This window comes from Acinonyx jubatus, chromosome A1 (genome assembly GCF_027475565.1).
Source record: "Acinonyx jubatus isolate Ajub_Pintada_27869175 chromosome A1, VMU_Ajub_asm_v1.0, whole genome shotgun sequence".
In the NCBI taxonomy this organism is placed as follows: Eukaryota; Metazoa; Chordata; class Mammalia; order Carnivora; family Felidae; genus Acinonyx; species Acinonyx jubatus.
Window position 1 is genome coordinate 31016541 of NC_069380.1, and position 144179 is coordinate 31160719.

The 144179-nt window shown below is 35.4% G+C and overlaps 2 long non-coding RNA genes across 4 annotated transcripts; one reads left to right on the forward strand and one right to left on the reverse strand.

Moving 5' to 3' along the window:
• Positions 1-17577: 17577 nt before the first annotated feature.
• Positions 17578-37733, reverse strand: LOC128313954 (uncharacterized). 2 transcript variants are annotated; one of them, XR_008295144.1, is made up of 5 exons: positions 37700-37733; positions 36358-36449; positions 30117-30179; positions 19720-19756; positions 17578-19409 (listed from the first exon to the last, which is right to left on the reverse strand). It is a non-coding gene; the product is annotated as an uncharacterized LOC128313954 (long non-coding RNA). The 2 variants fall into 2 exon arrangements; XR_008295165.1 differs by lacking the exons at positions 17578-19409; positions 19720-19756 and adding an exon at positions 23802-24575.
• Positions 37734-37824: 91 nt separating this feature from the next.
• On the forward strand, positions 37825-96386 carry LOC113600791 (uncharacterized). Of its 2 annotated transcripts, none has more exons than XR_003421883.2 (5): positions 37825-38179; positions 41109-41305; positions 47280-47445; positions 57770-57821; positions 95420-96386. It is a non-coding gene; the product is annotated as an uncharacterized LOC113600791 (long non-coding RNA). The 2 variants fall into 2 exon arrangements; XR_008295757.1 differs by lacking the exon at positions 95420-96386 and adding an exon at positions 85847-87575.
• The last annotated feature ends 47793 nt before the right edge of the window (positions 96387-144179 follow it).

A 144179-nucleotide genomic window follows, 5' to 3' on the forward strand; every position in this document is an offset into this window, starting at 1 on the left:
TTATTAAGGTACAGAGTAAGGTCCAAGAACCTGCATTTTGATAACGCAGAAGTTAAGCATTTTGAAAAACTAAAATTAGATAATAAAATTATGTTTAAAATTATTGTTTTAAGGGAGAATAATGTCAAAAATTTAAAATATTTTAGTATACTTCAGACACAAAAGAATGAAATTCAAATGAAATAGAATTTGAATATTGAGAAAAATATGTGATTATAATTAACAATTCTTTATTAATAATCCTGGATTAGTTTGAAATATGGTTATTTTTATGTTAGAGATTCTTCATTGCTTTTTCTAGATTTCACCTTTAAGCTATCTCTGACAATGTTCATGAAAAGATTGAAAACCTGAAAACAATCCATCTCCATTTAATACAAATGCCAATACAAATATATATTCATTCATAAATATTTATGAATGGAAGCCAGTGCCAGCACTCTGATGGGTGCTGAAAGTATAACAATGATCAGAACTGGCCCCGAGGTCATGGATATTGTCTGGACTAGTGCCTATTAACCTTTAATTTGCATTAGAATCACATGGGGACCATGATGAACTGCAGATACTGATTAAGGTCTGAGGTAAAGCCTGAGATTTTGTAATCCTAACAAGTAGCTGTTGCGGGTCCTTGACCACATTCTGAGTATAAAGGGTCAAAGAATCCAAACACACGCTCTCACAGTTATTGCAATTGGCATTAGAACCAATGTAGCCATATCTTCACCGTGATGTAGACAAAGTAGAGAAGGAAGGGTGGAAGAAATTTTGCCCATAATAGTCCTGCTAATAATACTCTGAGAGTCACAAGAAATGGTTTTCCAAGGTTATCTTTTATATTAGAACCAGTTCATCTAAGTGTATTTTAATCTTTCCAAACATACCCAGTGCTAACATATTAGTAATTGTTGATAGTCACATAGTCAGCAGATGATTTACAACTTCTGATATTTCATAGAACACTGCCTGTATTCTGGAGAGGGGGAAAATGACCTGATCTTTTCTCAAGATGCCTATTAATAGAGGTGGACTAGTGTGAATCATGCCTAAAACATTTAATAACGTTTTCTTGTGACAGACTTCGGGTCTATATTTGCAATTTCACTGAAATTTAATTTCAATCAAGTAGAATTGTCATAGGACCAAATGTCATCTATATTTTGAAGATTGATGTGCTTGTAACTTCTATATACATTTTAGTTCAATGAAGAAAGCTTTTGGAATTTTTGATTTCTGGGCAATGAGAAAAAAAAAAGGAAACAAGGATGTACTCCCATGCTGCGACTTTTCTCACAATTGTTTGTGAAAATAAAAACAAAAGGTCATTCACATGCTGCACTCAATGGCAGCATTGGCAGCAACAGAGTTCTCTGGGAAAACTTGCTTGAAAGAGGCATAGCGTGTGTGTGTAGTGTGTGTGCAATACCTACAGCACTCTTTGGTAGTCCTCAAAGGGATAGGGGGGCCAGATACAGTGGTGAATGATAGATTTTCAGGAGCTTTGCTACCTGGTGGTTAAACATGGACTTAGGAATTAATTTATATACACAGAATTAAATAAATGTCTTAAAACACAAAGGTAATGAATACACAAAGTCCCTCAATTTCCTACCCATCTTCTACATTTTGCTAATATCTGTATTTTTGAGGTTATTTATATGTCTTATATCTGTCTGGTGAAAATATTGTATGCTTGTGTGCGGCCGAGTACTTCTCCCTCATTCTTTATTTAGTGACATCATGTGGGTAGCTTGAAGTCACCGGTGTTTGGGATATTTACACCATGGACAATGGCCAGCGCACATTATATATCACACACCACCATACCCTGCCTCAGAGCTGGCTGTTAAACATTTATAAGCATACCACTTGCCAGAAGTCAGTTTGGAAGAATGGGCTTCAATCCTGGAGCTCTGAAAACTTCAAACTACATGATTTTGGGATAACACTGTCTCTGCTCTTGCATGATTAGGGGCGCTGATACTACAACATAATCTGACAAAGCCTTGGATCCCACTGTGCTTTAGGAGTTCAGCATTCACCATGGGAGGGAAGAACAACTACCCCCTTTGCATTTGACCAGGTTCAACTGCATTAAACACTGCTCAGTAACTAAGGAGATTTGCATGAACAGAATTCCTTTTGGGATGCTAGCGTTCATGGATCACTCTACAATAAATTAATCTCTACAGTTCAACCATGTTTTAAAAAATATTTTTTTTTGTAAAAGGAGATTTCAAAAGAAGCAAGCATGCCTAGGTAAGAGTCTCTTTTAAAATAGCAACTAATCCCAATGAACTAGTTTCAATCCCTGTTTTGCATAGAGGACCTGAATGAGAGCTGCATATATATGACCCTTCCCCTGTATAATTCTGCCCCCTCTTTGTCTTCCTCAGAACAGGAGTCAGGTTTTTACCTGAATCTGTGTCTCATAAGATCGAATTCTCCTGAATTCCAATAAATGCCTGTTTGCTTATTTTTTGTGTGTGAATTCTTAATTGGTCAACACTTTTCATTAAAATAGGTAACATATGTTATATATTGTGATAAGTGCCATCAGGGAACGGAGTCACTTTTCAAAATTGTACACAACATGATATAACACATTAGAGATCTTGAAAAGTCATGAATTTTAATGAAGTTTATATACATTTAAAAATTTTTGGTATTACCTTTTATATTGGATTTTTTTTCTTGTGTAAATGTCCCAATATAAAAAGAAATATGTACTGATACATCAAGGTTTATATATATATATATATATATATATATATATATATATATATATATAATTTTATCTGGTCTTTTATCTCTCTTTTAATAATACAACATAGAAGTGTGCCTGCCTGGAATGGTTAAAATGAACTTTCGAGGTACCTTCCTGGCTTACCATTATATCACTCTATGATTTGTTAAAGATTAATGTACATCCAGTCTGTAAAATAAAGTTGTCTATGTGTAGAAAAAAATGTTTATTTGTTTGAAATCATCAGCCTAAAAACAGTATGCATGAGCATTTTGATTCCTTTGAACAGGTGGAGTCACTGTGGAGTCCTTAGGTACATCCCCTGCACTAGCAGAGGAAAACTGATCTTATAACCTAACTCTCTTGTCATGTCTTGGAAACCATAAAATATGATGCAAATGTAAAATACAATTGTCATACTTATCACGGCTTATTAAGATGTAAACTATTGAAAACTGACTGTTAATATTTGAGATGAGTGTCTTGTCTAAAACTGAAAGCATTGTCTTAAAGGATTCCTTTTATTCAAGAAAAATACTTTCAGGAAATCACACTCCAATTCTATTTACATTTCATTTCAGTTTTAAACTGCATTAGCATTAGCTATTCTCCTACTCATTCAGAGAAGTAACAAATTCAATGCAATAAGAATGTTAATTTTCTCATAGGGATGCTAATATATATTTGCAGGAAAATGGTATTGGTATTTTTCTAATCACAAAAGGAAAGCCTGCAAAAGTACCAGCACTTATTTCCAAAGGAAGCTGAAAACTATATGCGTTTGTTACATCTACTAAACAACAATTCTTAAAGGGACAACATATTTAACTGCCTATGGGACCTGCATGAAATAACAATGTGGAAAGAGAGGTGCAGAATAAAGAGAGAAGAATAAAAGGTGATGCCAAGGAAGGAAGGAAAGGAGGAAGGAAGGGAAGGAAAAGGCTGGTTGATTTAAGTAAATTTAAGCAAATTTAAGTAAAAAGATGTCCAGTTAAAAGAACTGATTTCTAATTATTACACAGGCATTCGGTGTCCAGCCTAGTTCTCTTCTAGAATAGTGGCTGATTTAAATAGCGAAGCAGGATTTAGAATACTGAGGAGGAGAAAAATGGATACCTCCCTCTACTTGCCTAGTATTGATTATCCTTCCTTATGGATCACTGATTAACTCTGTGGTCTGGACACTTTTCTTTCTTTTCTTCTGGATACTGTGTCAAGATGTAAGTAAAAGTATATCTGAAAAAAACATTTAAAAGTACATGCAACTAGCAGGTATAATGTGAATATTAATTATCATTAATAAAATGAAATGGTGATTTCTGATTTAGTAAGTGAACAAATCTTAGTGCCAGGACTCCTATCTTCTAGGTTATAGTCTGCACTAGTCTCTTCAAGTTGTATGATCTTGGGCAAGTTTTTACCATGTTATACTGTCATCTCTGAAGTGCTATATTACTAATGGATTTACAGAAACAAAATTATGCCTTGAATGAGCTCTTAAATCCATGTGCTGTTAAACAAATACAGAAAGAGAAAATGTTTTTGTTGCTGTTTAATGGCTATTATATACTTTAGAAACCAAACTGCCAATTTTCCTATGAAAATATAATTTTAGTAGAATAAAGTAAGCAAAATGTAAAATGGTCACACGTACTCAGCTAACAAACCGATGTTTTCTTTGTTTATATCAAAGGAATTTAGAGTATCACAAATTCACCTGAAATGAGCCTCTTGTCTGTTTAAGGCAATCTGCTCCTGTTTCAATGACAGCAATTACATTTAGAGTGGAGAAGTTATTTGGCTAAGGACTCACTGAGCGAGGGTTAGAACACAGGACTCGCATTTTAGGGTGGCAATATCTTTCCTACTGTATCACGATGCCTCTGTCATTTAGTACATAGAGTAGCTGTCAAATAACAAAACGTCTTTTGTCATATTAGGATTGCAGCCACCACAATGTGGCTTGGAAGGAATCAGCCGACATAAGGTGGAATCATCTGTGAAGAGAAAGAGGTCATTATTGGCTATTTCTGTGAGGTGGCTTGAAAGGAGGAGGGGAAGAGTGTCACACTCTGCATGGATCCTTGAAGTTTTTCAGGATAACACTCCATTAACAATGACAAGTTGCCATCTGTTAGTGAACTCTTCCAGAAGAGAGAGAAAGCTCCCCAAGAACATTTTGCTACAGTCAAACTGATTCTCCAAATCCAGCCCTTGGTTTTGTTATATGTGCCAACAGATATCCATGGTCACTGGTAAACTTTCTCAGTGAACTAGCTAAGTGTCAAGGAATAAATTATAAGTATTTCTAAATTATAAGTTGCTACTTGAAAGAAGCTGTCAATTATTCTACTAAAAAAAAGCCATTGAAATTACATTATAATAACTTTGCCTGCAAGTTTATCGAGCAATGCGGCTTTTGGGTTATTCTCTACCAAACTGTATATTTGTAGGAAAGTGGTATGAGGCTGCACCTGGAGGAAACAACAACAACAACAACAAAAACTGACCAGTTTATGCATTCACTTTAAATTGTATCTCTTGCCGATGTCCTGATAAAGATGGGGGAAATACTGAGCAGTAAGTCATGAGGACCTCTCCATTTCATGTGTGCTAAATTTGAGAAAAGTCAGAGAAGAAAATATTTTTACCTCAGCATATTGACAGTATAGAAGCTTTATATAAATCTTTTAATAAATAATACATTCACTCAAAAAGATAGAAAAATCTCAGGTTTATAGAGGTACAAAATAATAAAGATTTACGTGTGTTAAGAATTCATTTCATATTTAAAATAGTAGTCACTAGATAGCAAGAATAGTGATGTGACAAAAATGTAATCTTGGACATATGGACACTATTGAATTTTAAATAAAAAAAATTAATTTTATTAGAGAGACAACATGAGCAGGGGAGAGGCAAACAGAGAGACAGATACACAATCTGAAGCAGGCTCCAGCTTTGAGCTGCCAGCATAGAGCCAGACTCAGGACTCAAACTTACAAACCATGAGATCATGACCTGAGTTGAAGTCAGACACTTAACCAACTGAGTCATCCAGGCACCCCAACACTATTGAATTTTGACTGAGCCCTGTGCTCCTGGAACACATCAAAGGTTAAAAATTCTCCCCACCCTTTTATATTTTAGGAAACATGTCACTGAAAAGAAACATCCTCCCCTTAAGACTTAGACAAGACTAAACAATGACCCACTTGCTTACCTATAACCAGGGCAAACATAGACTCCCCATGTTCCCATTCTCTGCCTCATAAATGATTGGCTGAACTACTTGTTGCCAGTGATCACTTGAAACAAAGTACTTGTTAACTAAACTTTGGTTAAAATATTCTCCTTCTTCCAGATTCCTGATATTTTACCCACTCATAACCTGAGCACCTGGCAACCCTTCTTAAACAGCATCGCCCCCCCCATCACTGCCCCTGAAGAAGGCTGCCCTCAGGGTAAAACATTCCAGCAGACGGGTCTATCATCTATCATCTCATTTCCCCACACCCCATTCTTTCTGGCTTTATACATGCCTCCCTATAAAAGAAACCTTTTTAGCATAGCCCTTGAGATGCTTACAGATCTTCTGCTCAGAGTCCTTCTCCCACTTGCAGTAGTGCCTCCATCCAGTTGTTCAATTTCCCTCTCCCCGCCCTGTGACCTTGTGACAATACTATTCAATAAATTGTCTCCTACTAAGTCTGAATTTGTTTTTCACTGGACAATAAAATGCAATGGATATGAACTGCTTTGAATAGCTTTGTACAGTGACTGGAAAAACTGTTAGCCAAGATTGTCCTGAAATTTTGATCATTTTCGTCTATTATTCCAGTAGTAACACCTTTTCTGTGACTGTTTTGTCCTTCTTTATGAAGAAATCATAAAGGCTTCACCTATGATGCAGTATATTTTTAACTTTTAACAAACATCCATAAAGAATAGAAAAAAGGTCATTTTCTATGACTTAGATTTACAGGGGGTGATGCACCCATGTGTATGTTTTTTTAAATCACCCATTTTAATACTTCATGTAATTTCTCTGAATAAAAAAGAAACAAACACACACAAAAAAGTGACCCACACGCATTCAAAGCAATCTCAAAGGACACATGGGGTAAGGTGTTTCTCGTCTTGCCAAACTGAAAATTGTGCTTGAAAGAATGTTTTTCCTTGAAATTAACAGCGATTCTAGATGAGCCATTTTGAAAGAAAAAATAAAGTTCTATCTGTGACCCCCCCTTAACTAGAAATCAATGATAGAGACTGCTATTTAATCCCCATGCTATGTTAATGAATAAATCAAAGGAAGAATGTGCATAATGATAAAATATTTCTAAGTGGGTTTCAATAGGAAAATGGCAGCATGCTCCCGCTTTTTCAGGCTTTATCTGATTTGTTTGTGCTTGCTTCCCCAATTTGTCACGGTCAAATTGAGTTTTAAAACTATTCTCTAAGGTAGCTGCTATGTCACAATATTGATGTTCTTAGAGGATTTAATGAGAAGGTGCTAAATTTTAATATCAAAATCACTGGTGGAACTAATAATGGTCAGGTGAAGGATCAGTTCTCATGGGCTATGAGTGCAATTTAATATATATGCTTTAAGCACTTCCTAGTACCTGCCACTGTTCCTCTGTGAATTAACTGTTAGAGAGTGGTTCAAACAAAAAGCAGTAGTGCATTAGAACCAATGCATTTAATTCTCTGTATCCCTACATGCACAACTTTGGGGAGATATTCTGAGAGATGGGGAGAAAAATGGAGATCCAAAAGTGATGTTCTGTTTCTATCTGAATTAAAAAGTTCCCTGAGTTTGAGAAGGAGGATTCTACCCTACAATAGTCCCCGCCACCCCCCTCCACAATTTCACATTCCGTGATTTCAGTAACCTGCCCCGTGGTGACCCATGGTCCAGAGCAGATGATCCTCCTTCTGACATATGGTCAGAGGTCAAAAGTAGCCTAACATTACCAACACTATGTCATAGTACCTGTGTCATTCACCTCACTTCATCCCATCATGTAGGCATTTTACGATCTCACATCATCACAAGAAGGTTGAGTACAGTACAAGGAGAGATTTTGAGAGACAGGGAGGATGTGGGAAACAAAGGCAAAAGAAAAAAAATTAAATTTCCTTACAACTTACAGCCCATTTTAAGTCCTTTAGACATGCAGAGTGACCTTCCTCTGGGGGCTCAGCTGCCTGAATGATGACACATTGCTAAGAGCAAAAGAAAATCTTAGCCCACTACCCACCCCCCCCCATCCTGTGAATCTGCTTTAAACATCTAGAAATTCCTTTGGAAACTTCCTTTATCTCTACCCCCCCAAGGTGTATGTGGGCAAACATACTTGAAGCATATGGCCCACTGATATATATCTGAAGGGGCTCATGGTTAAGGTTTTACTAGACACTAATAAATGACCTTTTCCTAACAATAGCTGGCCCCATCAGGGCCCCAGAAACCTTGCTTCCCAAATACCTTAGAGACTTATACTGACCCTAACCCCGTCCCAACCTGAAGGTATATAATCAGTTACCTGTCACAACCCCAGTGCAGCTCTTTCTGCCCACAGGTCCTGTCCCAGTGCTTTAATAAAACCATTTTTTTTGCATCAAAGACATCTCAAGAAATCTTTCTTGGCTGTCGGCCTCCAACATTTCCACATGAAGAGAGACAGGGAGACTACATTCACGTAACTTTTATTACGGCATATTGTTATGAGTGTACTATTTTATTAGGTATTGTTGGTCTCTTACTGTGCCTAATTTATATATTAAACTTGATCATAGGCACATATGTATAGGAAAAAACATGGCATATATAGGGTTCTGAGTGGTTTCAGGCATCCACTGGGGGTCTTGGACCATATCTCCCACAGATAAGAGGGGGACCACTCTACTATATATACTGATCGAGCTAATTTTGCCCTTTGAATTCCGATTCCTGCCATCTGCCTTGCTCGCTGACGATCTGCTTCTTTTCTGCTTGGGTAGACTTCCCAGATCAGTTCTCATTCCTGCTGCTCAGGGCTTGACCCCCAACTCCTACCCAAACTTACATATTCACCTCTCTTCCTGCCTCAGGGCTCCAGAATACAGCTCCCTTTCCAGCTTCCTGTTCCTGTTAAGCCTAGGCTGCTGTCAAGTCTGTTTCTTTTCTTTGGATCCAGTTTTGAAAATGACCCCATTCCTTTTGAACCAATTTCACAAGCTAATTAGAAAATGATTTGCACACATACGTTCTTTCTCACCGATGCTTCTTTGTTCAGCATCTTGTAGGCATTCCAACCACCCCGTTCTAGTGGGCCCCAGTCTCTGCTAGAATTCTGGCTGGTCACTATTTCCATTGTTCCTCTCCTTTCTCACATCATTTAATACAGTAGCTGATTGATTTTCAGGTTTTAAAATTTAATGTTATTATCCCATAAATATTATGTAACTATAACAATTTTTTTCTGAAGTTTAAGAGTTGATAATCTTGGGAAATTTGTAACTATCAAATAATTACACAGAAAACCCCAGAAGTCTCAAGGACAATATAGTAATTTCTGTTCATTTTATTTTTAAAAACTTTACATGTGATTTCTATTATTGTTACCAGTTTTCCCTTTGGATCTGAATATGTAAAATAACAACTGTAGTCATAACTTTTGTTTAAACATTAAAGAATTATCTTTGAAATATGAGACCATATATTGTCCTGTTTTTAGTTAACCTAAGATGATTAAGACTAGATGCTTTTTACATCCTTACCCAGACATAAAATACATAAACACACATTTTCAAGGAAATTTCTTCTAGAATCAGCAGCATTAGTCGTATAGGTATGTGTGTATGTAGATAGCCACACACACACACACACATCATGTATATGTGTATCAGTTTGTGTGTGTATATTCATACATGCATATATATTGAGGATGCTGTGTTCAGACTTTCAGTGTGCTTCAACAATGGCATTGGCATATTCTGTGTTCAAAGGATTCACAGAGGAATTGGAGATCTTACTTTATACAATGCCAACTTTTATGGTGGACTTTCTGTTTATTTCAAAATGCTGGTCCCTCTCCACTTGCCTTTGTACTGACTCCTATCTTACCTTAGGCCAGGAAGCATGCTGAGCAGCTTCCAACAAAGTGCGACCAAGGATGTCTCACAATCAGCTCTGCAGGAAGGACTGTATGAAGTTGAGTTGTGCCCATCCCCCAGAGTCAGCTCTAAGCCTTCGCTTTGCTAATGAGCCCAGTTTTCACCAGCATGCAAAATGCTCTGTTACTGTTTCACAGTGTTGGCTGCTTTGCTAAACTTTTAAGTCACAGTGATTTCCTTTTTTTTTTTTTTTTGCCTTGTAAATGCTTTGCAGTTTTCTGCAATGCTGAGGATTTTCCAAAATCAATGAAGAATGTGATTCAACAATCTCCTATTTTACATTTTGTTTTTATGTTTTTTTTGTTCTTCTTTTTGGTGACCATGTCAGATTAAAAGAATTATTTTTGGGGCGCCTGGGTGGCTCAGTCAGTTGAGTGTCCGACTTCAGCTCAGGTCATGATCTCATGGCTTGTGGAGTTTGACCCCCCAATTGGGCTCTGTGCTGACAGCTCAGAGCCTGGAGCCTGCTTCAAATTCTGTCTCTGTCTCTCTCTCTCTGCCCAACCTATGCTCACGCTCTGTCCCTCTCTCTCAAAAATAAATAAACATTAAAAAATAAAAATAAAAGAATTACTTTTTATCTCTTGAAACATTTTTATAAGAAAGTGCACATGGCAAAGAATTTGAGATTTTATTTGCTTTTGCAAATAATGGTTTGTCATTGTTTGGCAAATCTTAGTATCTTTTCAGTCTATACCCCCTAAGTACAGAGTATCATCACTATTTTTTTTTATTGGTGACTAATTGATACACAATATTATATTAGTTTCAGATGTACAGCATAGTGATTTGGTATGTATATACATTACAAAATGGTCACCACAATAATTCTTGTTACCATCTGTCACCATACAAAATTTTTATGATAAGATAGGCTATATTCCCTGTGTTGTACACTACAGCCCTGTCTTATTCATTTTATAACTGGAAGATTTTAAATATTCATTTATTTGCTTATGTATGAGTTTGATTATTTTTATATGCTTGTCTCCTTTGAGGTTTCTTAGTCTATAAACTTATGTTGATGTTCCATACTTAGTTTTTGTATCACTAGTTTTTATTTTCATTCATTTAATCAATAGATGCTTAATTGAGCCTGTACTCTATGCTAGATCATTCTCTTGGCACTGAGGATACCATATAGAACAGAATTACCACCTCTGGAGCTTATGTGCACAAGAGTGGGGTGGGGAGACTGGCAACCAGTAAGATAAATAACTGGTTAAATATAGAGCAAGTTAGATAGTGGTAAGTGATAAGAGGGAAAATAAAGAGGGACTTTCAAATTTGAATAGTGGCCAAAGATGGCTTTCTTTTTGGGGAAATCAATAGTTGATTAAAGATCTTCTGAAGAAAAAGAATGATGGGCCCTGCAAATATCTGAAAAAAGACACATGCCAAGCAAAGAAAAGAGAAAAGAAAAATGCACTGAGGCAGGAGCACGCCTGATGTGTCCTGGGAACATCAGGTATGCCAGTGTGGGTGGAGCGAGGGCTGACGGGGATGGGGGGGGCGGTGTCATTCTGCAACAATTCTGGCAATCAATAATGGTAGCTTGGATGAGGGTAGAACAGAGGAGGTAGTGAAAAAGAGCAGAATGGTAAAAGAACCTAGATGGGACAGAAAAAATACTGTTTTAAAAATAGGCAGCAAATTAGAACTAGGGTAGAGAGGAATGAGAATTTGATGTCTGTTTTAAGATTTATTTCCACTTCTCATTTTGTACTAAGGAAATCTCTCTATAGATGATCTTTTAATGCCTTCTGCAATATGCTGAAATTTCTATCAAATCAATTCCAAATTCAAAATCTTATAAAACTATTTGTTCATCTCCAACACTCTGATTTTATTCAGGTTATATTATATATCAAAGGTTTTCCCTCTATTACCTTTTTGTATAAGTTAATAACTACTATTAAATAGATTTAGAAATAAGTGTCTAAAAATACTACTACGCAACTTTGTGTTTCAGGCTGTTCTATTAATTTTTAAAATCCAGTAAACACTAAATGCTTATAATGCACTCCTCCCCCCCCCCCAATATATTGATTACTAGGTATAGGACTGACTCCCAGGATTTTAGTCAAATTGTAAAATTATCCACAAGCAGCAACAAAAGACTATGATTACCCCTATTTCCAAAGTCATCTATTATATCACATAAAAGTGCAATGGACTAGGAAAGAATAGTGTGTGTGTGTGTGTGTGTATGTGTGTGTGTGTGTGTGACCTATATATAGTCTTGTTGCATGAAACAAGGAGGTCTTTATATACACACATAAAGCTGTTACTTGATTTTTTTACATTCCCATTGTTCTTTGAAAAAATCACATAGGCTTTTCATAATTCCACTCTGAGAGTTTCAAGGAAAAGATTTTCCCCAAATGAAAAATTAATCTATGTCAGTTTTATGTGATACATGGATGAAAATATGCAGGTTCAATAAGAATTTCTTTTTTTACTTACAGGAATTGATGCAAAATATTACAGAACAGTACTTCCTTTGTATAAATAAATGCTCTAAGTTAAACTCTAAACACTTTGTAGTGACAAATTTTCTGTTATATTTTCAATGACACTAAAAACATAAAAAATTTAGATGGTTGTACCAATTTAATGGTCCATGTAGTTGACTGTGCATCCTGATCACCTGTAGGACCTTTTCAAACACAAATTGCTGAGCCCCCTCTCCCAGAGTTTCTGATTCAATACATTGGGGTGGGGCGCAGACGTTTGCACAAATGTTTCTTCCAGTGTTCACTGAACAGCGTTTCATAAGTCAGACCAACCATCCCTCCCACAAAGCCTCATTCTTGACTTTCGCATCATTTTCTGAAAATGCATTTTCAGTACCTTACCCTGAATTGGGTATTGTTCTATAAAGAACTTGAGCTTGAAGCACATTCACCAAGAATGCATTGTTTTTAGTAAATGGACTAAATTTGTACTGTTTATTTTTTTTTCACCTCAGCAAGTCTGATGACTTAATTTTCCCAGTTGATATATAACAAACCTTTTCTTCTACTAGTTCTTTTAGTCTGTTTTTGAGGATGTTTACAAACAAAAATCCTGTAAATTCGTCATCATATTGAAGTTGGAGACGGGGAAACAGAACTGAAGAGAAAATTTTACAGGGCATTCTTGTTCCTCACCGAGTGGAAACTGAAGCAGGGAGCTGAGAAAAATCTCTCTAAAGTGCTCCCCCCACTCCCAACTGATTTCACTGAATGCACTGTAGCTGTCCTAGGATGGGGGAAGTCTGGGAACCAAGAATTCCTGAGGGCAGAAAACTGGGGATGGGACTCAGGGCAGAGATTCCCCATGACACAAAGAGGAGGCAGATATTCTGTAAATTGAAGAGATTTCCCATTGTTAGGAGAGTAATGAAGAATATCAAAGAGGAGAAATATCTGCTTAAATATTAAAAAAAAAATCCTTATTATCTTTGGTTAAAATACGATTTCCCATTTAAATAAAATAATAAAAATACACTGTTGAGTAGATAAAATTGGTTGGTGGGGATAAACATTTTATATATACAAATGGTTTTTATGTCATTTGAAGTAGCTTATTATTATGTGTATTTAGGCTGAGATAAATTAAAGATTCATCTTGTCATCCCTAGAAAACCAGATACATTGCTTAAACATCAAGAGACAAAATAAAAATGTAGGGATAAGGAAGGAGAAAAGAAGAATTAATATGTTAGTTAAACATGTAAAGGTTCAAGGATTTGCTTAAAAACTGCCAAACCAGTTAGTAAAAAAAAAAAAAAAAAAAGTTATGAAGGTACTAAAAGTCAATAAACAAGTAAAAGGTACAAAGCTACTCACTTGAACAAAAATCAAAAATATCAACTTTACTAAATATCAAAACATTTTGTAAAGCAAAGAAACATAGAAAACTCAGGATATATAAAATATTATACACAATTATTATAACAGAAGATTCTGGAAGAATACATCAGTATTAGCAACTAAATGAGATTAACAAATTTACCTATTAAAGGAAAATAAAATTTTATTTTGTCTCAAAATCAAGAGGCAACTAAAATGCTATGAACAAACAAAACAGAAAACAAAATTAATGTGACGTAAGGTAAACATTTTAAAAAGGGATTTACTTTTAAAACCAAGCAAATTGAAGCAATAAGAAAGTAGCTTTGTGATTCTGGCATCACACAACGCAGAACTCAAGCTTAAAAGAATCAAACTTGACAAAAGATGTACCTGGTATTTCTTCCACATTTTCGTACCCAAATTCTACCTGGTTTGTCTTGCTTTTTCCTCATTACTTTCTTACCTCTCTTTCCTACTTTCCCTCTTAATCATGTTTTCCTGTCTCAGTGGCCCTTTAATTTTTCTTTTTTTTTATATTCTGCATTCAGCATTTTAATACATGGATCAATTTAATGTAACTTGGAATTTTCTGTTTATATCATCAACCAAATTCTGGTTTGTATCATAATGTTCCAGGAATGTAAAGAGAAAAACATAAGAACCTGAAGGGGGGAAGGTTGCTAATGATGTACATTAAGAATTTCGTTTACTTCCTCTCCTCTCCTCTCCTCTCCTCTCCCATTATCTCTATCAGTCAATGTCTAATCAGAAAAGCAAAATCTACTCTTGATATTTCAACCAAAGAGAGATTTATATAAAACAAATTGCAAGATTATTAGAAAGAATAAAAGAGCAACAAAACTAAAAAGTTGTTGCTCAGAGATCAGATAGTTGTCACTGTCCCTGGCCTGCCCAGGGATCCATGCTTATGTTCGAGTTGATGGAGGCACAACTGCTACCACTGGACAGGTCTGTCAACCACTGTCCCTGGGACACCAATTCTACTGGAGGCCACCATCGCTTTTAGCCACTGGCCTCTACAGTTGCTTCTACCACTACTAGAGCAAGAAACAGAATAGCTTTTCTCTTCTTGTCTTCTTATATGCCAGAGTTTTCTTTTGGGCAAAACTAACTAGAACCCAAATAACAAAAGAATCTGAAAAGTGCCGTCTTCTATGATACAGAAGAGACAAAAGAAGGGAGACTTTAACACATAAGAGATCAATATTAATAACCTTTCTTTCTTTCTTTCTTTCTTTCTTTCTTTCTTTCTTTCTTTCTTTCTCTATCTATCTATCTATCTATCTATCTATCTATCTATTACCTACCATCTATCTATCTAATGCGTATTGAAGACCACTCAACAAAATATCAACTCTTTATAATGGAATTTACAGTGATTCAAATATATACTGATTAATTTCAGTTAATTTATATAAATGTTCGTGTTAATAAAATTGCTGAATGGACTTTTTTGCAGTAATAAGAGTTTAGAAATTAATACATTTCCTCTTCCAAAGATTGTCTGTCTTTTTTTCTTTTTCATTTCTTCAGTATTTCTGAAACTGAGATTCCTTTAAAAGTCAAAGAATTCAGGGGCACCTGGGTGACTCAGTCAGTTGACCATCTGACTCTTGATCTCAGCTCAGGTCATGATTCCAGAGTCCTAGGATTGAGCTCCACAATGAGTATGGACTCTGCTTAAGATTCTCTCTCTCCCTCTCTCTTCCTGTCTCCCCCACTCATACAATCTCTCTAAAATTAAAAAAAAAATCAATTAATTCAAAAGCCCAAGTTAATTTTTTTATGGAAAAATGTTATTAATAGTACTGCTTATAAAAAGAGATGTATTTTCTATTTTTTTTAATATGAGGAAGAGAGAGTGAGAGTGGGGAAGAGAGAGAGAGAGAAAGAGAGAAAGAGAGAGTCTTAAACAGGGTCCACGCCCAGCAAGGAGCCCATCACAGGGCTTGATCCAACAACCCTGGGATCATGACCTGAACTGAAGTCCAGAGTTGGATGCTCAACCAACTGAGCCACCCAGGTACCCCAAAAGAAAAGTATTTTCTACACAATTCACTGTATCATCATTGCAAATAAATTGCTTCTTGCAGTATGTTTTTGTTCCCATTAACACATTTGTGTGTGTGTGTGTGTGTGTGTGTGTGTGTGTGTGTGTGTGTGTGTGTGATTAAACTAATAGTCCATTTGGAGAAAGAAAAAAATACTATTTATATTAAGAAATTTAGAAAGGATATCATTTTGTCTAAAGTTTTATTTATTTACACAACCTCTACACCCAATGTGGGGCTCAAACTCACTACCCTGATATCAAGAGTCACATGCTCTTCTGACTGAGCCAGCCAGGTGCCCCAAGCAAGATTATCTTTCTACGAATTTCTCTAGCTAAATATATTCATGAACGAACAGCATACTGAAATATTTTCTTTCTTCATTACCTCTTCTAGGAATTATTTACTAAATAATATCATTAAATAATATAAAACAACATTAACTTAGTATCGACATATGTATCTTATAGGCGGTATAATTGCCTAATCTTTCTTTTCAAATAACGTGAACACCCTAACTAGTGATTGTCCACTATGGGATTAGCTTCCAATCTGAATTTCTGAAGTTCATGGTGGGTCACAACTTTTATGATATGATTGTTGAGATTCTTAAGTTTCTTGATGTTCTTGGATCCTATTCTATTCATATTCCAGATTGTGAATGAATCCATCTAATTCTGAATCCTAAGGTCATATGGTGCCAAATTTCTTGCTGTTTGTGTCACAGGAAGAAGAACATATTTATTTTCCTTGTGTTCTCCATGCCCCCTTTTCCCCCTAAGTTCTTTCTTTCTTAGGGTATTGCTCCTTCTGCTTCCTCTGGAGCCATTTTCTGGAGTCATCTTCTCCCTCATAGATCTTTCTAGCTCATTTACCTGTTCTTGTATTTCTGTATCTTATATACACTCAGAATCAATATTTACTTCTATGTTCTAATACATTATATGGCCAAAGAGCATAGGATGTGAATAAAACTGCTTGCGTTGCAATCACAGATCTACTACCTACTAGATTAGCTGTAATATAGGAGCTTTACATGACATTTCTTAGCCTCAGTTTTCTCATTTGTAAAGTATAGCTCATAATAGTATATACTGCATGGAGTAGTATGCAGAGAGAGAAGAGAGGCAGAGAGGGTTGAAGTGGGTTCCGCACTGATAGCAGCAAGCCTGATGTGGGGCTCAAACTCTAGACCCATAGATCATGGCCTGAGGTCCTGAGCCGAAGTAGGATACTCAACTGACTGAGCCACCCAGGCACCCCAGTAGCTGGGATCTTTAAAGTGAAATAAAAGCAGCACATTCGGGACACCTGGGTGGCTCAATCTGTTTAGGGTCTGACTTTGGCTCCGGTCATGATCTCATAGTTCGTGGGTTTGAGCCCCACATTGGGCTCTGTGCTGACAGCTCAGAGCCTGGAGCTCAGAGCCTGGAGCCTGTTTCGTATTCTGTCTCTCCCTCTCTCTGCCCGTTCCCCACTCGTGCTCTTTCTCTCTCAAAAATAAATAAACATTAAAATTTTTTTTTAGAAATCAGCACATTGTTATCGGCCCACAAAATTTCTCAATTAGGAATACCAATTACTGAAATCTGACCTTCCAAATATTTATTTTCTATTATAAAAGAACATAGCAAATATTTCAAGGGACCAAAAAAAGAGGAAAGTAAAATAAAAACATCAACAGTGTAATAATACATAATTTTGAACATCATACATATTTGTTATAAAATCATTTTTAATAATCCTGACCATTGGCACTCTTGCTAAAATTTAGAAATATCTCATAGTCACCGTTCTTTAAATTGAAAATACAATGAGCTGAATATGAGATAATATAAAATGTTAAAAAAATTAATATACATGAATTTAAAAACTTAAAATTTCAGTTCTTACAAGTGTTTGTTTCTTGTTAACTTTTTGAGAATTGGTACTTGTACATATTATAGTCTCCTTACCCTAATAATGGTAACTCTTGACAATACAACTCTGTTTTGGGGGACTCGTGGATGAGAAGGTAAGACCATTTACCATTCTCTGGTTCATTAGGGAAAACTGTAAGTTTCAACACTTAAGGAATGAAAACTGTGTTGGTTCTTTGTTATTTTACTTAACTCATTCATATTTTTCCCTGTTGAAAGGGCAGCTGAACCCATATTAGACTACTGTACTGCTGATAGTAACTGTAACTATAATGAGTATACTGCTTATTGTAACTAATGGAGGTATACCTGCTATCTAAGATGCCAGTCACCTGCTATTCTTTCTTCTGCCATATATTCTATTCCAGAAGTGTTTATTGGGTTTTTTTTTTGTCTAAATAACTCAGTTATTGCAATCCTCTCCTTCCACACTTTCCATCAAAACTATCATTAAATGGTTATTGCTTTAACAGGAAGGTTATTAGTAACTTAATATGTTTTTAAGTGTAGCAGTGTCTTGTTTCTTTTGATATTGTTAAAAAATTACTTCTTAGTGTTCTCACTACAAAGTTGCATAGATCTTCTCATCATATTTTTTCCCATAAGTTCTACTATTTTGTGTGCAATTTTCCACACCACAAGATTTTTAAACAACACACGGGTGATATTATAGAAGAAACAGCAATCTATGCCTCCAAAGAAAGCACTTTTAATAGATGGTCATGATATTAGCAGTGAAGTATGAAACAGCAAGGTTACACTTTAATCTGTTTCCTGACAGAGTGCTTGCCAGTTTTTAAAGCCATGACAGCTTGCCATGACTAGAACCCTAGGGGGCCTACCCCTCATTGGGGAGATCAGTAGACAGCCACCAATATCATGGGACTCTTGGATCAACCTCAGAGAAGAAAATCAATATTTTGAGAAAGAGGAGGTAACGTGGGGAGTGATATTTGGCACTTTGCCTCATGGAGCATGTGTTACTTTGAAAAGGTACACAATTCACTGAGTGTCCTGCCAGTAGCAAAAGATAAGAGAGGCAATAAATGATAAATGAGATCATGCTAGCAAAATGTTTTAGAGTGATAAAATGTACAAAGGGCAGATAATAAATATGGATAAGAATAAAATAGTCATTTTATGGATGAGATATTGAATTCATTCTTAAGACTCTCATGAGCAAAAAAGAGATTTTCTTTGGAATAGTTGGGACAGTCTGACAATCTTGCAAAAATGCATCAATTAACAAACCTAAAAGTAAATGAACTCTTCTAGAGCTGAAAGGGCTTAAGTGTGTAGTTTGATATCATCAGTAGGCTCCCAAGAGAGATTTTCTGTATGCAGATCTCACAAAACAATTTCAGAAGATTCACACTCATCCACTCACATCACTGACAAGTACAGTTCTCAAAGACGATTTAACAAGATAAGCTCTTCTCTTTCTTTGTGAAGTTTGAAACACTTTGCTTAGCTAAAAAGAGAACAGAAAGATCATCCACAGAGTTGTAAAGAACTAGTGAATAGTTTCTTCTTGCTTAACCATATTTTTAAATCTCATATATGAGATCATGTTTCTATTTAATTGCTTCCTTAGGTAAATAAGTACCTGTCAATTTTGGTGGCTGTTCTCAGTATGACTGGAGCACCCCAGTGCTCTGACATATTCCTGTGTTTAGACAGAAGATTCAAAGTGAGCACTGGTAGAACAGATCTTACAAACATGAAAAACAGAACTGAGTTACTTTAATTCTGTCATCGATGTGCAAATCATTTTCTAACCTTTACAGAGGCTTTTCTTCACCTACTTCTTGCCTTTTCTTAGACATTTCATTGTAGTAATTTAAATGCATTAATCTATTACTTTTTCTCTTTTTTTTTATCTTAATGTACCGGGGTTAGAGATACAAATTTCATCTGAAGCAAGCTCAAATAATTCCAGCCTCTTACTGATTAATCCCCAAAATGAATGTGTGTACCTCTGTCCTCATGAGTCCGGTGAAGATGGTGGTACACCTGGAGTTTTAGAAATTAACGTCAATATAAAAGTAATGTTTGAGAAAGGATAAGCAATAAATGTGCTAATTTTAACCACACACACGTATTATATAACATATTATATATAACATTATATGATCATCTCTTAATATTGCCTACCCGCTGAGAAACTGCTTCCATTACAGCCCTTGGTACACCACTGTGGTCAAGAGACTTTTAAAATGTACTTTAGGATGTTTGCCAATGGAAACGATCCAGTATGTAAGAGAAAAACTGATGGTCTAAGAAAGATAAGGAAGATTTAGAGGGTGACTTTCAGTAGGTAAAAGGGTTTGACATCTGGCTTTAGATAATTATTCTGAGGGTTAATCTATCTAGGAGTGAAAGCAAAGCATGTGGGTATATAGAAGAATAGTGCTGGGTAGATGTTATTCTCTGGAAGCATCTTTAAAGTTGGTGAGGTTTTCCCATCAGTTACTCATAACACGAACCACCAATTTGCAAAACCAAAATGACATCAAGTTTTATCTTTAGGGTATAATCCCCAACCCTTTTAATTTATCATAGGAAAAGAGAGCTAACAATTTGAGTGCCTACTCTAAGCCAGACATTGTGCAGAGGTGCAGAGTGATTTACATGTGTTGTATCTTTTAATACTCAGGACAACCCTGAAGTGTGATTATGTCACGTTTCATTTAAGGAAACTGAGGTTTAGAAAAATGAAGGCACTTATCAGAGGCCATACTGTTAGGAAATGCAGATTCTGGCCTCCAAACCTGTTCTTTCTGACTCCGAAGCCAGTGTTATACATACTTCATCATAATTGCTTTTTCCAATAAATGCATATTCATAATTTAATACTTTCACTTTCCTTGGGCTTGTGTGATAACCAACACGGAAACAAACCACTTGGCTACTAACTGGGAAACTTTGTTATATTCTGGTATTTGTAACTAAAGTTTTGAGTTTTTTGGACAATATGAGCATAAAGTTAAATGAGGACAAAAGAAAAAAAAACAATAATAGTTTATTCAATTAATAAACCTCTAACAATTCTTTTTATTTTGAGTCAGGAATGATTAGGAGTGTTATCAGTGCTAAGAAGACCTGCTGCTCAAATCTAATTAAGTTCAACAGCAAGAGGGGATTTTTGTTTATTTGTTTAGCAATTTTTGGTTCTTGTTCAGAGTACTGAGGAAAAGGACAATTATCTGCACTTGTAATTTTAAATATATACATACTTCTTATATGTCTTCCATTCTAAGTAATCTTTTGACTTGGAAGTTTAAAAACAATAGAGGAATTAGAAATTTATGTAAGCCAATATATGGCCTATTTTTGTGAAATCAGAGATGCACGTGGAAGAAGAACTTACATTTCATAAAATTGCATAATGTTTTAGAATAAGCATTATTTGTATTTATGAAATGCCTTTCTTCCTATAATTCCCAGCATTGCAACTAGGATAAACACTTTTTCCTTTGATGGATAGAACCTAACATTTTATTAGAAAATTATCCATCTTCTGTATTCACAAGTTAATTAAAACTCAAGCAAGTTCATTTTTGCATTTTGTTTTTCTACTACTTAAGGATATATTGTTGCCTCCAAAATTTTGAACCTCATTGTGCAAAACTGCTTTACAAACCATAGGATAGATTATTAAATGAATTATAAAACTTCTCTCACCAAATTATATAATCCCTATATATTTTGCAAGGTCTTCACTGTTTGTTACTTTGCAGGTAATATTTTGTGCTTTCTTATTTCAACATGTTGCTCAAAATATACACATTTTATACTAGTTAGCAAGATCAAATTATTTCATGACAGTAGGTAAGGTAAATCTCCATTAAACAATGGTAATGAAGAAAAGTTATAGAGGTATAAGGAATGTTACTGGGGCCTGCGATGGAGGTTAATAAAATAGTGTTACCCTCTATCCACACATTCTCTTACCACTATCTGTTGATCCACGCAAATAGAGGAGAATCCTTCAAGCTTCTGGATAAATGAGCTGAAATAGTTCGATCCTGAGGATATTTTACAATTTTACCTCACCATTTCATTAATGAGTGAACCTGTGTTATCTTGAAAGCTGTTCTTATAGGTATATTTTCAAAATCTCTCATTCTGTCTGATGAATTTTAAAGCATCCCCATTCTAAGATGCTGTGAGTATGCACATTGACCTGGTTTTAGCAATGTGTTCTTTAAATCCCAGTACTTTGGAAATCCACCAGATACTTAGTAAAAACCTAACTTTGCTCACCAACGGTGAGACTCTGAACAAATTATTTAATCTCTTTGAGCTTCAAAGTTCTCTTTTTAAAAGGAAAATCATATTTGGCATATGTGAATATATATGAATATAAGAGGGATTAAGTCAAAGAGTGTAGGTAAAATTCTTAGCATAGATGCTAACACACAATGAGTGTGAAAATGAAAATATTATTTAAAAATTCTTTTAGTGCAGTGGTAGATATGAATAAAAACCCAAATTATTCATTTTCTAATATAATATATATCACTGAAAACATATGAAAACATGTTAAGGTAGAAGACCATTTTGCTCCATTTTCTCAAATAAAAATATTTTATTCTACCTTAAATGTGTATACTCCAAACTGAAACTTTATATTTTGTACAAAACAATTATTTTTCTTGTTAATTTATTTAATTTTAATTAGTAAATATAAATAGTTCTATGTTACACTAGATAATAACTTTTATTTTGAACTTACAAAACGCTTCACTTTCTGAAAATTATTAGCTCGAACATTTGCCTGTTTTGATTAAATACACATCAATGACTTCCCTCCCCACCGCCCCTGTTCGCAACCTGTGCATTCCTTTTACTTCATTCTGCTCTAAAAACAAACCTTGACCTCAACCAGCAGTCTCAGATTGATAGGCTAACCCTGACATATGACAGGAAGGACTTACATAACTATAACCCGGCTTTCATAAACTCAACATCAAACCTTTCCTGCTAACATTAGAGCCCATACACTACCCAATGTCCCCATAACTAGACTTTGTTTATTCTGAAAACATGTTTACTTTTGAACTAGCATTTGGTAAGTTATGTTTTGCCTTAGTTCACAATGTCTAGCTCTCTGGCTACTCAGTGGCATACTCAGTGGCATCCTGGTCTTAAAACTTGGTGCTCTACTTGGTTCTCAGAAATCTCCTAAGAACTAAAATCTGTTACTGATTATCAGTCATGAGCCTGAGGACTTACTCCTGACACATCTCCCTCAATGTTACTTGCTACTTGGAAGCTAAATTGATTTGTCTTTTTGTACCCTGGGACTACTTGTCAGCTCTTGGGAACATACTTGCTGGCTGATGTGAGACCCTGACAAATATGATTCTAAACTTTCTTCATATTCTCTTAAATTTGTTTAATGTTTTATTTATTTTTGAGAGAGAGAGCATGAGTGGGGGAAGGACAGACAGAGAGGGGACAGAAGATCTGAAGTGGGCTATGTATGCACTGATAGCAGCAAGCCCAATGCAGGGCTCAAACTCATGAACCATGAGATCATGACCTGAGCTGAGATCAGACACTCAACCAACTGAGCCACACAGATGCCCCATTTTTATTTTTTTAAAACAAGCTAAGAGTAATGGAGACTCCCCTCTCTGGTTCTTTTCTCTACCTTCCTACAAAGCCACATATGAACTTAGCTGTCCATCTTTCTCCTATCTCACTCTTTTTCATCCTTTTATGCTTATCTAGATCTGTACCTGTGACTTTTTTTTTTCTAATTTGCTTTATGCAGTGTACACGATTAGACAGGTTAAACAATTTGTAGTCTCTTTTACACACTATCTAACATTAGACATTTCTTTCATTGACCATATGCCACATGAATGTATAGTAGATACAATGCCTGCAAGGAATATAGGGATGGATAAGTGTCAGAAGAGAGATGCCCATACTAATTTGAGAACAGACAGAAGAAATTTCTCCCAACTGGGTTTGAGAGTGAGAGCTGAACAATGTGCTCTGTAAGAACAAACATGTGTTCTCGATTTTATTTGCACTCTGTTCCAAGTTCTTTACAAAGGGTTGGGTAAAATTCTAGCTGAATAGTGAAAGAACAAGAGCTTCGTGGGAAAGGTGGATTTATTCTGGCACTGAAAGCCAGATTAAGTTTTTATTCACATAGGTTTATTCCATCTAGTGGATGGAATGATGTAAATGAGCAGAGAAAATACACCAGATATGTTCAGAACATGGAGAAGTCTCGTGTGGCTTATTCAACTCTGTTTCCTGAAGAGTTTCAGAGACACAGCCAAGTTGAAGAGCTTTGGTTAAGTTTAAACATTAGGCCTAGAGATATCAATTTAGGAGTCACCATAGAGGTAAAGTTTGAAGCAGAGATTGTTAATACTGCCTACTTGCATAGGGCAGAGGAGAGAAAAGTCAAGGAATAAACTCTGGTAAATATGTATATTTAGGTGATAGAAGAAATAAGGTCCTTAAAAAAATAGATACATAAACTCCTGGATCTAGTATCTTGAAGTCCCCTTCCTACATGAAGACACTGTGTTCAGGAGAGACTAAGGATTTTGACTGATGGATGTGATGACAGAATTTGAACTCCAAATGAAGAAGAAAAAGGGAGCAATTGGAAATTTAGGAAGAGAATCAGAATATTGCAATAAAAAAAGGGTGAATGAGGAGTAGAAAAAATAAACACATACCTCTTTGTAGACATTTAATGATAAAGGAAGGCAGATAATTTCAAGGCTTTTTTAAAAATATCCTGTTAAATTGTGAAATAGCAATAATTCCTATTTTTCTTTGATTGATAACATGAAATATCCTTAAAATAAATTGAAAAAAATAAATGTTTTAATTATAAAACAATGCATTTAAAGTCAAATACTACCTCTGCATACTACCTCCTACCTTGATGTTCAATATTTCAATTAGTCAAACGATTATAACTAAATCAATGAGTAGGCTTCAGGAATTATTGATTGAAAAAAGAAGCTAGTAGAAAATGTAGTTACAAGTAAAAAGGCTATCAAGAATATATCTTAACTTTGACATATGTTCTATTATAAAATTATATAATTAGAGGAGTTTTCAAGGCAAATTTCAGAAAGTGTTTTAAAAATAATTCTATAAGATATAACAAAGCATTTTCTAAATTTTTTAATAAGAATGATATTATTTTATAATATTTATGGAGATTATTCAAGTATTACATACTCTTCAAAAAAGTCCAATGTGCTCCCTCTCAAAGACAAGTGGAAAAAAAAAAACAAAACCTTGGATTTTATAATCCACACCAGGATGGAGTTTCTAATGATGTCCAGAATCTTCAGAATATGTACTGTATATTCATTACATACTAGACATGATGCTGGGGGATTTCACAAGTATAGTCTTATTAAAGCTTCATAACAACCCAGTGACAAGTATTTGTATTTTCTGTGTGAGAAAGCCAGGTTTAAATATTTGAGGTAGGACATAACCAGCAAGTGACCAAAAGGTTCAATCAGGGATGATGTCTCATAATTGACATCTTGTCTCATTCACTAACACATGCAAGTATTTGTTTATTTGTTTGATCCTCATTCAATAAATCATATACCATTCAATAAATGCTTATTAAGCATCAATTGTGTGCCAGTAGGCACTGTCATGTTAGGTTATGAAATATATTTTGGTAATTCTTTAAGCTGATCAATCTGCACCTCCTGATTCTACAACTTTACATGATTACCTTTCTTGGCTAGGAAGTACTGATCAAGATTAAGCATTGTACCCAAGGATGGCACTGTTCCTTTCAATTCAGCTTGACAAATAACTATGTGTCAAGCAGATTTTTTTAGGTGCAATGCTTATAGAGGTGAGAGAATGTAACATTGTCTCTGTTCTTTTGTGATTAAAGTCTAGTGGGGAACACGGATGATAAATAAGTAACTACTAGTGTGATGAGTGTTATGAAGGAAGAATTACAATGTGCAGTGGGAGAATCCGATCAGCCTCAAATGCTTTCCTACAGGAAACTTGACAACAAGAGGACAATGGGAAGAAAATTTTTATAGAGATAACTGGTTTCATTTTCAGGAGCAATATCTCTTGATTACTCTTTTAGGACATTAAATAGAAAAGCAATATTTTGCTATAGTCGTCGCAACTGCTAAAATTTATTCTTCCAGAATTCTACTTGTAACAAAATGCTGAGAACACAGAACACAGAATAGTCTCAAAAGAATATTCATTTCAGGTTAAGAAATTATCTATCTGAGCTTACATGGCATCTAGTAGCTCACAGTGTAACTTCTAAATTATAATACTAAAATACAGTTTTAAAAAGGATTAGAAAAGCTAAAAGTAATCACAAAAACAAATACAAAACGTACAAAATATGTTGATATAAATAAATAAATATATTTATATATATGTATAAATATAAAATCTATTGACATGTCTGGGAAGAATTGAAATTAACTTCAAGACCTATGGAGAGGTAGATATTACAGCCATGTTGGGATTGACAGTCAGGCCTGGGTATGCAAAGATAACAAGGGACTTGGTATATAAACTTCTAGAGTTTAGAATTTATGGGTGAGAGAGACATTAATATAAACCACTGTACTAATGAATGAAAAATTACAATCCCACAAACACAATTATGTGGTCAAATTTGTGTTAAAATGTGCTGTGTGCGTATTATAAATCTACACAAAATGAAATGAAAAAAATGCACAAAACTATTATGAAATGCATTTATGTAAAATTTGTGTAATTAGGAAATAAACACACAAAAGTAGCACATAATACATAGTATAAAATTTTGGTTTTCTTTTTATGTACACATAGGCATATCACAAAGAATGAAAGCTAAAAAAGAACACATATACTATTTATGAGCGGCAGAATTATGATGATTTCTAGGTTCTTCTTTCTTTTCTGCATACTCCAAAATACCTGCCATAAGGATGCATTACACTTATTCCAAATTTAACAGAAACATTAAAGTAATATATATTAGTGAATTTGGGGGACGAAGTTTTGCATGCAAAATGTTAAGGCATGATGGTTTAATTTGTTAACATGAAGGGCTTCTTTTTGTTGGCTGCTATTATGCAAGGCTATTGCAGTGCTGTCAATTTCTTTTTAATCTCTAGTTTTGGTATGCCTTTTGTATCTTTCAATAAGGGTATTGTTAGTACATTATAAATGAAATAATACATTTAAGATGGCGAGCACGGGGGTGCCTGGGTGGCTCAGTCGGTTGAGTGTCCGACTTCGGCTCAGGTCACGATCTCACTGTTTGTGAGTTCCAGCCCCGCGTCGGGCTCTGTGCTGACTGCTCAGAGCCTGGAGCCTGTTTCAGATTCTGTGTCTCCCTCTCTCTCTGACCCTTCCCCGTTCATGCTCTGTCTCTCCCTGTCTCAAAAATAAATAAAACGTTAAAAAAAAAATTTAAGATGGCGAGCACAATTCTTGATGCAATGTAGTAGTAGGTAAATTTCTCCTCCATCTACTTTCATTTTATTTATTTGGTTATTTGAAAAGAAATTTTTGGGGTGCCTGGGTGGCTCAGTCAGTTGAGTGTCCAGCTCTTGATTTTAGCTCAGGTCATGATCTCAGAGTTGTGGGATCCAGCCCCTTGTCAGACTCTGCACTGGGCATAGAGCCTGCTTGAGATTCTCTGTCCCTCTCCCTCTACCACTCCCCCACTTGCACTCTTACACTCTAAAATGAAAAAATAATAATAATAAAAATATAAATAAATAAAAATATAAATTTCCATTTTGGAATTAATTTTAGATTTGTAGGAAAGTTGCAAAAATAGTACACAATTTCCAGTTTCCCAAATTTTTTAACTTTTTAAAAAATATTTATTTATTTATTTTGGGCGAAGAGTGCAAGTGGAGGAGGGGCAGAGTGATGGGGACAAAAGATGCAAAGTGGGATCTTTGTTGACAGACTTGACTGCTGGAGCGCGATACAGGGCTTCAACTCATGAACCACATGCGAGATCATGACTTGAGCTGAAGTCGGATGATCAATTGACCGAACCACCCGGGTGCCCTGCAGTATCCCCATTATTAACATCAGGATATCATCTACCTTGGAGATAGCATGGCTCAGTTGGTTAAGCATCCAACTCTTGATTTTGGTTCAGGTCATGTTCTCAGTTTGTGGGATTGAGCCCCCGTCGGGCTCTGCACTGACAGAGCAGGGACTGCTTGGGATTCTCTCTCTCCCTGTCTCTCTGCTCCCCCCACCCCAAATAAGTAAGTAAACTTAAAAAAAAAAAAGATATCAGCTACCTTCACTTTACTTATTCAATCCCTACAAACCCTTGTTATCTTCAAAGAAATATCTTCTTACAAATATTTGAAATTCTTGCATATGAAAACTAATCCTGGTAACATTTTTCAAAATGCAAAGAAATATGATTTTAAAGTGGAATGACAGGGGCACCTGGGTAGCTCAGTCAGTTAAGCATCTGACTTTGGCTGAGGGCATGATTTCACTGTTCATGCGTTCAAGCCCCACATCAGGCTTTCAGCTATCAGTGCAGAGCCAGCTTGGGGTCCTCTGTCTCCCTCTCTCTCTGTCCCTCCCCATTTGTAGTCTTTCTCTCAAAAGTAAAATAAACATTAAAACAAACAAAAAAAAAACTCAGGTAGAATGATAAACTTTATATATGATTCAATCTATATAATGAAAATGAATAATTTCATATTGTGAAATGTTATATTTCAAAGAACGGGAAAATTATATTGCTCATTTTCAACTATTGGCACTGAGACTCCTATCCTCTTTGCCAAATCCCACATACTTTATGTTTGCCACTGTCTGTATCATACCTTTCAGTAACAAGCTCAACACATATTGGATAGGAGCTTCTAAGATCCTGAGTTTTCTCTCTGTGCATAGCTTATAATTCAAATACATAGTAATATATATGTATTTGTTACATATATATTTGTTATATACGTATATTTGTTACATATATATATGTTACATTTCTAGAGGATAGATATTATACCATGCAGTATTTCTGACACATTTTTAAACCCAGGAAGATGCTAGATGAAGCTAATAGAAAGTTCTGATTTAAGCATGTGTGAAGAGATCTTAAATTTTATGTTGACTCATTTGTTAGTAACAACATTAAAATGTACAGAATGAAAGTCAATAGTTTGAAATTAGTCAATAAGCTATTTTTGCCTTAGTTTAGAAAAGTCTAGGAAAAAAGTTATCACAGTTGCAACCATTGCATATGTTTTGCTTGTTAAAGAACTAAACAAAGTAAAGTTGTATTCATTCAAGCTCTCACTGGAATTTTTAGGCTTTGTAATCATTCTACAACGCAGAAAGCAGTCCTGATGGCATTGAATTAAGAATCCAATTTTGTTATTTTTGTTTGGGTATTTGTTTACAGATAATAGTATAATTATGGTCATAGAATTACATATCTGTAATGAATCATACAAACTATTTCAAGTCTTCACTTGAGAGAGACATAGAGTTAGGGGTGTTAAATGTTATGTAAGACCCTACTGTATACTCACATTTCATGCTCCACAATAGAATATCAGTAGAGCAGGCTTTTCACTAAATAGTATGTATATTTAAAATGCATGGAATCTGTGTAATATCAAATTTATTGGAACAAAAAAGTAATCCATTTTCCTCCCTGTTCCTATTTTTCACCATGCCAAAAACAAATGTAATCAGATTTTACTTTTTATACTTTTGTCAAATATTCTAAATACAGAATAGCATTTTTAAAACTTATAAATGCCATCAACAGTGGTTTTTCGATGGATTTTCTTCTTTCTCAATTCAAATGATTTAATTTTGTATATGCAACTTTATTTTCTGTCCAAATTCATTTTGAGTTGTTTCTTCATAGGCCCTCGTCTCCTCTGATCTGTTCATTTTAATTGGCCAAATAATCGCATCTCATTCAGCTTAGGTAATTGGTGGCTGGTCAATTACTAATATTTTACTTAAAATAATTTGAGTATTTTCAATATATTTGAGGTTTTAACTGAAACTGTATTCAATAAAAATGAACATTTTCTAAAAAGTACTCATACCCTAGATAGTCCAAATTAATGACAGACTATTTCTAATTCTTGGGAAAAGTAACTGAAGTGAAAGCAAAGAATTGGTTTGTGGCCTAAGCATAAATTGTTCAGCTGAAACCTGGGTTGCTTTAGCATACTGTAAGTTGAGTTCATGGTGGATTGGGTTAAGCTGCCTTAAGTCTGGTCCTACTTTTTAAATTTGACTTAACATAATAAGAAGTAAATGTTTTCTGCTTTGTGCTTTTAACTTTGTAAGGATTGGAAAATATCAGTGAACTTGTAGGGGAAAGACTCACCAAGCATAGCGGATCCAGGCCTCTAGACAGAGAGGCTGGAGACATCTGTAATCTGCCTGGAGACTAAACAGAAGGAAAAATATTGTCCTTCCTCTGCTCATACAGGCCCTCACTGCAGGTTGAAGGAGCATCTCCTGTGCGCACTTGTATTTAACAGGCCTTGCCCTCGTATGGTCTGTTGCCAGGAATAACAATAAACAGTAGCTCATTACACAAGGTGCCATCTCATTACATGAGGAGCTACTCTGGCGTATTAAAAACAAAATACTGAAAGCCTAAAAGAAAACATGACTGAAACTAAATGCAAACAACTGTGCCTTTTATTTTAGACATATTGATCCTCTACAAAAGAGTGGCATACTTAATGAATATCCTTAATGATTTTACAGTGGGGCAAATTATCTATGAAAGGAACATGATTTAAAAAGATGGTATGATCTGGCACCCAGTGAAATCCAATATTCTTGCAAGCAACACCAAGTCACTATGTTATAATTCTCAGGGAGCAAGAAAGCTACAAAATCAGGAAGGGAAATAAAATTACTTTGTTTTAGCCATAGTTTCGAAGTCGACTAAAATGCTTACAGGGTGCCATGAAAGTATTTCCCAAACCAGCCTAATCCTGTTCTTAGTAATTTCTTCCTCCCTTTCAGGCAAAATACAGTTGACAGAAAAGAGCAAACTATTTTTAAGGGATTTAACAGGAATGAAGTATCATATGCAAAGAAAATTTTCATTACTTTAAATCATAACCTTTTGAGATTTTATTTTCTGGAACCTTTTCAAATACTTAAGATATGATTGGGCTATAAAAGGTTAAGTTAGAAGGAAGAAAAGTCACTCAAATTCTTGAGATTGGGGTTCTGTGAATAGTCTACAGAGACTCAAAGAATTTGAAAGTGAGCAAAAAAAATGAAAGTGAGCAGAGCAGAAAAAAAGTCATGAATATACAGAAATGCTTGATACACATTAAAGAAAAAGACATTAAGTTTGGATAAAACAAAGTAAGGTTTTGGGTTTTACAAATAAAAATGTAGGAATTTCTGTTATGTAACAAAAGTTTAGTGTATTTCTGGACACAACAGATCATGTGATTTGTATCCTTCCAGAGATGTAACTGGCCAAATAATTTTCTGCAGAGAAAAAATAAAAGGCTATCACATACTTCTCTTGAAGCCCTAATCTCTATTTTGACATTGTCTAGATTCTGCAAGAACACAGATTTAGACTACTTGCTATGGTCAAAGGACTTTCTAGCAGACCTCTATCAATCCCAGTGGAGGTATCAACCCTTCTTCCTATAGAATTACTGAATTATTCCTATTATAGAATTATTCCTGTAGAAATGTGAAGATGAAAGAAATTTTAGTATGAATGCAGTTCAGCCATTTCAGTTTACAATATAAGAAAACTAATACTCGGAAGAAAAAGAAACATTTCAATAGTGGAACTTATTTAACCTTTAAAGGAGCATTATGGAATTTATATTATTACCCTATTGTCAAAAATATAATGTTCAAAGTGTTTAAAAAATTTGCCATGGGTCTCTCAGCCAGATGTCAATGCATTTCAAATTCAAACATTATATGGATCATTTCATTCTCAATACCACAGCAATATGAGAAAATGTAGTGGGTGCAAGGTTACACTCTCCTGATACATTTTCAGTAATTTTCAGAGCCTGTACAGGGGGATGTTTATTGCAGTAGATTAAAAAATATAATAGAAATAAATGATATATATTTATATATATCATAAAAGAAAATAATGTATTTTGTTTGAATTTTCCTCCTATCCCTACCTCATCTCATACTCTTACCTTAGTGCAGAGATAGGGAAAAAAATTGCAAAAAGTTACCTTAGTCATAAAGAGTAAGATGTATTGTAATGGGATGTTTTTGATTACAAAGAACATCTGAGAGAGTTTTTAATTAAAATTCATTGTAATGACTAATGGAGCCATGGGAACAAGAGAGATTGTGAAGACAGGTAGTAAATTGGAGAAGGTGGTGTGGTTTAGAAGAGAACTGTGCTCCTATTCAAGTTTTCCCTTTAACTTGCTCTATGACCCTAAATAGTTATGGAGGACCAACCCAATGCAATAACGAAGGATTTTTAGCTCTTGTGTTTATGTCTTTGGGTAATCCTCTGCCTTTGGGGCCAGGCCAGGGGGGTAGGGAGGGGGGAATCTGTAACTTGCTTCTAACTAACAGTATTTGCCAAAGGTGATGGGATGGATTTACACTGTATAAGACTCGGTTTTAACAGACTGAAACAAGAGACTCTTCTTGTGGCTCAGTAAACTAAGTGGCCACGTTGGAGAATCACATGTGGCAGAGAACCATGGACAACCTCTAAGAACAGGGGGAAAAAAAAGAAAAATAAAACAAAACAAAACAGTGTCCTAGAAATATAGCTATGAGGAAATGAATTCTATCAACAACTTGAATGAGCTTGGAAAGAGAATCTACTCCAGTATAGCTTCTTAAGGAGAAGGCAGGCTGTGACACCCTGAGCAGAACACCCAGCTATGCTATGCCTATAGTCCTGACCTATGAAGACTGTGATATACAAAACACATTCACGGTCATTTGTTATGCAGCAACAGAAAACTAACACAGGGGTTTACCCTAACTTCTTTAGGACTGAGTGAAATACTGCATGCATTTTTAATACTTATTTTTTCTAAAATGTTTCTTGGTTGTAGGAGTCTAGAATTTAAAGGTTGTACTCTGAGAAGTCAATGCTCTCATTTAAGCAAGAAGATTGTGAGTCTGAAATAGAAATCCATGAAGGCATGTATGGTACAAGAACGAAAAAAGAAAAGGCTGAAGTTTAACTCTGTGTCACCTCCTATATGGGGTTCCTGATTTAATGACCTCTTTAAAGTAGTCTGAATATGGAGTTCCTGGGTGGTTCAGTTAGTTAAGCACCCAACTTCAGCTCAGGTCATGATCTTGCAGTCCGTGAGTTCAAGCCCCACGTCAGGCTCTGTGCTGATGGCTCAGAGCCTGGAGACTGCTTCAGATTCTGTATCTCCCTCTCTCTCTGACCCTTCCTTGCTCATACTCTGTCATTCTCACTCTCAAAAATGAATAAATGTTAACAAAAATTTTTAAAGTAGTCTGAACAGTTTCTCTTGGAGCCAATAGGCAGATTTCCTAAGTAGACACAGCTATCCATTATCCCTGAACTTTGGGAAAGTGTCCCAGAGACCTCAGGGAGATATGTCTGATCGCTCTGGTAGATGATCCTCCTAAAACTGACAGAATACTGCATCCTTAAATACAGAGTTAAATGCATTTAACCTTCCTCCACCAATATTAGATTCAATCTTCAAATTCTAGGATAACTAGCAGTGCTTGTAGACTTGTTCAGGTCTCCTTAATGCTATAAACCAAACACAACAATCACTGTACATCCGAAACCATAAGAGACTGTATTCTGCTTTTACAAGGACTTCCTCCTACAAAGTTCACAAAGCTGAAGTACATTTTTTTTTTTTTTTAGGTCATAGAACAAAACCAGAACGTGCAGTTTTAATTAATTTAAATAATCCTCACTCCACGCTTACTATTTGGTCTATTGTTCAAAAAGATTGGAATAGGATGTGTTTTCCTACAATTAGGAATGATTCTTTTTCAAAAGCAAGGACTCACGAAATACCAGTTTGCTGCTTTATGGCTACCATTTTATATTTTTATTATTATATTTTAATAACACATATATCTTATTTGTATTTTTAACCTGGCACACTTATGATGCCTCAGCATCTCCCATGAAGAAAGTTGAGAAAACCAAACATTTTGTAGTTGAGAAACGTGAGCTACTATATACAATTTTCTGTTAAACTAACATGAGTGGGGCACCTTGGTGGCTTGGTCAGTTTAGTGCCTGAGTCTTGATCTCAGGTCAGGTCTTGATCTCAGGGTCATGAGTTCAATCACCATGTTGGGCTCTGCACTGAGTGTGAGGTCTACTTAAAAACCACAATAGCAACATGAGCGAAACATAAGCACCTACTCGTTAGGAATTTCTTTACTTTCAAGTAAGTATGCTAATTTAATAAAGACCTCTCACTAGGTCATTAAATGTTATCTAAATATCTTCTCTGCTTTCTTGCCTTTTCTGTTCTGCCCTCTTTTATCTTGCCATTCTGCCTCCAAACACACTGGGCCTGAGTTCTTATAAAATGCATGTAATGTAAACTTTGCTTCTCTTTAATAATCTCTGGGGATGTTGGAAAAAGCAAAGTTTTATACATATTAAAACTAAAATGTGAACTGCCAGTTTGGAATGTAGACAAGAATTGGTAGTTATGTGAGGGTAGGAAATGGGTTTCCTTCCTGAAAGTTTAATTTGGTGGTATTTTCTGGAAGGTGCCTGGAGCACTTGTTAACATTCATAACATGCTAACAAGATTTATTTTCATAGAGAATATAAATTGGGCAGGAGAAAGCTTTGTGAATGAACAACAGACTGGTATGGAGAAACGCAGGAATGTGGTTCTACCTACTGCCCTTCCTTTTTCAAACATACATGGACACCTTCATGCCTGAGCCCTTCATTTTCTCTCTTTCCTCTTTAGTTCTCTATTTCCCTTCCAGCCTCCATTTGTATTCCTTTTTCCCAAAGCCTTTTAGTATATACTTCAACACTATACAACACTGTACATTTCTGTCTATCCTAACAACCTTAGTAGTATCTTTTTTATTATTATTATTAATTCAACACATTTAAAATGATCATCATATACTATAGTTCCTTAACACTTAAATTCAGTGTCTCTATCAATCTGAATTATACTTTAAGCACAAATATTTCATCAAAATATATTTGTCATTTTATTTTTAGATATTTATTATATGAAGCATATGTGTATGGGTGTGTGGTAAGATTAAAAACAATCAGATCACCATTACTGGATATTTCATTTATAACTTTCACTTAACTGCAAAGTTAATATTGTAAACATGTCTAATATTTGTGTGCCATTTATTATTTTTACGTCATTGTGTTTTTACGAACATTTCGCGAGCTTTGTTCTTTGAGTTCAGAGTATTCACAGAGCACTGGGTCACTGATCATTTCTGATCAAGTCAACAAGTATCCTCATCTTCTGAAATAGTCTCAAGAGCTGAGCAGTGAATTCAGATCTAAATCTCACTTTTATCTCCAGTTTTACCTTGTTGCTAGGAGTATTCAGCTTCATTTTCAGAAATTATATAAAAGAAAGCCAATTTCATGGGGAACTTTGCAGAACCATGACTATGACTCAAACACGAATTACAGATTTTATATATTTCTTATGGTCTCAAGAACACATTCACTTGTTCCTGAAATTCCTGTTGTATAGGGAGTTTTTAGGGGACACGGTTTATTTTCAGCTGCTTAAGAAACTAACACTGAAGATGCAGATACTTTATAATTGAGATACTTCTTGAGATTTGCACTTCAAAACATAGCCACACAAAATAAAGCACATTTTATAATCACTAACCACTTTTGAAATTGAGAATTCATTTTCTGGCAAGAGCTGTGTAATTTTTAAAAATCTATTATTTCTTCAAACCCAGGGCAGTTCAGCAAAGAGAAATAAGAATAGTTTTACAGTGCCATCTGTTTAATACACATGTTCAGTTTGAATCTAAATATCTGGCTTTCTGTAAACAATTGAACAAAGTTTCTTTTTATTCTTTGGAAAAAATTTTGTTTGTATCACTGTTGATCTTTTCCATTCAATTTCAAAATAATACATCTTCACTGAAGAAACCATGACTTTTGTAACAGTAGAAAGAGCAAAATAATATTTATATTAATTCCCATTTCACAGAGGCCAAATCATGGACCCAGAGCCAGACTGCCTGGATTATAATCTCAACTCCAGCCCTTACAAAATATCTAAATTTAGAGAAATTACCACACTAGCCTCAGTTTGCTCATCAATAAAATGGAGTTGGTAACAGTGCATAAATAACAATGTTATTTTGAGAATGAGTACTGCACTCCCTGACATACCATAAAACCCAGCGAGTGTTACTAATACCATTATTATTAAAATCAAATTACTTTTTAATTGCATAACGTTTTGTGATAATTTTATGATGTCATTTTAATTTTTTCACATGGAAGTGAAAAAAAATACACTACATTATTTAGGCTTATTGATAAATATGGTAGTAATTAAATATCTACAGATATACATCTAAGTTAAAGCAAAAGTCAGTAAGTATTGGGGCACCTGGGTTGCTCAGTTGGTGACAGCTCAGAGTCTGAAGACTGTTTCCCATTCTGTGTCTCCCTCTCTCTCTGCCCCTCCTCTGCTTGTGGTCTCTCTCAAAAATAAACATTAAAAAAAATCAGTAAGTATCAGAATTTCCCATTTTTCCTTACACATATAAATACTTGTAGAGAACTTAAAGGTCCAGGCTTGTGTATCCCATAATGAAACAAGAGGCATTTATAACTCACTTTTTCTCCCACTAACAAAAGCAAATAAATACACATAAATGTGCATATCAACACAAATGTAAGTATAGATATTTCTCAATCTGCACTGTATTTTAGTTTATTTTTCCTCCGCTGTCTTTTTCAGTATCCTTCATAAAGAGTATCTATTACAGCACACCCATTAGTTTATTTGTGCTAGCATTTATATGGGCTAGCATACTCAAGAGACTCTCAGAGTATCATCAAAGGGTAAATGACAAGTATTTACTGGCTGTATTTATATGTCAATAAATGAATATCAGCCGTTAAATAATTTAAAAGAGGAAAATAGGCAAAAAGAATATGGAAGAGAAGGTAACTATCATTCAAGGGTATGCTTTAGAAATAAGGAATTATCTAGGGAATACAATGTTATTTATAACTTAAAGCACATGGGGCAATCATTTAAAAAACCAATATCTGAAAGGCATTAATCTATAATCATGCTAATACTTTACCATTCTTTGTTAAGAAATTACTGCAATGCTCCCCATATATGGTGATATCTAATGAGTCACTTCATACTTTACAATTATGAAAACACTTAATTTTAGTTTTAAATAGACTAAAGTACATAAAGAAATATCATTGTATTAAATTTTGTATGTAAACTGTAACCTAGATTTTTGGAGCAAACAAAAAGAGCTATACTTTCATCACCTAGTCTCTGTGCCTTAGTTTCATTATGTATAAAGAATCATATAAAATCATATTTAATGCCCTTTCCATTGCCAAACTTCCAGTTCTACATGTTATTTTAAAATAAGCAAGAATTATATTTTTTTTATGATACCTAATATGTTCTTTTTGAAACTTAATGAAGAGATACTGGCTTTTTTCCTACTACCGAGAGAGGGGTCCACACCCTCTTGTTCTGAGTTTCCCTCATAGCTTTCAGGGAAACTTTGACAATGTCCAGAGCCCTTGATGTCCTACAGATGAAGGAGGAGGAAGTCCTGAAATTTCTTGCAGCAGGAACCCTCTTAGATGGCACCAACCCTGACTTCCAAACATGGGCCTACCACCGCTCCGTATAACATACTCTCCCCCACCCGTGTGGACCCGGCCATCCAGAGCAAACACAGGGAGCTCACCAGGCGAGCCTGAGGAGGCCGGGCGGCCAGGAAGTTCTGCGCATGTGCGGTCCTGGCTCCCGTGAACGCTTACGGGAAGTCTCGCGTAAGCGAGAAGTAAGCGGGAAGTCTCTACCTCCAAAGAAATCCTGAAGAGCCTGAGGAGGAAAAGCGGGTCATTGCTGGAGAGGGTGTGAGCAAGGGGGAATTTCAGGCTGAATGCACAACCCCAGCTGCCGCGATCGCTATGACTCAGCGGGAGGTGGCGGTGGGGTCTGAAGGTGCACGTGGTGCCCGCAGCCAGCCGGCAGTTCCATGCTGAGGCCTGGTCTGTAGCTTCCACTACCAGGCCGGAGTTGGGGGCGAACTACTGACCGGTCTGAAGCTCTTCTTTCACAGACTCTAAACGCAAAGTGGACATAAGGTCGACGGAAAATAAACAGCTTGATAGAAAAGGAAAAAAAATCTAGAATCTTCGCTCTAAAGAAGAGAAAATAGACGGTAATTCTCTGGATATAGGCTCTGTAGGGTATGCTGTCAAATTTTAAATTCTTATCTTCATAATCATGATTGTGAACAGCCTAAAGAAAGCGTGCAATACAGTATGTATTATTAATTGTAATATCTTGTAGAGTATAATTAATCTAAATTGATCTGTGATGAAGTCCTGAAATATATTGAGGGGTGAAATCAAGTTTGTTTCTTTCAAAATTAATAAGACCTTATTGGATGGGAGAGCTTTGGAATAATTTCTTTAAGAATACATTTGGAAAAGACTTCATCAAATTTCCCTGATTAAATTAGATTTGGACTTTAAAATCATGATTTGAAATCATGAACTTTCTGATGGATTTGAAAGAATTAAGATTAATGTATCTATGAAAAATGGAATAGTCCTGAAGACTCTGGAGGGAAGCAGGCTATTTAAGTATTTTTTTCTGCTTTGTTGGAGTCCTCAAAATAAATATGGAAAAAAGCCAAACAATAAGAGGTGGAGGAGTTTCATTAGGATTAGGCACTGAAAGTTGTCAGCAGAGTCTGAAGTATCAGAATCTGTCCTTGCCAGAAAAATAATGACAAGAGCAGTTTAGACCTCTAAATAATCTACATATTTTGTGAAAAGAGAAGGGAATTAATATTAAAGTGAGTATTTTGTGAGATTGTAGGGAAGATTCTGTAGCAAGTTAAAAATGAATTTGTCATAGGTAATAGGAAAGAGAAAAGAGATTTTGCGAAAGAAGGGGAAATAAAGGGTAAAGATATAACAAAAAAGTAAAGAAGATGTCAGGCGAGACATGCAAATATAGATAGGGGAAGCAATAAATTGACATAGAGTTTAAAAGAGAATCTGCTGAAACAGAAGAGTGAAAAAATAAACCCCCATTATTTCAATGAAGAGCCAGAAAGTGGGTAAATAAAGGTGCTAAATTCTTGAACACATTAAAATAAATTTCCACCTTGTTTCTTATGGTAGTTTTGAGAATAATTTTCACTAGTTGTTCCTTAATCCCAGGCAGTAATTTCTAAATTCTGGCAGGTAAATGTTTAACAATCCAGTAAAGTCTCTGATATCAGATGGAGTTCTTAGCAAAATTGCAGGGTATGCTAAATGAGGATAATTAACAATTTACACTGAATTATAAGTAATCCTTTTGCTGACTGAAGGTGTTTGAGGAGACCAAGAACTGAAGACGTTTAACAAAGTAATGGGTGACTTCACCCAAGGCTCTGGCACAAATTCAAATTAAAGGAAACAAATAATACTCATGCCTGAGGTAGCTGAGCTTATGCTAAACTGTCAGCATATGTCTGCAAAAACAAAATGGGAATGTAAATAAATAGATGACAAAATTTTGACATTAGACATTCACTTAATTTTTGATCAAAAAGAGTTTGTGAGTTCACTCTAATATAGAACTTTGAACCCATGATATCAATTTTGTCATTGAAACGAGAGTTTTACTCAGTGAAATCTGTCTCCCTAAAAATATGCACTATTAAATTATTAGAAATATAAGCTTAATAGGATAATGAAAATTTCTCAGGTTTGTAGCATTTCTACTATGTTCCATTTGGTGTTTATATCAGGAATAAAAATAAGCACTAGTATGTATTTTCAAGAAGGAAAATCAAAATTATAACTAATAAAAATCATTAATTGAATCAAATAGGAAATCAGTATTATATATGTATCAAATATGTTTTTATGTCTTAATGTCACTTTTTCAAAGATTTTATTTTTTAAGTAATCTCTACACCCAATGTAGGGCTCGGCCTCATGACCTCGAGATCAAGAGTCATAGGCTTCATCGACTGAGCGAGCCAGGCACCCTATATATCTTAATATTATATGAAGACTTTCTGTTGATTAGGAAAGAATGCCTAGGCCAACATTTCAGTGATGATTTAGCATCATAATGTAGAAAGGCAAATACATGGTTTGGAATAAGACAGAGCTGGGTTCAAATGCCAATTCTATTAGTTACTTTCTAGGTTGTTTGAAAAATTATTCCCTTCCTCCGAGATGTTTCTAAAATGTTGTCAAATGCCTAATCATAAGAGTGTTTTGAAGATTGTATTAAATTAGGTAGTGAATGTAACAATCTAGCATCCCACTATGCATGGAATAAACATGAAAATGAAAAGTATGATCATTATGATTTCATGAATGAGTAACGCCAGCCACATTCCAATGTAGTCTCACAACCTTCTTAGCCCCTCTTTTAAATATCCCAACAAGGAGGAAACATTTTCTTAGTGATCCTCAGGTCCCCCACTTGCACCCAGGCTCCACCAAAGTCTCTTGATGTCTGCCATTGCCTGAGGAACCCATGAAGTCCATCTCCAAAAACTTAGTCACACTTTGTATTGGTGATATTCATTTATTTGGCCAATTCTTGCAACTTCAAGGTTTCAGAAACCTACCCAATGTTGTCAGCTGCATCCTTTAATCTTTGCTTTCCATTTAGCACTTCTCTTTTCTGAGATACTGTTGTTTTATAGGAGGAAAGTAAGCCATAAACTCTGTCAAGTAAAAAGGAAAGGTTAGGAGGATTCTCACCCAGCACCCATATCAGTTACCCTTCTTCCATTATCTGACTAAAGTAGTTTTATCTCTTATCCTCATTTTGGTTCATTTCATGAAAATCTGAATTGCTATAAAATTTGTTTTTGTGTGTGTGATAAATATGATTTGACACATATAATTCTTTATATCAAATTAACTATGCAAGTTACAGATAACCAAAGGAGATGGGAAAGATAAGAAGTTTGTGATGGCATTATAAAATCTGTATGAAATAAATGCAAATGTTGACAAAGTTAGACTTCCATGTACAATATTTGCTTTATCATGTTTCTCTTTAAGGTGTGTACCATCTTACTGTGTTCACTACCTGTGTTACTTTTGTTGTACTCCTCTCTTCCACAGTGTCTGATAAAGTGAAGAGGTTTGTGTTTTGTTGGAGCATGTGATTCTGCATACTTGTACTGAAGATGGCAGTGAATTTGTGGAAGCATATTGCAGATTACATGAGATTAACTACTTATTTCAACACACAGTGTCAGAATCCAACCTGTAACACATACAGTACGAGTTAAATTCCAGAGGGAGATCAATGATGAAAGGTAAAAGCATTTTGGAATCATTAAGCAGACCAATTCTACAAGAGTGTTCCTAGAAGGGGTTGGGGAATATTTATTTTTATAAAGTTTCTACTTTTTAAAAGTTATTTTCTTATGCCTGATTAGGCACAATTATCTTGTCCTTTCCTAAACTCCAAAAGCATTCCTATGTGTACAGTGTCATTAGCTGTTGATCATATGCTCTCCTGTGCTGGCACTTTACTCTCATCTCACAATGTTAATTAACTTTTCAAGTTAGATTTAAAATTTTCTTAAGGCAGGGGCAATGTATTATATTAATTTATTCAATAAATAATCTTGATAAAGGAATAACTAGGGAATATTCAAACGATACTGAAGTAAAAGCACACAAAAATAAGGAAGTTAATCAAAAATCAAAACAAAAAAGCCATTAATACTGTTCTTTCAACTTATGCTCTATGAAGGTATCATGTTAAAGAATTTGAGCAAAGGGGAAGGTAGAAAGAGCATGATAATGGAGGCAGATATGACTCCACAAACCCTGGTTTTGTTGCTTGCTGATTGTGTAATAATAGGGTAATTATTAATTCTCTTACTGGTATGATATATAGACTACTAGCATAGTCTATATTTTTTCCCCTCACTGGGAACTTGGTAACAAAAATATGAATTAAATTTCTCTCTCAAAACCCATTGACTATGTCTGAGCATATAGTAGATGGTAAATAAAAGCAAGTATTTTTTTCTACATGTTTACTTACTGTTCTGTAAGTCCTCATCATGGGGATGACTTAATGGGAAGCAATGATGCTTAAACAGAGATTTGGAACCTAGTAAAAATAAGAATTTCTGGATTAATTTGTTCATTTCCATAATAATGAGATATTAACTAAATCTATTTGTTATATTCAACCTAACTCACATTTTACTTATCAAGATGATGTTTGGTGTTTTAAGTGGTACAGGTTATGGAATGAGGTAATTTTTGATTAACTAGAATCATTAAAGTCTACTGATTTTGAGTTTCACAACTCATTGACAGTATAGTTCATTAACTGCTTGTTCCATAGAAGATCTATAGTCAATGAAGCATAATCTCCTACACACATACTTAGAAAATTGTACCCACCAGGAAGTGAGTTCCATAGGTCCCATCAGTATCATTCATTCAGGATTGGTCTTCTAATAGTCAGATCAAGAGAATTAATAGATTAAGCCATGGATCCTTGAAAATTCCATTTGCTAAGCAAACTTATTTTTAAATTGCTGCTGACAGTTTGAAAAAAAAAAGAATTGAATTTTAAACACGAAGATGAGTAAAATTGAGGAAATAATTATTATTTTAATTAATTATCTAATTGTGCATTATGAAAATGATGGTGTTGTTCTATATAATTCTGTCATCTTTGTTATGATTCTATTTGAGGTATCCAGTGTGTCTAAGTTGGATTACATCAGTTATGTGCAAACATCTTTTACCATTATTAAAGTTTGTTTGTTTATTTATCTTGAGAGAGAGAGAGAGAGACAGCACAGGTGTGGGAGGGGCAGAGAGAGGGAGGGAGAGAGAGAATCCCAAGCAGGCTCTGCACTTTCAGCATAGAACCCAACGTAGGGCTTGAACTCACAAACCATGAGATCATGACCTGAAGAGTCAGATGCTTAACTGACTGAGCCACCTGGGCATCCCAACATCTTTTACCTTCATTAACACTTTCTTCTATTCAGCATCATTTACTTCACCTCAGAGGAATGCCCCATTTCCCTTAGTAACTGTTCAAACAAATTCACTTTACTTTTAAGGTACTGAGAGTCTGACCTCAGCTCACCTCTTCAAGCTTCTCTCCTGACCTCATCTCTGAGTGCCAGTTCCCACAAGCCTTATAAAATTCCTTCATTTCTTTACATGTGCTCTGTTATCTCTCTCCTTCAGGTTTTTCCATACTTCTGCTATGACATTCTTTCCCTCCAAAATTAACCTGGCTAACTTGTACTCATCATTCAAATGTCAGCTTAGACATAATTTTCTACACTAGGTGCTAACCCTTGCTTGACCCCATAATTCTGAGACAGATGTTGTTCTTATGAGCTCCCATAAAACACTGTTCTATGTCCACACTAGTGTGTAATTTCCTGTTTAATTGTCTGTACCCCACACCAGATGGTAGAACACCTTGTTCACCCTTGAATCCCCAGTCAACAGCACAATGCCTAGCACAATAGTAAAAAAAAAAAAAAAAAAAAAAAATTGTCATAGAATGGATGAGTAAACTCACATAATTTTGGTTTGCTTATTTTACAGGGAGAGGAAAACCCTTGAATGGGAATGTGATTTTTAATTTTTAGTTCTACAAGACAATCTAAGAGCAAATAAATATCACTTTATTGATTACACTTCTTACAAATGACTCAACTGTCCTTGTTTATATTGAACATCATTCCTAGGCTCAAAAATCACTTACAAGTAATAAAATAAGCAGAGACATAGTTACAGCGTAATGCTCAAATCTGATGAAGCTAGGAGATATTGGTAATTTAGACCTATATGAAGTGCAAAAGCAGATTAGTGAGGCCTGCAGAGGATAACACAGATGAGAAACAAATTGTTTCACATTGTAGAAATTAAAATCTTAGAAATTGGAAGGGACAACTTTGGTGAAAGACAAGGGGGAGGTGGAGGGAGATGCTGAAAAGAGGGGGATTGTTTGAATGCTTTTTAATGGAGTGGATTGGGGGCCAGGTCCCCAATGGCCCTTAATGTGACCTGGATACTCGCCCTTCATCTACCACCAGTCTTAGGCAATGGGTTTAAGAACCTGAACCCGAAAAGTTTCAGAGCAGAGGTAAATAATAGGACAATATAGAAGAACTGAAATCACAATGAATTATGTGGCCGCAACTCTCACAAGTACCCAAAATGCATGTAGGGTTCTTTCCTGCTCTCCTTATTTTCTTGCTTTTCTCCACACTCCCTCAACCTTGTCACAATAGAGTAGAGGATCCCTCTCTGGGGAAAGAGAATGGCTTTAAAAGATTGTCTTGCAGAAACTACAGTGTGGGGAGTGAGCCCCAAGGTAAAAACAGACAGTACAATGATTTCACCACTTGACAAACTTGGTCCACCCATGGGGAATATTTGCAGGTAGTTTTTCAGGTATTTAATCTTACATATGACTTCCTTTAAACAACCTTCTAAAATAAAGGGGGAAAAAAGCAAAAGAAGCCATGAGAGGCATTCAGCAGAGATAAATTTCAAAGAAAATTTGATCACCTATCAGAGAGATAAGACACTGCAACGTGAAACAAGGATATGCTATTAAAAGAAATAAAAGAAAATAAGAAATTTCAATTGGTAATTATAATTATGGAAGCTGCAATTTTACAAAAATTCATTAGAGAGATTAGAAGTTAAAGTTGATCTTTCAAAGGATAAAAGAAAAGAAAAAGTTGAGAAATAAGGAGGAAAAGTTAGAAGATTGAAGAAAAAATTGCTACATCTGATTAATGAGTTCCAAAGAGCACAGAAGGGAGGAGATTTCTAGTGAAATAGTATGAGGACCTTTATTAGAACTCAAGAGTATAAAATTCTGGATGGAAATGGCCTACGAAGTCCAAATACAATGGACTGAAAAGTAGATGCATCATTAACATAATTTTGAAATTTTAGATCACCAACACTCGATAGTCAATTCTAGAATTTTGCAGGGTAAAAATAAGGTCATGGTAAATATTCAAGCATAGCATTAAATTACTCGAAAACATTGGGAATCAAGTTTGGAGCACTGGCTTCAAAAGTCTAAGATGATATCATTTTTATCTTAAAACATTCAAATTACAAAAATCATAAGCCAAGGAAAAGAGTAAAATAAAAGTAATTTCAGACAACGAAACATCAAAATTTTATTCCTCACTCTCCCTTTCTTGGGAAGCTATTAGAAGATGTGCTTGACCAAAGCATGGAGACAAACCAGTAAATAGAAATGCAAGGGAGTTCCAAAATAACACGAAAGAGTGTAAAACTATAATAATAATAAATCAACAGATAATATAAAATATTATGAATGTTTATCAGCACATTGAAAATATTAATAAATAGGGAAATAAAAGCCAGCCCCTCTCCAAATAGTTTTTATAAGAGTTGAAAACAGTAGGCTCACAGGACAAAACTAATTTTTGTGTGTATATGGAACAAGAGAAATGGATAGCCGGGCTAATGCTGTGTTCTGTTATAAATTTGTGCTTGTAATATGTGCAAGTATTAATAAATATAAAGTAAAATATAAAAATTAATTATAAACAAAATATCCTTGTTATTTTCCATTGTGTTTTCAAAGGAGGCAGAAGTGATTGATGGATAGAATGTCTTCTAAGAAAACCACAAATCTATGCATGTAATTGGAGTCCCAAGTACTCCATGCCTTGAAAAAACAGCATATTAACAAATAATAAAAATTAAATTTGCCAGAATGCTTTTTATCTGTGATGTAGTTATTGACTGGTAAAGTTTATAAGCCTTCTTTAACTTACTAATAAAATCTCCTTTGAATTGAATAATGTACTTTTGATACAGAGATTCCCTTGAATTCTGGAAGATACAAATCTGATTCAAATTTGAAAACACGTATTGAATGGATTTTAAACATAGCCGAACTAAATCTTGAATTTTCATCTGTTAATGGTACATAATAATCTGAAGCTTTCACACTAATTCTAATGACTTAAGACAGGCTTATATTCAGAAGTCTCATTTTTACATAACTTATCTTGGTTAAAATTCCGGGATATTTCTGTTAATCCAGAGTAGAGTACAATGGAGAGAATTTAAAGATGTAAACAACACTTTAAATCAGGAAAACCAGTTATGTGTTCTAAACCAAGGCAAATTATATAAAATTTACCTCTTCGTCCTCTTCAGCTCCTTGAAGGGCATTTGTGCATTTGTAGTAAGGCACAAGGATCCCTTCTTTCACAGAAAATAACCATCCTATGATAGAATTATACCACATACATTTCAGGATGATTCCGTGTTTGAAATTGGAATGTAACAAAGTCTAATAGGTTAAGGCAAATTCACTCAAACCAAAGGAATTTTGGACTTCCTCTATTGCATCAATTTGTATTGTCAAAGAACAAGTTGAACCTATGTACTCTGTCCTGATTGAAGCCTCCAACCCATTACTCTTTGCTCGCTGAGTAAAGTATTTAATACTATAATAAGTGGCTTCTTGTATCTCAACATTACTTTAGAATGATGGCTGGTTTCTTCAAGTGTGTGACAGAGACAAAAGATAGTTCTGAATGGCAATTGCTTTAATAAATAACTCAGATAAATAGATTTCATAGAAGCTACCCTACTTAGGACAATGGTTTTTGCTATTTTTTTTACCTCCAGCATAATACTTCCATAAACTCAGCTAGAGTAATTTCCATTTAATTAGCAATTATTACCAGTTAAGACACTTTATATTTTAGGATTGTATGTGGACTTTAGAGAACTGCAAGTTGTTGTTGTTACTGAGTTATTATTATAGCAGAAGAAACAGACAAATTAATGACAATTCATAATGTATGGTAATGGTAATAATGATTTTATTATATCAAATATATGACAAACTCACCCTCCCAGCTTCATTATTTGAAAAGAATGTCCATGAAGATGTTGGTATACCATGCTAAGGAGTTTGTATCTTATCCTTTTGTCTTGTCAGGAGCAAATGCAATGGAAAGGGTTAGGATCTGAGTTTATGCTCTAATTGTCTCTCAACTATCTGTTTTCCCCTTATTTCCTTTATTAATAGAATTTCCCTGTCCTTTTATCTGGGCTAACAGCTGAAAAGACTATAGAGGACAATATTTCCTTCTTCCTTCACACAGATATACCTGTAAAATTAAATTCTTGACAATGGAATATGAGCAAAAAGTGACGTGTGCAAGTTCTAAATCATGGCCTAAAAAAACCAGTTGTTAACCTCTACTCCCTTTCTTCCTTCCTGAGGATCTGAATGTTATTCTGGTCATGATCAGCCAGCTATAATGGTGTATGAGGGCTAACCATGAGAGAAAAGTAGAGCAAGAAGACAGAGGGACTCTGCATCTGTGGAAAATTTTTGGAGAAGCAGCCTAATTCTTTCTGGACCATTCACCAACCCTGAACTGTTATGGTGAGAAAGATCTTAATATATTTTTTCTTTAAATTACTGTATTTGGTAGTCTATTAGTTGTAGAAATTTCGTTTCTATCCTGTACAATAGGAAGAAAAATGGTACCTGGTAATTAGGTGATTTTATAATAAAATCCTAAAGTATATGGCATCAGTTTAATAATCTTAAGCTGAACAGCAAGGATATAGATGCCACAGTCTAGAAGGTTTTAGTTCTGGTTAGTAGTGAAAAACACTAAAGCATTCTATAACAATTTGGAAAGCAGATCATATTTCTATATAATCTACAGCTCTAGAAGTGGTTAGAAAATGTTAAAATATTCTTGGGTTTTTTGTTTGTTTTGTTTTGTTTTAGTCTTATAATGATTAGCAAGATATCATCATAAAATAATCAGACTAAAGCAGAAATGGCAATGGATATAGTTCTTCAATGGAAGATTCTGCCATGGCCTGCACTATAAAGTGACTGGGAGTTTAATCATTAGAGGTTTTGCGGTGTTGGGATGATCAACTACTTTTCAACTGCAAACACTGGGGTTTATCAATGTGACCTCAAGCTTGTCTCACATCTTCTATTTAAATGTCCCTTGCTACGCAATAGGAATTAACTCTGTAGTAAATATAAGATTCAGGAAGTTCCAGTTTTACAGAGCATCTTGTTTCAAGGGGCATCAAGGGAATCCTAAATAGCCTGAAAGAGAGTGGGATGTTCTGAACGCAGAGGTATAAGGCTTAGGAAATATGTGTAGATGAAGTATTTGGCTAAGGGCACTTGCATATAGAACTAACTGGAAGCATACATTTAGAAGCCTAAAAGATGAAGTATGTTGCCAAAGAAACTATAATTCTGGCCTGAAAAAGTCTATGTCTTTTCAACCCCTCCCACCCAAAAAAAGTTGGGGGCACCAAATCTGTACCAGGACAAAGTTGGGCAGGCCTTGGCAGGGCATATTCTCCAATGGCAAATATAGAGATGGAGCGACAACTAACTGTCCAAGCAGCAACAACTCAGGTTGCAGATGGTCTTAGGAGCTGCCAGAGAATGATTTCTCACAATGTCTGCCAAGCAGAATTTGATAACTACTAGAGAACAGTGACTGTTATGTGTTCCTCATTCTTTCAGTTTTCTGAGTAAAGGATTTAATGCAATTACTCTGCTCATACTCCACCATTGTAAATTAGGCATAATAGGAAGTAGATAAACCCATTTGTTGAAGTAAAGGATGCCATAATTTTAAGGAGCCACATCTAGGCCTGATGGAGTGGACCAGTCCTCATCTAGAGATTGTGGATGGACCTTGAGCTGAATGGCAAACATGGATAGGATGTTGGGATGTCTTCCTGGAATGTGTGTGTATGTGTATGTGTGTGTGTGTTTGTTGAGGATATGCTTAATATATGAGAAGAAAGGTGCTTTTATGTTTATAGGAATTGGCTGAGGGAGAATTTTCCTTTTGAAATAAAATACTTGTCAACTAGAGATTGCATTCAGGTGTGGCCATGTGAGTATATTCTGGTCAATGGCAGGTGAAGGGAAGGTATGTGTACCCATTATAGGTCATGTCTGAAAAGGAAGCTGCTTACTCTTATTCTCTTTTTCTCCCTTCCTGAAATCAGAAATATACACAGTGGTGTGAATGAAATGACCTTCTAATGGATGGTGAACATCACATAGAAAGGTCCTGACTGGCTAGATTACTCTGTACTACCCTGTTTCTTGAGAGAACAGTGAGTTTTTATCTTATCCAAATTGCTGTGATTTCAGATCTTCTTAACAGTAGCCTCTTTTACTAATCCCAGAGATGATAAATATGAGATTTACAGTTTAAGATGCTACCGCTGGCTGTGGACTGGATGACAGACTGGAAAGAGATAGAGAATCCAATTAGATGTCTAGAAATAGCCCTTGTGAGAAATGATGGTATAAAAATATAACACAATGACAACAGCAATGAAGATGAAGAGAGTGCTTTGACAGATATTGGAGAAGTAAAAGTGACCAGACATTTTTAACTAATTAAAGATGGAAGTTGAGAGATTAGAGTAAGTTTTAGATGAGTTCAAAAATTTTCAGTAAATGCCTACCATATGCCAGACACTTGGTTATTTTCTGTGTGCAAAAATCAATAAATAAATAAAAAATAAAAAAATAAAAATAAATGTAAAAAGCTTCATTGAAGACATTCATAATTTTGTTTACAAGATAAGAACAAACACATATACACATGAAAAAACTTAAGGCAGTATTTGTTTAATTACAAGAGTCAAAGATAGTCTAGAGAGGTTATAAGCTTTCAGCAGAGAAACTCATTATAGGAGGAGAATTCATAAAGAATGTTCAACTTAAGCTATTCCTAAAATGATGAATCATATTAATATAGAAAAGAGAATAGATGGAAAAGAGAGGCTAGCTGTGTTATTAGTGGTTAATATTAGCTATTCCAAAAGTTCCAATTTGAAAATTTATATTTAATTTGTCATAGATATTGCCCATTTTTTAATCCATCAGCTTTTGTTTTGAATAGTTTGATAAAGTTAAAGAAAATACTGTTATTCTAATTAATACACACATTCCATCTCTAAGTATCCAGATTTCCATATTTTATCAAGTGTATAGGTTAAAAAGTAAATTATTTAATAGATGTGATGGGTTTAGGTTTAAGAATTAGCATGATATTTACCATCATCAAAGATTTCTAAAGGCAAAACTGTTATGTTTCCTTTATTCTAATTTAATCAGGATCTTGAAATCTTAATTGCATTGTATTTTAAACACGTGATAATGTATACCATTTATTGAATGCTTATTATGTTGCAGGTCCTGTTTAAATGACTTCATGTGTATTCGCTCACTTAATGGAGAAACATAGAAGGAAGGAAAGTAGGAAGGAAGGAGGAAAGGGAGGGAAGGAAAGAGGGAGGGAGATCAGTAAAAGTGTATTTCATAACACTAAGTGTTTTTTTTTTCAATTTTGTAAAAGTTGAGGATGACTGTTCTTCTTTGTATTCTATAAGCAATTACACAATTGACATTGCTGAAATGTACATTCTGAAATGCTGCTAAGAGAGGAACATATTTATTGTGTTCAGTAACATTTTTTAATCACCTTTCCCATTGCTGACTGCTTCCTCTAAGTCCCTCCTACAGTTTGCAGATGATCTGGTCTCTTGGTCTCTTTATAATCCCCCTCCCGAACTCTACAGCTCCATCTGTAACTTTTTTTTTTTAATTTTTTTTAAGTTTATTTATTTTTGAGACAGAGAGAGACAGAGCATGAACAGGGGAGGGTCAGAGAGAGAGGGAGACACAGAATCGGAAGCAGGCTCCAGGCTCTGAGCCATCAGCCCAGAGCCCGACACGGGGCTCGAACTCACGGACCGTGAGATCGTGACCTGAGCTGAAGTCGCACGCCCAACCGACTGAGCCACTCAGGCGCCCCCTCCATCTGTAATTTATCTGTATTCACCTTCTACTTCTCCCTCTGTCTACTTTTCTGTTTTTCTCTCTCCTGCCAGTTATGCTCTGCCCATACAAATATAAAATCTTTCTATATCTCCACTTCTCTAATTCAACCATTTCCCCCTTGGTGCTACCCCTCCCCCAGCCTATAATTTACTATACCAAATGCCAGGGTAAGCATCGGAAAGCAAATCTGACAGTGTTAGCATATACTTCAGATGATTTGCAGAAAGGAAAAAAAGGCCAGTGAACATTTAGGAGTTAAATTTTGCATTTATTCCTCTCACAATTATAAGAGTGCTATGCAAAACTTCTGGAAATAAAACTCTTTTTATACCTTGAGGATTCAGTGTCCAGGGCATTCATAACATTAAAATAGTCTGACTATAGAAAGTTGTTAATAAATCCCTGAAGGTATATTCCATATTCTGGGAAACTGAGCACATACAATAGCAAGCAGTGTAATTCTATCTGGTTCCAGTAATTGCACCAATTTGTTTGAAAGATAGAAATGTGCCCTTTACTTTAAGAAAAACGAAATTGAACATCCATATCCAGTGCCTGTAGCCAATTGACTTTGTTCATGAGAAATTCTTTGCAAAATGTGATATTGCCCAAAGTATCAGCACTGTCCACTTTGCTTTTGTAAATGCTCATTTTTTAAGTTTTTTTTTTTCAGTTGAATTCCTTCCTCATTTGTTAATTTAGCAGACAGACATTTATGGCACCCCAAGATGTCCTATGCACTTTATCTGTTTCTAGGAATACAATAAGAATTAGCAATGGCTCTTACCTCAGTGAATTTACAGTCTACATGTATGTAAATATATAAGGATCACAACATGTAACAGAAGCCTTAGTAGAAATATACATACATAAAGAAGATCCATTTTAGGAATAAGTATAGAGAACAGGGCATCTGGGTGGCTCAGTGAGTTGAGTGTCTGACTCTTTATTTTGCCTCAGGTCATGATCTCAGCGTTGCAGTTTCACACTGAGTGTGGATCTTGTTTAAGATTCTCTTTCTCCATATCTTTGCCCCCCCCCTCAAAAAATTTTTTTTAAAGGAGTAAGTATAGGGGACCCAATGGAGAATTCCATGACCTGCTCTGTAACAATTCTAGCTCAAGAAAAGCTAGACTCAAAGGCAGTTTCTTAAATTACTTCATTTGGCAAGGTTGAACCCAAAACAATCTTTGATACAATCCATATAAATTTTTAATACTGAAATAGAAAGTAGTTTTAAAAGGCAAGGGAAGAATTAAGCTAAAAATGTAGAAGAAAAGTATTCAAAAGTTTAAGTAAGAGACATCTTATCTCTTTTTTAAAGTTTTTTTTTTAACTTATTTATTTTGAGAGAGAGAGAGAGAGAGAGAGAGAAAGAGCACAAGTGGGGGAGGGGCATAAAGAGGGAGAGAGAGAGAATCCCAAGCAGACCCTGAACTGTCAGCAAAGAGCCTGATGTGGGGCTTGAAGTCATGAACCATGAGATCATGACCTGAGCCGAAATCAAGTGTTGGATGCTTAACCAACTGAAACACCAGGCACCCCAAAATGTCTCATCTCTTATCACCAAACAAAAAGGTGTCCTCAAATTCTGCAGTCTTTTCCAACCTTTGACGTTGTGAAGCCTTTCCTCCAAACTGTAAAAATGTTGCCTTTTCCTAGATAACTCTTCTTGAAATGCCTGTTCTATCATTCACTTTCTTTGTTGGCTCTTGCTGAGACTACTTTTCCATGCCTGTCATTAAATATAGTTTCATAGTCTGATGATAGTATCTATGCCCATCCTTTTAAATACTATCTTTATGACTATGGAATCTACCAGTTGCTTCCTTCCTCCTACCTGGGAAATAGACCAACCCCTTACTTTTTTTTTTTTTTTTTAAGAGAGGAAAGAGAGTGTGCTCATACATGAGCATGTGTGCATGCATATACCATACACACATGCACATGAGCAAGTAAGGGGTAGAGGGAGAGGAAGAGAGAATCTGAAGCAGGCTCCACACCCAGCATGGAGCCCAACGTGGGGTGTATGGGGCTCCATCCCACCACTGTGAAATCATGACCTGAGCCAAAATCAAGAGTCAGATGTCTTAATCGACTGAACCACCCAGGCACCGCCCCCCAGCCCTTACTTTTAAACATTTTACGTATGTCTCCAATAGGATATTCATAAGCATGTCCCTACCAACCTGTTAAAAAAGAAATCCAATTTCTCCTTGCTTCTATATGTTTTATAAAGGGTTTCTTTAATAAATCTTTGATAACAACCAAATTTGTTTCCCCTCACTACAGTATATTGCATATTCCTCTGTCTTCCTTTCTCCCTAACACCAGCATTGTATAATCCAACATTGCCCTGCCTCTAATGTATTCCTTTCCTCTTGTGTGCACTCTGGTCTTAGCCTATTAATTTGTCCATGATCACTTATCCTCCAGATCCTCCCAGATGGTATTGTTAGACTGGTCTTACCACACCTCAATGCAGATTGCATGACTCTCATATTGAAAAGAATTTAAAGACTCCTCCTAGACTGTAAAATTAAATTAAATTTATTCCTATAAGTGTTGTGTTTAAACATCTTTTTCATGATGCATATTGAAACACTTTTCTTTTTTTGAGTCCTGTGATGCCACATATTCTTGTTTTTTTCTACTGAATGTGTACACATTCTCTTTTTATTTTCTTCACACACTCTCTCCATATTATCCCCATTATGCTCATGACATTTAAGTTATCTATGCTAAGAGTTCCAAATGTATATCTCTAGCCTGATTCCTCTAGAAAGCACACATTTAACTGCCTACTTGTTACTTTTATTTCAATGTCTTACCAACATTTCAGAACTAACTTCTCCAAAGAGAGCATTTTTTTTACCTCTGAAATCTGTGTTCCTCCCCAGATATTTCTTATCATAATAAATAACACCACTTTCCCACTTGCTGACATCAGAAATCCATATTTATTATTTGTTTTATTCTTCGATTTCATCCCCAAATGCAACTCATCAGCAGATTTATATTCGTATCTTCTGTCATCAATTCACTGTAGATCATCACCTGTTCTTGCTTGAAATATGACATCCTTCTAACTCTATGTTTTCATTCTTGTCACCTTCCACATTCTTCACAAGGCATCCAGAGGAATCATATTTGAATAGTGTCAACCTCTATTTATAATCCATTAATAGCTTCTATTGTGCATGGAGTAAAAATCAAATTTCTCAACATAATTTTTAGCCCTGCGTGATCTTGGTCCTGCTTACCTCTTTGGCCTCATCTCATGCTGTTCTCACCTACTACCCTAATCCCCTTTCACCAGATCCCAGATCTGGTGAAACATTTGCATACATTTGCCTGTGCATTGTGCTCCATTTTACCCATTCTAAAACAAGTCCTTCTCTTCGTTCAGCTCTTATCATAAATATCTCATTATCAGAGAAATCTTTCCTGAAAAGGTAAATAAGATAGTCAACCTTTTCTTAGTATCTATTTTAGATGCCAGTTGGTTCCCTTGGCACCCTTTATCACAGTTTGTAATTATTTAATATATTTATGTATTTATTTGCTTTTCTATTTCCCTACTCCATGTAAGCTCCCTGAGAACATATAGTTGGTCAGCCTGGAAGTCTAGGCCTGGAAGCTAATATGGTACATGGCACAACTTGGTGCATATTCAGAAACACCTAAATAAATGGATGAAAAACTCTATGTATCATCTCCCTTGTCTACTTGATATTTTTCATCATATCTAAACATATTTTGCTTCTAGTTTATTGGTTTTACTCTTCCTGTTTCCTTTGAAGTCCCATTATACTTTCAAAGCACCAAACTAATGGGGCTTTCTTGAAATGCCACTGTCCTTTCCCTAAAGCGCCAATTAACCAATTGTTTATAAAAGGAAATCTTTCAACAAATGGAATATAATTTATTTCTCTGTGAAATCTCATAGCACTTGAGGAAAGGGATCTTTTCCTAAGGAATTCTCATAATACATTACTATGGGTATAGGAATTGTGTCTGACAAATGTTATATCCTTTTATCCCATATCAGAATGCTATATTGTTCAACACTTGCTGAAGAGGAGTTTCTGGTATATATATGAAAACATTTGTATTTTAAAAGTCTAGCTTATAATAGTTAACTATTAACCTGTTAATGTGTTATGTTGACTTTGGGTTAGGCATAGGGCACATTTGAGACACTTAAGCTTTAATATTCTTGGTTTTATTTAGAAGTATCAAAAGAAAACATGAATAATTATGTCTTACATTTTTTATGAGTATGTATAAAACTTCTTAAGTTTTTTTATGAGTATGTATAAAAACATAATTTATAGTTATTGGAGAATCTAAACCAAAAAAACCCTGCTCCTGCAAGATTCCTGGGGTTAAAACCATGTTAATTTCAAGTGCCATTGAGTATCTATACCAGTGTTATGTTTGTGTGGATTGTATCTTTTTAAGGGACTGGAATTAGAAGTGAATCCAGAATACATAGCCATCAATAAGTAACTCCTCAGTTGCTTCCTTCATTTACTGCAATCCAGTATAACACAAACCTTGAAAGTGGTAAGGATCCTAATTTGAGGTTAACTTAAACATTTTTATTTTTTTAAACACAGGCATTATTAGAATTGTTTTTCCTGGAATTTTTCCTGTGATGTAAACATGCTTATATTGTCTTCTAAAAAACGAGGCAATCCTAAAACCTTCAAATACAGAGATTGGGTGGATTTAATTTATGAAATAGTGTGGTGCTTCATAACCCAGATCTAGTTACAACACTTTCTTCTATACATGAAAATCTGTTTTGGGGTGCCTTGGTGGCTCAGTTGGTTAAGCATCCAGCTTCGGCTCAGGTCATGATCTCAGGTCCATAGGTTCAAGCCCCGCCTTGGGCTCTATGCTGACAGCTCGGACCCTGGAGACTGCTTCAGATTCTGTGTCTCCCTCCCTCTCTGCCCCTCCCCATTCATCCTCTGTCTCTCTGTCTCTCTCAAAGATAACAAATAAACGTTAACGATTTTTTTTAAAAATCTGTTTTGGAAATAGAGCTAAGAAATCTTTGCAATATAAATCATTTTTTAACTCAGATCTACGTGTGTCATTATTTGGAGGGAACATATTTTTAGCTCTTTGTACATAAAAAATATTATAGGCAACTATCATGGTTAAACTAAAATTTTTGAGAGATGCCATAAGTCAAAGAAGAGTGACCATTTTTTTATGAGCTAATATTTGGCAATGTTTGCTTATGAAACAAGACATCTTAAAAGAACCCATCCTATGATCTCAGAATGCAGAATATGTTTCTTCTTCGTCCAAGGCTAATAACTAAAACCCTTCATTACATAAGGTAAAATAAATCCATGGTTCAACAATTTGATCCAAACATCTGGGTGAAGTCTTAGCTTTCTCTAATTTGCAAGTCTACTATTTGATTTAATTGCATGTTACTTTATCTTATTCTGTTTGCTTATTAGGACTTTCTTTTTTTTTGGATGCATGCAGTGATTACTAATTATATGTAACCTGTTGACTTCTAGTCTTTTAAATTCTTTATTAGTATTATTTCCTTGTGATTTATTTTTTGTCTTTATTAATTTTCTTTTACCCCTTATGATTTTTTGTGAGTTTTGCTTATAAGCATCACTAGAAAACCTACATAATTATGCTTCTCATGTTTTTCATGGATGTACTTAAAAGCATAATCTAGAGTCATTCTAGAGAGCCTATACTGAAGGAAATACAGCAAATATGTTGCTTTTGTATTGTAACAGTTGGGCAAAGTAATTGTTTCTCTACCTCTGTTTCTTCTACAAATGTGTTTTAAGTATCAGAATCTATATCTGTCTGTCTAGGACATGCCTGTGGTTGGAGACTAAGTGAGAAATCAATTGCTAAAGAAGTCCAAATATTCAGTAGGAAGGATGAAACTCTAATATTTGAAAGAGTCCAGAAGACAAGTAGCTTTTCTTATATTTTTATTGATTTAATAGTTCTGATATTATCATTTTTATGATATCCTTATATTTGTTTAAGGCTTCAATACTCTTTGGTAAATTTGTTTTCAGGAATTTATCAATATCGCTGTTTTATAACCATAGCAGCTTTGTGTGCCTTTACAATATTCCCAACACTCTTCACTTCATTTTGGTCAAGGCTGCTAAAACATCAGATATATTGCTTTTCTAAAGCGATCTGTCTTCCATCTACAGTTTTCAGAATTAGTTTATTAATCCAATGCAAGAGAGAGATGGCTTCCTGCAAGAGGAATGTGCAGTGGTAGAACATCTGCTGGGGGGTTAGGCAGGGGCCTGAGATTTGTGACTGTCTCAGGGTGACTGCACGAGGGGGCAGGAGTGGGGGGTGGGGGGGAGCAACGTCTTGCCCCCGCCCCCATTGCTAATCTGCTGACTGTAGATCAGGGGTCTGGGCGACCGGAATGCAGAGAGGTGATTCACGCGTGTGGGAACTAATAGTTTTCACTGCAGTTACGGGATCTGGAATTTAAAACCAGGTCATTATATATTGTACAGAACCCTAAATGTTTTGATTTTACAGAAGGAAGGCAGACTGAAATATATAAAAGCACAACATTTGAATGTAGTTTTCCATTCCATTTAAATTCCTCATTGGCAAAAGACCCTCAGTTTACTAATTTGTAAAATGTGTATAATAACATTTTTCCACATGGCTATTGGTAATAAGTGATAATAATTAAATGCTTGGCATTAATAAAGCACAGAGAAGGCTCTTATGAAAGGGACTCCATTATTGTTTTGATGTGGAGAGAATAACCTTGGATACTACCACGGTAGGGATGTACCTTGTTTTTTATTTTTTTTCTTTCCTGTAGGCTATTGTACTAAGAAGAGTCTCATATGGTAGACTATTTACTAAAGAGGCTGGTAAGATGTTATTTTTTACTTTACTTTTCTTCTGAATATTCCACATGTGGAAATAATAGCAAAATGCAGACAAATAGGCATTGGGTCTTTGTCTACTTTGGATTTTCTATCAGTTAGAGTCAAAATAAGAAATAGATGGCACACCAGAAAGAGGAATGTTACATACAAAGAAACCACATAGGATAGCGCCATAATCTGAGGCTAAAAGCAGTGTGGCTATTAGCACCTAGAGTCCCGAAGAAATGAGGGAAGGGACCCTAACTGGAGACATCATCTTGTAGAGATTCCTGGCTTGTAGAAGGGAGGAAAAACTAAAGTACACGAATGTCTACAATACAATCCAGCTATGGTTCTCATTGGTGTTTACCCAAATGAGTTGAAAATTTATGTCCACACAAAAATCTGTTCGTGGAATTTTATAGCAGCTTTAATTCATAATTACGAAACTTGGAAGCCATCAGGATGTTTTTCAATAGGTGGATGGATAAATAAACCGTAGCCCATCCACAAATGGAGTATTAATCAGTGCTAAAAAGATTAGCTATTAAGCCATGAGAATACATGAAGAAAACTTACATGAGAATTACTAAGTGAAAGAAGCCAACCTGCACAAGCTAAATCCTATGATTTCAACTATAAGATGTTCTGGAAAAGGCAAAACTGGGGTGACAATAAAAAGATCCATGGTTGTCAAGGGTCAGGGAAAAGGAAGCGATGAATAAGCAGCACTTGGAAAATTTTTAGGGCAGTGAAACTATTGTGTATGATACTATAATAGCAGATCTATGTCATTATACACCTGTCCAAAGCCATAGAGTGTACAGCCCCCTAAGATGAATTGTGAATTTTAGGTGATAATAATCTGTCAATGTAAGTTTATAGATTGTAACAAATGTGCTACTGTGGTGCAGGGTGTTGATAGTGGGGGAGGCTACTCGTTTGCGGGCAGGAGGTTTATGGGAACTCCCTTGTACTTTCTACTTAGTTTTGTTGTGAACCTAAAATTGCTCTAAAAATACAGTCTGCTTTTAAAAAGTACACTAATCTGGGGCACCTGGGTGGCTCAGTTGGTTAGGTGTCTGACTTCGGCTCAGGTCATGGCCTCTCAGTCCATGAGTTCAAGCTCCACGTTGGGTTCTGTGTTGACAGCTCAGAGCCTGGAGCCTGCTTTGGATTCTGTGTCCCCTCTCTCTTTCTGTCCCTTCCCTACTCATGTTCTGTCTTGCTCTGTCTCTCAAAAATAAATGTTAAAAAAACATTAAAACGTACACTAATCTTACTCTGCTCCATCGCTCTGACTTCTTGCCTAGGGGTAAAACAACCATAAGCAATTAGGGTATATGCACCTTGTTAATACAGTCTATGCAGTCCAGCCAATCAGTTCAGAGGGTAGGAGGAGAAGGAGGGAGAATAAATAAATCTGGAGGCATAAATGGAAGGTATCTAGCACAGACTTCTTATGAATGTTGCGACTATTAACAAAATTTCCTGACAGCGTTTTCATAACAACATTCCTCATTATCAGTAAGTCAGAGCATTGCATTCAAGTTTGTTGGTAAAACTCAATATGTGTTGAGTGGCCTTGACAACACTGACTAAAGAAAAAAAAAATCCCGTAGAAAATACCATTGGATACTATATGCATTATATTCAAATCTAGCACAGAATTATAATAAAAATATTAATACATATTATAAAGAAGGTATAGTTCTAATAAATATTGGGATGACTCTTAATGTTTGTATGAAATCGGATGTTCAAGAGAAGAGCACAAATAAAATAAAGCCTAGTAATAGAGGCTAAAGATGAACTTATCATTCTTCTTTTTTTTTTTTAATGTTTATTTATTTTTGAGAGAGAGCACTAGCAGGGGAGGGGCAGAGAGAGAAGAGGAAGCGTATCTGAAGTGGGCTTCATGCTGACAGCAGAGAGCCCAATGAGGGGCTCAAACTTGTAAACTGTGAGATCATGACGTGAACCAACGTTGGATGCTTAATTGACTGAGCCACCCAGGCACCCCTGAATTTATCGTTCTTAAAGTAATGTATAAGAGTGACTAGAAAACTGGATGTGATGGGCACACCAGGGCATGAAGCACAGCTGTGACAATTTCTCAGTAGATAATTCAGATAACACGTTTTTTATCTAAAAAAAAAAAATGAGAGGAATAATAATATCTACCTCAGAGGTATTATGGGGTAATTTAAGTTAGATAATATGTATAAAATATTTAACACACTACAATGGTCATAGAAATCCCTCAATAAATTTTGACCACAATAGTATTACTAAAATTACTATTAATGTCAACATCATTAGATTTTTTTTTAATAAATTTATTGCACTGTTGGATTTTCTAAATGTTCATGCATTTCAGCATTAGAACATGGGTGAAACAGTTGTAAAGAGTCCTATTTTATCTTTTGAGTATATTATTTAGTAGATAGCTTATGTGAAGAGCACATTTTGTGTCTTTTAAAGATAGTATTGGCCAGTCTGTACCTAGGGAATGTTGATCTTTATTATCTGTTTTATCACATGCAAGGGAAGCATTGCTACTAAAATCTTTATACTGCTGCCAGTGTACTGGCACTGCAGTAAGAGAAGCAAAGAGCTTAATCGAAGGTCATTTACTCAAATCATATTTGCCGTGTGGAATTTATTGCTAAAGAGAAAACCAAAGACAAATATAGAATTTGACATTTGAGAACCAGTATCAAAGCATGAAGTGTAGAAGACCTATAGCTTTGAGATTCAAAACTATATGGAATTTTAACAGTAGCCATCAAAATACTTTATTTCAATATGATATAAACATTTTGATTAATATTACTTTTCTGATCACAACACCATTTTGAAATAACAGCCTTGAACACTGCATAGATCCTCAGAGTCAAGTTTTATTATAATTAATAACAAAGAAAAATCATGGAAGATTCATAATGCAAGTAGTAGGTATTTAACTTAACACCCTTCTTAAATAACAATGTGGGGAATATAAACAATTGTCATTCATTCAAACTTTCTCTGGGATACTTAAGGCCTCATGGATGTGTGTGTTACAGGGATACACGCACTTATTTTTTATTGAAGCTGCTTTTAGAGGAAAACAGCAAAGTGAGAAAATGGTTATATCAGTAGCGGTGGTTTTTTTTTTTTAAAGAATAGGAGGTACCTATTGGAGGCAAAGAGCCAAATATGGAATGTTCTTTGTGCCATACTTTTCCTCTAGGACCCAGTAGAAGGGGTATTTACCAAACTTGTTAACTTGATGTTAAGTGGACTGATATATCCTATTATTTAAACTAGAATATAAGAAATCCGCTGCATTTAAGTGTGGTGTGTTCCAGATTCTGAACAAAAGAAAAATCCATGAATTATACACATGGATATACAGAGAAATTCTAATTAGTGAATGAACAAGTGGGAGGGGCATTCTCATAAGAGACAGAAAAAATGATATTCTGTCATCTGTGGATTAAAATGACAACATCATTCCCTGAAGTTTTGACAGTGATATGATAAGGATATTGAGAAAATATGAAATCTTAAATTGTGAAACTGAACATGGGAAGAAACACCTGCAAGCTCATGATTCTTTTGTGGGAGTAGGAAAATGAAATGGACGTGGGAAATACTGGGGTGATTACAGGGACAAAACCAGCTAAGATTGTTTCAAACATTTTATGTCAGTTCTCACGACGTTTTATTACATTTGTGGATTTTACGAAATATTTTATTGTTGTAGCGATTTTAGAATTTAACTCAGCCTTGGAATAATGAAGGGATATGCCAGATTCACAGATCCATGCAGCATAATATTATATAAAGCATTTTAAATTGGGGGGGAAAGGAGAGTAGTTCCAGAAATCCTTAAATGTCCAAGTTTTTCATCAAGTCATAGACAAAGGACATCAATTTATCTTTAGTGTTAATGATTTGGTTTTGGGGAAATAAATATGCCCCAGGATGCTAATTTTAGTGAATTTACTAAGCATAGATCATGATACAAGAAAAAGATGGATTCATTTTACATTATAAAAAAACACTACAGGAAAATATAACTGCAGAATTAGATTTGCTAAGTATGCCATTGGATAAAAAGAATATTTCAGAGAAGACAGCTCCTAGTTGTTGCTTTTTGTTTTTGTTTTCTCTCTCCCTTTTTAGAGATATGCTGAGCAGAAACCTTTCTCTTGGGGAGCATTTTGCTTACTCCAGTGAAAATGAAGGCATGCCTGTTTAGCCCAGGAGGGGATACCACAGGCCACTGTAAAAACGTACTGCATTGATACTAAAGTCCTATGCTCTATCTAAACAGGGAAGACTCTACATGGATAAGATGTTGACTGGAAGTCATAAGTCAATGATTAAAAAAATTAGAATGTGTAAATCCATCAAGTAACCTGTTATTGTTTTTCTGAAGGATATTTTGACTAAAATCACCATTCAGAGCACATTTATTTTCTTTTCTTCTTAAACTTTATTTATTTTGAGAGAGAGAAAGTGTGAGTTGAGGGTGGAGCAGAGAGAGAGAAAGAGAGAGAGAGAGAGAGAGAAGGAGAGAGGGAATCCCAAGCAGGCCCCATGCTGTCAGCACAGAGCCCAACACAGGACTCAACCTCAGGACCTGTGAAATGATCTGAGCCAAAATCAAAAGTCTGAGGCTTAATCAGACAAAGCCACCCAGGCGCCGCAGAGCACATTTATCAAGCTAAGTATTTTTTACATGATTTTGTGTTTTTAAAATGTAGTGAAAATTGTTGTCAATTCAAATGGTACCTATTTTTGCAGAGAAATCCTGAAACAAAAGACAATTGTCTAGATTCTTGTTGGATTAGGTTGGAGTTGGAGTGGAATTGATTCAGCTGGGAACATCAACAAAGCTGGGAACTCCCCAGTTCCCATACTGAGACTACCTTAATGTCCTTCCATTTTCTGTTAATCTTGTACTTGTGACACATTTGTTACCTGACCTGTAGAGGTGCTAATCAAGAAAAACACCCCAAAATAAATTCATAAAAAATAAGGAATATTAAGATATTTCTTTCATTGTAAAGAATACCTAAAGATTAGTTCTGAAATTGGTGGTGGCGAGAATTGGGTGAGATGGGTAACGGGGATTAAGGAGTGCACTTGTGATGAGCACCAAGTGTTGTATGGAAGATTTGAATCACTACTTTGTACACCTGAAACTAACATTACACTGTATGTTAACTAACTGGAATTTATATTTAAGAAAGAAAGAAAGAGAGAGAGAGGGAAGGGGGAAGAAAGAAAGAAAGAAAGAAGGAAAGAAGGAAAGAAAGAAAGAAGGAAAGAAAGAAAGAAAGTTTATACACAGTGTAGTTGCCATGAGTTAAGTATATGGCTATTTAAAAAAAAAAAAAAAAGAAAAACGATTAGTTCTGAACTTTGCATGAACTGTTATTCCTATAGCCAGAAAATGCCAGAAAGTGTTAGATGGAATAGCATATCAGAGATAAGCTAGTTTTAAAATGTTTTTAAGAAATGGTACATTATCTATCAAATCCTGAAAGTAAAAAAGTTTAACGGACCCTAGGATTGGGCTGAGATGGAGAGGTTAAAGACAGCAATCAAGTAGAAGGAACAATCAAGGCTTCCCTTATGCTCATTTTCTTTCCCTGTAAGTTGTTTCCAGGAAAGGGCACAGGGAGAAAATGCTCCCAGTATCGAATCCTGATGTATAATTTATCAAATCCACAGGGTAACTCAGTCAAAGATTTTTATGTTTTTTCCTTTATGCAAGATTGCACTGTACATTTTGTTTAGTCTCTTAAACGGATAGGAAGAACTGAAGGCAAAAATGTTATATTGAATTTTCACTTAAAGTCACCAGATGCCCAAGGATTTCAATTAGTTGAATTTTCATTTTGTAGTATAGCGTTCCATCCTAAAGTTTTATCTTTATCCTATGCTTCCTCTGGCATTGTTCTTCAAGTAGGCAGCATTATTTTAAATTATTTCCTTTCTTATTATAAGTTACACTTTAGAAAAATCAATCAAAAGAGTAAATTGTTTTCTTTCCATCTACTTGCATTAATGAGATAAAAAAAGAAACGAAAGGAAGAATTCATAATTGCTGTGTTTAGATAAAGAGCATTCAGTATAATTGGAAAATAAAAGAAAAAAATTCTAGCCAAAAGTAGTCTGAAGTGGGGAACAATATCACTTCTTGAAGCAAAAAGTAGGTTCTGCAACAATTGATATGATGTTTTTTAAAAAGAATCTATTAATCATGTTGAGGGAGCAGTAGAGAAAAATTCTCCAAGGCAATACAAGGGAGTTTGAATTTTGCCTCAAGGATGGTCTCTTTGGGAAGACTTACCTGCATATACTATGAAGCAGACCAGAAGATGATACTGTATTTTCTTCTTAGTAGGTCGTGGCTAGAAGTAAGACATGAAATACAGACTAGCAAAACGTCATCTTGTTTTTATTAGACAGTATGTGTGAATTGACACAAATCAGAATTTATACAGATTATTAATGCATCTAGTTACACAGGTGTAATGTTTAATTATTACAGTGTGGCAGACATTGAAATAAATGTGGAAATAAAAGCATGAAAAGGTTTATTTTTTTTTAATTTTTAATATTTATTTGAGAGAGAGAGAAAAAATGAATGGGGAGGGGCAGAGAGAGAGAGGCACAGAATCTGAATCAGGCTTCAGGCTCTGAGCTGTCAGCACAGAACCTAACGCTGGGCTCAAACCCATGAACTGTGAGACATGACCTAAGCCAAAATCAGATGTTTAACCTACTAAACCACCCAGGTGCCCCTTAAAATTTTTTTTAGGTTTATTTACCTACTTTGAGAGAGACCAAGATAGCAAGAGCAGGGGGAGGGCAGAGCGACAGAGGGAAAGAATATCTCAGTCAGGCTCTGTGCTGCAGAATCAGGGTTTGAACTCATGAAACTGTGACATCATGACCTGAGCTGAAACCCAGAGTCAATTGCTTGCCCAACTGAGCCACTCAGGTGCCCCCAAAAAAAGGTTTTTCTTGGGAGAAGATAGTAGCATTGGTCTTTCATAGATATATGTTCAGAAGAGGAGATAATATTTTACATAAGCTTGATTGCCTTATTACCTAAATGCATACTTTATTTTCTTGTATTTGTCTATGTAGTAACTAAAACACACATTTGTAATTAGTTGTACCATCTGACACATTGAAGTTAAGATTGGCAATAGTAGCTGCAACTATTATAGGATAAAGTCCCATAAATGAAATAAAAGATGTTATTATATATGTGTGGGACTTTTAAAGACACTGGAATAAAATACTAAAAAGTAATTGTAATTTCAAATATTTGCAAATAGGAAGTTTGGGAGTTTTGGCTAAGTAGGAATGTGCTTGAAAAGAAAGGGAATCCTAGAGAATTAAGACAAAAGTGAGACTATAAAAATAGATAACCGTTTGGATAGCAAGCAAAGATGTCTGAGTGAAATTGATTTGCATGGATAGTGACTGGATTTGCAACTTCCTCCATCTCTTACTGAATGTGGGGTTCTACTGAATAAGGCAGTTAGTTAGCAGGAAGCGATCCATGGTTCTCTACCTGTAGAGGAAAGTATTAAGAGTAAAATATTTGATAGATTCTTTAACACTCCCTGACTTAGTCAAACAGAGTTAGTGAAAATTCAGGGGACTCTGACCTGGAAATAGGTTTTTCAGGAGCAAGTTATCTGGAATAGTCATTTGGCTATTTTGGAGAAAGAGATGTGGGCCTGCTTCATCTCCTCATCTCCACTTTGCATGTTTGGTAGATCTGTCATGATTGTGGAATGTAACAAGGTGTGAAGGTGCAACCATTAATGCAGATTTCTTTTTTTTAGTGAAAGGAAAAGGAAAGTGTATATAATAAGAAATAAATGGACATATTCCAGCATATGGTAATGTAAGATCTATAGGACAGATTTTGAGCAAGTTGGTTAGCACATGGGATCCTTTCAAATAGCAGAGGATTACCTGAAGACCCTTAAAATATTTTGAAGTTGTTAATTTATTAGCTTCCCAGTAGACTCCATAGTCATCCTATGTTCATAAAATTTTGAAACAACTGGATTCAGGTTTAACTGTTACTATACTATTTTTATACTGTAACTAGTCATGCCATATAACATTTCTGAATATCTTCATTAGATTAGTATAATTTTCTGCCTACTTTGACTACTGGAGGAATTAAATAAAATTATGTAATTAACTTTGAAAAATATAAAAATGTTAACATAGTAATGATTAATTTTCCTAAAATGTTACAAGTATTTTTGTTAACATTTTAACCTGTTCCTCCTTTACGAACAAGGGTATACCAATGAGTATTTAAGGAAAAAAAATACATCTTATTGATATACGTGTGTATATGACATTGTATTTCTTAAGTCTAAAATATCAGTGAATCTACAATCTGGATGTGTTGGGTAGATTACAGATGAGAAAGCAATATATTTATAACTTTCTTCAAAGATATATTTTGTGATTTATCTTTGTTTATGCATGTAGCTTTACTTAATATTTTTAATAACTTTCTATTTTTTTATTAAAAATTTTTTTTAATGTTTATTTATTTTTGAGACAGAGAGAGACAGAACAAGAACAGGGAAGGGTCAGAGAGAGAGGGAGACACAGAATCTGAAGCAGGCTCCAGGCTCTGAGCTGTCAGCACAGAGCCCGACACAGGGCTCGAACTCACGGACCGTGAGATCATGACCTGAGCTGAAGTCGGACGCTTAACTGACTGAGCCACCCAGGCGCCCCAATAACTTTCTATTTTTAAACAGTTTTAGTATTATAGGAAAGCTACAAAGATAATACAGACAGTTCCTATGTTAGGGTTCTCCAAAGAAACAAAAGCAGTAAGAGGTGTGTGCATGTGTGTGTGTGTGTGTGTGTGTATGCATTACTATTACATATTTTTCAAAACCAACATACTAACATAGGTATATTACTATTAGCTAAATTTCACACTTTATTTGAATCTTGCCATTTTTTCCACGGATGCTTTTTTTATTATTCTAGGATCCAATCTAGGATGCTGCATTTCATTTAGAGTTAATTCATTTTAATTTTGTAGTGTATTTAATTGTATGATTATGCTACAATTTGTTTATTCTTATACAAACGGCAATTATTCCCAAGTTCCACTCTTACAAATATAACTGTTTTTTATGAAATAAGATAAAATCCGTTATGTGTATTCATAAAGCAGCCCTACTCTTTCTCCCATTGTCTCTCAATCTGTCCTATAGAAAAAAAAAAAGAATCTGACTTGCTCCATAGCATTTTGTCTAATTCCTAGTCTTAACACCAGTTTCCTTTTCTTTTTTTCCATCTTTATTCAGGTATAATTGACCAATACAAATATAAGATATTTACAGTGTACAAGATGATTTGATATACATATACCTTGTGAAAGGAGTCCCCCACTGAGTTAGTTAACATATACCTCACCTCACATGTTCCTTTTTTTTTCAGTGAACATTTAAGTTCTACTTTCTTAGAAAATTTCTAATATACATATAGTCTTACCAGTCTCTCTTTAATAACTAAAATGTATGATACAATATGATTATAAAATCCTTGAATATTATTCAAATTAAATAGACAGCTTTTCCTCCATCTGGGGTGAGCTTCAGACTTGGAAGTGTGCTGTGAAGCGTGGGCATGGTGAGGAGATGTCATTACAAGTGGATTTTTATTCTTGGAGATTGGCAAGGTGATGGGAGTTCAGGATAAAGATATGTTAAGAAAAATTGTTCTAAACTTGGAAATAGGGCTAAAACGTGGGCTGTATGTCATTTAAGGTCATATGTGGACATTGTTTAATGGACCTATCTAAGGATTATCCAGAGAAATATATACTTTAACTCACTTTAAACAAAGTCCCAGACTTAGTGACATTACATGTTTACTTGTGTATCTTTGTCCAACAAAGATGCAGATACTCTTTCTATTAAAAAAGATAACCCTAGAAATTATGATTTGTTGTTCGATAGGAAATCAGCAAGTTTTGTAAGTAACCAAGCAATCTTATTTTAGTATTCATTGTCTATAAACCTCAACTTCTTAAATGCTCTTTGAATCATCATAATGGTTTCCTCTTCAATTACATTTTCCCTAATACATGTTCCTTTTGTGTTTATTTGAGTTATATGTTTAAACTTTTTGAAAATCAAACTTTAACAGACAAAAGGACCCTGCTTTGTTTGTGGTGCGGTATATAATCTGGCTTCTACTTCCCTCTGGGTGTTGCAGATGCGTAGTTGCTAGTTGCTCTTTTTTAGGTGTGTGCTTTTTTTTTTTTTTTGTATTTTTAGAGATTCTCTTGTGGCAAGCTCTGACTGATGCTACTTGGCAAATGATGTCTGTCATCTGGAAGGCTGTTTTTCACTCCTTTCTTCATATACAACTCTTTTCTTGGAATTCCACTGCCTTTGAAAATTCGAGTGACCCAAAATGCATCATTACACAACCATTTGTAAAGTACAGAGTGTTTTGAATGCAGCCAGCTAGGAAGACTGTTCCAACCACATCTTTCTTCTTTACCCTTTCCTAAATGGTAACCAGACGTAAGAATCTATTGCTCCCAAACCTGAGAGAGTACTTGTTTAGCTCTCTAAGTGATTGGCTTGAAATCTCCTCACCTAGCTTGAGATAAGAGAAAGCATCCCTTTCACTTCCTCTCTATCTTTCCCCATGAGAACTTGTATCGGCATCTTTCTCTCTCTTTCTCTTTCTCTGAAGAAATCTTCTCTGTCTCTTCAACATCCACTCATTTATAAGTGTTATCACCTTTACTTCTTCCATATTTCCTTGGCTGTCCTTGGCATTTGTACAGTTTGTACTGATGCCTGCATAGTTTCAAATTATCTAGTCTAGTACTATGAAATTTGTTTGATATTCTGAGTGAGAATCTATGAATTTATAATTTTGGATAACTGTAATCTTTATAATTTTAAATAATATCATTCATGAACATGGTATGTTTTTCCAGTTTTTAAAATCTTTTATTTGCTTTAGCATAATTTTATTTATAAAAGCCTTATACATCATTTAGTAGTTTGGTTTGTTTGTACCTTGTCGTTTTAGGTTTTTAGGAGATATTTAAAATATTTTAATTTTTTAAATTATGATTGTAAATTGTTCTGACTTTTGAATATTATTTTATACCAAACAACCTTGCTGTTCACTATTTTATTTCTAATGATTTCTAGATTCTCTAAGGTTTATCTGTCCTATATAATTAATGACAATTTTGTTTTATTTTTCTAATTTTATATCATTGTATTTCAATTCCTGGATTTATTGAAATTGGCCAGGTTCTGTTATCCTTCCTAACCACACACACAGTCTGTGAAATTAAATAGAAATTATAGTGAGGATAATTCTATTCATGATTTTACTGAAAATATATCTAAAGTAAGTATAAATGTGATGCCGGGTTTAGATTTGTGTGTATGGGCTATTCCCTTAATTAGTTAAAAAAACATTTTTAGTCTACTATGTAGATAAGAAGTTTTTATTTGATTACAAATGGATTTTAATAGGTTTTTTTTTTCTGAATCTAGTGGTACAATTATAAACTATTTCCTTATATCTTTCAATTCACTAAATTAATGACTGTTTTAATATTTTAAAACCTTGAATTCTTTCAGTAGAGCTTTCTTGATCATATGAATAAATACATTGGTAAATAAACATGAACAAAATGTGAACATATTTGTAGATAATAATGTACAAAATATTCTATATAATGTGGAATCTACTTTTATTCAAACACTTGTTATGACATAGGTTGAGTACTCAATATTTGGACTTAAACTTGAATATTATGTATTAGCAGCTTAGGTCCTTTTCCTGAATGCTTCCAAAAAGGATGAAATTGGTTTTGTTTTTTTTCTTTATGTGAATATTATGGTAATTAGATTCAGATAAATTATAAATATGCAATTTAGTTATATTATGGAAGCAAGATTTTATGAATTATTGTTATCCATGAAATGTGCTCTCAGAATAAGCTTTGACCAAATCCTAAATGCAGCAGTGTATGCTAGGACAGCAAAACCAATACAAAACATCATTACTACCCACACATTATCTAAAACATAAGGCTTGAATATAATCCATAAAATTGTAAGATAGTTTCCTTTGTTATGCTTATTTACATGGATTTTAACAGAAGTGTAATGGCTTTACTCATAATTTTTCTTTGAAAATCTCTAAACATGTAGCATAGAATCTACAATGGAAAAGATGGTAAAGGCTATGACAAGAGCAGAGCAGAAAAGATTTTCAATTCAAAATTTCAATAATTATTTAAAAAGATGTTCAACCTCTTTATTAATCAGGGGAAAGCGAATCAGTGATAACAATTTCATTGGTCATATTGGCAAATAAATTAAAGATTAATAACATCCAAGCTGGTGAGGGTAATCAAAACAGGCACTCCCATACATTGCTGATTGGAATAACAGCAACCTTTTGGGAAACTAACCTGGCAGAATTTAAAATTGAAATATACATTCCATTAAACTCAACATTCTCACTTTGAAATAAAAATACGAAAGAAAAACACCATCATACAAAGATTTCCTGCAGAATTCCTTGAAGTGATAAAAAAAAAAGCATCTTAAATACCCACCAATAGGGAAATGACTAAAAAACTTATGGCATATTTATAAATATTTGATATTATACAGTCATTAAGAAAAATAAATCTCTGTATAAATATAATGTTCTAAAGAAGCAAGAAGCAAAGTTATGTTTGTGTATGTAGGTTTCCCTCTGCTTACATGGACAAACAAAATTACTTGGAAAGATGTGCTTTGTACAGGTAATAATTTTTCCTTGTGGAGTGAGCAAGGGGAATGGAGAGATGAGAGTGAGTGCTGAATTTTATTATGTACTTCTTTGTGTCATCTATTCCAATGAGCATCTTATGCCTTTGTAGCTTGAAAGGACAATCCAATAGAGCATAATTCTGGATTTTGACTGAAATATGCATACAACTTACAAATATTATAGTTTACAGGCTTAGTTTCTTGTGGAAAAGAAAGAAAATTTTTCTCTTACGTTTCACAATTAATTGAGTATCAGTCCAATAGCTGATATTGAGCTACCAAGTTTTATGAAATCTTCAAAATTGCTAGGGAACCTTCAGAGGCAAATAATCCTTCCTTTAAGGGCATTTTAGCTATTTGGATGAGAGTTAACAGATTGTAGCTGTTGGAACATTGTGATCTAGTCTGAGTGATAAAGTGAAGCACTATAGTTCATGGCAATAAATGCCACCTGCAGTGACTTTATCAGTCAACTAATATTAAGAACATATTCGAGGGCACAGTATCATTTCTCAGTACTTGACATACTGACACAAAATATTTTCTAATGTTTATTAGCACCATATCACTTGATAAAAAAGGTGGTTTTGTTGGTTTCAGAAGTGCTTTTTCCCAACAACTGCTGCCTTTGACAATGTAGAACTTGAGATTTTGTAAAAGTATAAAACCTTTAACTTGAGTTGTATGCATTTACTGTATATTCCGTAAGTATTTGCGGTCTTATAATTTAATGTAGTGTGAGGTATATGCATTACAACATGATTTTATTGTTTCAAAAAAAAGATATAAATCAGAATATTTAAAATATACTAATTGCATAAAACTGACCATCCTGATTAGGTGTTAATAGTATCTATATTGTCACTGCTTAATAACATTCCAAATTGTTCAATACTGAGAGGAAATATGTACAATCCTCATTAAATTAAAATAAATCCCATAGGACAAAAATAACAAATACTTTGAAAAAAGGTGTTATCAAACCTATCTGTGTGTTCAAAAGCTTGAATGTAAATACATGGTGGTAATGATATTTTGAAAGACTTTTGGATCCTCATCCAATTTGAATATTGACTTTAGAAAGTGCTTGCTTCCCAAAGTCCCTGTGCATAGGCTGACTTTTTATACCATACTTCTCTTATTACTAATTAACTCCTGTAATGTAACTTGTTAAATGTATGTTTTGCTAAGTTATAGCAGCTCTTCATATAATATTTCTCTCAGGGCTTCTGATTCCTTCCTATTCCTTTACCTATTATTTCTCTTATACCTCTAGCTCTCTTCATTAACATTTGCAGCACAGCTAGCGTGAACCTCTATCATTGGCTGACCATGTTCATTCTAATATGTTCTTGTGCCAGAGATAAAGATTTTACCCTACGATTTTCATTAATATAAATAATTTTTATTTACTTCCACCAATTTACCCTGTTTTTCTATTCTGTCAGTTGCATAATGAGTTTTGATTGTATTGTATTCCAGTTTCTTTGATTATTTGTATATTCCCTACTTTTCCTGGAGAAGATATAACTTATATACTCTTCTTTATTTGTATTGCATACTTGTATTTTATGAAATATGCTTACATAATAACTAATTTTATAGTTGGTGAGTATAAACCAAGTGCAGAGCACAAGAAAATACTTAAATATATATTTGGGTTCAATTAATTGACCCCATTCTAGAATGACAGTTCAAATAAAGGGGAAGCCCTTAGTTAACAAAAATGTTAATATCCGTTTTCAGGTTTAAATGAAAAAGTGAAGAGTCCTAAAAAATATATATGTACTGTGGTATATATATCTCCCTAGAACCTGTTGCCTGAGATTAGACCATAATTTATTTGGCATTATTTTTAAGATATCCTAATTGATACGCCAATTATTATTTATATATTAGATGAAACTCTACAAATAAAAGCCTAAAACTATTCTAGCAAGTCCATTAGGAATCTGTTTTTCTTTTCTAGTTATAAGATATATGCATTTCAGTTTAATCAATTTACAAATGCAGTTCTGAGGCTACAAAAATAAAATACAGCCTCTAGTCATTGCTCCTCAAAGAAAGAACCCCTCAGGGCAAACTGTCAGTTTACACTGCAGTGGGAAAAAAAAAAAATTTCAGAAGCATCAGCCTCCAAGTAATAAGCACATAAGAAACTATAATGTAAAACCCATATCAGAGAATTATCTTGATTTGTGTGAGTAGTGCAGATAGTATTACCTTACGGGATCTGAAGTACGATTGAAACAGAAAATGCAAAGTCTCAAATAGTGCCTCACAGTAGTTTGCAACGAAGAAGCCTCGCTCAAGAGGGTCATAAACTGACTTTAATGGGAATCAGTAATTCATCTATTGCATGTTGAAACATCTAATTGTTGTTTATATTGATGTAATTGCCATGGTGAAAGAGGGGGAAAAAAGCCGAAACCACATTTTCAGAATATTAGACTTTTCAGAATTTAGAGTGTCTTATTAAATTAAAGATGAATAATAAATCGGTTTGACTGGCTACTAAATCACTTTTAAAAATTTTGCATGATAAAATATGCTTTGTATTAAGAGACAACAGAAAGAAAGAAAGAACGATGGCAAACGATGAATGGTGCTCTCTGGAAGGCTGATTACCACTGATAGGTCTCTCTTTATCTTCTCTGATTTTCTTATTCATAATTTAGGTTCATTTAAAAACACTTGGTGTTATGTTATTGAATCAAAATTATGACTGTCCAAACCAGATTGCATGGATGGGAAGGAGAATAGGGAACGTGACAATAGAACATCAGCAAATTCCTTTTCTACATCATAGTCAAAAACTCTCATTAAATGTGAACTTCAATATAATAATTAGATGAAGCCTACTGTAAGGATGGAAACCAGGAAAGGATGATATCCACAACAAAATTAATGTTTATACAATTGGATTTATACTCGATGATAAAAAGTAAAACTCCCTCAGAGAGAAGTTCAGAACACAAAATCCTGTTGTGAAGTTTCAAGAAACTTAAGACAACATGCCTTAAAAAAAAAAAAAAAATCATGACACAAAATGTTTAGTTTGTAGCCCCAGTGATTTTACATGAGTTACGGTGATCTTTCCTCAAGTAACAAAGCATGGTATTAAATAGGCCAAGTATGTAATGAGTACAAGAAAAAATTAAAATAAGAAGACTTGAATAAATTATTCTGTCTTTAAAGAAAAAATAATCTAAATATATATATATATACCTCTTAGAATTATATAATTAATTAAACTTTTGACATTAATAGATATGTAAAGTAACATATAGACATATAAAATGACTTACATAGCTACATAAAATGTTTTATAAAAAGTTTTGCATATAAATAGAGGATACAGTTTTTCCACAAATCAATAAATTAGACGGCCATTACATTCCAAATTAATACGGAAACAGTGTTTAAAGACCACATTTCTTGAGTTGCATTGCAATAAACTAGAATTCAATAGTGAACACTTAATTATAAATTTTTTAATGTTTATTCATTTTTGAGAGAGAGAGAGACAAGAGCACAAACAGGGGAGGGGACAGAGAGAGAGAGGGAGACACAGAATCCGAAACAGGCTCCAGGCTCCAGCTGTCAGCACCAAGCCCTATGCTGGGCTCGAACTCATGAACCGTGAGACTATGACCTGAGCCAAAGTCAGACACGTAATCAACCAAGGCACCCAGACGCCCCTATAGTGAACAATTAATTATAAATCACCAAAAGTTACTGAGCAGTATGTGTAGCTGAGTAGATTAGTAGCCAGGGAAAATTCAAAATATTTTAATATATTTTCATCAAATAAACTTCAAAACTTTCTGACTTTCTTTTTAGTTAGATCTACCTCTTAATGAACAAATAATTTCCATCCATATATAGCTTGAAAATATTGTAAAAGCAAGTTAATTTTATGATAGGTTTAAAATTCTAATATTAGTGGAGAGCAAAAAAAAGACGGAAACTATACATCGGTCTTATTTGTCTGCAGATTTTGAGGCCAGGTCAGTGGGGGGCCACTGCCGCTTGAATACTCCTCCCATTAGGGAAATGCCCCTGGCTGCTATGTGGAGGATAATAGGAGTACAAGGTTGTTGTGTGTGGAGCATGAGGAAGCTATTGAAGTCATAGTGTCTGGGAACAAGATGGTATCAGTAGAAGTCATAAATTGTGGTTGGGTACTTGATATATTTTGACGACAAAACTAATTTTCTTCTTTGAATGATTGGCTATGGAGAGTTAGAAACATAAGTGGCAAATGGCTTTCCTTGTTTTATAAAATAATATCTAAGACCTCACTTGCCTGGCCCAACTCAGCTCCTCTTCTCCTGGCTCGGCATATAACAACCCAACTTCACTCACTTTTCACTTCCAAGGGTGTACTCTTACATTATTCCCCCAATGAGGGTTTTTAGCGTATTTCTCAAATGTTTGTCTTCATTTCTCGTTCTGGCTGTTTTTGTTGTTGTGATTGTTGTTAAATCACTGTAGGTCTCAGCTTAGATGTGCTATCAAATAATGACTTCCCAGAGCATCGTATTAGAGTACACTCCCCACTTACTCTTCTTCACCTTTTACCAAAATCATTATTGCAGCATATTTTTTTATTCCTTCACAATGCTTTAAATTTTGGGGTCATTTATTTCTAGATTTGATTTCTTACCTTATTTTGGCTGTCTCACCTAATTTCGGTAAGTTCCATGAAGGCAGGAACTAATTGTGAATTAAATTCTAGTGCATATTGGGTACCTGCTAAGGGCTTGTCCTATATTGGCCCTCAGAAAACATGTAAATAAATGAATAAACCCAAACAAAATTGGACAAACTGAACATCTATTCTTAATTAATTAAAAAAAGTTAATTAGTAATAGAGTACTACATTACTGTAAGTGATAGAGAACCTTTAGCTAGGGAAAGTTTTTAAAAATATGAATAAATGGAAAGAATCAGCATGCCACTAATTGAGAAAACACTTTTTTTATAAAGAGTTCAATTCTTTCCCAGTTATTTAATAAATCAAGACAAAATCAATTCAAGCTCACAATGGGATATTTTCACCCCAAACTTGACAAATGATTCTGAGGTTAGTGTGAAAAATAAATGAACAAGAATTTATATCAGATAATCAGAAAAAAGAGTATCATCAAGAGGCTTGCCAGAGAATAAAATATAGTACAAAAACATAATAATTAAAGTGTGACCTACTGGAAAAAACAATAAAAATAAATGGACCATATTAGATGCATGTATATAATAGACAAAGGAAACTAAAATTTCTAGCAAATTTTTAGTGAAAAGTTCCTGGATTAATGGTTCACCTAAGTGATAATGAATGTAGTTGGATACCTACTTATACCAAATACTAAAGGAAATTCTGAATGGATCTGAGAGTGAAATATGAAATGACTCAGTCATTCAATAAATCAAATGAGATTATTAATATGATTTGTCGGTGGGAAGAACCTTCTGTGCTCAAGAAAGGAAATTATGGGGCGCCTGGGTGGCTCAGTCGGTTAAGCGTCCGGCTTCGGCTCAGGTCATGATCTCGCGGTCCGTGAGTTCAAGCCCCGCGTCGGGCTCTGTGCTGACAGGTCAGAGCCTGGAGCCTGCTTCGGATTCTGTGTCTCCCTCTTTCTCTGCCCCTCCCCTGCTCATGCTCTGCGTCTCTCTGTCTCAAAAATAAATAAAAACATTAAAAAAAATTAAAAAGAAAAGAAATTATGTACACACATACTATATATACATAAATATATATTTGTAGTCAAATATATTTTAATTTCACTATGGGAACATTTGTGAGTCAGTGTTACATATAATATGCAAACAAGACAGTAAGCAATATAAATACATATGACAAAGGATTAATTTAAAAAAAAAATGTTTGTTTAGTTTTTGAGAGACAGAGACATACACAGAGTGTGAGCTGGGGAGGGGCAGAGAGAGAGGGAGACACAGAATCAGAAGCAGGCTCCAGGCTCTGAGCTGTCAGCACAAAGCCTGACGCCAGGCTTGAACTCACAAACTGCGAGATCATCACCTAAGCTGAAGTCGGACACCCAACCAACTCAGCCACCCAGGCGCCCTGACAAAGGATTAATTTTTAAAGGATATGAATTTCTTTTAATTTGAAGAAGACAAACTCCTCAAAATAAAGATGGATAGGTAATATGTATAAATGATTCAGAAAATTAGATAATTGTCAAATGTCTACACTGAAAGCACAATACTTAACTAATAAGTAATAAATTAAAGGGAGATATTTCTTTCATACAAAAGGATAAAATCAAAGATAATGAAATTATACCATTAATGAGAAGATGTCAAATTATTCTTTGTAATTACTGACATATAACCAAGCTGTCTTCATATCTGAACTACGACTGTATTGAAAATGAGTCACTGGGACGCCTGGGTGGCTCAGGCGGTTAAGCGTCCGACTTCAGCTCAGGTCACGATCTCGCAGTCCGTGGGTTCGAGCCCCGTGTCGGGGAGCCTGCTTCTGATTCTGTGTCTCCTTCTCTCTCTGCCCCTCCCCCGTTCATGCTCTATCTCTCTGTCTCAAAAATAAATAAACGTTAAAAAAAAATTAAAAAAAAAAAGAAAAAAGAAAATGAGTCACTGAGTGTTAAAGAAACATTTCTTAGGCTACTTAGTAAGGAGAAACATTAATAAGTAGAAACAAAGTTCTTTTTAATAACACAACCAAGTTCTTAATCACTATGTTTTATAATTTTATAATGTTTATAATTTTTCCCTGAGAACTCTATTATAATACACCAAAATATTAAACACGCTTATATCAAGAGAGAAGAAATAATAATTGTTGAAAGATGGGCATGTATTTCATTATGTCTATAAAAATTTTAGGATGCAATTTTTGTATTTATTATTATCTAAGCATTATAAATATAATTGCCTTGAGAATAAAAAGTAGATCTTCCCATGTATGGTCTCTACTATGAATATCTTGAATGGTAGCAATACAGGTTTTTAGTTTTTGATCCTTTACAATGTTATTATTTAAACATTTTTCCATAATGAGCATATAATACTTTAAGACATATTTAAAGAAAACTGATACATTTGAAATTTTATGTTTAAATTTGCATTTGTAGAAGAATGTGTAGGAGTCACTAAATTTATGAGTACCACGTGCCACAGCCTAAGATAACTCCTGTACAGGTTTAAATTTTTACGAGCTATTTAAATAATTTTGGCTGCACCACAGGCACAGGAGAAGGGCGAGGAGTAGCAGCAAGAGCTTTACAAAAGTATTTATTGACCTTTACAAGAGCAGAGACACCATCAGGTGAGTGGAGATCTGGCAGCTTCTAAGCATTTGCATCCCTGAGAATTACACCAAGATTGTGAGGGTTCATTATGATGATTTTGACAGCTGTGTGAACTGCAGGAATCTCTTCATCACCCCACCTTTCATGTTTTAGCCTCATTCTTCTCTTGACTCTTCTATACATCTTTAAGCTTGGCATTTGGAACTTTGAACTGGTAAAGCTTATTTTATTTTTCCAACCTTATATCTTATGACTGCAGAAAAAGAAACTGCTACGAGAGAAATAATCTATGATGCCCCAAATGTTCTATAAAAACTTTGCCTTTTCTCCTCTTGCTCCTGACATTCTAACAGTTTTTCAGTCAAGGTGTAATCCTATATTTGTTCGTTATTTCCTTCTGATTTCGATAACCTTCATTTATTTGCCATTCTAAAATGAGTATAATGTAATCCAATATATAAAATATTTAATATAAGACTCAGGAAGGTTGAAAATATTGTGGAAATATTGTGAAAACTTGTGAAACAAGTGAAACTTGTGAAAATATTCTTTTAAATATGCTGGCAAATCTCACATTCAATGCACATAATAGCAAAAACAGGCAAATGAAATATATAGGCACTAATTACTGTTATACTCTTACGCCTCCTTGATTTCTGTTTATGTCTTTTCAATCACATTTCTCAGGAATGGTCTTTACCTGCTGCCATACACTTCTTATATGCACACTCAATGGGTTACTCCAAACTAGATCAATTTATTTCCCTCACTCTAATTACAGTCCTGGAAAAAGTTAAGAGGAGACAGCTTTTCTAAACTTTCCATTTTATGATGTGTCAGTAGAACTGAATACAATTGGCTACTCCTTCCGTCTTTAAACTCATTCTTTCTTTGGACTTGGTGATACTTCTTTTATTATGGTTATTTGCTGCCACATTCAAAGGATAATTGTCTTCTCCACAACCTCTAAGGTTGATCCTTATCAACCTGGATTCTCTCACAAGGGAGTTTCTTCAAAACGCACAACTATGGTTTTCACCTAGAGGTCAAAGATTTGCAATTTTATCTTCAGCTGAGATTTCTTCTGGGAGCTCAACATTTGTATTTCCACTGTTCTCTTGATCTCACCACTTTAATGCTTCAAAATCTCCCCAAACTAACAAGCCAAGAATTGAAATAATGATCGTCCTCATTTTTCCCCCAGAGCCATTTCTCTTCCAGTGTATCCTGTCATAATAAATGATGGCAGATGCTCTCATGTGAGCCAGAAAGCAAAGGGTTGTCCATGAGGACAACTTTTCCTTCTTTTCCACATGTCTGTAAGCAACGCTGTCCTGCTAAGGTTTTCTTCTGATTGTATGTGGAATTCATTTTTCCCATCCCTAATATTATGTCCAAACCTGTTACTCTTGCTCATGCCCTATTGCAATAGCCTTCAGTTATTTGGTTGCTTCTATTCTAGCCTCAGCTACTGTACTCTTCTCTCTTAGATATAATGCTGTTTTCACAATGTCTTCTCCAGTCAGACCTGGTGATGATAGTTGTGCAGGTTGTGTTTTGAACAACTTTACAGGGAATCCTTCACTCATTATTCTGGTTTACATAACTGTTTGACAACTTCCCAGCAGATGTCAGCAAAATGTTCTTGAGAAAGGGCCCCTTTTCCTAATTTATACAAAATCACCCTTTGGGCTAGTAGCCGCATGTGTGTCCCTCACTCTCTTGCTTAAAGCCGTTCAATTTCTCTTCATTTATTGAGGATTAGGTGTAATATACTAAACATGCATGCAGTGGAAAGTTTCACACATGACCCTACCTTGCTCTCCTACTTTAATTTGTACCACACTCTCTTCATTCTCTTCAGCTCAGTCATCTTGGCCTTTTCCAACTCCATGAAACATTACCTGCTCTGCGGTCACCTTACTTTTTCCCCTTTGCTTGCTGCTCATGGAGTGCTCTTCCCTCTCCCTTCACCTAGTTTACTTGTAATCTTTCCATCTCAGCTCTACTTTCAGTTCCCCGGGGGGAATATTCTCCCATCTTCTATTTAGGTCAAATTTCTCTGTTATGTCCTCTGATTGATCCATGAAACTCCCTGCTCATAATATTTAGCACAGTTAAGGAAATTTCAAAATTTTGTATGGCTTTTTGATTAACATAATACATTCCTTTATAAACTGGAACATTCATAAGGGTTAGTGACCGTGTCAGTTTTGTACAATACTGTATCCCTAATTCTACCCAGTTCCTTAACCCAAGTAGTTTGGGCCTCAATAAATATGAAAAGAAGGAAGGAAGGATCGAAGGAAGGAAAGGATCAAAGAATGGAGGAAAGAAGGAAGGAAGAGTCTACAATGCCTACCAACTATTGTTGGCATGACCAATGTAGATGGATAATTGTGTGGAAGGTTTTATTAGAAGTTTTCTGATAATAATGGCATTATTTAGAGGATGGATATTTATGTAAAACTTTAGAGTATAAAGAACATAAATATGTAAAGGTTTCAATTTAATGGAGTTTACAAAGTAATTTTATGTTAAAAATATGAAAAATAATTGAGAATTCCTCACACAGATACGAAATTGAAACTTTTCAATTATACATAATGTACTTCAAAGTTTTTTTTTTAAACATGTTATTGACAGTAGACTGGTTTTAACTACTTAACACATTAAATATGTTTCACACATTTTCCATTGAGTATACCTATTTTTTTTTTTTACATAAAGTTTCCTAAGAAGACTTTCATTAAAATTTTACACTTCGGTAACTGGAACATTAATAACAGCTGAAGATATCTTTTCATTATCCATTTTGGTTTCATAAAATTAGTAAGAATGTTATATTTGAATAATAGTTTGGTACATGCTAATGAAATAAGAATTCAACCTGTCTATGACTTCATTTTTCATTATTATGATTAAGTAATGTGTTAAAAATAAATGTTACTCAAATTTATTATATAAGGTGATTTCCCTTTAGATTTAAAACCTGCAAAATTAGAAAGATGGAACAAATTTAGTAAAAGGATTAATAGGATTTTTGTTGGCCAACAAAATGGATGGTACATTCGTTCAGTCTTCCAATTGTTCAATAAATGTATATAAAATACATCTCTTTATATCTATATATTTATATATAGATATAGTCTGTGCCATGTCATAGACTGGGTTATTTAGCACTAATTGAGACATAATGTCTGTGGTCACATAGCTTACAGTTTCATGAAAGAGACATGAAAGACTGCCATAAGCAAGACAAAGGGCCGAAAATGTGAGATAACTCCGTCTTAATATCCTTGGGAGTCTAAGTTACCTGTTAGAACCTAGAAAACCTTCAATGTCCTGGGATGATTTGTTTGTTTGGGGGGAGCATGCAATTGCTGAGTAAAAGAACCTTCATAGAAAAAGGAGGTAAATAGAAAAAGTTGATAAACAAATCTTAGTTCAAGGTGAGGGTAAATAAAAGACTTGAGAAAAATGTAAACACTATATTCACATTTAAATACAGAAAGCAAAAGTCATTTCTAAGCTAAATTCTCTTAAGTGAAAATCTTCTTAAGTGAAGTAGAAATCAGAAAGTAGACACTAGGGCTGAGATTCTCAGTAATCCAGAATATTTGTAACATTCCATTTAAAAATAAATATGTCATTCCCTCACTACTGCTTCATGGTGATCAGAATTTATACTAGCAGGACTTAGTAGCGGGTTAACAATAGGTTTTCTTTAGAGCCAGCAAGAAATATTAAGCCACTCTTGAGAAAAGGATCCTCAAAGAATATAGAAAGTAATGGTTGCTTTAAAAGGGAGTAAAAGGCAGCTTTGGCAAAGAAATAAGAAAGTATGTGTTCCCACCTTGGGGCTGAGAAGTCGCCCTTGGGTCTACTGGTATATAAATCCACAAGATTAGGAAATGCAAAGACAAATAGCTCCCTGAAGGCTATAAGGTTATAGAGAGTTGAAGGCTACAGCCAAGCTAAGAACTATTGATGATTGATTAGCAAGCCTCTTGCAAAAGATACACTAATTGACAGATAAGGAGAGAAATGGTTAATTTTTTTTTTTTTTTTGACAGAATGGCATCTGATGAGCCAGTGAGCACAAAAACAAGGTAAAGGTCAATAAAATTGCAGTGCAATCCACCAATCATACAAATGTCGGATTTGGAAGACCAATGTTGTAACTTTAAATTAAGTGCCAAAGAAAACTCTGAAATCAGCATACTTGAGTGTGATCTGTAAACTGACATAAATGTAATGCATGGATCTTAAATTATTTCAAGAGTCAATATATTTTGAAGATGTGTTATGCATATTATAAGTCATAAAAATAATCTTGAAACCCTGAAAGGTTTTATTTTAAAAAAAGCTAATCAAGTGAAAATTTTAGAAATCCCACAGAAGACCATATACTAAAATTAACTAATAACATTTATATGCTATATAATGGCATATATTTTAATTTGATAACACCCTTTAGGGTTAAATTCAATGAGTTGAGTTTCAATGAAGGAGGTTGAGTTTTAGGGGGACTTGAAAGATTATGGCTAGAACTGTATTTGGAGATAGACACATGCATAGACCTTATTCTGCAGTACTACATCAACATGACTTTTAGCTACAAACAAGATACTCCACAAAAAGAAAATATTGCTTCCTCTTAAATAGTCAAAAAAGAAATCACACACACAAAAAACAGCCCAAATCAACTGCCAAGATCTTATACTTAGAAAATGCAAAAACCACTTTCCTTTTGTTAGAAAAAAAAGTCACTCTAACACATGTTCCCTTTAGAAGAGTCTCTTTGTTATGTGATTCTTACTGTCAACCTGTTGAAAAAATGAAATAGTGTATTTTCTGTTCTCCGATTGCATCATTCATTGGTTTGGGATTTTTTCAAGATGTGGAAATAGTAGGGCATCATTTAAGTAATCACCTTTCTCAGACATGTTTATTGATGTCCTTTGATTTGTATTAATAGCATCCAAATTGGAACTTTATTCATCATGAAACAAGCATCAACACAAACCTTTGCTACAGACCTGGTGTCTGATGTCCCTGGGTGAACCCAAATGCCTCCAACCTTTGTACTCAGCACACTGTATCTGCTCATTCCCTAAAGCAAAGGGGTTTTCTTGACCTCTAATTTATACCCCGCAGCCAACATGTATGGGGTCTTTACACCTGTGTTTGCCTTTTCAAGCTCTCTCACTTGAGAGCACAAAATTTTCCAAAGAGCTTCAAGAACTGGTTGGGTATTACTTCTACCAAAGCACATTTTATAAAACTTTTCTACAGGTGACTACCTTTGCTATATTTAAGACTTGTATACTTTTATATATCTTTCACCAAGTGATACCTTTGGATGCTCTGATCTGGAAGACCATTCCCAAAAGAAGCCAGTCAATCCCACAACTAGGTTGATTTATCTCAGATTCAGCCTTAGTCTTCCTGAGATTATTCTATTTCCATACTATTTTGCCTCACAGGCAAGGACACACAGGACACAATAATGTGTGTCTAGGATTCAAAAACACTTGGGCCACGTTTCCATATTGAGTCTTTGTCTTGTAGTATTGTATAATTTGTCTGTTTACAAATATGTTATGTCTCTACCATGGGCTTCTCTAGGGTAGAGATATCTTTATCCCTTAGTATCCACATGATGTAAGAGACAATGCAGTGAGTATTTAATAAACTATTAAAAAGATGAATGTCTGAAGTTGCACAGTAATGAAAATAACTTGGAAGAAATAAAATTAACTCTTTGTTATAAAAGTATTTAGGTAACCAGACCTATTATATCTTTGAGTAATTACTGGTTTTTGAAGGGAAATATATGTATCAAAGAGTTGTCCTTTTTCTTTCAGAGAATAGTTGTTTTTTCTTTTTATTAAATCATTAATACATGTTTGTTTCGTTTCATAACTCAGAGGAAAAAACTATCAGAATTTTATTTCTATATATTCATTCAGTCATTCTCTTTGCATGTTATATACATATATATATATATATTCTGCATATTCTAATTTGTAATCTGATTTTTTTTTAATTTTTTTTTCTTCAACGTTTTTATTTATTTTTGGGACAGAGAGAGACAGAGCATGAACGGGGGAGGGGCAGAGAGAGAGGGAGACACAGAATCGGAAACAGGCTCCAGACTCCGAGCCATCAGCCCACAGCCTGACGCGGGGCTGGAACTCACAGACCACGAGATCGTGACCTGGCTGAAGTCGGACGCTTAACCGACTGCGCCACCCAGGCGCCCCTGTAATCTGATTTTTAACATAAAAATAAAATGTATGTTTTTCCCTGTGTCAGTATTTCCACAATGTAATTTATAACCTTTGCTTTCAAGTATTCTATATTTTATTTCACCAATAATTAACTAATCCCATATTCATGTATTTTTAGATTTCTTAATCCTTCCACTTTTGTGAATAGTGCATTGATGAATGCCGCATAACACAAGCTTTGTCCAGAGCCTTATTCTCTTATGATAAATAGCTCTAAATGTATTGGTGGGTAAATGATAGGCATTTAAAAAAACCTTAATACATATTACTAAATATATAAATATGCTATCAATTTTAAAATCTGTAACAGTAGTTTTTATATCTTGCTTTCTGTCTTTCCCTCATCTACTTGTGCTGAGATATGTACATTTAAATTAATCAATTCTCAGATTATTGCCCACTATGATCAGTCATCAATTATAATTTGCTTTGTTTTAATTTTTCTTCTTTCCCCTCTATCCAGACTCCCCTGTCATATCTCCCTCCCTTACACAGATATGGTTTTGAATGTGTTTGATGTATGTCCTTAGATATACGCACCTCTAAAATATATCATGTTCCTTTGTATGTATTTTTGATTTACAGAAATGAGGTCTTGCTATGAAGCTCATTATTTTTTTAATCTAGTACTCTCAACAGTATGTTCTATGAGATCTACTGGTACGTCTGAGAGTACCTTTAAATTCATGCTTTTAACATTGCATCCTTTACATTTGATTCTCTAGTTCCCTTAACGATAGGAGGCTGGGTTGTCTCCAACCCCTTTGACCGGAAAGAGTGATGCAATAACTGTGCAAATACACTTTTTACAGACCAGTACAAATATGTTTTTAGGACAGATACCCATAATAGGGTAGTCATAGGTTTTAGTTAACTTGAATAGGTATAGTCATAGGTATAGTTAACTTGAATAATTACACAGTTCTTTCTAGATAGATGATTGTCTAAGTATGCCTCACTCATTTATTTTATTTTATTTTTTTATTTTAGAGAGTGCACAAGTTGGGGAAAGGGGCAAAGAGAGCAAAAGAAAGAATCTTAAGCAGGCTCCACAGTCAACACAGAGCCCAACATCGTTCTATCCTATGACCCTGGGATCAAGAGTGAGCTAAAATCAGGAGTGAGATGCTTAACCGACTGAGCCACCCAGGCGCCCCACTATGCTTCACTCCTCACTGCAAGATAGTCATAGTTCTTTTTCCCCCATCCTTATCAAAACTTGTTATCTGACTTTCCCTTCCTTGCCAAGTCTGTGTCCATAAAGTGGTATCCTATTGCCTTCTTATTTGCATTACTTTAATTATTAGTGGGGATGAGCACTTCTTTATAAATGTGTTAGTAATCTGATCTTCAGTGTCTGCTGACTTTACAGCCTGACGGCAGAGCATCTTGCATGGCAGCCTGGTCCTGTTACACAGCCTTGTCTTGTGCTGGGTCCCAATCAAAACGAGCAGACTTTCAGGCCACTTGCTAACTGGCTCAGAATATAACACCCAAATGAGGAATATGTTTCCTCCCAATATTCAAAGAGGCCTACTAGCCACTGCCTCTTTTTTTTCTTATAGAAGGGGAACAGATGCAGCAACTTATGCTTCACCTTAGAAGAGATCTCACAATGCCCCACACCGCAGGCCTCCGGGAAATTTTACGAAGGTGAGAGTCCCCTGAATTTTTGTGGAATTTATTTCTCACCTTTTAACATGTAAATGTTGTAAGAATAAGTCTAGAGTAGTTGCTGCTTCTTGCTCATTATGCCTAATCAGCATAATATCATCAATACAACAGACTGGTATAATATCTTGGGAACAGGAAAAACAATCAGACTCCCTACAGACTAAATTATTACACAGGCCTGGAGATACCCTTGAGGGAGGACAATGGCGGTATATTGCTGGCCTTGCTACCAAAGAGCAAACTGCTTCTTGTGCTCTTCAGCACCATACATCAAGGAAAACACATTCGCCAGATCAATGGCTTCATACCAGGTACCAGGGGATGTGTTAATTTGCTGAAGCAATGAAGTCACATCTGGAATAGCAGCTGCAATTGGAGTCACCATTTGGTTAATTTTATAAAACTCCACTGCATTCTACAGGATCCATCTGTTTTCTGCACAGGACAGATAAAGTAATTGGAATAGGGATATGGTGGGTATCAGCACCTCTTCATCTTTCAAGTCCTCAATGGTGGCATTAACTTCTGAAACACTTCCATAAATGTGATACAGCTTTGGTTTACTATTTATCCCCAAAACGAAGCAGTTCTAGTGGTTCCCACATGGCGCTACCACAGCAGTCCTCACTTTGTAGGTAAAGGAGCCAATGTGTGGATTCTGGCAGTTGTTAAGTAAGTTCATTCCAATTATATATTCCGGAACTTGAGAAATAACCAGAGGATGGGCTTGAAGATCCAGTGGACCCAGCATAAGAGGAAACTGAGTTAAAATTCCATTCATCACTTGATCTCCATAAACTTTACTCTGAATAATCAACCACAATGACATGGATCTCCTGGAATTAGTATCACTTCAGAGCCCATGTCCAGTAATTCTCAGAAAAATCTGGATATCCTTTTCCCCAGTTTGTAGTAAACCTACTAGAAGGCCATATTCCCCTTTCAAGAAGACTGGGAGAAAGATGAAGGGTATCCATTTTGAGCAGGGTAGCTGGATTCTTTCTCAAAGGAAGCTGGCCTTCTCTTCATTTAAGTAGTTCTGGGTCTATAAACTGGTTCACATCTGGGTATTGTTTGAGGGAACATCATTCTCTTTCAGTGATTCAGGTTACTCAGTTTAGACCTTTTCCATTACATTTTGTTAAGCAAGAATTTTATAGACTCCTTATCTCTCAATTATTCTGGTTACTGCTTTGACTTCACTGTCCATTCTGGTAACCAGACCCACCTTGTCTCTGGTGATTGAGTTCTGCCCCTGGTCCCCTGCCACCCTGGCATCAGTTATCCCCATTTTATATAAGGATCACTGTTCACTGGCAGTCAGATCCCACTGTAATTTCTGGCCTACAGAAAAGAGATAGCAAAAAGCTCTTCAAAGGTGCTGGGGCTCACTTCACAAATTATTTCTCAAAGTAACATGAAAGACATCAAGGTGTCAGTAGGGCCACACTCCTTCTGGTGGCTCTAGGGGATCATCCATTCCTTCCTCTTATAGCTTTCCTTGGCTCATGGCCACATCTCTCTTCAATCCATGTTTATATCACTTTCTCTTCTATGCATCTGTGTAAAATATCTCCCTCTGCCTCTCTCTCACTTGTAAGCTCCTATGCCAGTCAGTTTCACCATTTTGCTTAAAGCATGGCATTGTCGTTTTGCCTTAGTATTTGATAAGAAATGTTATCCATCTGTATTGTCTTTTCTTCTCATGAATAATATCTCATTTTCTGTTATATTCTTAATTGACTGTTGATGGTATAGAAAAACACAGATGGCTTCGTAAGTTAGTCTTACATATAGACTATTTGCTAAATTTTCTCATTGTTCTATAAATGTCTCTTGATCTAGTTGAATTTTCTATGTAGATAATCATATCATCTGCAAATAACATCACTTTGACTTTTTATACCAATCCTTATAACTGTTATATCTTACTAAAAAGATAGTTTTGCTGACTATAAGTTTTAATCCTGTGTTTATTAGTAATGGCAATAGTAAGAATTCTTACCTTGTTTCAGATGTCGTGGGAAATATTTCTAGCAGGTTTCCATTAAGAATCATGTTAGAAAAGGGGCTCCTGGGTGGCTTAGTCAGTTAAACATCTGACCTCGGCTCAGGTCATGGTCTCACAGTCCGTGAGTTTGAGCCCTACATCCTGCTCTGTGCTGACAGCTCAGAGCCTGGAGCCTGCTTCAGATCCTGTGTCTCCCTGTCTCTCTGTCCCTCCCCACCTCATGCTCTCTCTCTTTCGCTCTCAAAAATAAATAAACATAAACAAATTTTTTTTTAATCATGTAGACAAACACATAGAAGCAGAGAGTATGATGGTAGTTAGTAAGGGCTGGACAGAGGGGAAAATGAAATGTAGATCAAAAGATACAGTGTTTCAGTTTTACAAGATAAATTCTGGAGGTCTGTACAAAATAGGGCCTAGGGTTAATAATACTATATTACACATACTTAAAAATTTGTCAAAGAAGTAGATCTTATGTTAAATGCTCTTCCCACAAAAGGAAAAGAAAAAAATCACGTTTGTTATTGATTTTTAATTTACACACTAGTTCAAGTTAAGAAAGTTTCTCTGTTCCTTTTTTTTTGGTTTCAAGCATATTAATCACATTATTATATTTGTATATAGATTTTCTTTTTATTATGTGATTGGCATATTTCTTTGTGAGAGGTGAATTTAAAACTATAATGGTTCTTTTTCCCTCTCCAACTTTTTAGTTGTGTATTTATAAAATTGGGGGCTATATATTAACAATTTAAAGTTGTTGTAACTTCTTTTTTTTAATTTGTTTTAACATTTATTTACTTGTGAGAGACAGAGAGAGAGCAAGAGTGCGGGAGGGGCAGAGACAGAGAGGGAAACACAGAATCTGAAGCAGGCTCCAGGCTCTGAGCTGTCAGCACAGAGCCCGATGCTGGGCTTAAACTCACGAACTGAATCATGAGATCATGACCTGAGCTGAAGTCGGCCGCTCAACCGAGCCACCCAGGCGCCCCATAAAGTTGTTGTAATTTCTGAATCCATTTTCTATTTACATGTATTTAAAGTATTACTACTTGTGATACTTTTAACTTAAATAATATATCATTTGATATTAAAATTTCTATATTGAGTTATTTGGGGGCTTATATTTACCTGTTGTGTCTATAACAATTTAGTTTCAGAATTTTGTATCCTTTTTGGTTCAGTGAATTGTTTACAGACAACATATTGCTAGATTTTCTTCCCGTATGTAATATCTCTTCTGCTTGATGGGGTCATTCCATGTAGTGGGCTGAATGATGGCCCACAAAAAGAGATTTTTTAGATTCATACCTAGGACTTGTGAATATATTGTACATGGCAAAGATGTGATTAAGTTAAGGCTATTAAAAAGAGGTGCTTATCCTGGATTATCCAAGCAGGCCATGAATGAAATTTATAAATTATTAAATTGTTTTGTGTCTGTTTACTCATATCCTTAATAGGAAAATTAGTGCCTAACTAGTCTTCCTCACAGCTTCTTGGTTGTGACAGCCCAAGCCATTTGTCTGCACCCCAACGTGGCTCCACTTCCTCACCTAACCTTAGCTTAGGATCTTGAAAAACATAGGCTTACATATTAGATATAGAAATACTGATTACAGAAAGAAAAATCTTTAAATCTGAGGTTAATTTATATGACAATTCAGTCATGAAATACAAGAAAAAACTGGGGTAAATATGGAATGCATATATAAATACAACAATATGGTAAAATAGATATAGTAAAAGTAGTCAAAGTATAAAACACAGTATAAACATAGTAATCTAAGCAAACTAATATGAAATAAATGTACATGATAAATTATCCATTACAATTACTTATGGTATTTCATAGAAGAAAAAGATTTGTTATAAACGTAAAAAGTAGCCATAAACCTCATTAACCAACATAGAATATGGCAACTTTATCAAAAATTATTAATAATATACTCTACATGTAACCACCACCAATTTCAGAAATGCCTTGGAGTAATTGTAGATAACAATTGTAAGTGTATTATTGAATTTTTTTAAATTAAAATTATGATATGGCACCTGGATGAAGAGTAAAAATTAAAACCTACATGGTTGAGAAGTGATAGAAAATTTTTTATTCTTGTTGGCTTTATTTCTTCTCAGTTATACAGAACAGTATAATTAAATAATAAAAACTATTAAAAGTACATTTTATGGTGCCATAAAATTTATGCATTTCTTGGAATTTGAAATAATTAAACATATGTAGAGTACATGTTTTATCTCTAAGTAGATGAAAGCTTCATGAAAATATAAGAGCTAAATTAATTGAAAACTGTTAAATTTAAATTAAAAATGTTTAATATGTCATAAAGGGATGGGAACATATGCCCACATTTATACAAGTCTGTGGAGTTCAAATCATAGTGAGATCTTAAAATGGCACACTTAAACATAATTTGGTAAGTATTCATAGATTTTTTTATGTATATAGAAGTTTCAAATTTATAAACATAGGTAAAACTAGCCAGAAAAATTATTACTAGGAATGCATTTGCAGAAAGTACTACTACAAATAAATAAATATACATATAAAGGTTTTATGTTCTTGGCAAATTTTGGTCTAAGCAATATGTAGCTAAAGCCATGTACATATTACTAAACATCCACCATATTCACTACTTTTTGAAACTTGCTAACACTTCTTCATTAAAATGGCTGTGTACTGTTATATATTTTTTGCTTATTAATATAGTCAATATTTAAAATAACCCTGTAAAGTATCATCCACATTTTACAAATGAGGAAACAGTAAGAAAGAATTTAAATAACAAATCCAAATTCACACAAGTAGAAACGGTTTTAGCCCAGATTCAAACCTTGGTAATTTGGTAATTTGGTCCTAGAATGAACACTTTTCATCATTTTGTGACATGGCTTTTGCAGGTTTTTAACAATTAGAGTCAGGTCTCCAGGAAAATGTTGATAGAGAGAACGTTTGCAGTCCACACACTCAGCATTTCTATCAAACCCCTCTGCTCCCATAACTCTAAATTGCTCTGAGGTTGCTGCCCTTTGTAATTACTCCCAGGGTAATAATTACTAAGAGAAGTATCACAGATTGCTACATTTGTATTTTAATAATCATGCTAGAGATGTACCAATGAATTCAAAGAAATAGATCTGAAATTGTTAAATTTGAAATAACAGGCAAGTCAATAGTGATGATGGAGTCAGGGGCTGGGCAGGTACATGACCGTAAGCAGGAGATCTTATTAATTTCCCATGAAATGCACCATAGTACTATTTAATTTTTTTACCTATTTATATTATTAGGCTAGCCTTAAAAGTATAATGTTCTTGCATATTTTATGAATCCCGGTTCTTCAGAGAAACAAATCTAATAGTCTAGTCCAAGGATAGGAGAAGGCTGATGTCCAAGTTCAATCAGGCAGGAGGACAAGGAGGGGGGTAAATCCTTCATCCACTTTTTGTCCTCTTCAGGCCATCATTGGATTAGATGATGCCCACTATTTGGGGGAGGATAATTTACTGAGTCTACCAATCATAATCATCATAATCATCACCAATCATAATAGAAATACCCTCACACACATCCAGAAATAATGTTTAATTTGGACACACTGTGGCCTAGTCACATAGACAAATAAAATTAACTATCATAAGTCCAGCCCTTGTCAACCTGGAACTCATATGAATCCCCTTAAACCATACTTTTTTCCAAATAAATAAAATAACAAGGTTATAATTCTGCCTACCACATTCCAACTATCCAGTGTTAACCAACAGTGAAATAACCCCTTCCCTAGAAGAGGAGATAAATCCTTGAGTGATGTTTACTGAATTTGATATTCCTTAAGTTAAATAATGCAATGTAAAATTAACAGCAATTAATTGCAATGATAGAAAGTTAAGGGGCACCTGGGTGGCTCAGTCGGTTGGGCGTCTGAGTTCAGCTCAGGTCACGATCTCACAGTCATGAGTTCCAGCCCCGTGTCAGGCTCTGTGCTGACAGCTCAGAGCCTGGAGCCTGCTTCAGATTCTGTGTCTCCCTCTCTCTCTGCCCCTCCCCTGCTCATGCTCTCTCTCTCTGTCTCAAAAAATAAAAACATTAAAAAATTTTTTTTAAAAAGTCAATACATCTCATGTATCCCATGTCACATAATAAAAAGCTAAGAGAGAAGGAAAACACTTATCTAATCTTTAGTGGTCACGTGCTCAGAGCTGGTGTTGACAACTACCTTCTTCCACTACGCACTCTGTATTCCCTTTGACTTCAACAAGCACCTCAGTAAGTCTTGGTTCTTCACCGGGTATGGTGACCCAAACTTTCATTCCTGAAGAATCTGAGCCATTTAGAAGTATTGCCTTGGATTGAGTTGCTATAACTTTCCAGTGAGCTTAATTATAGGGCGTGGTAATACTAAGAGATGCCCTAAGGAATCTCTTGTATTCCAAATATTCTCTTCCCTACCTCTGCTGGGGAGTAGTAGTACAATTTTCCTTGGTAGTCAGAATCAGTCACCCCAGTGAGCACTGCAACTTCCTTCTTTGCCTGTTGATTCAGAGGCGTGAGAAACTCAAACTGGCTGTGTGGCAGTCTTAACTTTTAGTTGAACAGAATCATTGTGTCTCCTAGTAGAAGAATTCCTCCCTCTGGGACTAAGGATTTGGGGCCAGCAGAACATAAATTCATAGGGAAAGCAATGTTGCTGCTTCAGGATGGAGTGGAACATAGACCAACGAATTCCATGAGCTCTGTGGCAGCACATACTGTGTGGTGAAGGGACTTCTCATGGTAATGTGGTGGCCCATGCTTAAGCATTCAGTCTCTACTAAGGCCAGTAGAAGGCAAAGGCTGTTCCTCAAAAGGAGAATAGTTTTTTGCTGAGGATGACAGGGCTTTGTTTCAAAATCCTAAAGTCCTATGCTGCAGTGCACTTAAAACAGTTTGCCAAAAGCTTCAAAAACATGACTATCTGCAACTGACTCTATTTTTTTTCAATATATGAAATTTATTGTCAAATTGGTTTCCATACAACACCCAGTGCTCATCCCAAAAGGTGCCCTCCTCAATACCCATCACCCACCCTCCCCTCCCTCCCACCCCCCATCAACCCTCAGTTTGTTCTCAGTTTTTAAGAGTCTCTTAAGCCTTGGCTCTCTCCCACTCTAACCTCTTTTTTTTTTCTTCCCCTCCCGCATGGGTTTCTGTTAGGTTTCTCAGGATCCACATAAGAGTAAAAACATATGGTATCTGTCTTTCTCTGTATGGCTTATTTCACTTAGCATCACACTCTCCATTTCCATCCACATTGCTACAAAGGGCCATAGTTCGTTCTTTCTCATTGCCATGTAGTACTCCATTGTGTACATAAACCACAATTTCTTTATCCATTCATCAGTTGATGGACATTTAGGCTCTTTTAAAGCACCATGAGTGTGTTGGATCTTATGGGCTAAGCTACAGAAAATCTTGTTTTGTTGCAGTGCCTTCTCTTTGTGGGCCCCCTTCAAAACTAGCAGATGTTCAGGTCCTTAGTAAATGGGCCAGGGTAACACACCCAAATGAGGAATATGTTGCCTCCAAAATGTAGAGTTCCTTTTTGGTTGTAGGAGGGACCAGGTCCAACAACTTATCCTTCATTTTAGAAGATATATCTCAATATGACCCATACCACAGGGCTCCTGAGGTGAAAGTTCTCTGAACTTTTGTTGGATTTACTTCTCATCCTTTGGTATGCAAATATATCACTACTAAATCTAGCATAGTTACTACTTCTCTCTCACCAAGCCCAGTCAGCAAGGTAATGGACCAGGGTGACATCCTGTGGAAGAGCAAGGTGATGAGAATCCTTGCCGACTAAAGTATGACAAAGGGCTAGTGATTTGATCTAACCCCAAGGTAAGACAGTGAAGGTATATTGCTGGCCTTGCCAGCTAAAAACAAACTGCTTCTGGCAGACCTTATAGACAGCGTGGAGAAAAAGGCACTTTTCAGATCAATAACTGCATAGTATGTACCAGGGGATGTGGTAATTTGCTTAAGCAATTAAACCACATCTGTATAGAAGCTGCAATTTGAGTCTCCACCTGGTTTAGTTTACAATAATCCAATGCCAGTCTCCAAAATCCATCTGTCTTCTACACAAGCCAGTTAGGAGAGTTGAATGAGGAGATGGTGGGAATCGCCACACATGCATCTTTCAACTCCTTGATGGTGGCAGTATTCTCAGCAATGGCCCCAAGACTATCGTATTACTTTTGTGGAGCCTGAGAATTCCTATAATCTGCTGTCTGCAAACTGGAGGTCCAAGAAAGCCAATAGTGTAATTCTAGAACAAAGGCCTGAGGACTATGGCAACCAAGGCTATTAATCCAAGTCTAGGAGCAGAAGATTAATGTCCCAGGCAGGGAGGAAGGAATCATGCCCACCCACGCTGGGGAAGCATTACTGAGTTCACCTGTTTGAATGTTAATCTCATCCAGAAACACCCTCACGGACACAGTCAGAAATAATCTTTTAATCTGTGCACCTGTGACCCAGTCACACCCACACACAAAAATAACTATCACAATATTTCCATGGCTATATAAATGCATAATTTAATTAGTTTCCCCAGAATTTGGGGGGAAAATATATTTAACATGTCTAAAGTGACTATACACCCTTGAGGTTGAACTATACTGGGACGTTACTTGAAATGGCCAAGTGTCATTTTGCAATTGCCCATAAAATTATATTTCTTAAGATTCTTGTTTAAACTCAGCACTTGAATATGCTACCCTCACCCTTGAAATAAGCTATACTCTGACACAGTAGCTGTCACACAGACAGACTTCTTAAATGAGGCTCATGTACCCTCAAGTTTGAACAGTTCCAGTGTGTACAACCAAAGGCTTGTGACCTTTGCTATTGGGAAGAAAAAAAAAAAAAAAGATGTCTGTTGACTCTTGGGCTCATTATTTCACACATACAGACAGTTGGATTAAAGTTTCCTAGAATGGCAATACCAGTTTCCAACACAAAGTTATTTTTTTTTCGGTTGCAAAAAGGTGCTATTTCTCTTTCTCTGAGAGTCATTTTTTTACTTCCGTATAATAAACTTGAGAACTACAATGTATCTGCAGAAATAGGAATAGATGATTCAGCTTATCAAATAATATTTTTCTATAACTTCCAGATCAGGCAGTAATGAGGGAAATCAGTACCCCTGTAAAAATAATTTTATTTCACTTACTCTAACATAAAAAATATCTCTATAAAAATATTGCGACTCTCTTTTCAAATGTACATATATATATATGTGTGTGTGTGTGTATTACATTTTATCTTTTTTCTGGTAACTCATTTTTAAAATATATTTTTTAAAACGTATATTTTCTGTTTCTCTTTGTTTACAAAATGCATATTTTATTGATTCCCAAATGAATATTACAATTTTTTTTCATGTAGGAATCATAGAGCCTACTTCCCCTGTGGATCTCAAAACATTTTCTGAAATAGTTGAGGGGAGATGTTTCATCCTAGACTATACTCATGTAGAAGAGAGAACCTGTAAATCACATTTAAGAACTGATGATAAAAAGTCATACAATTGATTGTAGAGATACCCTTAATTTCCTTCTGCATGCAGATTGAAAAAAAAGGCAAAAGTCACATATCAAAAAATAAAAAAATCCTAGTGTGTGGTATTATTTCCAAAATAGTGTCTGCTTGAACAGAGGTATCCAGCTTTCTTATTCCAAGATGTATGTTAAAATACCAAAAGTATTTTTCCCAGTAAAGAAGAAAAATCCCATTTCAGCCATAGAAATAGAAGAAAAGTTTGTCTCACACCCAACACCTTTAGACTAGAAATGAAAATGATACCATATTGAAACCAAAAAACAAAATAACAACAACAAAAAAAACACTGAGAGAGGACTCACTCTCCTCTCACAGGTCCCAGTGAGAAATCATAGGAAATTAGGGGAGAAAAGAAGAGATTTATGGGCAACTTCAGAAACAGTTCTTTTGGAGGTTTACATTCTGCGTGGTGGCGATGATATTCAGGAAGCTGGTAGATTTTTGTCTGGAGCTCCTTCTTGAGGCAGTGGCCTTACTTGTATTAGCAAAATCAGGAAGGAGCCTGGACGTAGCCAAAGGTGAAGAGGCTAGGACAGAGGACAGCAGAATATTTAACATTTCCTGTCTGTGTCACTTCACCAAGCAGAAATAAAGATTTTTGTGCCATTTGGAAAGCTCATGGCCCTAAACCATTCTACTCAATGTTTAATTTACAACAAATAAACCATTCAGCTTAATGCTTATGTCTACGTTTCTCAGAACAATTAGGTAGAAAGTGGCAGGACAGGAGAAATATGCATTCATTGTGTCAATGAGTGAGAATCAGGTCTGAGAAATGTGTTCTTTGTTTAAATATGAGTAAGTAAAAAGACTGGGGGGCACCTGGGTGGCTCAGTCGGTTGAGTGTCCAACTTCAGCTCAGGTCACGATATCATGGACCGTGAGTTTGAGCCCCGTGTCGGGCTCTGGGCTGATGGCTCAGAGCCTGGAGCCTGTTTCAGATTCTGTGTCTCCCTCTCTCTGACCCTCCCCCATTCATGCTCTGTCTCTCTCTGTCTCAAAAATAAACGTTAAAAAAAAATTAAAAAAAAAAAAAGGCTGGGTAAAGGGAAAGTGGAACCAGTGAATCATGAGAGAATAGTGTCAATGAAGCTAAGGAAAATTGTTGAAGAAGAAAATTCTTGCAAAGAGTTGGCAACTGATTCAGATGCTGGGAAGGATTTAGGACTAAAAACATTTGTGCGTTTAGGGGATTCAGATCCTCGGTGCATTTATTCAGGGTGATTTTAGAGGTGTGATGGGAGCAAGAGCTAGGGTAGAGAGGATTGCAGGGATAGTAGAAGGTGTGTGGAAGGTTGAAAAATGCCTCCCTCCAATGATGTCCTGAGTTTAGAGATTCTTACCATTTGTAAATGTACTGTTTCGTTAAAAGAGAATAGCTCACAATGTGTACATATCATCATGTCATACACTTTAAATATCTTAAAATTTTGTTTATCAATTATGCCTCAATAAAGCAGTAGAAAAAGAGGAATAACTGTTGGGTGAGCAGAAATATATGTATTTATGAATACTCGAGTGCATATATGCATATAATTATGTATGAAAATAAATGCATATATAAAAATTGAAATTGTTTTAATGGACCAGTATTTCCTTAAATGTGCTTTAGTAAAAAAAAATGTTTTTTTCACCTATGCTTTAGAATAACAACCGACAAAGAATAAAAGTAATCTGTTCAGTTATATATAGTCACAAAAATGAAACTAAAGCTACCAAACCCCTCTTCTACTTACTTCTCATGGTGTAAGGCTCTCAATTAGTGGAAAATCCACCATATGCTTATATCCTTCATTTGAGCTTAACTCCTATTGTGTCAAATTTATAAAATAAATTTAATTTAAAATTTACAGACCATATGTTGAGTTAAACTTGAAATCTCCTAGGACGCCTACAATAAGATAAATATTCAAATTGGTGAAGTAAATTTCCACAGCATAACCCCTACTTCTCCTTATTGCATACCCGACCATTTTTATCCAAGCCGCAGTGCATAAAATAGACATCGTACCATCCTAGGCCTGCCAATCATATTGCTCTAATTGTTGCAGAAAACTTAATGTGAATTTACCTCTGCTAAAATTGCTCCTCCACAAAGAGTTTCTCAAAGTACTTTATCAAGATTCTGTGGTGTAGAACTTCACGATGTAAAATGAAATTCTAAAATAGAGTCACTTCCTGAAGAAGCACAGCTTTCACCCTCATTGAAGTTATAGTTGAGAGCGGAAAGCAAAAGAAATAATTACCTTGCATGAATGAGCAGATTTCTTGTATTTCTCAAACTGTATTGGCGACCTCGGTTTGCCCACGTTTGGATGGAAATGAGCTGGGTCCTTTCTTGCAGGAAAGAGTTGGGAAAATAATAAGAAACAAACAACTGAGAGGGTAGAGAGGAAGAGAGGTGGACATAAAGAAAAAAAAATATGTTTGTTCAAAAACATCTTAAAACTATCTGATACCTTTATCTAGTGAAAATAATATATTTCCTCGAATATAGAAGCTGTTGCAGTTACTAAGAGAACACACTTAACATTGTTTTTGAAAGGGTCCAGAAAGTATCTGTATAAGGTCTTTCTTTAGCAAATCCAAGCTACAGGCAAACTGGCCTGTCACTTGAGTTTTATGTACTGGAAGTTTCTGGAGTATATGGATATTACAGAACCTCTGACAAGTCTCAATATGGTAATCACAGTGCAGATGTCTCAGTCTTTGGAATAGGGCCACGTCCTTCTCAGGAGATGATATTCCATGCTTGAAAAGCAGCTCTGTGCTTACTATGGGGCCTTGACAAAGCATGAACGCCAGACCATGGGCAACTATGTGATGATGGCATCCAAACAGCCCATCGTGATCCTGGTACTATCTGATTTCGCAAATTGAAAACAGGGGCGCCTGGGTGGCTCAGCTGGTTGAGCATCCAACTTCTGCTTGGGTCACGATCTCGCTGTCCGTGGGTTCGAGCCCCGTGTCGGGCTCTGTTCTGACAGCTCAGAGCCTGGAGCCTCTTTCAGATTCTGTGTCACCCTCTTTCTCTGCCCCTCCCCCACTCATGCTCTGTGTCTCTCTCTCTCTGTCAATAATAAATAAAAAAGAAACACAAAAAACAAGAATGAGAGCACCAACCTTTTATTTATTAATTAATTTATTTTTGCTAAAAAGATAATCAATGTTTTCCACTGATTATTTGTATATCCCCTCATTCTGCCTGTTTTCCCCGTTTCTATCATGTAAAAGAGTATACCGATGTCAGCCAGTATTTCAGTTTAGGTTTTGGGTAGGATTGTGATTACACTGACACCAACCAGGTATAATGTAACTAATATAAGACAAAGGAATGTGTATCCTGAGGGGCAAAAGTAAGAACTACGCTTAGGTATTCTTATTTTCCATTCAAGATCCACTCTCCATTGCTCTCCACTACTCTCTTTGCTCCTGGAAGTGTCCTTCTATCTATAGATCCAAATGAGTTCCCTTACCTTTTAACCAGATCGATTCAGAACTCAGCTATAGCTGCACTCTGAGTTCAGAGCTGTGGTGGTCACAGATTTGCATGGCTGCTCCTTCTGGAATGTTCCAGCAGGCCAAGTCTTTCCCTTAACCCTGCTTGCATACATGTGAAAGCTCCTTCCTTAAACTCTCCTTAATTACCTTTTGAGGGTACCATCTGTTTTTTGATGGTCTCTAACAGAAGCAGCTGTTTTGATGCAGCTGTAACAAAATGGTTGGTAAAAAAAAAAATGTAAAGGAACTGTCCTTATGAATTACATCAGATAAAAACAGCACATCCCTAAACTTCACAGTATCTCCAAGCCTTGCCCTGTTTCTTACACCCTGCTTCTTTTCAAACTCTTGGCCAGCATCTCTCCACACCATATGTAATCAAAGATTCTCATTGCATCCTTGGTCCCAGTAGTTCTGAGTTAGAGACATATTAACTTGTAGTTAGGGGAGACTCAGGAATGGAGTGAAGATGTCTATTATGTATATAACAAGGCAATTAAAAAAAAAGTATAAAATTCTTAATTTTTCAAGGTCTGAACAGAATAATTGCAAGGCAAAATTGTCGCTGTGCCAAAACAGTAACGTCCAAATGTCATGTGCTATACTTAGAAGTGTTCAGTCTATTAATATCCAGGAACATGAATAGGTGGACTGACTTCTATTACACATACTATAAAATCAACAACAGGAAAGTTCTAGCCTTTAATTATGAAATGTAAGCTTCTAGAGGAGAGTAGGATTGTGAAAGGGTCTTATTTGATGAGAATACATTTTCTTCATGGGCTTTTGTTGGCATGCAAATCCACCATAACACCTTGATAGTATTAGAAATGCCTTTATTTACTTTTCAATGTTTATTTGATCCTGACTGCTTAAAAATTCATAAGCACTCAGTCAAGCATATGCAAGAAAAAAAAACAAGTTTAGAATAGGTGAATAAACACAGAGCATGTGAACTTTTAGAAAGCTGAAGATGTGTTGAATTTAGATCAAGTCTATTTTTGTAAAAGTTTATAACTATTTGCCAGCTTCTTTAAAAGCAAATACAAGAAAACATGCATTTTCCATATTTATTATTAAACTTCACCTGTACCTTTCAGGTGAATTTATCATTTTTGTTTCTGACGGGTGTTATCTGTAGAGACATGATTTGATTGTGTGCTTTTTAAACTGACAACTGGTGGGCTGAACGTTAGGGCACCAAAGCTCTGAGTACCAACCTGACTTTTGTTTCTTTATATACTTTCTCTTTTACCATACAATTCCAGTTTTGAAGCATACAGCACTAACACCATTATAGGCATTTCTGCTTTCTTGGAATCTTTTTGTTAGAGTATTTGAGGCAAATTTTTTTTCCATACATGCCATTAAACTCAATTCATGTTTCTGTGTTCAGTTGAAATTGGACCTCAGTTGATTGTAAATAACAGTGAAATGGAGAGCTGATCTCCATCCACCATTTTAAACCTAATCTTTTTAATGCTGTTTTTGATCTCCTTTTGATCCTAATTTTTTTTTTAGAGTTACGCATCTGTAAACCAGTTTCCTCAGTTGCTTGATTTGACATATTTATAAACCTAAAAAATAAATGTTGCAATAGAGAAATAATTGCCAATAGCTTAACTTTTTTCTCCTTGAAGTTGCCATGTTTTTCCTCCCTCAATCCAAACTCACCCTCTTAGGCTGACACAAGTGCACACATGGGCTCTCTCTGTCTCTTTCTTTCTCCTTCCCTCCCTTCCTCCTTCCCTCCCTTCCTCCTTCCTGCCCTGCTCTCACTCAATCTTATTCTTACTCCCTCTGTTACTTCAGTAAAATTTCACTTGTATGGGGAACAAAATAAAAATAGTGATTGAGTCTGATGCAAAAATGAGACATATATTTCAGATACCTGGATTACACTCCCTGCTCCATAGTGTTCCAGTTCAAATTACTAAACTGATATTCACGTATAATTCAATACATGTCTAAAATAGGTTGAATAAGGGGCACCTGCATGGCTCAGTCAGTTAAGCCTCTGAGTCTTGATTTCGGCTCAGGTCATGATCTTACGGTTTGTGGGATCAAGCCCCACATTGGGTTCTGTGATGAGCATGGAGCCTGCAGCCTGCTTGGGATTCTCCCTCCCTTTTGCTCTTCCCCTCCCCTGCTCACACTTACATGCTTTCTTGCTGTCTTTAAAAAATAAATAAATAAAATTTAAAAAATAAAATAGGTTGAATAAAAACTATTTGCAAATTCCTCTTTTCCTCTTACTGCAGTGGTTCTAGTTTGAAGACTAGTCCTATAGAGTTAATTGAGAATTTTACTTAGGACCCATCTTTTTGAGGAATTTTTACCTGTGATTAATTTTTTATGTAAATGTTGACTCAACATATAGGAGCCCTTCAATAAAATTATATGTTTATATATATATAATTATATTCAAACCAATATTAATTATAGCACATAGTATATGCATAATAATGTATGTATCTATTATAAATGAATTACGGATTAAGCACATCATCATATCTCTAGTGATCTCACAATGGAAATTCATTTTTATTATTAAATAATTTTAGCCACATACAAGTTAACCAGCAGTGTGGCTTCTAACAAATGACAATTCTCTTATCAGAGTTTCCTTATTTGTCAACAAGGAACAATGTGTCTGGCCCTATGAATTTATTTTCTGAATTTATATACAAAATTTATGTGGCCAATTTTTGCAAAATGTCTGCACAGCTAACCGCAAAATTAAGTGGTGGTGGTGGTGATGGTGGTGATGACGGTGATGGCAGCAGCATTTGTTGTAATTTTTTCTCTTTGTCTTTCCAGAAGTTCCCCAAGGTAATTTAGATCTAAAGAGATGGATGTTTCTTTTGCTGCTATAATAAATGACTACAAACTTACTGGCTTAAAACCATTCGATTTTATTATCTTTAAGCTCTGAATGTTAGAAACCCAAACTGGGTCTTAACTGGACTAAAATCAAGGTGTTGTCAGGATCATGTTCCTTCTGGAGGCTCGAGGGGAGAATCTGTCCCTTTGCCTTTTCCAGACCTTAAAGGTCACATGCATTGCTTTGCTCATTTCCCTATGCTCCATTTTTAGCCCAACGCACCTGTGTCCCTCTGTGCCTTTTTTCCAGATTCATACTTTCCTCTGATTCTCTCTTTTGCTTTCCTCTTCCACTCTTAAGGATTCTGATTACATTGAGTATACATGAATAATCCGGAATAATGTCTGATTTCTGGATCTTTTACTTAATCACATCCGCAAAGGCCCTTTGTCATGTGAGGTAATATTTTCATAGGTTTCAGGGATTATGAATGGGTGTTTTTGAGTGATTATTCCAAAACCTCTCCCATCTTTCAAAACTTCAATTGAATCTTACCCTGTCTTTTCTCTGAAAGATGTTTTTATGTTTTGCCTGATAGGTCTATTTTGCTTATATATTCAACAAGTTTATAAATTCTAGATACTTATCTTTTTCCAGTTACAAGTGTTTAAATGTATGTTCCTAGTTTAAAACAGATCTTTCAATTATCTTCCCTGACAGGAGATCATGAAGTCATTCTCCTGTATTTTCTTGTATTTTAAACTTTTGCCTTCAGTATTTAAGTTTTTGCTTATCACTCAAACCTCACAAAGACAAGATAAATACTACAAAATATCTCTCTAATCATACTGCCAGAGGAATCTTAGGCTTCAGGCTTGCATACAAATTTATTTTGTGGGAGATAATGAAATGAAGATCCCTGATTAGAAATGAATCTAGACATTCCACTTTTGTCTTTTCATAGGGGAGCATACAGAACTCCATGCTACAAGTGTGTTCAGTGAGTCAGGTGGCCTGAATGAGTAACAGGTGCAGAGACTCTGGTAGCCATCAGCACACAGGTTAGCATGGCATGTGAATAGACGAGTTCATCCAAGACAAATCCGTAAGGAGGCTGAGAAGGAGCAATCAAGGAAGGGGATAGGAGAAGAACCAGAAGAGCTTCCCATTCAGAAAGCTAAGGATATTTGGGGTTTCAATGAGGAGGTTATGGTTTACAATATTAAACACTCCCTGGATAACAAATGAAAATTCAGAATTCATTGCAACAAAAATTCAGTAATCATCTTTCTGAAAGCTTGTTCAGTGGAAGACTAAGACATGAGATAGATATTGCCATGATCTGAACAATAAATGGAAAAAGAGGGAGCAGATATAGGGATTTGGATGTCTTTTTCAAGAATCTTGGCAATGCCAGGGAATAGAGAGGGAAATAAAACTAGAGAAGGCTTGAAGTATAAAAACAAATAGAAAAGACATGAGGATTTCTCAAAAAACACAAGTAGATAAAGAGAGAACTTATGGGGGAAAATAGGATAATGTCTAATAGCGAATGAAATTCTTGAGGTAGCATTTATGAGATCCAGAGAACAAGTGGAGGAGTTAGCTTCAGTCAAATGAGACATTTACTATCATCATGAGAGAAAGAAGTTATAATTCATCATCACTTTTGCAGATGGGGTGTCAGGAATTTGAAGGAGTTCTTATCTGAGTGTTTTCATATTTCTACGAAGTGGGAGACAAGATTTTCTGCTGAGAATGAGTGGGAAGGTATTAGGGTAGGGCATTTGAGGAGGTAAGAAATGGTTTGATTAGATATTATGGAAAATGGAGAAAAACCTTATCAGAGCACAGAATTGGTGAGCAGGGTAAATGGTCCTATTGAGCTCAGAGAACATTAATTTATAGAGGCAATTTTCTGAGGATTTTGTGATTTTCTCCAGTTGAATTCAACTGCCCAGGTATAGGAACAAAGAAATCAGTCTGTTGGATTGCTTCAGCTTTGGTTTGTTAGGTGGGTTCAAAAATGGAAATTGAAAATGGAATTGAAAATATTAACAAAGACGTGGCTGAAGAAATTGATCAAACTTCGTAGGCTTAAAAGGAAGAAAGTAAAGCTGACATAGAAATAAGACCTTATATATGATTGATTGTACATCACAGAAGTGAGTCCAAATTAGCCTGATTAAATAAAAAGAATACTTTTTTTGGATGCACTCACTCACCTTGGTCTACTTTGGGAACATTAGAAGATTAATAAGCAGTAAAGTTACATATATACCTTTTCTATCAATGTCTTTGATTTATGTAATCATGTTCTTTCTAATGTCCTTCTGATGAGACAATATTTTGTCCACATTTAAAAAAAGCAACGTGACATATTTTCTAAACTATTAGCTCCTTTTTCATGGAACAGTAATCAATGTTATATTGTCCCTAGGTCTTCCTTCTTGAGCAGGTTTCCTGTGTGACATTTTTAATCTGGTGTTTTCAAGCTCATGTAACCAAGAATACATATTAAAGGATAATATAATTTTAGAAAATCATTACCCCTTTGATCCACAAAGTCTTACAACTTTAAATCAGATTAATGTCACTTTTGACATTTCTTTGTGAGATCAAATGTATTTTGGTCATTTATTCTGGTTCAGTATATATTCTCGCTCTTCTATAAACCTCGTCCCTTGCTGAATTTTAGTTGATTAAGGTAGTGATTCAGAACTCACTGGAAGACACAGGTAAGTGTTGGAGGCTTCACATAAGATCCTTAAATTGGCTTGCACAGCACTGGGAAGCTTGCTAGGACAGGACTCAGCTTAATGCACTGCCGAGAAACTCAGGATGCAAGAACAGAGGATTTTACCAACATTGCCCTTCAAAGTCCTTATCAAAGATGTTCCTTACTACTTCTTAGGACTGTGCTTTTACTGTTGTACACGAAACACCTTCAGGTTGTGATCCACCCTTCTGATTATTGTGATTTTATTATATACAAACTGAAACGATTGTGATTTTATTTGCATGCTCTTGCACAGATCCCCGCCACCAGTATAAACAGAGAAACCTAATGAACACTGTATAATTTACTCAGGGGTTGAAAATATCCTCTCGCTCACATTTTGTATCTTCATCCTTCTTACAGATTATGAAATATTCAGTATTTTTATCCTGAGACACATTGCTCTTAACATATTTGGCACAGAAGGTTATCTTTAAAATCCCCTCTAAATCTCCCAAATTAATGTTCTGTGTAGTGAGCACCTGCCAGCTTTGATACAGTTATGGGATTAGACATTTTTGAATGATTTTTGACTCTGAAGGTTGTTTGCATGCTGTTACCAAATCTGGCTGTGTTTCAGCACCAGTATCTTCTGTTTCATAAAGGATTTGCTGTGAACCTAATAAATGTTTTCATCTAATTTTATAATTATCATACCTAGGAAGTGCCTTTATTAGAGCTTGGCACTTTCCTGCATATAAACTGCTGCCCCTGTAATTGACTTTAACCAAGTGAGTACTAATCCGCAGTATTTCCTTGGAGGTGGGCTTGGTGGCTGGGGAGGCTCTGTATTATACCTCTTTTTCTCTGATAAAATAAATAAAAGTTTATTTAAAGTCTCTGTATCAAATTAGATGCCATAATAAGACAAACTTAATTCAACATCCATATGCTGTAACAGGCTCCAATAGTATTATTAAATAGGGAACTAAAACTGTTCAGAAAGAAAAATATCAAGAAATAAACACTAAAACTAAAGACAGCAATGCATTGTGTGTAACTTGCATATCATCCTTCAGAGACACTCAGGATGATGTATCCGTGTGGCTCATTGATCTTGTTTTGTTTCTTAAACTAAGTGAAAAAAATGTATTTTCTTTTTGAGACAAATTTTATCTCAAATAATTTGTATAAATTTGTTTCATGAGTTTCTGGATCCTCTTGTAACATGGAAGAATTGTTCATCTGAAGATGAGCGCTCTCACAATCGATCTGCATAATATCTTCTTAATAAACATTGAATAAATTTAGATGAATATGTATGTTTTATGATAAGAAAAGAAAAAAAACATTTTAGCTCCTTGAAAAAAAGCTAACATTAAAATATAAGTAGAAATTGAGAATGAACGTTAAAATTTTGTTTGTATATTCTATTTCTTATATCTCTAAAAAATATATTCAAGAATGTTCTCAACTCCTTTATCAAAGCAGATGGCTACATCAGAGAGATGTCTCTCTCACATCTCTATTTAACAGAGTGGGACTAATTTCCCACAATTTTCCTTCAGCAAGATTCCCATTATCTTTAACCCATGGCAACAAGATTTTAGGTTTGATTTTTAAACTACGGATACTGAGCTCTCCTCAAAATTGGTGCCTGCAATTGAAAGTACTATGCATTGAGTAGTAAAATGAGTGATTCAAATTTAATAAAACCAATGTCTTAAGCTCAAGTAGAGTATTGCTTAATGGCTGAGGCACATAAGTGAACTGGCAATTGCTTTACAATATATAATTGCAATACAATATATAATTTAGTGTAATGGGGGTAAATAATGTGATGCTATTAGAGTATAAGAGACTTTTAATCCAAGGTACAGTGATCAGGGGCAAATTAGTGAGGAGGTAAAGCCTTTGCTGAATTCTGTAGTAAGAGACCAGGTGAGTGGGAGCCAATTCAGACAGACAAAACATACAGAATCATCTAAAGACAAGAAAGATCAGCTTTGTGCAAGAAGGTAGTTAGTAAATAGTTTTATCTTTCATTGAGATAGAAATCAATACACTGTAGCATGAAAAATGTGAATTTCTTTAAAGTATTTTAGCTTGTAAACATTTAGAATGTGGAATCATCCAGCTTCAAATCTCATGATGCTACATCTGAACTAGAAAAAGGAATGGCAGAAAAGCTATACTTGGTACCAACATGCCTATTTAAATTAATAAAATGTACATGTGTTGTTAACTTTTCCATCACACGAATTTCTTCCCTATTCTTTATGGAATAGTTATCTCAATCTGTATGTATTTTGCGCGTGCTATTTCCTAGAAAACTATCCCCCCTTCTGAAGTTGTATATGCACATAAAATTTTCTTTTAGACTCAAGTCTAGTTCTGATTCATCCATTAATGAGTCTTCTTGTCTTACAGGTGAGAGCTTTGTTTCCTTTCTCTCTCTTCTGTTTCTCTCTTGCCAAGCGAAAGAGGACATCATTTGCTTTCATGCTACCACCACATGGGTATCATGCTAGGCACAGATGATACTGAGGAGAAAACTAAAAAACCTTCCTCTCCCAGATGGTCCCTTCTAGCCATGAGGTGTGCAGTGAGGAGTATATCCAAGTCGCTGGAGAGGTTTCCAAAATACTCATGCTTGAAGTCCGAGGCCTGGGAATGTCTGTGAAGAAATAGGTTGGAAATTTGAGTTAAAAAAAATCTTCCAGTTATGTTAATTTATGCTTCTTTACTTAAGCCCGTCTGCATTTTGAGAGCCACTGGTTCTGAGCTGCAGAAACGTTTGGAGAGCTGTGCGTCAAGGGTCATAAACTTAGATGGTAAATAAGAAGGAGAAACGACAATTTGGAGTAAACACTCAAAGGTCATAATCTAACATTTATTTTTGGATCAAAGTGTAGTAGGCAGTCATTAAAAGTCTGCAAAGAAAGAGGCAACATGAATAACCATTTTAGGTATGTGGTATAAAATGTGGTAAGCAAAGGGAAAGCTGTAGTTTTGAGAACTTATTATAAGACAGAGATAGACCTCACTTGGGGGAAATGCTATCAATTTGGGAACTATAAAGTGGCATAGTAGGTATATGAAAATAGCATGAACAGCATGAGATGAATTTGTTTTCCAAAAAGTTTTTAATTGGAATTTCAGTTCTTTCATTTATATGCTGTGTGACCATGGACAAATTACTTTGTCACTCTGAGCCTGCTTTCTAATATAGTAAACATATTAGATATAAATATACTTCATAATGTTTGGTCAGTATTAAAATCAGATCATGCATGTTCAAGAAATAAGAGGAGTTTTTTTAATGTTTATTTTGGAGAGAGAGGGAGAATGCAAACGGGAGGGGCAGAGAGAGAGGGGGACAGAGGATCCAAAGTGGGCTCTTTGCTGACAGCAGAGAGCCTGATGTGGGGCTTAAACTCAAGAACTGTGAGATCATGACCTGAGCTGAAGTTGGATGCTTAACTAACTGAGCCACCCAAACGCCCCAAGAAATGGGAGTTTTTATTATTACATTATTTTCAGTATCCTGTGAAAAACGGCAACAGGGCCATACTAAGAATATTGTACAATAGAAAAGTTATAAAGGGTATGCATTATTTTGCACAACTTAAAATCTCCCTGTGAAGGGGCATCTGGGTGGCTCAGTTGGTTAAGCATCCAATTCTTGATTTCCACTCAGGTCATGGTCTCACGGTTTGTGAGTTCAAGCCCCACATCAGGTCTGTGCTGACAGTGTGGAGCCTGCTTGGGATTCTCTCTTTCCCTCTCTCTCTGCCCTCCTCTCTCTCTTTCTCTCTCTTTCTCTTTCTCTCTCTCTGTCTCTCTCTCAAAATTAAATAAATAAGCTTAAAATTTTTTTTTAATTTAAAAATAGTATTTAAAAAAATCTCCATGTGGAGACTCCATACAGATAAACCGTCTAATCCTATTTTTAAAATATGTTGAAATATGTGGCACTGGAAGATATCAATGCTATCACCAAGGCCATACTTTAAACATTCAATATCTGTATAACTTATAGCAATTTGAAAAGGGGGCATTTTCCCTTTTCCATTGGGGAGAACATTGAGGTGCAGAGAGATGAAGCATTTTGCATATGGCCACACAACTACTAAGTTGGGAGTCTAGGATGTGAACCAAAAACCACCTGCCTTCACAGCCCGTCCCTTACCACTATGATCCATGCCTGAAATAACTGGAGTTAAGTGTTAATTTCTCCTGTCTACTCTGTTCCCAAGTTTTAGCCCTTAAAGTCTTTCACATTCACTATTACAAAACACTTTCTAACCAGTCTCCACACCTCTAGTTTTCTCTCCATTTGCTTCTTTCTATACCTATTTATTGAGTAACTACTACATGCCTGGCACTATTCTAGGTACTGGGAATGCATAAGTTGCTCTGTCTCTTTTTTCTTGGGACAGCCAGTCTAGTGGAGGAAACACAGCAAATACATAAACAAATGTAGAGTACATGGATGTATAGTATATAGTCTAGGGTGGTAAAAGTGGTAAATACAAATTGAGCAGGGTAGGAGGATTGAAAGTTGGATGAAAGTTACCATGGAGTGGTTATTTATAATAAAGTTAAGGGAATTAGAGCAGACACTTGAGGGAAATGAGGGAGTGAGACATGCATAAATCTGAGAGATGGTGTTGCTTGGAACAGGAATAGCAGGGCAGAGTATAAGTGTGCTCTCTGTGTTAAAAGAGTAGTGTGGGTGGAGCAGAATTTTTGAGAGAAAGAGAGACAGTGAAAGAGAGAAAGAACAGGTGACAAAGATCAGTAGATAGTATAAATAAGACCTAGACCCTTAAGGTCAGAATAAGGATTTTGGTCTACTCTGAGTTGAGAAGCCACTGCAAAGTATTAATCAGAAAAATGACACGATGCAGCCTCTATTTTAGAAAAAAAAAAATCACCCAATCTACTCTGGTTTTTATATGAAATACTGCTGGTTACCTTTCCAAGATACAGCATCACTCAGGCTTCTTTCTTGTAACCCAGCAGTGTCTCACCCTCACAGCCCACTGGATTCAGCTTCTGCTTAGGAGGGACAACCATGTTGGTGGTGGCAGTGGTCGTAGTGGTCATCATAATACTTTTTGCTCCATGTTCCCTAGCCCTGTTGATCTCTTGATCTACAGAGTATTTGATCTTTCACAATGTAATTCTTCTAGAGAATCCTCTATTTATTTGTGAGGGAATATCCATTTTCATCTCAACGGACATGGATTGTTCTTCTACACAACAGTTTTGGAAATCCTGTTCTGCAGAATTAAGATAAAACTCTTGGCATTCAAGCCCTTTTTATTCCTACCACATTTTGGTTTTCTCTTTGTGAGTGGACTTTTCTTTATCCATATCCCATAGTTAAGTTCTTTCAGTTCTTCAAATCTTGTTCAAATTCTACTCTCTCTAGGAAGCCTTGCTTGATTTTTCTTTGTGAAAATAATTGTTTTTTCTTGTGATCTTCCATGATGCCAATTCTTACTTTTTTTTTTAACTAAGTACCCTACATGGGCATTGAACTCATGACCCTGAGATCAAGAGTTGCATGCTCTACTGACTGAGCTGGCTATGTGCCTCTCATACCTTTTTTATGCCACTTAGCATTGACTATATTCTATCCTATACATGATTATCCATATCCTATTTCTAATGCAGAGATCCATGGAAGAAGGCTCTCTGCCTAATCCACCTTTGTACCTAACGTAGTATCTTAAATTCAACAGGAAATTGATGAATATGTCAACAGTCGGTTAATTCTTAATATGATCATATCTATTCTGATTGTATGTATCATTTATTTCCATGATTCAATTGTAACCTCTTTTAAATAAGAACCTACATTTTTCCCTTTAATATGCTCTCTATGTGCTCCATATGGACATCTGTTACTTTCCCTCAAGTCTTCAAAACTTTATCGATTGAACGGTCAATTAATCCTCCAGGATGGAGAAATTTGCCAGTGGGTCAAAAGATTTAAATCATCCCTAGAGCTCCATTCTGAAAGAGAGATTTTGTAGTTTCAAAATGTTTGTGGAACGCCGTGTGCACCGAGGAGAGAGAGTGAGATAGTGAGGGCAGGTTCAAAGCCATTCTCCAGTGGCTCTCTAAAAAGCTAAGATGCCACAATTGGGGTCGGAAACCTTAATCTTTGCTATCAGAGTTTTTATTGCTCTGGCAGGGGGAACTCCCTCCAGAGGGAACTGTCATCTTATCTTGCTTATTCCACAGGTTGGGAAACAGGCTTGTAGAGAGTATGTTGAAGTAAGAGAAAGAGGTGAAATGAAATCTTCATTTGATTCAGTCTTAGAATATGATATGAAGGTCTAATATCTGGATTATTAATTTAAAGGGCTATAGGTAAGTTGCAGAAGAAATCAATTAAATATGATACATAAATTTATTTTTGGCTTTGATAGTCTTATGTTTACTTATTACATAAATTAATAGTATGCAGCTGTGAGTCTGATTACAAAGTAATGTTTTCATAAAACATTACATCAAACAATAAGAAAAAAAACCCTACAATTCCATAATGAAGCTTCTGCCAACCTACAAATAAACACAGGAAGAGGATATGGAAAATGTTAATTCATGGTTTAGATAGACTGCCCCCTCAGTCACTTTATGTTCAAATATTATCTTACTATCCCAGTCGTACATTATTAAATATTATTATTTGCTCCTCTATTGCAGTACATCTCCACCTGACTCCTTAAGACTTGTCTGAGATTCCCCTGAAGGGACGCTAAATGATTTACTGTCAGGTTTCCCACATCCTAGAGAGAGTCAAAAATTAGGATAGGAGGCAGATGTAAATTTAGGAAAGAATAAGGAATTTGAGAGTTCAGTCTAGGTCACAGGTAGAAGAGCACAGATGAGATAAGAACATTTATTCAGAGCTGTATAGAGCAGTGAGGATGATACAAGGTATGGTCCAAGTGGTAAAATTATAATAATAGATCCTAGTAATGTTGATCTGCCAAAATATTATAAGTACTGTATTTTTTTCTCCTTTAGAAACATTTGAGTTTTTACAATTCCAATAAGAGAGAAATAAGAGTTGGTGAAAATTTGAGTAGCACAACTTAGTTCTTTTATCATCTAATATAGGTGTCAATGATTCTTTGAAGCAGAAAGGAAGGATAGAATGCATTTAATTTAATGAAAGTAAAATTAGCAAGGAAAAATTTTATTCATGTTATACTAGAAAAGAGATTGGCTGGGACTTAGAAAATAATAGGAGTATTAAAATATTTTCTAAGGGAATGAAGGCAACAATCTTTTTGAATACTTACCTTTGGGCTTATTTATCTGATCTAGAATGAGGCTTCATCTTGAACTTGTTCCTCCTACACTGGTGGTCTTTTTCACTTAAATTGCTGTTCTCCTGTTATCTATAATTCATTAAACTCTTGCTTTGTAAATATTAACTAACCTTTTTAAAAAGCTCTAGAAAACAGAAATAATTCTTCCTTATAATAAAATTCATTGGCTGCTGTATTTTTTAAAATTTATTCATACTGCTGTCTTTCAGCTTTAAAAAATATTAAATAAATACATAAATAAAGTGCCAGCATATCTCAGGGTAAAGTGGGAAGAATAAAAGACAACAGAATGCCCTGCTTTTTCGTGTCTCTTGTATGAAATGCAAATTTGTCCCATTTATCCTTGTAATTTTAGAAAACTAAATGTTACTTTGGTATGCCCCACTGAAACTTTTTATAAAATAGCTTTCTTCTTAATATTATGGTTTAGAGATTTACATCTGGTTCTAGAAAGGCAGAATGATATTCATCCTGCACTTCTCTCTTTGAGATTTAGCGTACTCCTAATTTAAAAGGAGACTGAAATAAAGTAGAAAAAGGTAGTGGTCTTTATGAAAATTTTTCTAACTTTGCCATTATTCGATAGGGTGTATTCCTTTTTAAATAATTTCTGTAATTTTTAAATAAAAATATTAAAGCAAGTTAAAATGATGCATTAATGGAAATTATTTTTTGTCAGTAATATAAACACACTCTTTACACTAAGTTAGAAGGTTTTTTTATCCGGTAAGATGGGCACCTTTTTGTCTGCAGCAGTAACGATTGTCTGGCCTTGAAATAAATTAATGGTAACTGCAGAGCATAACAGTCTGGAAGAGGGTATATTGCTGGTGTTGGACATGAGTCCTGGGCTCTGCTGGAGAAGCTTAGATTAGAAGCATTTCTCCAGAAGCACGAGAGTGCAGACTGGAAGGATTCAAGTGTTCATACCTCGTTCTGGTTTAATGTGAATGCTTTTTTATGAGTTGATGGAACTGTATACTAAGGATTGAAATTTCCTGAAACATAAAGGTGCTAGGCCAGTTATCAGATGTTGTGCCTATGGAAGGTCAAATGGATATAGAAGATAAATGTAAGCCAGCCAATAACAGGTACATACTTAATGATTAAGCTTCTCTGTATGCAAAGCCCTGTGCAGGGTACTGGGATAACCACAGATACAGAGACCATTTTCCCTGCCCTTAGAAAGCTTTAAAATTGTTGAGAGATAACACCTACACTCATAAAAGCATCAACACCCAAAACAGTGTGCCTAACAAAGATGTACTTAAAAGATTTTTGCATATAAGCAGTCTTGAACAATATAACATACAATAGCATCTTGTGAAGTAAAAGGGATGTCAAGTGTGGTTCCAAACACTTAGAATTTTCACTTTAAATTCCTTTTTGTGTGTATGGAATAAAACAGAAACTGCCCTCTAGTTTTTAACATTTCATCATTTTTTTTTGTGCTGTACTTCATCATTATCAATTTGTTTTCCTTTCAATTTACTAATGCTTCTCTGATTTTCAAGTCCCTAAAGGAAACATGAGTAGATGATTATGCTGTTTGGAACACTTCAACAGTGACAGGGTAACTAATGGCTTGAAAGAGTTAATTAATCGTGTTCTCTGATGTGCCTTTTGATTTCTAAAGCGTTTTGGATATGATTATTTCCCACCATGTGATTTCATTTATTTAGGAAATAATTATTTAGGAAAAAAGACTTCCAAACCTATCATATCATGGAATCTTTTCAAAAACCTATCATGTCCTCTGTGAAAATTGTATGCAGAAATTCCTTCACTTGTATCCAGAAATAAGGACAGGCTTAGGATTTGAGTACTGGAATAGAATAGAATGACATAATTGGAGATGTAACTCTCTTACTCCTCTCTCTCACATCTTGTATGTCAAGGGACAGTGATATTCTGTCCCTTGCCATACAAGAGCTTTTAAATGATCTTATAATAGATCATTTTAATTTCTCTCTCTCTCTTTCTGTATCCACCATGATGACATTTGGTGTTTTATGTGGTTCAGTTTCAAACAACCTCAATATAGGGAAAAGGCTAAAAGAACAGCATGTTATTGGAGAAGCATGGGTGGTCTTAATGCTTTCATTTGCTGACTTTTAGGGACCACTAAATTCTATTGAAAAGCTTTTACGATGAGAGGTGCTTTGGGCAGTACGTTTTTTTTGAGGGGCATAGAAAATTTAAGTATAAAATTAAGTATAGATCAAGAGTTAGGCCAACAAGGGATCTATTCTCTGCTCTTTTTTCTTGCAGTCAAGTCTTTAATTCTGTGTTTGCCAAGTGTAAACCTAGAGAGACAACACTGGGCCAGAATATCAATTATCATTTGTAGTTAGTATGAATTTAAAAGGGAGTCAAGAAAATCAGACTCTTTAGAGTTTACAATGTAAGTTTAGACTAAAACAATTGTACTCACCATCATCCACTTTATTAAATGTGTTAGAACACAATTAACACAATTAACTTTCAAATTCTTCAACATTTTAAATGTTTATTCAGAAGGTAAAAATAGTATGAATCATAAAGATTTATTTTACTTTGAAGGCAGAATGTTTGGCTTTATTAGTAGTAGTAGTAGTAGTAGTAGTAGTAGTAGTAGTAGTAGTATTTTACTGTTTATTTAAACTCCAGTTAGTTAACAGTGTGATGTTAGTTTCACGTGTACAATACAGTGATTCAACACTTCCATAAGACGTTTGGTGCTCCCTCAGCAAGTGCACTCCCTAATCCCCGCCACCTATCCCCTCCCACCTCCGGACCCTCCCCCTGGTAACCATCAGTGCATTCTCTATAGTTAAGAGTCAGCTTCTTGGTTTGCCTCTGTCTCTCTCTCTCTCTCTCTCTCTCTCTCCTTTTTCTCCTTTGCTGGTTTGTTTTGTTTCTTGAATTCCACATATAGTGAGATCATATGGTATTTGATTGGCTTTAAATACCAGCTATTCCATGTTCTGTGATCTCAGGCAGTTGCCTAAATGTCAGTGATTCAACTCTGTGACTGAAAAAAAAAATTGGAGCGAATCATCATCATCATCATCATCATCATCATCATCATCATCATCTATCTCATACTTTCCTCTAAAGATTTAATTAATGTGTGTGTGTGTGCACGTGTATGTGTGTGTGCATGCATATGTGTGTGTATATGTTTCAGGGAGGGTGAGAATGGGAAAAAGAGAATTTATGAGAATACATACACAGAATGAGTTATAAGTTTCATTGAAACTCTGTAAAAAAGCACTGATTATAATGCAAATTAAATATCACACAACTGGCTTTGTCAATCATCCTCTAAAGGAGGTTTTTCTGGTCATTTTAGTAATCTAATAATGTAATCTCTCATCCTACAAATTTATAAGAATTTTTATTCTTCTAGCAATATGTTGGAGGACCATTATATTAGATTTATATGGATATATACATAAACGTGTACTATTATTCTCTTTGCAAAAAGGAAATGTTTTTTTGGCATAAGCCCATATTTGATATCTATATCTATGAATATCTATATTTCAGTGTCTACATACGTATTTTTTCTATTGCTGGATGGAAAACAAATTACTACATGTTTTGTAGTTTAAACCTATCGTATCATCACACAACATCTGTAGATCAGGAGTCTGAGCAAGGCTCAAATGGCCCTCTGGTCTTGTTAGAATTCAAGGTGCTGATGGGGCTAGGGTTTCATGTGACACTCAAGATCATCTTCCAAGCTCATGTGCTGTTAGCAGAACTTAGTCCTTGCTGATGGATATCTTGTGATGGCTTTTTTCTTCAAAACTGTCAGGAGAGTCTGCATTCTGATCTCTTCACCTGATTGGGTCAGGCCCACCAAGGATAATTTTTTGATTGCCTTAAAGTCAATTAGTCAGACATTACTCATATCCACAAAGATATCCACTCATATCCTGTAACCTTTTGACTTTGATGTATCATAAGCGTGACACTGATAGCCCATTATCTTTGCTATATTCTATTGGTTAAAAGTAATTGAAAGTTTCTATCTATACTCAGGAAAGGAGATTATACAAGGGCATGGATTATTGGAGGTTATCTTAGAATTCTGTCTACCACAGCTTTTCTACCATCTGGATTAGTGTATTTGAACTCCTTGTTGCTTTGCTGGTTATTGAGTTTGTCACTCTGTTCTGATCCAACTTTTTTTTTCTTTCTCAATTTCAATAGGTTTTTTGAATAAACTCATAATATTATATAAGTAAAAATACAGCTACAACATGCATGCACCACTGTTAAATGTTAAGCAAGGCTCAGCTGTGTCTGCTTTACGTGTGCTTACCATGGAGTAAAAGTTGTGCAATAACACATAAAAGTACAGCCCATTGAATTGTGTCACTCATATTGGATAATTTTAAGAATGATTGTAAATTTTTGGTGCTTTTTGTCTGACTTTTCTGGTAAATAATGAAATCAGTTGTTCGGTATTAGTGATTTAATTACTTAGAAGCAAGCATGTGTTACTATTTTCTCAAGCATCTAGACCAGTTTAATTGAAAAATATATTCAGTTTTCAATGAGTGCTGATAAAAAAAAATACCATTGGAAACTACTTATCTCTATGAATCAGCTTTCTCAAAACTGCAATTCAAACAAGATATAGAAATGAGTGACATATCAGCAACAATAGTCCGTGAACCCTGTGTGGCCCTATGTGGCCATTATTCTCTAGTTGTATTATTCATTATAAGGATTAAAAATATAACCTTAAAAATAAACATATGGTCATAAGACTCTGCATTTATCTATTGCAGAGGCAGTGGTTGAGGTGAATCTTTTGAATGAGATTTCACTTGATTAAAGGGTCTATTGCTTTAAAAAAAAAGTTTGAAAGCCACAGTATAGTTTGATAGTATTAGAAAAACAGGATCTATAGTTAGTAAATACATCTAGGGAACTCAGGGGCCTCATCAAACAATAATCAAATTCAAATATTTCTTTGATGGGACTTATGAAGCTATTTTATAATCTAACCACATCTGCCCCATTTGATAAAAGGACTATTGACACCATCTATTCCAGCTAAGGGCTTGCTTTCCCAAGTAAGATCCCATTCATGTTCATGCTCTCCTACAGCAATGTGGGATAACCTATCTTGTGCGGCTGAGTAAGCCATAGATCTAAATAAGTAACTCTCCTACCACCAAGATCTGACTATATGCATTTTATCAGGCAAGATCAAGCTTTGAACCATCATTTATAGTTTCTAGTTAACTAAAGGATGCATAAGGTTCATGATACGATTTTCCAAACCCAATAGATTCCTTCGTATATGCTTCCTTAGTGACAAAGACTCCTCTCCTGGAATGGAGCTGGGAAAGCATCGACAGCTAAACATCCTAAAGTGTTAGGTTTCTTAATGTGATTGTGCTTTCAGTCTTACTGAGGTTTAATTGAAGTACAATAGATCACACACATTTAGAGAGTACAATTTGATCAGTCTTAACCTATGTGCACACCACAATCAGGAAAATGAACATCTCTAGCAGCCTCAAAAGTTTTCTTGTAACCTTTACAATCCCTCAACCCACTACCCTACAGAACTGCTGCTCTACTTTCTTTCATTATAAATGTTAATGATTAACATTTCTGTACATTTCTACAAATGAATCATGCTGTATACGCTCTTTTTGTGCCTGGCTTCTTTCACTCAGCTACTTATTTTAAGATTCCTCCACGTTGTGGTGTACATCAATAGTTCATTCCTCCTTATTGCTGAGTGGTATTCCATGGAATGGATGTAAAATATATCTTAATACTTATTTTTAGGATATATCTTAGAAATATTTTATGTAAACATCCAGAAATCTACCTGATTATTTTGTAATGGCTCCATAGTACTAAATAGCACGAAGGTACCATTAAAATCATATGGTGCTACAATAAACTTATTAGTACACAAATCTTTTTTGCATGTGAATACTTCCATAGAATAAATCTCGATAAGTGGAAGGCCTATCTCAAATGATATATCCAATTGAATTTAGATAGATATTGTAATATGACTTCCAGGGGCCCCCCCGGGTGTCTCAGTCGGTTAAGCCTCCCACTCTTGATTTTGGTTCAGGTCATGATCTCACGGTTCTGAGTTCAAGGCCCGAATCGGGCTCCATGCTGACAGTGCAGGGCCTGGTTGGGATTTTCTCCTTCTCTTTGCCCCTCCCCCCCCAAAAAATAAACAAGTAAACTTAAAAAAAAAAAAGATATTGTAATATGATCTCCAAAAAACATCCAACAATATGCATTATAACCAATTTTGCATTGGTATTGTGTACTCTTGCCTCTAAAGGGATAACAGCCAGAGTCCTAATAGTCATGCAAATGCATTCATGACACTGTAGGGCACAGGATCAAACAAAATGCAATCCAAAGAATGAGGCAGGGGAGTGTTTTCATTCTTTTGAAAAGATTGAAATCGAAACTCTAATGAAATACAATGGAATTTTAGCACTATGATGATCAATATCAGTTATGTTTATAAAAATGTACTAAGTACATTATGTTTATAAAATGTTTATAAAATATCAAAAGTTTATTAAAATGTACTAAAGTACTAAGAAGTTCTCAAGTATCCTCTGAATATTCAAAGGCATTTAATAATAGTTTAACTTGTTAAAACAAGTTAAACAATATTAAAATATTCAGTGCATTTAAAATATTTTAAAAATTCTTTTGGAAACCACATACAATTGGATTCATTTAAATTACTTGGGTTAGCCAAACTTCTTTACTTATTTGTCCATCTAGTGAAATAATTGTTTTTGACACATTCTTAATAGTTCTTCCTATGTGTTTTTTATTATGCCTTCTCTCTCTCTCTCTCTCTCTCTCTGTCTCTCTCTGCCCCTCTGTCTCTCTGTCTCTCCCTCTCTCTCACATTAGGACCATGAGGAAGTACCCTGCTTTGTGGATAAGTTTTCTAAGACTTGTGTTCTGTTTAGAGTAGTCCAACAGGCTTGACAATGTTCCACTCCCCCTTTGATAACAAAATGACGAACTAATTAAAAGTACAGAATAAAAAAGGCATTCACTCCTTATATTGCTTTTTTTCTGTTGGTACAGGAAATATGTGGTTTTCCCAGTGCACTATTCTCAGTAGCATTTGGGTGGGTCAGCAATCAGTGGTCTTTGTTTTGTGTTTTTTCACAGCAATACATTATATGGAGAGATAGACTCAGTTCTAATTCCTTACCCTTTCTCCAAGTTTTATAACTAAATAACCTTTTTAAATAAAATATTGCAACAGTCCTGCATTTTGAGGATGAAAGTGCTGTTTTCTAAAAGGTCAATTCAATCTGGGAAATGTTTTCGGTTTAGACAATACATTATACACTGTAGAAACCCATGGCAATTTTCAGCACCACTAACAACGGGAAGTAAATTTCAGTCATTCACAGTAAGATGGCAATGTGGTGACATTTGAAGCCTGGACGTGGGCTCTTACATTCATTGTAGGTGACTGACTGCTGTGTGGCAGAGGCCTTTTCCGACTGCAGATGAATTCTAGATATAAATGAAAAAGATGATCAGAACGATTTACAAAATGAGTGAGACCCCATCATCTGAGTGACAATATTCTTCTTTTACAGCAGGCATGGATTAAAATACATCAAATTAATAAATCCCTAGGAAACCAATAATCTCACATTTGCTGAACAATTGTATCTTCTGGTAGTTATTATCTTTGAATTACAGTGAGCCACTATCTTTGTTTCATTTTCCAGATATATGTCCTTGTCCATCAAAAACTATGACAGTTGTGCTACACAGTCAAGCAATAAATTTATGAAACATCTCTCTGAAGTGCATGCTTGTTTCATAATCCTGATTCCATATCTTTATTTACTTCAAAATATATGGAACTGTCAGCATGAGGGTCAGAAGATTACAGCACTTTCTTTGTTTCTTTGCTAGTGTTTTTATTTAACTTGAAAAATAAGCTGCAGCACCAAGGGAGCGATGAAATAAAGGATATATAGATTCACAATGGCATAAGAATGGTAAACATAGAACTACAGAGAAACCGTAAGAAAGATCTTTGTATCAAATCATAAAAAAAAAAAAATGTTTACTTCAGTAACTCACACAGGTAACCCATAAAGGTAACTCACACACCATCTTTATTGAAACCTGTAGAATATATGAAATGATACCCAAGAGCTTTAACATAAACAGAAAAAGTTTCTCATCTTTCTGAAAATGTCTCATAGTGCCTGGCTTTTGACCTTAAAACATCGTGTACTGTGAGTATGATTCTCTTTTATAGTTAGTGATGGACTAATTTAACATTTAATCTACCTGCGCTTAAAAACAGCAAACCTCGTGGGGTAGCACATTGCTTTAAAAGGCGTGGAAAAGTTATAAATAAGTAAGTTGGCAATCGTAAATTCAAGAGAAACACCTTATGAAGCCAACAAAACAGGCATACAAATGGGCATCAACAGCACATTTTTACTATAGAGTGCTCTGATTTGGAACTGCTTACCATTTTAGAGTTCAAAATACCCTTTAGCTTAATGCCATCAATTAAGAAAGCATATCTTTTTTTTAATTTCCTTCATATATATGATATTGCATGAATTAAATATGTTGAAATCAATTTAATGACATGATAAATTCTAGGGATGATCAAAACATATCAAATCTACATTTCTATGATTAATTTCTATAAATATTTGATGGGGTGGGGGGACCAGGGTATATTTGTTGTTTTCTGTTACTTGATTTAAAATACTGCTGTCATTATCCATATTTTAGAAATATGCAACTATGGCTTCTGATTTTTCATTTCAAATATAAATCTGTATAATATTTTTACCAATCTTTTATTCGTCTGTACAATTTTCAAAAAATACTGGCTTTCAAAATTTGTCAAGGATTTCCATAACAAGAGTAAGTACATTAAATATCCTTCAGACTCCTCTCATAATGTATCAGCATTTCCCTAGGACCAAAGAGAGTTATTCAATTTCTTGGAGCCTTGGTTTGTAAAGAATCTGGTTCACAACCTTATTATCTGGCTTCACCACTTACATTATGTTCCACATCTTTGGGGAAGTTCTGTTGGGCATTCAATACACTTAGAGGTGAGTATAATTTTCATTCACAAGCAAAGCACAAATATGAAATGCCTTGAGGCTCTTTGTTCTCCACAGTTAGAACTAAGTAGAGTGTTCAGAGAGTCTTATGGGACTTTCAGGTCAAAGCTTCACTGATAATATTTTCTGAGCAAAATGCAATTGGTTCAGGAGCACTTACCACTACTCCTAATTAATCATGACCTTTTGCTCCATTTTTACTAATCAGTTATATTATTCTCCATAGGTTAGTCCTACCATTTGAACATTTCTAGTATGCAGTGGTCTGAATGTTTGTGTCCTCCCAAAATTTATATGTTAAAACCTAATGTCCAAGGGGTGCCGGAGTGGCTTGGTGGGTTAAAAGTCCGACTCTTGGTTTCAGCTCAGGTCATGATCTCACGGTTCATGAGATCAAGCCCAGCAGTCAGGCTCTGTGCTAACAATGTGGAGCCTGCTTGGGATTCTCTGTCTTCCTCCCTACACCCCTCCCTGCTCTCTCTCTCTCTCAAAATAAATAAATGAATTTAAAAAACAAAACAAAACAACAACTGATGCCCAAAGTGAGGATATCAGGAGGTGGAGCCTTTGGGAGGTGATTAGATCTTAAGGAAATGGGATTAGTATCCTTATTAAAAAGGCCCAAGGAAAGTCCCTTGCCCCTTCTACTGCGTGAGAACACAAGGAAAAGTCTGTAACCTGGAAGGGACCCCTCACCAGGCAATGCTGGTGCTCTGAGCTTAGACTTTCAACTTCCAAAACTGTGGGACATAAATTTATGCTATTGATAAGCTACCCTGTTATTATTTTGGTGTAGGAGCCTGAACAGACTAAGACAGTTAGATAACTAACTAGCATTTAAGGCTTAATGAAATGCAAAGAGAGCTAATGACTCTCATTTCCTCTCTTCTAGTCCCTCTGCTCTTTTTGTAGATTGAATTTATCATGCCACCCTTCAATTTAAAACTCTCTAGCCGATCTTCATCATACTTAAAATAAAACCCAAAGTGTTATTGGTGAAGAGTATCTCTCTCACCTCTCTCCCTGGTCTCTCATTCACTGTACTCCACCCTGGCTTTTCTGTGCTTAAACACATGGAGTGGTCTCACCTCTCAGGACATTTGTAATTGTTCTTTTTAGAGCAGCTACTCAAGTCACCCTCTCTCACATTACATTTTATCTTTTATTAGCATATATCTGTACTTAGCACTATGTCTTTAAAAAATTTTTTAGTGTTTATTTTTGAGAGAGAGAGAGAGAGAGAGACAGAGTGCAAGCAGGGGAGGGTCAGAGAGAGCAGGGAGACACAGAATCCAAAGCAGGCTCCAGGCTCTGAGCTGTCAGCACAGAGTCCAACATGGGGCTCAAACTCACGAACTGAACCGTGAGACCATGATCTGAGCCCAAAGTCATACGCTCCACAGACTGATCCACCCAGGAGCCCCAGTACTGTGTCTTAATAGATTATTTAAAAGACATATGAACTTCTTGAAATCAGCAGTTTGGTCTGTTACACTCTAAGTTGCTTTTCTAATACTTAGAAGATGGTGAGTAAATATTTGTTTACTGAATGATTAATTCACAAAATTCATCTTGGGGCCATTTGGGAAAAGAACTATTTGTCTTCGAAAGCATTGCCCATGTTCCATTTTAGGAAACTAGTAGATTCAAGGGAAAGCCTATGGAATTGAGGAATGTACTATGTTGGCAAAGTCGCATGTACATCTCTATGGAAAAACTACTTTGTAGTAAGAGGAGCTAAAAGTGTTAAATTGTTAATTCCTTTCTCAAAATGTTATTACTGCTTACAGTGATGAACTTGAGTTTTTAAAATAATAAACAAAGTAAAATATCTTGTTCAATGGAAAATAAGTGTTTTAAAAATAAGTTAAAGTAAGCAAAGAGGAAAAACGCCTTTATGTCTTCCATCTGAGCTAAAGAATGTATTGATACTTGTAACTCTTAGAAACTATTATTTTTAAATTTCTGATACTCTCAACAACATGATTAATTATACAATCTTAAGTTAAAGCTGTATAAACACCTATCTATTTAAAACTTGTTTGTTTTTAATAAGTAAAAATATTGCTACTGAAGGAGATATTTTCAAAGGAAAAATAAAATTATTACGTAAACATGTCAGCGCAAAAAGGGTGTGCCTTTGCTCTTGGCACTCATGCAGTAAGGAGTTAGAGATTGCTCCCCAAAGTTAAAAGAGTTTTATTAAAGACAGTACAGGGCCACCTGCGTGGCTCAGTGAGCTAAGTGTGACCTCAGCTCAGGTCATGATCTCATGTTCCACAAGTTTGAGCCCCATGTCAGGCTCTGTGCTGACCACTCAGAGCTTGGAGCCTGCTTCAGATTCTGTGTCTCCCTCTCTCTATGCCCCTCCCCTGCTCATGCTCTGTCTCTCTCTCTCGCTCAAAAATAAATAAAAATATTTTTAAAAAAATCTTTCCCACAAGGTGGGAGAGCAGACAGCCCCAGAGGATTCTTTCCTTTTACATGAGCAGGGTCTTGTGTCACAGACAGAGTGGTCTCTAATGGAGGCTGCTTCCAATCATTTGGGGGCACTCCTCCCACAGGTGGGGAGGGAGAGTTTTTGGCTCTACAAAGTTTATACCGGAACCATCATGGCCACCTTCCTCCATGGAGGGTGGGTAATAACCCCCATGCAAATCCATTACAATGAGTCTAGGGGTTACCCTGGGGCAAGAGGTGAAAGAGGAGACTGCGTACTCTGCCACTGTGCTCTTGGTCTGTCAGCCCTCATGTCTTGGAAGCCACAAGGATGTTGTGCTCTCAGGATTCTAAGGTGATACCCATTTATCACCATCTTTGCCTCCAGCTTATGTCTAATTTAGTGCCTACTCTACCCTTCCCCCTTCCAGGACATGGGACTCTAATTTTTCAGGTCAAGGGATGAAGTTTCCTCAGAACATTTCTTCCACTGCTCATATCTAGCATCTATCTAACAAACATACTATATACTAGATAAAATATGTTGTTGACTTTTTGTGCCTAAAATCCTCTTGTCCATCTTTCTAATAACTTCATTATGAATCTCTTTTGAAATGTAGCTGTCTTACTTATCATAGTCTATCTGCATGAAATTTTCGATGTAGCTCTAGAGCAAATCTTGTTATACTGAGACTTTTAAAAGATGGGTAATGTGATGAGAATGTCTAATCTGTATTTATAACACTTTATGTATAATACCATATATGCATTGCATTTAGGTGGTAGTCTATCACATATTAAACAGTGTTATGTAGGTAAATAATATGTATAATCCTTTCTACATAGAAAAATAATTGAACTGAAAACACATTAATCTCTGTACTGAAATGAAGCAAGTATTTCATTTTAACATAAATAAAATCATACTTAAAGTTCCAGCTAGATGAATTTAAAGTGCTGAGTATGTTCAATTCAAAAAATTATCTGTATTTGAGCCTAAAGCGTTTTCAGTAGATCCCATATTGGACAAAACTCTGTAATCTTTATACCAGTGCTTCTTGGTATTTTGTTCATTTGAAAGGATGTGACATATATTGATAGTACCAATCAAATTGTCACCGTTGACTAAATAACTAAATTCAATAGTGTTTTTGTTGTTAAAGAAGATTTCTGCTAACACTTTATTATTTAGTAGCCATACAAGAAGCATTAATCATAACCTATATTATTTCTCAGTGTCAGCTCAGAATCTGTTCCTGTTATTAAATAATCCAGACATTTTCCTTTACCCAGCGAAACCTTACTCTGATCTTACCCTAAGCCTCACGTCACTTTCTGAATTTACTGCTTTTTGCTTCAAGGACTCTGTGACAATGAACTAGTGAGGAGCTTCAATTGTCCATTATAGAAACTGACATCAACCTCTACTCACCAGCTATCAGTTGTATTTTATTAGACAAGTTGAGTACCAACTATTTGGTCTTTCATCTATCTTGACCCTAGTAATACCATGATCTATTAGCCACTGCCGCAGATCTGTGTGGATGTAGACACTGATTGTCATTGTGGCTTTAATGCCTATTATAGCAATCATAGATCCTTTGTCTCTGATAGTTAAGTGATAGGGATGCTAAGGTGTTTTTGTTTTTGCTTTCTACCCTCTACTATAGGTAACTCCAGGTTACCAAGGTCAGTTACCACTGTGCTCAAAAATGCCAGCTCCTCCAGTCCCTCCATTAGTATACTCGATACTGGATTTCTCCAGGGATATATTCTGAATCCTCACAAGAGAACATATTCATATGGTGCCTATTCAAATGGGATCTTTCATAAAAAATCAATTCTGATATGCTTTATTTTTTAACATAAGCTCTATGCCCAACATGGAGCTTGAACTCATGACCCCGAGATCAAGAGTTGCATGCTCTACCAACTGAGCCAGCCAGGCACCCTCAATTCTAATATTCTTATATTTTTTAGACTTCCTGTACACCTTATAATTTGCCAAAAATATCTGGATCTCTCTCCTAATTCACCATGTTTCATTGTCCCTCCGAGGTTTCAGAGAGCCATTCAAAAATACATTAAGACCAATTTAGGTCTCCATGCCAGACCTCTAGATTCTGAATCCTGTTTACATGCTCCCACATTCATAAAACTTCTGTCAGGCCTTAAATTCTTTGTCTTGTGGTGCAACGGCCTCGTGATCCAATCCCAAATATATTTACAGGGTTACTGATGATACATTTTGGTTAGGTCCTGAAATTCCTTCAATATGTGGGCTCTTTCTCTCAGAGCTCTGATTCTGCAAAGACCTTACCCTTGTCATGAGACCAGAAACACTAGGGGTAGAAATGTAGAATCTGAGCAGAACAAAAAATCTCCAGTGAGGTAATGCCTTTGGGAGAAGAGAGGTCACTCAAGGTGAAGTGTTCTTCCTGGCTTGAGAGGTTCAGATGATTTGAAGAGCACATGAGTTTTGGGCTCAGCCAGTCAAATAGTCCTATATGAAGGATCGAAATCTCCTGGATCTACTTTTTCCCCCCTCCATTAGAGCCCTGACTTAGACATTGGAGGTTTTTCAAGGCTATATATTAAGTTTCTTTTGAGGCTCTTTGTAGCTTTGTAAATAATGGGTTCAGTTTTAAGCAGTTTGGCCTGTGCCTGCAAGAAATGAGGCAATTTGGAAGTGTCTCCTTCCAAATTGCCCTTTTTCACAGAATATCTTACCTTAGTAGTTGGCTTTCCTGACCATCATATTCTAACGCAGTCATAAGCATAGAGCACAATTTATAAATGCCACTGTCTCCATGTCATTTAATCACCACGGTTACCTTTCATGATGCTTCCTCTGTCACCTGCAAGCCATCGTAATTAACCTCAGGCAAAAGCACAGTAATTATGATGTCACTACATGTCAAAGCTTATCACAACCTCACTGACCACCAGCAATTAAGTCCTCATTGCCACTGCATTGGTGGGCAATCCAGCTTCGATATTGTACTATGTCCACTCCTATCATGAGTGCCAAGTAGAGTCTGTCATTATCATAAATAGAGAAGCCTGAGAATGGCAGGCACAAGGTGAGAGCATCATGTGAGGCACTGTGAGTTTGTGCTTTTATAAAGTTTATTAGAACCCTTACATTTGGGAAACAAGTGCAGTTGAGGCAGAAAGAATATGAAGTGGTGCAAAAGGGGTGCCTGATTCAGTTATTATTTCAAAAATATCTTACGAATGTATTTAAAGAGACATGATAATAATATGAGGGATTTTTCATCTTATAATGTCAAGCGAGGAAAAGCAGATGTGAAATCTTACATATGCTTAATATATATTGAAAATACTAACTGCTATTTTTGTTTCTACCCAAATGACCTCATTGTACCTTCACTATCAAAACCATTTCTTGAGCTTATTCTCTCATTGAATTAAAAGCATGCAATATCTCAAAAGATAACATAAAATAGTCTTTACAGATATAGCAGGGTCACATTTTTTTGAAAGCTGTGATTTTTGAATTGATACCATGAGTATTTTAAAAATGAAAGTAGCTAAACCCTGAAGGAAGCCAAATGTAGATTTTGTGCAATTAATAGTAAATAATGGAAAAACTCAAATTCCTCATTTCAGACTTGATCAACTTCTGGGCTGGAGAAGAAGGAGCCTTAAAGTGGTAGAAAGAAGTAAAGACATGAAACTGGGCCAAGAAGATAGATAGCTAGAAATACCAGAATGATTCCATCAGGAAGATATGTATCCCCAATGAAGTGGCCAAAATTTTAAGTTTTGTAATCAGAAAGTAGAAGGTAGCTAGCTATTCAGGCTGAAACTCTCAGGGGCAGCATACCTGAGGCTATTGTCTGTATGTAGCATGCACCATCTGAAGTTAAAGGAGGGGATCAATTACTAGCAATGTCTCCATATTGCCTCCATATTACCGTCTTACCTTCGAACAAGGAAGAATACAGTGGACAAGGCTTACTAGAGTACCACTTTGTATGTTTCTGGGGCCATCTTATGGAAAGTCTCTTGAACTGGGATCGAGAAGCAATGAGTTGTTTTTCCTATTCAGTTTAAAATGGAATGGGTATGATGTACTATATTATAAAATTCATACAATCTCTCTCCCCTGGTGAAACAAGACCTAACACGGAATGGGTTATATCTTAATAGTTTTCCAGAGAGAATATGGACACCCTCCCTAGTTCTCACCAAACCAATAGTTTGGAGGGCCAAGGGAAGTTAGATGCTAGCCTATTGAAAAAGAAATTGACTTGTCTTACCCAAAAGGGACCAAGTATCAGCCTGAAATAACTATATAAACTTTCTGTCATCAGGCAGAATAGAGGCTAGAGTTAGAAGTGAAAGTCTGTTAGAAAGAAATAAAAAATATATATATACAATTATTTCACACTTGAGTTCCCATGAATGTAAAATTCATATTTGCTACATTTGGTAAGATGTCAACTATGGAAAAACATGCATATTAAGATATAGGAGAAACTACAATTGAAATCAAGAGGTTGCATTTATATTCCAAATTTCCTAGTGCAAATACGTTCATCTTATTATCAGAAGAATGCTTTGTAAAGAACTTTGAATATGATTTTATTTTTTTTCTTTGAAATGTTAGAATGCCTGAGGAATTCAACATGGTTATAAGACTTTGTGTTAGTTATTTTGGTGCTCCATAAAAAATCTTAACATTTGAGGGCACAAGTAAGTTTAACTTTACACAATTTCAGGACATAAAAATCATGTAAAATTTACCAGGCAAGGCCATAGAAGTCCCCACTGGCATGATGGATTTTTATAATGATATAATCTTTAATGAATTATACTCCCATTTAACAAAATTTTAATAAGGAATTTCTTTTGCTTGCGTTGTTATTAATTCTCCCATCTGAATTGCCTTGGGCATGTCTGCCATAAAATTGTTCAACATAATATTTCTTTCTGTGTCAATCATATAGTACATGTAAATCTCCCAACCATGAATAAAACAAACTTCATTTTCTTCAAAACACATACCTAGCTTTCAGAAAAATATTTGGGTTGAAAATTAAGATGTGCTGAAAGAAAACTATGACTCATGTTTAATGGACTAATAGAATTCTGACCACAAATGCATTACCTTATAGTACTTTCTGCCACTTTTAGAAAGGAAGATAGATGGAATCTACACTACACTTTTCGCATTAACTCTCCTTTTTGATCATGCATGTGTTAGCTTTAATTTAGCTCAGACTTCTATGAAAGCATTTGTATAGTTTCCATTTGCACCAATCACTAAAATAGACCACAGAAGACTGTAAAAGCCCTGCCAATAACAAAAGTGATGATGGAAGAGAAATTTAGGAATCATTTGTAATCATCTATTTTCTGAGTCCTAAACTCAGGGAATTTATTATTCCCTGTCCAAAGTTCATAATAGACAGAAACAAAACCAACGAATCACATAAGCAGCAATTAGTGCAAGTTTATTGTGTACACACCAAAATGACAGTTGGCAGACTGGGAGCATGCAAACCAAAACATGGTTGAGGCTCACAGGTATATTGTTATAAGGCAGCTTTTATAGTGTGAAGGCAGTGAGAGTTTATTTTTTACAGCAATTGGTTACAATATTAGAATTTTCTAAATTGAAAGGGAATTGGTTACTTCATATCAATTTTGGGGGACTATTTAAGTTACAGCGCTTATGTTTCAGAGGAATAAGCAAGAAGAGACCCAGGTTAAGTTAACTTCATTTATCTTGCAAAATAAGCTAAATTAAGCTTCACTTATCTGATTAACTGGTTTTGTCTGCTTAGGGAATGTTTAAGTGTGCTCTTCGTTTGTATTTAATTTTAACAATTTTCCCCTTTTGGTCAAGTTCTCAGCAGGCTGAGTGCATGATCAACCGGTAGCATTGTTCTCAGTTGCCATACTTGATGTGGTCAGGCTGAAGACTGACATATTAGCTGTTTCCATCTGATCAGTTGGAGGCCCAGGCTGGAGGGCCATGTAGTCACCATCTTCATCATTTGTGTAGTTAATGCAGACTTCATGCAGTTGCCTGGTCCTTATGGATAGATACCATCTGGTGTGGAAGTGGCTACCGACAGGCATTTAAAACCCTCCAGAGTACACAAAGCACTGGAGAGGTTAATACAGTGAGTATAAGGGCAGCACTCGCCAAGGATTAAAAAAATTTCCCAGACCAGAGATTATCAGGAACCAAGGCTTAACAAAATGAACCAGTCTTTGGAAGAGGTATCACTTATCTGATGAAAAATTTTTCTCTGGTCTTTAAGGTCCTTTAGATTTTAAGTAACAATTCCTGATTTGTCAACATAGAAACATTTTTCACCAATTATGGCACAGGTATCTCTTTGTTGAGCAGTAAGGATATCAAGGACTCTCCTGTGTCACAGTACCACTGAAGATAAACCATTTCTTTGAGTATGTACTGCTTGAAGAGTATTGAGGGTATCATTAAAGTTTTTTTTTGATAGTTAGAAAAATAATAATAAGCGTTTTTTTTCTAATTCATTAACTCCTAAATGAAGAAAAAGCCTTCTGACAAACGTAGGGAGACCAGAGCTTTTTTGAATACCAGGATTTGGAAGCTCATGAGACTCTTCACTTGCGAGGAGTCACTGTATGTACAAGTAATCCAAAATTTAGAATCTAGCCAGCATTCAAGGAGTCATCTCTTAGTCATCTGGTGTGCAAGATAATCTAAACTACAGGGTCCATTTGGGTAGGAGAACTTTGGATATCTTACTCCCAAGGATCAATAACCCAGTATTGTTGGGTTTTTTTTCTTTTTTTTTTTTTTTTTTAGTTTCTCGGTTCTGTTTGTTTTTTGTTTCTTTTGTTTTTGTTTTTTAATAAACCCGTATTGTCAAGAGAGAGGGTTAGGGTGGATCCCATGACCCACCAATCCAGGAAAGGTAGACATCATGGTTATTGTTTGTCATGTAGGCATCAGCACACTCCCTTTTTAAATAGCTGTGGTTTAAATGTGAACTGGGACAAAATTAAAAAACAGCATTTCTATCAATTTGGTTAATCAGTCCATGTATCATATTGTTGATAAGTGATTGTTGTTTTTTTTTTTCTAAACATACCCTGAGTATTGGTCTCTCCAGTAATTGAAACTGTTATTTACTTTATATATCGGAGGCATTATGGAGACATTCTATTTACCTACTGTTTTTTTTTTTTTTTTTCACTGAACCAGTGTACAGCTTCAGTAATTTCTTAGACAGTTTAATTAAATGTTTTATCATTATCTAACTGTAAATCTGTGTCATTATATATAGGAATCTGGTCTCCTTTATCTGAGTCAAACCAAAGGGTTTGATTACAGAGTGAGTCTGGAACATGCCCCAAATCAGGTTCAGTACCATTAAGGTTCTCTACAGGGACAGGTTACCAGCAATGAAGTTGACAGTGGTTATTGTTCATGCCTTGACCTCTAAGGCTTCTTTCCAATACCAGATTAGTCAGCCATAAAGTTGAATGGCCAGGAGAAGTACAACAGACCTTTCCAGAAAGCCGTATTCCTGAATTAGTCATCCAAACATGTTTAGGAGCTGGCTATAATATTAATTGGGAGTCTTCTTGAACATTTAAATGACCAACTATCATTTTGACTGGTAAAAAAGCTATTCATTGAATGGTGGACTTCAGTGAGTGTTCAGTCTAGGTGTAAAGAATTCTTAACGAAAAGAGAAACATAAGTTTGAACATTTTGAGTTACTTGGCATAACGATAATAACACAATAATTTTTATAAAATTCAGTCCTAGAAATGAAAGAAGAATTCTGCAGAATCTTGTTCCATGATCTTAGGCAGATGCTGTCTGAATTGTGCTATTGTTTGATTCAGGGGAAAACTTTTTTTTTTAATGTCAAGTCACCTGTGAGGTGGCAAGTCCAGTGTCCAAGGAAGCTCTGTTTAATTGAGAGACATGGACAAGGTCATATGACCCCTGTAATTTAACTTCTGTGTGACAAGTAAAAAACAAGCAAACAAACAAACAAAAACACCTGGTAGGGCCCTTCCCATCAAGGCTCAAGTGCTATTTTTCACTGATGTCTTTTCCAGAGCAGCTAGTCTCCAGGTTCCAGTGTGCAGGGTATAAAGTCCCCAACAGGTGGAGGATCTCTGAAAGCCTCCTTGACCTGTTTAAAATAAACTTTTGAATATTGTATTAGTGCTTTACAGTATTGGGTCATATCAGAATTCACAAAGGCAGGTTATGTAGGGGGTTCTATCGTCAATGGCAAGGGTCACCCAGTGATGATTTCATACAGTGTCAGTGCATGTTTCCCAAAAGGTGTTGACCTTAAAGTCATAAGGGGTAACAGGAGCATTTTAGGCCATGATAATTCAGTGTTTTCAGTCAGTTTTGCTAATTTCAGTTTCAAAATACCATTAGTATGTTCAGCTTTCCCTGAAGACTGAAGATGACAGGGACAATGATAGTGCCACAATGTCTGAATAACCCTGTTGAACTGTTTTATGTCCTGTTCAGTAACGTGAGTTCGTTGAACACTTGAAATTTTGCCTGGAGTTCCCCATAGTGGGAAAACATTTTCTAATAATTTCTTTGCTACAGTAGCAGCATCAGCTTTCTGACAGGGAAAGCTTCTATCCATCTAGAAAACAGACACACCATTACAAGTACATGCCGATATCTTCTATTGGGAGGCAACTGAATGAATTCCAATGGCAAATGTTCAAATGGTTCTGATGGTAAGAGAGCAACCCCTGGAGTTGCTTTCATACTTTTATTTGTGGTTTGTAGCTGACAGGTTAAACGTTGATTATAAACCTGTTGTGCCAGTTTAAAACAATCATCTCACCAATATTTTTATAATTTGAGTCATATTGTTAATTCCATGGTGGGTTGTCTTGTGAAATGCTCATAAGAGTGGCAATTCGAGAGATTCGGGAAGCAACAGACAGCCATTTGGCCTTTTTTTTTTTTTTCATTCTGCATCCTTCTTGGTGCCGTTTTGTTTTTCAATATCTGACACAATTTTTCATCTGTTATACAAGTTGTCAGAAGGAACCTGATTTGATCTATCTTATGCAGTTCAGTTAAATTTTTTAATGTTTATTTATTTTTGAGAGAGGGAGAGAGAAAGAGACAGAGACAAAACAAGGACAGAGGAGGGACAGAGGAGGGGCAGAGGGAGGTGCAGAATCCCAAGCAGGTTCCAGGCTCTGAGCTGTCAGCACAGAACCTGACACGGGGCTCAAACCCATGAACCATGAGATCATGACCTGAGCCAAAGTCGAATGCTTAACCAACTGAGCCACCCAGGAACCCCTTATGAAGTTCAGTTAAATTACAGAATTTTGACGCATCAAAAATTTCTTGAATAGCAGCCTTCTCATGAAAGTCAGCCATAGCATTTCCCTGATATTCGGGGTCTGACCAGTGGGTACGAGCCTCAATTTTAATTGTAGCATTTTGTGAAGGTAATAGCAGTGCACAGAGATAAGCAACCTGAGATTCATTTTTTTTTTTTAGAGGTGTACCATTTGGTGTTTAAAATCCTTTCTGTTTCCAGAGTGTACCAAAGACACAGACCACTCTGAAAGCATACCTGCTGTCAGTGTAAATACTTGGAGCTTTGCCTTTTGCTAATTCACATGCTCGAGTGATGGCAAATAATTCTGCAGGCTGAGCTGTGTTAAATTTTCTCATAATTCACATTTAGTAGTTACAACACGTGCAGCTTGATATTTCCCTTCAGAATTTTTGGCATAAGAGCCATCAGTATAGATTACTAAATCTGGATTGGCTAATGGAGTTTCTTGTAAATCTAATCTAGGAGTCAGATTTTGAGAGACCAGTTCAACATCTCCTAATTTAGAAAGTAGATCTCTTCCCAGGGGATTTATAAGAGCAGTGTCGCATAAGAGAAAGGCAAGGTTTTCAGAGAAAGGACTAAGGCGAACAGTTATGGGCTCTGATAAAGGTATCTTTTGAACTTGATTGGATGGTCCCACCACTGAAACATCTGTATTACCGCCAGGAAGCTCTTGATATATGGTGGTGGGGTTTAAAGTGGAAAGAGTCACTCCAGGATCTACTGGCACAATAGAGATTTCTCCACTTATTTCAAGTTCCAGCCTCATTCTCTTTCCTGTCTTGGCTATTCCAAAATTTTATCATTCTCCTTATGTTTTCCTTTCCAACTCTTAGCCAACAACAATGTTTTCTTCATAGAGATACTGAAATTTCTGAAAAAGTAATTTTCTGTGTCCTTATTTTCAGGCAACCAATAAAAATAATGACAAAATCCTTAATTTTCCTCTAGTTTCATCAATATTTTCCTTCTTCTGTTCTTGGCCCTTCTGTCCAGGCTCTACTTTCCTTCCCTTCTTGCCACAATTGTGATTTTCTTCATGAATTAAATCCTCTTTTTCTTGCATTTAATGTATAGTCCCCTCCAAATTGGATATCTCTCAAAATTTTGCAGAAAAAAATGTAAAGGTACCACTCCTTATTTTCAGATAGCTTTCTAGTTACTGCCCCAACTCTCTTCCTCTTGTTCAATCAATGTACTTGATAAGTATAGAGTATGCTTGCTATAAACTTCTCTTTATCCATGAAGAAGCCCATCTGCTGCTTATTAAACTACACAGCCAGTTCTCCACCCTCAAACATGTTATATTTTTGTAACTTACTCATATTGTCATCTCTGCTTAAAATGCTCTCACTTGTTTTCTCAGCCTGGCTAATTTCTTGGTAACCTAACTATTCATCCTACAAATACTTATTTGGCATGTCTTATGGACATTCTTCTACTTTCCAGACCTGTCCTTTTTGTGTGCTGTCCTTATGAGAGTCATTAAGAAGTTAACAGCGCCTAGAACATATATGAGATTGATATATATTTTTAAATGAATGGATGGAAATGCAATTCTAATACAAACTCTGGGTATCAGTGAAAACTTTTTGGGACACGTGATGTCTAAACAGACTTGAGGACTGAATAGGAATTCATAGGTGTAAGGAATAGTTTGGGCAGAAAAATTTTGGAGTAAAAGCATGTTTGTGGGGCCTGGAAAAAAGAATGATAACAATGATGTGTTCATGAAATTGAAAGACCAGTGAAACTAAAGGGGGAAAAAGGTGATACTGGATAAAACCAGTCATCAACAGCTGTTTAAAAGAAACACAAATAATAGCTGTCCTTGATGGCGTGTTGGGAGTGAAAAGAGGCATGAATCAAATGGGTTTGAGGACAGAGCAATGATTCATACAGTTTTGAACATGCTCAGTTTGTGGGAGATATGCCTTAGAGATGTAGAAGAGGCGATTAGAACTACAGACCTACAGCAGTAAAAAGATGCCTGAGCTATTGATCTCAATTTGGAACCATAGGCTTATGTTAGAGGGAAAGAAGTTTCCAGTAATGAGATCAAGGGTGGTGCATAAGTGTCATGCATAGGAGAGAAGAGGAGGAAGAGGAGAAATCCTTCTGGTTTTTCAAAACCTGTTTTCCTAATGGAAGGATAAGCAGCTTTAGAGAGAGTATTCAATTTTTTACTCTTATCCAGATAGAACTCGAGAGCCATTTGTAGTTATTGAGTCATGCAGAAAGATAATGCTGGACTGAAGTTAGAACTTTCAAATACCTTATCATTATCATCATTATAATTATTATTGATAATCTTTATATTTCCTACTCTAACTTCTTCATATCACAATCAAGAGTTTTTCAAGCTTTGTATTTTTACCATCAGTCATGAAGAAGCCAAATAACTAAGAGATCGGTGAGCCAGATGGATCAGCTCCATGGTTTTTGAAGTTGTTCAGCAAAAAATTTGACTCAAATATCATTTATCAAAGGAATTTTCCCCTATAATCCCTGAGGATAAATAGATATCCCTCCATAGGCACCATTATTATTCTCTGCAGGCCATTGTCGTATTTGTTACTCTTTATTCTAATTACTTCTCACTGATATTGGATCCTCCTAGACTCTGTGAAGGCAAGAGCTTTGGTTTTCTCCCTAGCATCCAGCCAAGCTGCAGGCACTAATTAATTTTAGCTTTTTATGTCCTGCATATCCTCAATGCAAATAGAATCAGCCATCACCATCCATATTTATTTGCCCTCTGTATCTTTGCCCTTTAGATCTTATATTTAATTTTTTATCCAGTGCCATCACTTCCCAAGACTTCAAGAATTTGGTTTTCCATGTAATTCTTGGGTTCTTTCATTTCTTAAGCATATACTTTTATTTATTGGTTAAAATAAGTCATTTCAGGAAAAAAAAAAGACAAAATATTTTTTTTTAATTTTTTTTAACGTTTATTTATTTTTGAGACAGAGAGAGACAGAGCATGAACGGGGGAAGGGCAGAGAGAGAGAGGGAGACACAGAATCCGAAGCAGGCTCCAGGCTCCGAGCCATCAGCCCAGAGCCCAACACGGGGCTCGAACTCGCAGACCGCGAGATCGTGACCTGAGCTGAAGTCGGACACCCAACCGACTGAGCCACGCAGGTGCCCCATGACAAAATATTTTTTTATGAAAAGGTGAGATAGTATCAGGATGAAGGAGAATGGTAAGAAGGAGGAAAAACCCAGTGGCAGAAGGGATAGTTTCCCTCCTCAGTTTTGCGGGAGGGTACAAATCTAGTGGGCAGAAGCAAATCTCTCCAGCAATTTTAGGGACGTATTCCAATAGGAGGAAGACACCAGTGGAAGGCAAAACGTACACAGGGGAGCTGGGATGGAGAGTATAAAGCAGCAGGAGAGAGTCACTTGGGAACAGTAGAGGGCCCCAAGGTCCAAAAGATCTTAACTGAAGGAAGCCAGGTAACTCGAGTTTCTCTGCCACAGAAAGAATGGATTTGAGGAGCTTTTTGAGAAGCGAGTGGCAGAAGGAGAAATTTGAAATGTAGGCGCTGTAGACCAAACACCTCTGTGTTGAGTCCCAACACCAACACCTACCAGATTGTGACATTAGGAAATGACTCTCTTGAAACCTCAGCTGAAGTTTACTGAGGTGATCCTTTTATTTTGTAATGAATAATGTTTGTATTAAGTGTGGCTACTATTAGCATCATTAATATGATTACTAACATTTACATGATGGCAAAAGAGAGCTTTCTGTTTCCTTTCTTTTTTTTCAGCCACCAAGGTTAGAATCAAATAATTTCAAATAAAATCAAAATAATTTCAAATTCCATTTGCTAATAATGGAGAGAAGTAATGATATTCTGCTGAACTGTGTTTCCATGGAATTTTCACAGTGGAGAGTCCTGTGTTGGTGTCAGTACAATCATCACCAGGAGCTAGGAAGAGGTCATCTCTGACAGGTAACTGAGATTGCAAGGACACTACCTTCACCCTGCACCCCAAATGCCCTTGTTAATATGCACAAGGTCTGCACACACTTTTGTAGTGGCCACATTACATTAGCGGCATCTTGAGGACTTATTTTTCCTGCTGTAGAGGCACAAGTAACTAATCATACATGATTTTCAGTTTATTTTTCTTGTTTTTTACTTCCTCGTCAGCAAACATCATTTTATTCTGTTTGTTTATGGCGACTTTTCCAAATTTTTGAAGTTATTTTGATGTCTAATATGGTACTGTCTTCTGAGGTGTTACCCATTTCACCCAACTTGATCTAGTCAGCACTTTGTAAAGCATATGTTTTTTATGAAATCTTGTTACAACAAAGAACAAAGTGAGAACACTGAAAAAGGTTTCTGAATATCAGACAGATCTATAATCAAAAATAAAATTCTGCAACACTGTTTCAAAAATATATTAGTTTCTTTAGTGAAACATTAAACACTCTTGTGGCATTGTGAGATATCTCCTTTTGTCCAAGCAAAACAGTATATAGTCAAGTAAACACCTAGATTCAGCTGTAAATATTTTAATGGTTGATTCAAAGTAGCTATCATCATTTAAAAATCCAACATTTAATAATTTTTATCCACACATGTATGTCGATACATAAACACATACACAAACACATAGAAAAGATATGCATATATTTTCAATTCAACATTTAGAGTACGTATGTGTGTGCGTATGTGTTTTACTCTAGCCTTTAAGTATCTCCAAAAGCTAAAATGCTCATCTTCATATCCTCTTCCTATCTCTCTTTGACTTAAAAGACAGAAAAAAAATTAAAAATACAGAGGCAGAAAAATATAAGAAAGCAACCCTACCAACTTTGGACTCAAAGGTACCTTCCTTTTAATATTGGCTTTGGCACTTAGCTGAATGACCTTTTTCAAATTACTTAACCTCTCTTATCTTCAGTTTTCTCATCTGCATGTGGGGATAGTAATACCTTTCTCATGGGGTTGTCTGAAAAATTAATTAGATAGTCTGTCCACAGTGCCTGCCACATAATAGGTACTTACGACATGGAAACTATAATTATGATTAGAAAAAAGGCTTCTGGAGAATTTGCATAAGCATGCCATTTGGCAACAATACAATTTCATGGTCTTGTAAAACTTATCACAACATTTATCAGTTAAAACAAAAACAAAGTCAAACCTAGTCAGTCAATTTCCTGATGTAACTCTTTATTCAAAATTAAGAAAATAGAGGACAAGTCTACGGTTCGAATACAATATTTTTTTGCTTTACTTTTTCCCCATAAATAATGATCATTATTTTGATTACATACACATACAGTAGGTTATTGTTGTTATGGCATGATTTCAGATTAAAAATGTTTCCTGCCCAAAAAGATTTTCTTCTACTTAAAATTTTCATCCATTATATCATTGTTTGGGATTAAGCATTACTTCAGCTGAAATTTAGTATGTAAAATACATCTTGAAAAGCTAGAATCCTGGCTGGGATCCACAATAATGTATGTGTAGAATTAGCTGAATAGATTATTTGTAAATGTTTCCTAGGCAGACAAATCATGGTGAGGGGGTAAAGACTATTTTTATTGTTGGGGGAGGGGATAATGGAGGAGGAATTGATATTCGCAATCAATAACCACACTGAGAGAGGGTGGTTAACTTAACTATATGTTCCAAAATGTTGGATTAGCCAACTGGCCTAAGGAAAGTACTAACAATGCAGACTGTATCCTTCATCTCCGTGTACATAAAACCTCCAGATGACCCCACTAATTATAATGAGATACTGATAAGACGTACACAAATTTCCAATTACACCTATAAGCTAGGTCCATATATCATAATGACAGAACCAAAGATTAGGTACTTTTGGCCATGTAAAACTTAAAAACAAACATTTTGATGTAGAACATCAGATTTCAAAATATGAAGGTGAACTTTAATATAAAAAAGGCAGCAAATCACATGTAAGAAGGTAAAACTATTGGCTTAATGGCCAATGAACTTAGCCCAAGTAGTTTATGACCAAATGTGGTTGGAATGCCCTCTCCTGATAAAGAATAGACAGATCATCTAGATCCTATAACCTTCGCAGATATGAGATGGCTATATTTTTAACTTGAATTCCTAGGATGAGGATAAATGGGTAAAGTTATTGTGCTTTGTCAGGACAGATCTGTAAAGACATAAGTAAGAATTAAAATGAGAATAACAGGGGTGCCTGGGTGGCTCAGTCCGTTAAGCGTCCGACTTCGGCTCAGGTCATGATCTCACGGTTTGTGGGTTTGAGCCCTGCGTCAGGCTCTGTGCTGACAGCTCAGAGCCTGGAACCTGCTTCGGATTCTGTGTCTCCCTCGCTCTCTGCCCCTCCCACACTGAAGCTCTGTCTCTCTGTCTCAAAAATAAACAGTTAAAAAAATAATAAAATAAAATGACAATAACAATCAGAGTTAGAGTAAGAATGAAAGGATAAAATATCTAATTTAAATCCATGATGTTAGCTCTATTTAAAACTGATTTCAGTATCAAGTTCTGAATAGTATATAATCATATTTCTAGTTTGAATATAATTGAGTATTTAAGGTATCTAAAATGTTGATTGTTTAGTACTACTTAATGCCAATAAATTGTGCATTAAACAAAGTACAAAAACACAGTTGAGTAATTCACTCTTTATCAAAAAATCACTTGGAAATTAAAGAATGTATATTCAGTTATTGTAAATTACAATGTGACAAAGTTATTTGTGCAAGAACCTCAGTCCATTGAATTACTTCTTTAGGATAAATTATCAAATAGAGGTGTGATCAATATTGGATTTTTGCTTTTTTTTGCTAAATAGTTCTCCAAAAATCATGTTTTCATGTATAATCTCCCAGCCATGTGTGGATTCATCTAATTTACATTCAACTCATTCTTGACCTTTACTAGAGTTTTTTGTTTTTTTTTTAATCTTCTACATCTTGAAGCTTTTTTTTCATGTTCATTCATTTATTTTAAGAGAAAGAGAGGGCATGAACAGGGGAGGGGCAGAGAGAGAAGGAGAGAGAGAATCCCAAGCAGGCTTCAAGCTGTCATTACAGAACACAATGTGGGGCTCAATCTTACGAACTGAGAGATCATGACCTGAGCCAAAATCAAGAGCAAGCACTCCACTGACTGAGCCACCCACCCAGGCATCCCTAAATCTTCTATGTCTAATCTTTACCTCTCTGCTGGACCCTTTTTCTGTTAATAGACATCCCTAAATCTTCCCATCTTAGAAATGAAATCCTTCTTGGACCACCTGTTTTTCCCTTTCAGACTTGGCAAATGTATTGTTCATTGTCTCTACTGCTTCACTTCCCTTAAAATCTCCATTCAGACCATTGCTATGCCATTGAAATATCCTAAATGCTCTACAACATTTTTATTGTGTTTGGTTTGACTTCTTAGTAACTGTTGGCCTCTCTTAATCACTTCTTTCTACTGGAAATGTTACCTTATTTGTGCTCTGTGATGTATTTTCTCCTGGTTTAAGAAGAAATGATTTAGGAGTGTTTTTCAAAAGTTCGAAAGTTCTATACCTTAAAATTAGTAGTTTGAGCTTCACTTACACATAAGTAATACCAATTATCTTGTCATTTGGAACATTAAGTACCCAACTGTTTATATGGGTGATTTACAAACGTATATGCTGAAATATTACAGTTCCAATATTTCTCAAACTGTGTGCTGCAGAAAATGAATAATCCATCCTATATTAAATGATGTCTTATAAAGGACACTGTTATCAAATAAGTTTATGGAATGCTGAGTTAAACAAGTATAAGCAGGTTTCTTTTTCTTTAGGAGTGAACTGAGCCTTTAATATGCAAACACCCAATTTACTTTTCAGCTCCCCCCCCCCCCCCCCCCCCCCCCGCAAACTAATTTAAAAGTGCAACCCTTATTGCAGGAAACTCATTGTAATTATCTGGTTAGCAATGACCCAGGAAACCAAGTTTTGCAAATGTTGATCTAGAAGAAAGAAGAAATTATGTACATGTAAGCTCATATCCTAACCCAGCCTATTTTTCTGGCTTTATGATCTTTGGTAAATATATTTACTGCTTAAAGTTTCAAGTTAGTTATCTCTGAAGGAAGACTAATAAGGGATAGATTAAAAGACTATTGTGTGGGTTAAATGTGTTCATATAATGAGATTTGGATATTATTACAGTGCAAAAAAATTTAATTTCTTCTCTACCTTCTATGAAATGGAAAATAATTGAAAATAGGGTTAACATTTGACAAATTTGATAAGAACATAAATTAATTCTATACTTTTTTCTACCCTTTCTATTTCATTTATCCCTCACTCTATATATCTCCAGCCCACTCTAAGCACATCTATTCTTTTAAAAAAAATAATATATAGTGGGGCACATGTATATACTGTATTAGGCTCAGTCGGTTTCAGACTCTTGCTTTCATCTCAGGTCATGATCTCACAATTCATGAGTTTGAGCCCCTCATTGGACTCTGTGCTGTCACAGAGCCTGCTTGGGATTCTCTCTTTACCTCTCTCTGCCCCCCCCCCCCCTTGCTCGCTCAAATAAATAAACTTAAAACATTTAAAAAAATATATAATATATAGTATTTAATCTCAGGATGAATTTATAATGATGTATTCCCTTCTCTAGGATGATAAATTTAATTTTATTCAATTTATTAAAACATCTCTGTGTAATACTTGCATAGATAGACACTCTGGTGGACATCAAGGTAAGAAAAAAAATCAAATGACTGAGCCCTCACAAGTCTTAGGAATAATAAAAACATAAATTAAAAGATCAATTTCCTTTAAAAGAATAAGGAATAATGTTTAAGGGAGCAGAACCCTTGAGATTTATTTTTCCTGGTTGTCTTAGTAAAGAATTATGGAGCAAATAGTAGAAAAAGAAGAAATGGAGAAAATAGACTGCCACCATTCTCAAATTCATGCAATGTTGGCTGTGCTCACCCCCATTAACAAGGTAATCGCTTTCACAACTGCTTTTGTAACTGCAGAATTTCTTATTGAAAACAATCTTATCACTACATGTAAAAGGCAATGCTAATCCAATTAAAACAACAATGGGGTGCCTAGAGCCAGGCCTACTTGCCTTCCCAGTTTGAAATATATGACCTAAAGAATAAAACTAAAACTCCAAAGTATTCAAGGTTCCTTCACAATCTTTCCACAGTCTACACCTTTAGGTTTATCTCCATCTTCTTTTAAAAAGAAGCTGTACTGAGGTATAAATGACATACAATAAACTGCACACATTTTAAGTATAACAATTGATGATTTTTGATTTATGTTTGCACCTGCTCAGCTATTGTTATAATCAAAATAAGGAACATATCCATCACCCTCAAAAGTGTCCCTCTCCCTCTCTTTTTCCTCCACTTTTCTGTCTCTAATAACTGGCCCAATATCAATCATTATAGATGCATTGACCTTTCCAGAATTTTATAAAACTGACATCATACACTTTGCTTGGGTTCTTTTACCAAACAATTTTAAGATTCATTGCTATTCTTGTGTGCATCAAAAATTTGTTCTTGTGGAGTGCCTGGGTGGCTCAGTTGGTTAAGCATTGAACTCTCTTGATTTCAGCTCAGGTCATGATCTCATGGTTCATGGGATCGAGCCCTGCATCAGACACTGTGTTGACAGCACAGAGCCTGCTTGAATTTCTCTCTCTCTCTCTGTCCCTCCCCTGCTTACACATGTGCATGCTCTCTCTTTCTCTCTTTCTCTCAAAATAAATAAACATTTAAACAAAATTTGTTTCTTTGCTGAATAATATTCCATCATATGGATGTATCATATTTTGCTTCATTCATTTATTGATGGGCACTTGGGTTTCAAGTTAGGTTTTAGTTATTAACATAAACTTATAGGTAGCTTTTTATTTAAAATAGATTTTTCCAGAATAACATGCAATGGAATTATGTTTTCTAGTTTTTTTTATTTAAAAATTTTTTAAAACCTTTATTTATTGTTGAGAGACAGAGCATGAGCAGAGGAGGGGCAAAGAGAGAGGAAGACACAGAATCCGAAGCAGGCTCCTGTCTCTGAGCTGTCAGCACAGAGCCCACGCGTGGCTCAAACCCACAAACCGCAAGATCATGACCTGAGCCGAAGTCAGACACTTAACCGACTAAGCCACCCAGGTGCCCATTTTCTATTTTTTGTACCTGTGGTTTATTCACTTGTTTATCTTTTTCTGCCTTTTTTTAAACATACTTTTTAATCTCATTTTATTGCCTTTGTTGGTCTATCCATTATAATTCCCTGTTGTATTATTTTAGTAGTTGCTTTAAGACTTATAGTATACACACATACTTTATCACAATCCCCCTTCACATGATATTACACTCTTTCCTACATCAATCAATATATTTTTTGCCCTCCCAACTATGGTGCTCTTATTGTCATGTATTTTATTTCAACATATATAGGACCCAGTATATTATAGCCATTTATACTTTACACAGCTGGCTGTCTCAAGTAGATTTTAGTAATAAGAAAAAACTTCATTGGTGAATGTTGTTATAGTCTCCAGTGCTGTCTATTCCTTTGTGTCGATCTAGAACTGTGTCTGCTTTAATTTTGCTTCTGTTTGAAGGACTTGCTGGTGCATTCTTGTTGTGCAGGCATGCTAATTTTTTTCAGTTTTTGAATGTTTTAGAATGTCTATTTTTCTCCCCTGGGTAAAAATATATCCTTAGATTGACAGTTTTGTTTTGTTTTTTTAATTTTGTTTGTTAGTTTTTTTTTTAACCTTTCCATACTTTAAACATGTTGCTCCACTATCTTCTAGCTCATAGTGTTTTTAATGAGAAATATGAAATATGTTCTCACCCTCATCTTTGTCCCTTTGTGTATAAATGTGTTTTTCCCCCTCTCTGGCTGTTTTAAAGATTTTTTAGAAATATATATATATATATATATATATATATATATATATATATATATATATATAATTGCTGATTTAAGGCAATCTTATGATGTAACTGTATTTTTCTTCATGTATCTTGTGATCAGGATTCATACAGCTTCTTGAATCAGTGGTTTTATAGTTTTTATTAATTTGGTTTCTTTTCAGCCTTTATTTCTTAAAATGTATTTTCTGTTTGCCCTGATTCCTTTCAAGTGTGCTCCTTGAAGTTGTCCCACAGCTCACTAAAAGCTCTGTTTATTTATTAACACATTTTTCCCTCTATGCTTTATTTTGGATAGGG